This window comes from Tripterygium wilfordii, chromosome 8 (genome assembly GCF_013401445.1).
Source record: "Tripterygium wilfordii isolate XIE 37 chromosome 8, ASM1340144v1, whole genome shotgun sequence".
In the NCBI taxonomy this organism is placed as follows: domain Eukaryota; kingdom Viridiplantae; phylum Streptophyta; class Magnoliopsida; order Celastrales; family Celastraceae; genus Tripterygium; species Tripterygium wilfordii.
In genome coordinates, this window is record NC_052239.1 from 12,481,656 (window position 1) to 12,600,057 (window position 118,402).

The 118,402-nt window shown below is 36.9% G+C and overlaps 14 protein-coding genes and 2 long non-coding RNA genes across 28 annotated transcripts; 8 read left to right on the plus strand and 8 right to left on the minus strand.

Moving 5' to 3' along the window:
- Positions 1-908: 908 nt before the first annotated feature.
- Positions 909-7,037, minus strand: LOC120004059 (BTB/POZ domain-containing protein POB1-like). Its single transcript, XM_038853283.1, has 6 exons — positions 6,600-7,037; positions 4,381-4,506; positions 3,181-3,302; positions 3,023-3,086; positions 2,419-2,698; positions 909-2,072 (listed from the first exon to the last, which is right to left on the minus strand). The coding sequence occupies exons 1-6, from the start codon at positions 6,838-6,840 to the stop codon at positions 1,259-1,261; spliced, it is 1,647 nt and encodes a 548-aa protein (XP_038709211.1). The 5' UTR covers positions 6,841-7,037; the 3' UTR covers positions 909-1,258.
- A 9,772-nt stretch (positions 7,038-16,809) lies between these two features.
- On the plus strand, positions 16,810-17,792 carry LOC120004530 (protein ASYMMETRIC LEAVES 2-like). Of its 3 annotated transcripts, none has more exons than XM_038853894.1 (2): positions 16,810-17,012; positions 17,185-17,792. In XM_038853894.1, exons 1-2 carry the CDS (start codon positions 16,958-16,960, stop codon positions 17,580-17,582), a joined length of 453 nt encoding a protein of 150 aa, XP_038709822.1. In that variant the 5' UTR covers positions 16,810-16,957; the 3' UTR covers positions 17,583-17,792. The 3 variants fall into 3 exon arrangements, with proteins under 3 accessions (XP_038709822.1, XP_038709824.1, XP_038709823.1); XM_038853896.1 differs by having other exon boundaries at positions 16,816-17,012; positions 17,130-17,792; XM_038853895.1 differs by having other exon boundaries at positions 16,818-17,012; positions 17,133-17,791.
- A 3,139-nt stretch (positions 17,793-20,931) lies between these two features.
- Positions 20,932-23,247, plus strand: LOC120003224 (epoxide hydrolase A-like). The gene is made up of 3 exons (XM_038852110.1): positions 20,932-21,518; positions 22,251-22,489; positions 22,793-23,247. The coding sequence occupies exons 1-3, from the start codon at positions 21,054-21,056 to the stop codon at positions 23,037-23,039; spliced, it is 951 nt and encodes a 316-aa protein (XP_038708038.1). The 5' UTR covers positions 20,932-21,053; the 3' UTR covers positions 23,040-23,247.
- Positions 23,248-30,610: 7,363 nt separating this feature from the next.
- Positions 30,611-31,384, minus strand: LOC120004617 (kiwellin-1-like). The gene has a single exon (XM_038853991.1). The coding sequence runs from the start codon at positions 31,339-31,341 to the stop codon at positions 30,781-30,783; it is 561 nt and encodes a 186-aa protein (XP_038709919.1). The 5' UTR covers positions 31,342-31,384; the 3' UTR covers positions 30,611-30,780.
- An 863-nt stretch (positions 31,385-32,247) lies between these two features.
- Positions 32,248-34,800, minus strand: LOC120003501 (anaphase-promoting complex subunit 13). 2 transcript variants are annotated; one of them, XM_038852506.1, is made up of 4 exons: positions 34,659-34,800; positions 33,087-33,174; positions 32,887-32,940; positions 32,248-32,530 (listed from the first exon to the last, which is right to left on the minus strand). In XM_038852506.1, the coding sequence occupies exons 2-4, from the start codon at positions 33,160-33,162 to the stop codon at positions 32,469-32,471; spliced, it is 192 nt and encodes a 63-aa protein (XP_038708434.1). In that variant the 5' UTR covers positions 33,163-33,174; positions 34,659-34,800; the 3' UTR covers positions 32,248-32,468. The 2 variants fall into 2 exon arrangements, with proteins under 2 accessions (XP_038708434.1, XP_038708435.1); XM_038852507.1 differs by having other exon boundaries at positions 33,087-33,169; positions 34,661-34,696.
- A 2,022-nt stretch (positions 34,801-36,822) lies between these two features.
- LOC120004430 lies at positions 36,823-37,341 on the plus strand. The gene is made up of 2 exons (XR_005469534.1): positions 36,823-37,021; positions 37,113-37,341. It is a non-coding gene; the product is annotated as an uncharacterized LOC120004430 (long non-coding RNA).
- A 1,748-nt stretch (positions 37,342-39,089) lies between these two features.
- On the minus strand, positions 39,090-48,576 carry LOC120004514 (mitochondrial adenine nucleotide transporter ADNT1). Of its 4 annotated transcripts, none has more exons than XR_005469554.1 (9): positions 48,121-48,573; positions 46,073-46,121; positions 45,837-46,000; positions 44,872-44,909; positions 44,284-44,396; positions 43,653-43,766; positions 41,976-42,314; positions 40,483-40,633; positions 39,090-39,111 (listed from the first exon to the last, which is right to left on the minus strand). XR_005469554.1 is itself a non-coding variant. In XM_038853875.1 (8 exons), exons 1-8 carry the CDS (start codon positions 48,276-48,278, stop codon positions 40,550-40,552), a joined length of 1,008 nt encoding a protein of 335 aa, XP_038709803.1. In that variant the 5' UTR covers positions 48,279-48,576; the 3' UTR covers positions 40,282-40,549. The 4 variants fall into 4 exon arrangements, 2 of the variants coding, with proteins under 2 accessions (XP_038709803.1, XP_038709802.1); XR_005469555.1 differs by lacking the exon at positions 39,090-39,111 and adding an exon at positions 39,465-39,608; XM_038853875.1 differs by lacking the exon at positions 39,090-39,111 and having other exon boundaries at positions 40,282-40,633; positions 44,284-44,345; positions 48,121-48,576.
- A 4,378-nt stretch (positions 48,577-52,954) lies between these two features.
- LOC120003938 lies at positions 52,955-58,524 on the plus strand. Of its 2 annotated transcripts, XM_038853097.1 has the most exons (6): positions 52,962-53,285; positions 53,464-53,587; positions 53,839-56,116; positions 56,484-56,544; positions 56,643-56,866; positions 58,074-58,524. In XM_038853097.1, the coding sequence occupies exons 2-6, from the start codon at positions 53,473-53,475 to the stop codon at positions 58,126-58,128; spliced, it is 2,733 nt and encodes a 910-aa protein (XP_038709025.1). In that variant the 5' UTR covers positions 52,962-53,285; positions 53,464-53,472; the 3' UTR covers positions 58,129-58,524. The 2 variants fall into 2 exon arrangements, with proteins under 2 accessions (XP_038709026.1, XP_038709025.1); XM_038853098.1 differs by lacking the exon at positions 58,074-58,524 and having other exon boundaries at positions 52,955-53,285; positions 56,677-56,854.
- A 2,794-nt stretch (positions 58,525-61,318) lies between these two features.
- On the plus strand, positions 61,319-64,400 carry LOC120003393 (protein trichome birefringence-like 25). Its single transcript, XM_038852366.1, has 2 exons — positions 61,319-61,989; positions 62,940-64,400. Exons 1-2 carry the CDS (start codon positions 61,417-61,419, stop codon positions 63,723-63,725), a joined length of 1,359 nt encoding a protein of 452 aa, XP_038708294.1. The 5' UTR covers positions 61,319-61,416; the 3' UTR covers positions 63,726-64,400.
- A 216-nt stretch (positions 64,401-64,616) lies between these two features.
- LOC120003394 lies at positions 64,617-65,725 on the minus strand. Its single transcript, XR_005469338.1, has 2 exons — positions 65,557-65,725; positions 64,617-64,833 (listed from the first exon to the last, which is right to left on the minus strand). It is a non-coding gene; the product is annotated as an uncharacterized LOC120003394 (long non-coding RNA).
- Positions 65,726-69,225: 3,500 nt separating this feature from the next.
- LOC120003711 (hydroquinone glucosyltransferase-like) lies at positions 69,226-70,910 on the plus strand. The gene has a single exon (XM_038852760.1). It carries the CDS (start codon positions 69,371-69,373, stop codon positions 70,775-70,777), a length of 1,407 nt encoding a protein of 468 aa, XP_038708688.1. The 5' UTR covers positions 69,226-69,370; the 3' UTR covers positions 70,778-70,910.
- Positions 70,911-78,602: 7,692 nt separating this feature from the next.
- LOC120003279 (rhodanese-like domain-containing protein 4, chloroplastic) lies at positions 78,603-82,685 on the minus strand. Of its 2 annotated transcripts, none has more exons than XM_038852191.1 (8): positions 81,886-82,685; positions 80,856-80,958; positions 80,662-80,745; positions 79,982-80,059; positions 79,809-79,883; positions 79,440-79,520; positions 79,103-79,303; positions 78,603-78,903 (listed from the first exon to the last, which is right to left on the minus strand). In XM_038852191.1, exons 1-8 carry the CDS (start codon positions 82,509-82,511, stop codon positions 78,856-78,858), a joined length of 1,296 nt encoding a protein of 431 aa, XP_038708119.1. In that variant the 5' UTR covers positions 82,512-82,685; the 3' UTR covers positions 78,603-78,855. The 2 variants fall into 2 exon arrangements, with proteins under 2 accessions (XP_038708119.1, XP_038708120.1); XM_038852192.1 differs by having other exon boundaries at positions 79,985-80,059; positions 81,886-82,683.
- A 4,166-nt stretch (positions 82,686-86,851) lies between these two features.
- On the plus strand, positions 86,852-98,392 carry LOC120003221 (dynamin-like protein ARC5). 3 transcript variants are annotated; one of them, XM_038852106.1, is made up of 18 exons: positions 86,852-87,007; positions 87,886-88,226; positions 88,312-88,479; positions 88,576-88,698; positions 89,169-89,390; positions 90,615-90,748; positions 90,861-90,953; positions 91,123-91,186; positions 91,357-91,405; positions 91,579-91,661; positions 92,165-92,322; positions 92,446-92,506; positions 94,178-94,240; positions 94,341-94,441; positions 96,242-96,320; positions 97,188-97,535; positions 97,854-98,018; positions 98,101-98,392. In XM_038852106.1, the coding sequence occupies exons 2-18, from the start codon at positions 87,906-87,908 to the stop codon at positions 98,191-98,193; spliced, it is 2,325 nt and encodes a 774-aa protein (XP_038708034.1). In that variant the 5' UTR covers positions 86,852-87,007; positions 87,886-87,905; the 3' UTR covers positions 98,194-98,392. The 3 variants fall into 3 exon arrangements, with proteins under 3 accessions (XP_038708034.1, XP_038708035.1, XP_038708033.1); XM_038852107.1 differs by lacking the exon at positions 86,852-87,007 and having other exon boundaries at positions 87,826-88,226; positions 97,188-97,281; positions 97,396-97,535; XM_038852105.1 differs by lacking the exon at positions 86,852-87,007 and having other exon boundaries at positions 87,827-88,226.
- A 3,024-nt stretch (positions 98,393-101,416) lies between these two features.
- Positions 101,417-104,540, plus strand: LOC120004554 (transmembrane protein 64-like). 2 transcript variants are annotated; one of them, XM_038853919.1, is made up of 5 exons: positions 101,417-101,697; positions 102,404-102,675; positions 103,288-103,524; positions 103,619-103,836; positions 104,054-104,540. In XM_038853919.1, the coding sequence occupies exons 2-5, from the start codon at positions 102,427-102,429 to the stop codon at positions 104,316-104,318; spliced, it is 969 nt and encodes a 322-aa protein (XP_038709847.1). In that variant the 5' UTR covers positions 101,417-101,697; positions 102,404-102,426; the 3' UTR covers positions 104,319-104,540. The 2 variants fall into 2 exon arrangements, with proteins under 2 accessions (XP_038709847.1, XP_038709846.1); XM_038853918.1 differs by having other exon boundaries at positions 101,418-101,697; positions 102,407-102,675.
- An 84-nt stretch (positions 104,541-104,624) lies between these two features.
- On the minus strand, positions 104,625-107,450 carry LOC120004553 (MLO-like protein 13). Of its 2 annotated transcripts, XM_038853916.1 has the most exons (14): positions 107,308-107,450; positions 107,109-107,166; positions 106,781-106,992; positions 106,539-106,655; positions 106,389-106,446; positions 106,210-106,304; positions 106,021-106,095; positions 105,832-105,920; positions 105,682-105,731; positions 105,555-105,595; positions 105,268-105,477; positions 105,101-105,168; positions 104,954-105,014; positions 104,625-104,851 (listed from the first exon to the last, which is right to left on the minus strand). In XM_038853916.1, exons 1-14 carry the CDS (start codon positions 107,422-107,424, stop codon positions 104,657-104,659), a joined length of 1,446 nt encoding a protein of 481 aa, XP_038709844.1. In that variant the 5' UTR covers positions 107,425-107,450; the 3' UTR covers positions 104,625-104,656. The 2 variants fall into 2 exon arrangements, with proteins under 2 accessions (XP_038709844.1, XP_038709845.1); XM_038853917.1 differs by lacking the exons at positions 104,625-104,851; positions 104,954-105,014 and having other exon boundaries at positions 105,097-105,168.
- Positions 107,451-107,888: 438 nt separating this feature from the next.
- LOC120004047 (endoglucanase 25-like) lies at positions 107,889-111,756 on the minus strand. The gene is made up of 6 exons (XM_038853267.1): positions 111,166-111,756; positions 110,447-110,757; positions 109,875-110,336; positions 109,087-109,222; positions 108,825-108,997; positions 107,889-108,748 (listed from the first exon to the last, which is right to left on the minus strand). The coding sequence occupies exons 1-6, from the start codon at positions 111,545-111,547 to the stop codon at positions 108,347-108,349; spliced, it is 1,866 nt and encodes a 621-aa protein (XP_038709195.1). The 5' UTR covers positions 111,548-111,756; the 3' UTR covers positions 107,889-108,346.
- Positions 111,757-118,402: the final 6,646 nt, after the last annotated feature.

The window sequence follows — 118,402 nt, forward strand, 5'->3', positions numbered from 1 at the left end:
TAGGTAATCAAATTAGGTCAATTATTTTATTTTAGATTAATGTACAAGGTAAACGTTAAGTGATTTTATATTAATATTATTAGTCATCTAATATAATCGTAATTTAGATACGTCAAACGCACCTCACAGCACCGCACCACAGTCTTAAAAATGATACGTCAAACAACTTTTTACGTTCCAACTTACCTCACAGCACCACAGTTTTTTACCTCACAGCACCTCACCACACCTCACAGCAGTTGACAGCACTCCCAAACAGAACCATCAACATATCCAAAAGCCTCCCAAAAAGGAGGCAGCCAAAAAGAAATATAAAACTAATACTACTAACTACTTAACCAAATGGACTCAATGCAAGAACTAATTAGCATTAGGCTTAATTAACTCCTTAAATTTAGATTTCAATTTTACTCCTTAGGTTAATTTGAGCATGTAAAAATTCAAGTGTTACATGGATTATCCACCACTTACATTAAACACGTCGCGTGTTGCATAATAAATCACGGGAATTTATTTATTTTTATTGTTGTGCAATTGATTGTTGATTTGAGAAAATACTACTTATCGTGAAGATCTTCCTTTTGATAAAGAATCGTTCATTTTCTACTTTTCTTGTTCTTATTTTTATTTTTTTATTTGTTTTTGAAATTTGCACCTCTGACCCCTCCAATGGTCGCGGTGATGCCTGATCGTGTGGATCATGGAGGTAAATGTCCTTGTCGTCCAAGGTGTGACGTAGTGACTTTAGCTGGGAGTTCCACCCCCGAGTTTTGCAGGCACAGTTCCTTTCCGACTTCTTTCGGTGCAACGTGCTTAAAATCGGTGGTCTCTGGTCCTGTCCAGGTTCCGTATGGCTCCACATTATGGAATTTAAATTCAACTCTCCACATATGCTCCAACAATCCATTAAAGACAAATATACGGAGTTTATATAAACCAAAGGTCTCTCTAAAATTCTAGATGAAACTAAAAGAGTCGTGCAATTTAAGCAGGCATATAAAAGATCAAATCAGTTACTTCTCAAGTCAATCTTAGACATCAATACTTCAGAAACTCATACCACTCTAGTATCCAATCGCATTTACATTTTTCTTCAGCCAGTTCCAAGCACAATTCAACTCGGATCAAGAGGAACATGTCTTATTGTCCCAAACAGCCTAGTGCATGGTGCATGTTTATTAGACTTGCTCCGCTAGGGTCGAGAGAAGGAAAAAAGGTTATGAGAACTAAAGGAGTAGATAGATATCAGAATCATATGTCAGCGTCTGATGATGAGCTCGGCTCTAAGATGCAGAATTCCGTTTATGAAATAAGGACTGTCCTCCGCCATAAATGAAGTCCATGGGATGGCAAATAAGTTTCGGTAGCCTACTGCCTTACCCCCAGTGAAAGTGTAGTTGCCTGTGTATTTGCTAACAAACTCCTCCCTTGGCTTTGACCTCGCTGCAAATTCATAGTCCACGGTAAAACTTACAGCTCCTTTCTCCTGCATCCCCAAAAAAAGCCCAAAACAATGGAAGGAGCTCTGCTGATCCATGTTGCAATGAGCTGATAAGAAAAAGCCTTGTCCTCCCAAGTGAAATGCCTGGGAATACACGCGCCCTGAAGGAAACAAGTTTCCACACTCTTCCCGCTTTAAGTCCAGGTAAACCACACACTGCTGCCGAGGATGTTCAAATTCCAACACCTTAAGAGGTCGATACTTGTAGGACCGCTCTACAAAACGACGGTTCAAAGTAACCGACTCCTCTGCTGTCAGTAACCGTTGTCGGTGTGGGGCCTCAGCTTTGAAAAAAAGAGCTTCAATCACAAGCTTTGTTGCAACATCATGTTCAAAGTCGCTACAGGTTAAAACCTTCTTAAGCTTTCGGCAGGTCATGAAAGGAAAGCGAATAAAGCGTGCAAGCCGTGAGCCCAGGATTTCACGCCGGTCGTCCAGACTTGGGTACTGGGTCCTGGCCCACTTCAATACAAAGTCATAGACAGCATCCTCTGAAGCAACCTGAAGATCATCACTAGCCAATATTGCCTCTATTCCAGCAAGAGGTAAGGCCATCACCTCCACTTGGAACCTGTGGACAAAGGATAATAAAACTTAGAAAAGCTTTCAAAAAAAACATGAGCATAACCTTGCATCAACCATTGCAAAAAAAATTAGCTAAGAATGATCAGCTTCTCTGTCTCTCGTCATCATCAGAGCCATTTTTGACATATGAAACAGCTTATTTAAGTTGCATTATATTCCACAACCATATCATGTCAAGACAAGACAACATCTACAATTTTATATCAAGGACAATGCCAGATAGAGGAAAAGCATCTGGACCTAAAGTCGTGATTTAGTATCCTCCTTCTCACAAGCAGTTCACCAAAGATGACAAATCTAACTTCAGTGAGCATACAAGTCCAGAAACATACTTGGTCATATCCTTGTAGCGAGCTGCAAGGAACTGCTTTGCAGCATCAGTCAATGGCTGAACAGCTTCGGCCATCAACACACTAGAGGGAAGCTCTAGATAAACCAAAGCAGATTCTGGTGTCATTTCCATACCCCGTAAGAGTCGGCTGCAATACCTCATGCACGAAGCAACCTCAAACTTGTCCGCAGCCATAAGAACATCAAGCAAAGCTGGAGCACTATTAGTAGATAAAGTATTGCTGTACATGAAATTCAGAAGCTCCATGAGGGCAGCTTCCTCTGTTCCAAGGAAAAATGTCAGTCAACTTCATTTTTCTACATTTCGGCTTTATTGTCATATACATTAACAGAGGGCTACAACAGAAACCAGGATAAGTCTTTCACTCAATAATCACGTTTGATCTTAGTCAGTTCAGCATAGTAATGTGTACAGGTTTCTACATCTAGTTATACCAGACACAGAGAACATGATGAAGTGTTTCATTATAAGCAGGATTCATGAAGCAGTTGATAATCAGAGTCAACCATCTTAACTCAGCTTAGCAATTTCCAATGACTAAAAACATCAATACACTAGGATAGAGTAAACAGGGTCATATATACCAGAAGCATTGACTCGAAGTGTTACATGCCGCTGCTCAGACTCCCTCATCCCATTTGAGAAAAGCTGCATGAATGTGAATATATAAGAGGAATGAAGCACTAACAGGTCATATCAGAAAGCAAAAAATGTGTAAACCACACAGAATTATAATCTTCACCTTATAGAAAAATGGACTCTTTGCTGCTAAAATAGGTGAACTAATGTGTAATGTTTTAACTCTCACAACTGTAGAACCCCCCATGGACCAAGTTGACTCATTGCCATCTGCAGCTTCATCACCTTAAAGAATGCCAAACAGTTTAAAATAAGTACATTGTGACAGAAAGAACAAGCAAGAGTTGAAAACTTAAATTCTTGAAGACTATAAACTTCTGTCATTAAAAATTGGACAAAAGCATCTTAGGGAAACTATTTGAATTTTGAATAACTAATAAGGGCCAACTATGCATTTACATGTTGGGGTGGGGGGGATCGAACCTTGCACCTAGTGAAAGTGAAAGGAGTTGGCTACCACTAGGCCACACACTCCTTTTTTTTTCACACATAAAAACATTAAAGAGGATTTTCAGAAATAATCATCCAAAACCAACGCAGAGTCCTTTGACCAAAAGTACTAATCCACAGCTGTCTTATATTGTGCCCCTCAAAGTAAGACTATATGACTCAAAAAATTCACCAAATAGGCAAATGCCATATATTATTTTTGGTAAGGCTTACAAGTTAATCATCTAATAACCAAGATCCCTTTCTTGCCTGCGATGCACAGTATTTTTCAAGGATACAAAACTTTAAAACGTAAAATACTTATCAACACATGCATTACTAAAAGATTTTAAATTTCAATAGATATGACATCAGATACAGCAAATAATCCTCAGAAAGCTTGGCCAAAGCCATCAGTGGCACACATCAGACATCATATCTCATCAGCATGTAATAAGAAAACTCTCATCTTGGTTCTCATGATCATATTTTATACTAGACTTAGCAAGTTTACAGAAGTATGCATGCGGAAAAGTCATCAGGAACTAATCAGAGAGATTCTTAATTTCTTATAATGATTACTAAAAAGCCGTCCAGTAAGATTTCATCCCAGTCATCAAATGAAAATGTGGTTGTCCATGAAGTTCCATGAGTTTCTCTTTGGATGACAACTTCCCAAGAATGTGCATATGCTTGGGTTTTTTTTTTTACAATAAAAAAAAAATTAGCATGTGAAACATAAGTGATATGACCTGAAACCTTCATTGACACAGGAAATTACCATCCATCCATACATATATAAATACACATTCAAGCACATATATTGAAAGGTCTAGATCTCATCTATAATTTAATTTATCAGAAGTTGTGATACCTGATCCTGCCTCTTCAATCATTGCCACTGCTTCTTCATCTTGATTTTCAGATCCCACGCCGTCATCCATATCAGGCTGGTTGCCATTAAAATCCTGTTCCTCAAAGCCTCCAGAAAGATCCACAACTGAATTCGTCATAAGTACAACCCACCATCAACAGTGATATAAGAAAAGGCATATATGTTGGAAAAAAATGCAAATAGCAAGCAAGCAACCATTTAGGACATGTTTCGAAACAGGTGATGATCCCAAGATCACTTGCAGTTGGTGGTTTTAGTAGGAGTGATATAACAACCTCGTTAGACTGCTTCCAAGTGATTTTAAATGGCACTGATCCAAATCACACATGGTGATGAGATTATCATCCAGACCAATGATCTCATCACATGATCCTGACACGGAATTTTGACAAAGAACGCCCATAATTCTATGCAAAATTCTCTTCAATCTATAAGTACCTCAAACAAACCGTGGTAGGCCGCTTTTGAGTGATTTTTCAAGGAGACCTTATATCAAGCCTAATGATTAAATGACAAGGAGAACAATCATTCAATCTGCTAATGAGGGTAATGATTGAAGATCACAACTTCCTGGGCCAGAACTTAGGCAAGGAACACCTCTAATTATTTGCACAATTCTCCCTCAATCTTTTAGCACCCAAAATAAAAGCTATTTCATAATCTACTAAACTGAGTCACAATCCCATAGAAGATATAGAAAAGTTTCTTCTTACTAATTTCTTCCATGTGCTGAATCAGATACTAACCATGAAAAAAAATAAAACAAACTCTTTCTTCTTTTTCTAAAATAAGGTGGGTGGGGTGGGAGATTTCAATCCTGCATGACAAGTTCTTAGATTCATAGCATATCGATATATTACCAATATTTGAAAATCAATAATCACTAAAACATGTCATACATCACTACACCGTACCCATGTGCTTTGATAAGATCAGATCTTATTTTTCATTCATTAAAAAACCTACGTTTCGTTCTTTCAAAAGCCCAATTATCCTACAAATTCATTTTAAACCTAAAACCTTATTAAGGAATGATGTTAACAGACCAAGAACAAACTACATCTTCCCAGCTTATTTCATCAACAATTTCTGCCAAGTCACTATCCTAGTAGAAGCCTCAAACCCCTAAGCACTGCGTGCCTTCAAAGCACCAAACGAAACCATCAAGAAGAGGAGAAACAAAGAAAAAAGTATTGCTACTATAGGGTACAGTCACAACTCACATATTATTAAAGGCAAGTGGGCAGGGGTTGAGAATCATCCCATTAAGATATAGTTTTGGTATGCAAGATAGCCGCAAAGAAACATTTCAGAAAACAACACCATGTTTTCTCAAATACCTCAAACAATACAAATGCAAATAAAGTATGGCCAAAGAAGACAGAACAGTGCCCCACTTACTTTCCAGACCGCTAACTTCCCTAAATCTATCAAAATGGAAACTCGTGTAGGAGAATTCACACAACAGTAGCAAAATTTCTCTCATGAGTACTAGCTGATGCTTCTATTGGTCACCTTCCATCATTTTACTTCTATCAGCAGCCCGCATCAATTATTGTAAAGTCCCTCAATTTTGTAAAAAGACACATCACAAATCACCTGTACTCGAATTTTCCTTGGGCATAATGATTTTAAACAACTGAAACATATCAAATAATCACAAGAAAAAATGATAACAAAAACTCGTGCACTCTATGCTTTGCGTAAAACACGGTTAAAAAAAATCAACTAGAGTCGGGCAAAAATAATATGCTAGGTTAATTTTTGCTCATATACAATACACAGAGCTACACCAACTTAATTTTATTTCCTTCTCTACTTTTTGTTTATTCCTCAAGTTTTTCAACAACCAAGCAGAACCAAGAAAGAACTTCATTTTTTTCTGCAAACTGATAGTCTGAAGTCGATATATCATCCCTGAATCAACAATCCAACAATTAATACTAATATCTCCCTTGCCAAACACTGAGGGAAATAAGGCAAATTTAAGCCTAAGCAAATTGTTTAAACTCCACTTTCGCTTCTCAATTTTTTAAGCATAACAAATGGCAACGCACAAGCACAGCTTTTTAACTTCCCAAACAAAACACCATGAAATTATGAAATTGCGCAAATTTTTTTTTTTTTTTTGGCTTAACTTACTGAAAAAGTAAAAAAAAAAAGAAGGCGAAATTAGAGAGAGAGAAACAAATTCGTACCATCTTCCTTCCTGATATCCTCCCTCCTTCTCTTGCGGTGCCTGGCCCAGTCAGCCATGCTCCTGCAGCCTTCCCCATCGGTCCGACCCTCGGGTGGGTCGCCCATGATCTCTATCCTAAGCACTCTGTCGGAGAAATTACTGTCGTTAAAAGCGAAACCGAAATCCCCATCGGAACTACGAGCGAAGTCGGAGTCCATCTCCGTTCTCGGGTCGAACAGATCCGTAGTCGAATATTTCATCTTGAGAATCGAAGAAGGAGAAAGATCATAACGAAACAGTAGAAACAAACCCTAACGAGGATTTGGGGGTGTTAATAATAACTGAGAAACTGAAAGAGCAAAACAAACAGGCAAGGCAGGCCGATTTGATATGGTATGGGTAAATTGTAAATGTGTGTGTGAATTTTCTGTCTTGTATGGTTTTTGGTTGTTTGTAGTGTTTGCTGTGTTTTGTTAATTGGTTTAATTTAGTTGGGTTCTACTAATCCGCTCTGTTTGGATGTGACAACTGAACACGTCAATCTGTGCTGGCCATGAATTTGTATTTGTTGTTGTTTTTGATATGTCAAAATTACAGGAAAAATTGAGCCGAACAATCATTTATTTTCAAAATAACCACCGATAATTGATCGATCGGTTGGTTAAATTCATATTAAAAAATAGATCGAACCAACCGTTTACACCCTTAACCATATAACTCAATTGTGAGCTTGCATTCCCTATTCTTTGTGTGCGATAAATTATCTATTCCAAATAAGAAAGCATGAATTGCACATTCACGATATTAACTCTTGCAAAAACCAAGAGATCCTAGGCTTAACTCTCACATCCATCAAATTTCTTTGGAGCTACCCCATGAGCCAAAGACTCTGTAATTGCTTGGTGCGTGTGGGATGGGGATAAGGGCCACCATTTGGCCCACGAGCCTAGGCCCGACCCGAAATTATATCGGTCCTAACCAACTGGACCAGATGCCTTAGGCGGGCATACGCTTCCTTTCTATGGCCGAGCCCAGCCCTAAGCCTGACATAATTTATATATATATAATATGTAATTATGTATATATCTTTATCATATACATATATATGTACACAAGTACACTGTCTAAACATATACGCGTGTATATAATATATATATATATATATACACACGTGCGGTGCATATAAAATATACATGATATATATATACATATCCATCTATACAAAAATTCAAAAGGGTGGACCAAGTTTGTGGACTTGTTTTTCAACCATAGATGTGGTGGGTCCCATAATAAATGTGTGGCCCCCACTTATGTTTTGGTTTATTACAACCATTGGATTTTGGTCCACAAACTTAGTCCACACTTTTTGGTCCACATAGGAGAATTTCTGTCCATATATATAATACATATATATATATATATGTGCACTCTTTGCGTGTGTATATAGCCACTCTCTATGTGTGTGTATATATATATACATAATGCATAGTTAAAAGTATAGTCAATAGTCGTGCCGGCCAGAGGCCATAGCCTTAGGGCCCGGGGCCGGGCTTGGGCCTCATTTTGAGGGCCTAACCCGGGCCTGAAAAAATTGAGCCGACCCAGCCCGGCCCGATGTCGACCCCCAGATGGGGGGATTCGTGAAGAAAAGAATAAGCTGTATGAGAGTAGCTGAGATAAACTTCAAATGAATTTTTATTAATGATCAACGTTAACTTCTAAGCTTATACCATCACTCACTATATACACAGTACTTTAACAGACTTTCATGAGATAGATCCTTTATGAGATAGCAAGTCTATCATGTTAAGAGACAACACACAAGGATAGAGTTGGTTCAATGTACTGCATAATCCCATGCGTGTAGTGAGACTTGTTGATATTGCTAGTCTTATCACTTGATTTGTTTGAGCGCTTTGAGTGTGATGATCGTGTCTCAACCGAAGATAGTATTTGATCAAGGTCTTCCTCCTTATCTGAACCGTTTTGTTGAGATGAAGCTATCACTTGACATGGGTGAGTCTTGCTTGAGCCAATCCATTTACTAAGTTTGTTTGAATTGTCCATACGTGTGACTTCCTTATCTCTCCTATCCACCTTGTAACTCCTTTTATCTTCACACGTATGTAGCATAGCATAGTTGACCATGGCTGCTTGACCTTGTTGGTTATTACCCTCCCGCAAAATATGGCGAGGCTCGAGACATAGTTTGGGTCGAAAGTAAAGAAGGGTGGCCTTGGACATCGGTTTGGTGAAGATGTCTGCTACTTGGTCAGTGGTTGGAACATACTTAGTAATGAGTTGGCCAAGCGCAACTCGCTCACGTACAAAATGATAGTCCAGCTCAATGTGCTTCGTTCGTGCATGGAAGACCGGGTTGATAGTCATATAAAGGGCACTCAAATTGTCACAGTGTAAGACTGGAGTGGAACACACAGGGACACAAAGATCTTTCATGAGGAAAGTAAGCCAGGTGAGTTCTGCAGTAGCATGAGCCATAGCTCTATACTCAGCTTCTGTACTTGATCGAGCAACAGTTTTTTGTTTTTTTGAACACCAGGAAATTAGATTGCTACCAAGATATGTGCAATACCCGGTTGTTGATCGGCGTGTGGAAGGACACCCTGCCCAATCTGCATCAGAAAAAACACAAAGATCAAGTGTAGTGTTGGAGATAAAATGTAAACCAAGATGTATGGTGCCTTTTACATAGCGAAGAATACGACGTGCCATTTTTAAATGTGTTTCCGTTGGTGCATGCATAAATTGAGAGATGTAGTTAACACTGTATGAAATGTCTGGGCGGGTAAGTGTTAAATATTGTAATGCACCTACAATGCTACGGAAGAAAGAAGGGTCATCAATGGCTACGGTTTTGACAGGATCTTTGGTTTTGGATTCAATCGGGGTATTCATTGGTTTGCACTCACTCATACTAGTTTTCTCTAAAATAGTTAGAGCATAATGAGTTTGTGAAAGGTGTAACCCGGAGCTAGTTTGAGTGACTTCAACCCCTAAAAAATGATGTAGAGGGCCAAGATCCTTCATGGCAAATTCTTTGCTGAGAATATTGATGAATCTATCAATCAACTGGACACTGGAACCTGTGAGAAGCATATCATCAACATAAAGAAGCAGGATTAGTATATCATTGCCAGAGTTAAAGATAAAAAGTGAAGGATCTGCCAAGCTGCAATGAAAACCAAAGTGACATAGAAAAGTACTGAAACGGTCAAACCAAGCCCGTGGTGCTTGTTTGAGTCCATAGAGTGCCTTGTTGAGTTTGCAAACATGATTAGGGTGTTGGGGGTCCTTCATTCCAGGAGGTTGGTCCATGTAGATGTCCTCAATGATATAGCCATGTAGGAAAGCATTTTTAACGTCTAATTGCCGAATTTGCCAATTCCGAACTAGAGCAACAGTAATTACCATTCGAATGGTTCCTGGTTTAATGACGGGTGAAAAAGTTTCTGTGAAGTCTATCCCATCAACTTGATGATATCCTTTGGCAACTAGACGAGCCTTGAGTCTGTCTAGTGTTCCATCAGCCTTTAGTTTGGCTTTGAATACCCATTTAGAGCCAATCACATGCAATTTAGGTGTGCGGGGTACTAATGTCCAGGTACCATTATCATGCAGTGCACGTAGTTCCTCGGTCATGGCTTGACGCCAACCATCATGCGTAAGTGCAGATCGAACAGAGGTTGGTTCCCTTGGTATATTTGAAGTAGTAACATTCAAAGCATACTTGGGATTTGGTTTGAAGATGCCATCTCTTGCACGAGTTATCATTGAATGACGTGGCTGAGATTCGTCTTGTAGCTGCAATGGAGAGGAGACAAAGTTAGTGTCATCAACAGAAGATGGCATATTGGAATCATAAGACACGGGTATAGAAAACTCCTGGATAGACAACGCTGATGATGATGGCAGAGTTGGACATGAATCTTCCAATGTCCGTGGCTGTGGAAACTGAACAGGTGGAGTGGCCACATGTGCAATTGCAACATCATCAGGTATATCTTCCAATGCCCGTGGAACAGCTGATATGTGTGCATCATGCTGTTCAATTGCTTCCGCTGCAGCTGGTATGGGCGCATGTTCGGGTGTATGGGCATCATACTCTTCAGGTGTTTCTGCTGCTTGTGTTGCAGCTGGTGCCTCAAGTGATGAAGTGACTAACAGGTCTGCTGCAGGCAGTGTGTGGGAGTCGGCTGGTTTGGCTGCAGTTGGCTGGTGTGAGTTAGCAGGTGTGTGAGATGCCGAGAGATGTAATGGAGAAGAATAAGGTGGTGTAGCAATTGTATGAGGATTCTCAGCATGTAAGTCATGCAACCAGTTATCAAAAATGAAGTTTATCCGAGATGGAGAGGGTGGTGGATCGGTGAGGCCTTTGTTTTTGTAAGGGAAGCAAGATTCATCAAATACAACATGACGTGAGATCAAAAATTTTTTACTTGGAGGATGGTAGCATTTGTATCCCTTGTGTTGTAAGCTGTACCCTACAAAAACACAAAGAATACTCTTAGGATCAAACTTGTTCATTTTTCTATCCCAAGTGTATGGAAAACACTTGGAGCCAAATACACGAAGAGATGAGTAATCCGGATGAGTACCAAGCAATTTAAAATATGGAGTTTGGAAATTTATACCAGATGAGGGCAATCTATTGATCAAAAATGTAGCTGTGCTGAAAGCCTCAACCCAAAGATTTAAAGGAAGACCACTATGAAAGAGCATTGTCATGCCAAGCTCCCTTATGATGCGGTGTCGTCGTTCAACCATTCTGGATTGCTCAGGGGTATATGGGCATGATAGATGATGGATAATTCCCTGTGATCTAAAATGAGATCCTAATTTATTGTTAACAAATTCACCACCACCATCCGAGTGAAAAATCCGGATTTTTTTGTTAAATTGACGCTCAATATATTTTTCAAAGGCAAAGTAAGCATCAACAAAATCATTTTTTGTCTTGAGAGGAATTATCCATGTATATCGAGAAAAATCATCTACTAAGCATGCATAATATCGAAAATTGCCCAAAGATGTTACAGGTGCGGGACCCCACAAATCACAAAAAATTTTCTCAAATATATCAGTGCTTGAGTGTTTAGAACAACTAAAAGGTAGCTTACTAAGCTTCCCTAGCTGACAGCTATCACAAAACAAATGTGATTTATTGGAACCTAGAACATTAATGAACCCTTTATTTTTAAGCAAAAGCAAAGTACCCACTTGGGGGTGACCCAATCTTTGATGCCATAAATCTGGTGTCCCAGACTTAAACCGATTCGAAAAATGAGCCTCCGGCGGGTTGTGCAAAACATACAAGTCACCCTTGCGTGCTCCTGTAATCACCTGTTGTCCTGTTTCTCGTTCCTTAACACAAAACCCATCATTAGAGAACTCAAGATTTAGTGGAAATTGAGAAGTTAATTGACTCACAGAAAGTAAATTTTTCTTTAGAGCTGGGACATGTAGAACATCCGTTAATGTTAAGTCAAAATTTTTTTCTTTTATTTGTGCTTCACCTATTCCTTTAATTGGCAGAGGGGCTCCATCTCCTACAAACACGTTATCAAAACCATGATATTGATGGCAATTTTTCAACAAATTTTTATTACCTGTCATGTGGTTTGATGCACCTGTGTCAGCTGTCCATTCTGTTTCTGAAATGGTGTTGTCAAGCGTGAGTGCAGCAAGTGCATGCGGAATTTCCTCTGGCTGTTGTTGTTTTGCGCGTTGGAGCCACCAGCAGATTTTGGCAATGTGACCCACTCCTTTGCAGTGAGTACATACCTCATTCAGGTACATTTCTCTTTCATTGGGCGTCATACGTCGACATCCTGGAGGAGCTGGTCTACGGGATCCATTGTTGATATGTGAAGTATGATTTCCATGTTGTCCTCCTTGGGCTTGGAAGCCACGGCCATTGCTTGTGAATGGTGAGGACAAATTTTTTTCTCCACGTGTTTGTCCTCCAAAATGTTTGCCTTGTTGTTTCTGTCCAATAAAAGCATAAGATGCATTTGAGCCATTTAATGGATCTAGAGTACTTACATTGTTTTCAGGTACCAGCGTATTCCACTGATCGTGGCATTGTAATTGTGAGACGAGTTCTGCATAAGTCGGGCGTGGTGGCCTCATCATAGACGTGACAAATTGTCTATAGTTTGGTCCCAAACTTGTAAGTAAGTAAAAGACCTTGTCAGAGTCAGGAACCGGCTTGCCAATTGCTGTGAGACTGTCACATATTGACTTAAAGGATTGAATGTGTTCTGAGGTTGGTGTGGACTCACTCTTACGAAGAAATGACAACTGATGACGTAATGAGAACTCACGTTCCTGAGAATCTTGTGCATACGCATTTTTTAAGGATGTCCATACAGAGCGACTGGTTTCCTGTCCTATAACCAGTCCAAGGGCTTCCTTGGTGAGAGTTGCAATGAGCCAACCTCGTAGAGTACGGTCAGCTCTTTTCCATGTGGCGAATTCTGGATTGGATTCTTGTGTGGTGATTGATTCTTCAGTGTTACCATCCTCTTTGACTGAAGTTTTTTTGACTGTGATTGTTTGTGGTGGTCCATCGCTTGTAAGATGATCAACAAGCTCTTGGCTCTCTGCTAAGGCCAAAGCTTGTTCTCTCCATGCTGGATAGTTGGAGGAATCTAAGTGTTGAGTAATGAAATTGTTGATATTGAGATTGTGGGTTGCCATGTCTGATATGTTTGTTTGGCTGTGTGAATTGGTGTTTGGTATGAGAAAAAAAATAATAATAATTGAAGATCGTGTGAGGAAGAAGATCACTCCTCTGATACCATGAAGAAAAGAATAAGCTGTATGAGAGTAGCTGAGATAAACTTCAAATGAATTTTTATTAATGATCAACGTTAACTTCTATGAGATAGATCCTTTATGAGATAGCAAGTCTATCATGTTAAGAGACAACACACAAGGATAGAGTTGGTTCAATGTACTGCATAATCCCATGCGTGTAGTGAGACTTGTTGATATTGCTAGTCTTATCACTTGATTTGTTTGAGCGCTTTGAGTGTGATGATCGTGTCTCAACCGAAGATAGTATTTGATCAAGGTCTTCCTCCTTATCTGAACCGTTTTGTTGAGATGAAGCTATCACTTGACATGGGTGAGTCTTGCTTGAGCCAATCCATTTACTAAGTTTGTTTGAATTGTCCATACGTGTGACTTCCTTATCTCTCCTATCCACCTTGTAACTCCTTTTATCTTCACACGTATGTAGCATAGCATAGTTGACCATGGCTGCTTGACCTTGTTGGTTATTAATTCGTGTCCAAAGTTTCTCATGTAGGACGAGGTCTAATATAATCATGTCTTAAATGAGTTTCTCGCAATGTTATTAAAACCGACTCGGACATCGATCCGGGAAAGGGATTGGTTCACTGGTTCAATCAGTGGATCAACGGTTTAACCGCATGTTCAATTAATAAATAAAAAATATATTATAATTAAATATAATGCTAAAAAGTAAAAATAAAAACCAAAATAATGAAATATGATCATCCAAAAAAATATGTATGTAATATTGACATTTAACAATGTAATAATAATATATTATATTGACATATTGATTATATTGATACATTTTGATAAGTGATAAGTGATAATTAATATACATATATTAATATTATCATATATATATATATATATGTAAAAAAATGAAATACATATAATGAAATTACAAAAGAATTCAATGTTTTGTACTCTTTTAACTCTAAAAAATACCTTTCCGATTCATGTAAAATCGATTGGGTCACTGGGTTTCTGGTCCCACCGTCCGGTTTTATCGTTTTTCATCAAACGGTAATATTGACAGAACCGTGTTGATTTGGTGATCGATCACCGGTTTTCAGGTGTGACCGGTCCGGTTCTCACAACACTGGTTTCTCATTACAATATGAGTTTTTTTATGAGGTCACATAAGCATGAACACTCTCAACATATTTGACAAGTGTCATTTGTTGTTTTAAAAAATAAATATTTGATTCTTTTTTAAGACAGAATAAATATTTGATTCTTATATATTCATGTATCATAAAAGGCAAAAGTCATGGATACCCATGTGGTTGAGGCCATTTTGATATGCACCCCTCCTATTCAAATTGAAAGAATTATACTTTGTTTTCATCTCCTAGTTGGTCTTTCCATCCATTGACCGTCATTTGACTAACGGGAGGGAGTACGGTGTCATTTTGATCTTTAAGTAAAATAAGATAAACGCTAAAATCATGCCATTTTGGGCTTAAATGAAGACACAAGCCAAAGGCTAAACAATGCCATTTTGGCAAGTATTTAAATCTTTTCCCTCCTCAAATTCGCAATAGTAACCTAAAACCTAATTCTCTCTCAAATTCTTTATTGAGTTGTATCAATTTCTCTAACATTGCCAATATATCTTTATTTGCCACTAAAATACAAGGTATGTTTCTATTCGTGAACTAATTATTTTGACCATGCTTCGGTTTATGTTCTCAAGTTAGGGTTGTACTTTGGATGTCTAGTGAAATCTTTGATTTTTGTATAAAAATATAGATGGTGAATGTATACTATGCTTGTATATATATAATATAAATAATATATCTTTAACCCATGTAGTCGGGCTCCGGGCCTGACCCAAAAACTAAGGCCCAAGCCCGCCCATTAATCTTTTCGGACTGCCTAGGCCCTACGCCTTTTTGGGTTTGAATTGGGTTTTGGCCCATGGGCACGGGTCGGGCCAGCTCTAGACTCGTAGGCCGTTTGGTGATGCCTATATATGCTTGTCTAAATTTCAATTTTCCTTCTTCCTCCTCTCTCTTTCTCGCGCTCTTCCTATGATCCTATCTAGACGAGATCTCTTCACTTGAGAACATGGCGGGTTTCTTATTTCTGGGCGATTATAAGGTAACCCCAATTTTTAAAACCCTATAAAAGATTACATTTATACCAAAAATATGAATCTTGCAACCGATCTCTAACTTTTGTTGTCCAACAAGAACCTTTGGTTCTTAGTAGAGTGTTTATTTATGATAATATTCTTCACAGTATTGTTATCGATTGATGCAGGGCGGCGTGGTGGAAAGAACGCATATTTGGACATGTTGATTTGATAGACGAATACCAGGAATAAATCTACTTAAATCCGTTGATTCGACACACAAATAGCTGACTTAAGGTTTCAATACTTTGTTGATTCTGACGAATACCAAAGAATTGGAAATAAAAAGCGGCTCGCCTATATAATTTTTATTCAATTCAAAACTGAAATTTCTCAATGAGGGTTACGACCTTAAATAGTAAACTAAACTAAACCCAACCCTAGTCAAACCCTAAACACTTCTAACGGAAAACAAATACCTAAAAATATAATAAACTCCTAAAAAAATAATACTAATTAATTTCCATACAATTGATTTCCTAAAATAATGAAATAAAATATTTAAGAGAAATATATCAATATCAATCTCAATCTGCATCACTAATGGAGTTGTACATTAAAAATTGCTCCCTCAGACTATATATGGTTCGAGTATTACAGAACCAAAGCAGATTTGCTTGCTGTTATTTGTTCTTTAAAACTTTTAATCTTCGTTGGCATAACTTTCATATTTCATTTTAGGAATATGTACCATTAAACACGGTTTGTTGTAAAATTGAATTTGGTTTGATGAATCAAGGGAATGAGCAAATATAATTTAATGGTGAAGAACAACTTACTGAGGTGGAAGGGGGTTCGATGTTTTTGTGGTGTATTAGTCAGGCATGGGTCATTATTCCTATTGACTTACCCAGATTGGAGAATGCCTCCCAAATGGCGAAGGATATTCGCACTCATTGAAAAACATGCATTTCTTTTCTCCATTTCCATATAAATCCTCTCACCATTTAAATCACGAACAACTATTTTGACTTTTCCACCAACTTTTGAAATACGTGCAACTTTGTTTTTGTAACAAATTCCCAAAAAAAAACTTTTTATCATTTTATCAATCAATTCAAAATTGATCTCATTATTACTTGAACCGGAGTTGATCGAAATTGAACTGGAGTGACCCAATTATTAAAATTCTAAACATTCAATGAAACTTTTTTTTCTCTTGCAACCCAATTGCAAATGCCTCTATTTATATTTCAGTGTCGACATACATTTGAATAGCAATATAAAAATCAGTATTTGTAATTAAAATTTAATTGTGTTTCTAAAATTCAAATCAATTAATCAATCAAGAAGAATACATCAATAAGGAATCTCAATATCTCAGAGAGAATCAGCCTTTCCAATCTATTTCTCTTAATTGTAAATTCACCATTTATATGCCATGAATCAATGATACGTCCTCAAAACCCTAGCTAACTATGAGCTTCTCCGTCCCATCCGCACCACCATTTCTGCCGCCCATCCACACTAATTGTAAGTTTTCCGACTTCATTTTCTCTTCCAGTACTATATATGTATCCTCAAAATTCCCAAACTGTCAATTAATTTTATTTTATTTTTTGAAAATAACAATATTAATTGTCATGGAAGAAGAACAAGAGCATGAGCATGAATGCATCTTGGTCGTCCAACTCGCCTTGCGCAGGTTGCAGGTTACTCCGACGGAAGTGCAAACGACTGGAGTGCGTGTTTGCGCCTTTCTTCCCTCCAGATGAGCCCCAGAAGTTCGCCAAAGTGCACAAAGTATTCGGGGCGGGCAACGTGGCGAAGCTGCTAAAGAGGTTGCACCATTCCAAGCGAGAGGACGCTGTCAAGTCTTTAGCTTATGAGGCTGAGATGCGCCTCCGTGACCCTGTCTACGGCTGCGTAGGTGTCATATGTCTACTCCAGCACCAGCTCCGCCAGCTCCAGACAGATCTTAGCTCCGCCATGTCCCATCTCTCCATGTATCAGAGTTTAGGCTTCCAAGGCCATGACATGATCAATAACCAGATGATGATGGGCAGCAATGGCTATGATGCCGCAGCACCATCAGTTAATTGATCCCTCCTAGATTTTTTCCATCTTAGTAATTTTTCTTTTCCTTCTCTTTGTTTATGTCTTGGTTTTGTAACTTTTGTTTAATTAGCATGCATTGCAACCAAATTATGGAACAAATGAACAAAGAGAAAACAATTTTCTCTTAAAGAGTATTGCTGTCTTGGATTAACCACAGAGCAATAGCTCAGTTGGGTTATATCTCTGTGGATGATGCTAAACCAGATGCATTTCCTTGAGATTTTCCTGATTTCATGGGCCTGTCCACTTAATAGTATCTTCCACCTAATAGTAGCCAACTCTTTATATTTGCATAAGGTGATTGAAACTCATTATGTCGACGTAAGTTGCAAGATTTCGATATTGATGATCGTCAATAGAATGAAGCGCTATTGATAGAAGATTGAGAATATTTGGATAGTTAAAGGGGGCATTCTAGCTTTGAAATCGCAATTCAAGTAATCTTGTAATGGCTATAAAAGAGTCGAAAGATATTCAAAGATTAGGGGAATATTTTAATTAGCATGCATTGCAACCAAATTATGGAACAAATGAACAAAGAGAAAACAATTTTCTCTTAAAGAGTATAGCTGTCTTGGATTAACCACGGAGCAATAGCTCAGTTGGGTTATATCTCTGTGGATGATGCTAAACCAGATGCATTTCCTTGAGATTTTCTTGATTTCATGGGCCTGTCCACTAATAGTATCTTCCACCTAATAGTAGCCAACTCTTTATATTTGCATAAGGTGATTGAAACTCATTATGTCGACGTAAGTTGCAAGATTTCGATATTGATGATCGTCAATAGAATGAAGCGCTATTGATAGAAGATTGAGAATATTTGGATAGTTAAAGGGGGCATTCTAGCTTTGAAATCGCAATTCAAGTAATCTTGTAATGGCTATAAAAGAGTCGAAAGATATTCAAAGATTAGGGGAATATTTTAATTGACAAATTCTTAGGGTTCATTTGGTACAGAGTATTACTGATATACGTAGTAACTTATGTTGTTTAAGTGTTTGGTAAAACTAAATCTAGACGCATAGTTGAAACTGTCAATTTACTAATAACGACATTAAACTATTAAAGTATTATTTATACCGAAAAGGGCCTCCAATCGTTTGTGGACACGTACACAATTTGTCATGATCAATCAATCTCCAATTGACACGTCATGAAGGTAGGGGAATTTTGGATTAATGTTTGTTCATTTTACAGGTGATCCGGCGCTAATTGTCCTGAAATCCAGGATGCAGTTATTGGAAATCAGACCTTTCCAAAACTTGACGTCAAGAGGCTATAAACAATGGATATTTTTTTTAATTTCGATTTAAAACAATTTGCTTTTTTAGATGGATAAGTGCAAACAAGTGCAGAAGAAGTCAGAGTTTGTTAGATGTTTGTTCCTAAATTCTCTCAAACGCATTTCCAATATCTGCACGACAGGCAAAGACCTGAAACATGATCGTCCTGCACTTTGAAGAAGACAAAGTCCTTCCACGTTTAGCTATACAAGAGCACTACTCAAATGGCAGTTGTTAGCCATTTCCATTCAATTGCAAGAATGAGGCCTACAAACCAAGGATATGGAGAGAGGCACAAGTTCCCAGTATTCGCACATCCACCAAGAAGAAGGAGCATGACCCAGGATATTCACCATGATGTCCACTACCAGGAGTTTGTTGTGGTTATGAAGCACGTTGGCTTAACAACTTTAACAACAAGCAAGATCATAGTTCCTTAATGTGAAGTTTTGATAAAAAAAACTTGTAGCTAGGTAGGGTGCATCCGTCCAAATGGGCACGAAGCCATCCGGACGATAGGCGCAAACAACAACTACAGGAAGTTTTGAAGGACAAGGTGTCCGGGCGGATGGGAGGGGTGTCCGAACGGCTATGGTGGAAATCAAGTCAGACGCGGCAGAATAGACTAGATGTCTGGACAACTCGGGGAGCCGTTCAGACGGGGTGTTAGGGCTGCACTATTGGAGAGTTGTTTCTAGATTTTCAACCCTAATTCTAATTGAAGTTTCTCTAGGTTTTAAAATGCGGCTAAGAGTGAGAAAGTGAGAGAGAGAGGGGTTGGAGAAAACTTTGTGGTTTATCTCTTGGTTTATATCTTAGGTTTAATTGGGTTTATATCTTAGGTTTAAGTGTGTGGTTGTAACAATTTTCTACATAGTGAATTTTCTTTTGGTTGTCTTTTGATAACACCGCGGTTTTTTTTTCCTACGGTCTTAGAGGTTTTCTATGTATATTCTTGTGTTGATTTTTGATTTTCTCAATTTCAATTTCTTTATTCTTGTTTTGATTAATTTTAAGTTATTTGCAAATACCTCTTAAATATTGACATCAAAATATTAAAAAGGCAATAAGTTATAGAGACGTTTCCTAACACCACCCAAACTGTGGATATCTGATGTTGTTTCTAGAGATCTTGTCCAGACAGGGAGTCTTGACGGTCTTATAGGGGTGTCTGGGCAAGGGTGTTTCGACAACTTTCTAGGAGTGTCCAGACAGTAGGCCCAATCATACTTTTAAGTTGTTATTGGGACAAATTTTTCATTCACAAATGTTTTTGAGGGTTTCTTTTTAGGTTTAGAGAGGGACGAAAAACTGAGTGGGGAGAGCGTTGTAAGTTCTATTCTTGAGTGAATAAGAGTGTGATTTCTATATCGTTATCAATCGATCAGTATACCGACCATCGGTAGATTGACTCTTCCAGTAACGATAACAGTATCATTTTTTGAGTTACCCAAGTGATCGGTATGATAATGGTTTTCCTGTTCAATAACAATAACCATTACCATAACAACCCTAATTTTAAATGATTGATTCTAAGACACCGTTTGGTCTATGATATTAATTTTGCCTAGTTTGACTTGGCAATGATAGGGTATATTGTTAAGATGGTTGTAAATTGTATTTATTGGTGTAACATTATTTGCTTTGGGCCTAAGGCCAACACGATCTTATTCTTAAAAGGGCCCTCTCGATATTGAGAGACTGAATATTTACTTGTAAACCAGATCGATGACCTATTTTTAGCCAATGTGAATGTGATGTATAAGTCTAAACAAAATTTGTGAGGTGTCAAAACTCAAAATGCCGTTACCAAATGGAGCACGGGCCACGATCACCAAAAGTCATTGTTTTGATCTACAGTCTTGTCGTGTAGTGGCCCGGTCTTTGGCTTAGAAGAAATAAATCTTCTATTTGGAGTTTTGGACATTATTGTCAGGGCAAACACGAATGATAGGATTGTTGAATGTGACATTTTTGTTTCATGTGTAATCGTTGTTGTCCTTTTCTTTCACCTAGTCGCATTAGCCGGCGATTTTCACTTTCAATTATGTCTGCTTCCCGTCACTTTCTTCGGATTTCCACGGGCTTTTTATAGGATATGCTCTAACGCCGAATCCCTCACACTCTTAAATCAATCTGTTGTGGCCAAGAAAACTTCAGCCAAGCAGAGATGGAGAAGATAGAGCACACAACAGTGTCCACAAATGGCATCAAAATGCATGTAGCTTCAGTCGGCACGGGCCCAGTGATTCTCTTCCTCCACGGCTTCCCTGAGCTCTGGTACTCGTGGCGCCACCAGCTCCTCTATCTTTCCTCCCGCGGTTACCGCTGCATCGCCCCCGACCTCCGCGGCCATGGCGATTCAGATGCTCCTCCATCACTGAGCTCTTACTCTATCCACCATATAGTGGGCGACCTCGTAGGGCTCCTCGACTCTCTGGGGATTGAGCAGGTTTTCCTGGTCGGCCACGATTGGGGGGCGTATGTGGCGTGGTTGTTTTGTCTTTTTAGGCCTGATCGGGTTAAGGCTTTGGTCAATTTGAGCGTGCCGTTCATGCCACGGAATCCGCAATTTAAGCCTATCGATGGTTTGAGGGCCGTGTTTGGGGATGATTTCTATATGTGCAGGTTTCAGGTTAGCGATTTTGAATTCTTCTTGGGCTTCCTGAGCAACATTAGTCCCATTTTCAGTAATTCTGTTTTCCAGTTAATAGTTTATTGGCTGTTGTGAGATTATTCATTTTTGATTGATTTATTGTTCGCCCTTGTTTATGCAAATAGAATTATATATGCAGAACTTTTCTTCTACTGTCTATGGAATGGTCAATGATTGGTTGTTTGACCTGAGCAGTGTAATTAAAATGAGTAAAAAATGGTTGTTGTGGTTATCTGGTTTGAAGCTCTGATGCCAAGCTCAAAATAGTAAGATTAATGAGTCTAATGTTGATCTGCACTAAGTATTGAGTCTAGAACATCAATTTAATTTTAATCCCTTTGCTGCCGAACTTTAACCCGAACCATTTTAGATCAACCAACTACAGCCACCATGAAGCCAGATTAGGCACACAGCCAATTAGTTTAATACTTATTTCTTCTTATCAATATTGCTTATGACTTATGATGAAGATGAATAATCTTCCGCTGGATTCCATATGTGTCTCACAAGGTATGGTTCATAATTATGGAGAGTCTCAATAAGAATCATGGAGGAAATACTGGAAAATTCAAGATTTCATTATATGTATCTTCCTTAAAACATCAGAAGTGAAACAATTTGATTGGTTCGGATGAATTTGCTCCTTTTCAAGTCATTTTGTTCTCACCTCTTCTAATTGATATTGTTGTGTTGTGTTCAATTGTGCCATAGGAACCTGGAGAGATTGAGGAAGAGTTTGCTCAATTTGACACTGCAACAGTGTTGAGGAAGTTTTACGCATTGCGGGAGCCACAGCCGCTTTTTTTACCTAAACAAGTAGGATTAAAAGGTTTGCCTTACGATTCAAGCTTGACGCCTTGGCTCTCCAAGGAAGATATCGATTACTTTGCCAGCAAATATAGCCAGAAAGGGTTCACTGGAGCACTGAACTATTACCGAGCATTCAACTTGTATGCTCTCTGAGTCTCTGCTTAACATATTGAACTTGAGCCAACTAAGTATTACTTGAATTCAAACACACATAGCTGCTGCACAAATTCTTTTTTATCTTGTCATAAGTCCTTCGATGATGGTCTCATCTTCAATATCAAAGTTTGACGCATACTACCCCACATGCCTCTTATTTTACATTCCTTGATTTCATCATCTTATGATGACGGCCTTACACTAACTGTTTCATATGGTACTGTTATATATAGTGAAAGAGTTGGGTTCATAGTCCATGTAAATTGTTCTCTTTATTTTTTTTGCAGAACCTGGGAGCTCACTGGACCTTGGTCTGGGGTACAAGTCAAAGTACCGACAAAGTTTGTTATGGGTGATCTGGACCTTGTCTATTATATGCCAGGCATAAAGGATTACATTCACAATGGAGACTTCAAAAAGGATGTGCCGTATTTGCAAGATGTGGTAATTATGGAAGGAGTAGCCCACTTCATCCAGCAAGAAAAGCCGGAGGAAATCAACGACCACATTTACAACTTTATCAAAACATTTTGATGACACTGTCATGTCTTTTTATGGCTCGCCGGTAAGAAATCTGTTTGGCTAAATCCAGTTTCAGTTCCTTTGTATTCTATTTCGTATCATGTATTTTCCTGAGACATTAGACGTCACTCGAAAAATAAATTCAAAGACTGCTGGTGGATGCATTGTGTGGTATGAAATTAATAACATTTCAGGGAACTTATATTTCATTGCTTATTGTGTGGATTGGTTAAGCTATAACTGTTTTCATATCACACGTCCAAGGTCATGGATAGTTATTTTCCCACGTCCAGGAGGTCGTGGATTCAAGTGGAGCTAGCGGGATCATTTCCTAAGATAAAACACACAATACTTTATATTGGGCACATAAGTCGATTATCATCCGTATTTCTTTTCACGCAAAGTGCGTTGATTATGTATAAATTTGGGCTATATTGTTTATGTCCAAAAAACTTTGCATCTTTTGTCGTTTATGTCCTTTAATTTTCAGCTCTCTTGTTTATGTCATTAAGCTTACAAAATTTATGTCGTTTATGTTCTAAACCTCAACTTTGTTAGTGAACTTAACATCAAATTATACTTAACATGGCTAGCTTGGTGCTATTTTTGTTGGTAGGTGTTTGGTGCTACTTTTACTGATAGCATATATGGTGTTAAAGTTTGTGTGTAAATTACATGTAGGGTAATGCGTATTTTAATAATAAAACATGATAATTAAATATTTTTTATTTAAAGAATAATTAAATAATAAACATAATAAAAAGCCAAAAATTACTTTTTCCCATGTATCCTTATTTTTCTTCTTTTTTTTTGATACACACATGGCGTTATGTTTATTTGATTATTATTTCATTTATTTTCAATTCCTTTTTTCCTAATATTTTGTTCTATTTGTCTCCTAAGAAAATGAATTGAAATTCCTTTTTCCCATATACCCTATCACCGCCACTTCTTCTTCGGATGAGTCGATGATTGTTCTTATGTCCTTCTCCTTCTTCGGGTGAGTCGATGGTTGTTCTTGTTGTCCTCTCTGTACTCAAAACTTGTCACGTGCCCCTCAAGTGATCTACTTTTGTCTTATTTTGTTATGCAAGCAGGACCGTTGGATGGCTCAAGAGACCTGATGGCTGTGATGAGGCCTCTTAGTACTTTATATGTTGTATTTTGTTCTTAGGGTTGTTGTTGAATGTTCAGACTTGTTTGATGAACTTGGAGAGCCGCCTCTCTCGAATAGGCGTTCGTTATTGTGTATTTAACCATTGTTGTGTAGTGGATTTATATAAGTAGTTGCAGTTCTGTATCAGTGATCTTGATTTGTTAATGGTAATCAGTTCTTGCTGGTGTTAGTAGTTACTCTTTCTCAGCTAGTTACGTGGAACGTAACAATTGGTATCAGAGGCGGTCCGATCCCATGGTGAAAACCAGAACGATGGCTACAGATGATACTCAAGCTTCTCTCTTGGATGCAATCGCTGCCCTCACGGCTCGCTTTGACACCCAGTTCCAGAACCTCACTGACCTACTTGACCGCATGGACCGTGTTCCGGCTCCCCCACCAAATCCTCCAGATCCTCCTCCTGTTGTTGACGCTCCTTTGGCTCAGACTCTTGCACGGGGACGGGATGCCAACGTGGGTAAAGCAGCATGGCAGCATCGAAATCCCAGGCTAGATTTCTCCAAATTTGATGGGGTGGATCCAACGACGTGGCTTCATCGAGCCAACCAATATTTCACCTATTATCAAACTCCGATAGAGCAGCGGGTGTTGATCGCGTCGTATCACATGGAAGGATGCGCTGTTGTGTGGTCTCGTGGTCTCCAGACCTCTGGAAATACTCCACCCTGGACTGATTTTATTGATGCAATTCAGAAACGGTTTGGCCCCAGCCTATTTGAAGATCCATTAGAAGAATTGATGCGGCTCCGACAAATCGGCACCGTCGAGGAATATAAAACTCAGTTTGAAGAGATTGTTGCCCGGATTCCAGAACTAACAGAGGCCCATAAACTCAGCTGCTTCCTAGGGGGTTTGAAGGAAGAGATCCGCCTTACAGTCAAGATGCTTATGCCGCAATCGGTGACAGCTGCTCATGCGATAGCTAAAATGCAGGAAGCCACCTTATTAGTGAACCGAAGGCAGTTTCGGGGACCTTATTTGGGTACGACTCCTCACCACTTCGAGGCCAGTACCAACCAGGCCCTTGCGTATACTCCTGTTTCGCCTCTACCTGCCCCACCATCGGTCCTTTCCTTGCCGTATCCTGGTTATGGAATGACTTCGATGTCCACTCCGAGTGCGCCGCGGCCAACAGGAACTCAGTTCAGCTCTCCTCAAAAAAGGGCTACAGTCCAGCGGATGTTGGACCAGCAAATGCGGGACAAGCCGCAAAAAGGTTTGTGCTACAGTTGTGATGCGTAATGGACGCCCACACATAAGTGTCCAAATCCAAGGCTCTTTCTCATTGAAGCCCCGGAGGACACTACTCTCTCTGAAAGCTTGGGCCCTAGTACGGGTACTTCTTCTGTAGAGGAACAAATGGGGAATGTTAGTGACTTGACGACATTGGACAGCACACTGACCACGAACCCCGATCCTGAAATCTCCTTACATGCCCTGTCTGGATCCAGAGGTCCTCGCACGATGAGGGTCATTGGCAAAACTGGAAACCACCAGTTTGTGGCATTGATTGACACTGGTTCGACCCACAACTTCATCGACCCAACAGTTTCCCAAAGAACCTAGCTGGTCCGTCACCCACATACTCCGGTGCCTATCAAAATAGCTAATGGAGATGAGCTAGAGAGCCAAGGCCGCCACTATGGCGTGTTGTTCAGTTTACAGAAAGCTGTTTTTTCGCATTGATTTTTGGGTGTTACCATTAGGAGGCTGTGATATGGTTCTTGGGATATAATGGCTGCGAGAATTCGAGGTTGTGCAGTGGAATTTTAGGACTCTTACCATGGAGTTTGTGCATCAGGGTATTACATGTAAGCTGGTAGGGCTACAATCCCAGTCTGAGTCACTGGTTTCCTCTACTGGGTCTGGCCGATTCAATGATTTAGAGAGGCATGGTGTTTTGCTTCAATTAATAGAGGTTGATGCAGAATTTAAGGGGCCTGATGGTGATGAGGAGTTGCAGCAACTATTACAGTGTTACAAGGAAGTTTTCGCGAAACCTAGTGGTTTACCACCAGCACGCACACATGACCATCAGATTGTTTTGAAGGAAGGCACCTCACCTATCAATGTCCGCCCGTATAGATATCCCCATTATCAGAAGGCTGAGATTGAGAAGATTGTTCAGGAGTTGCTCAAGACTGGGGTCATTCGAGACAATGTTAGCCCTTTTTCGTCTCCAGTGCTTTTGGTGCGCAAAACCGATGGAACGTGGCGGATGTGTGCGGATTACCGGGCGTTGAATAAGGAGACCGTGAAAGACAGATTTCCAATGCCTTTAATTGATGAGTTATTAGATGAACTACATGGGGCACGTATTTTCTCAAAGTTGGACTTGCGTTCGGGGTACCATCAAATTAGAGTGGTGGAAGGGGACATACCAAAGACGGCTTTCCGGACCCACGAAGGCCACTATGAATTCCTAGTCATGCCATTTGGTCTCACTAACGCTCCGTCTACGTTTCAAAGTCTAATGAATGTTGTGTTTAAGCCATATCTTCGGAGGTTTGTGCTAGTTTTTTTTGATGATATTCTGGTGTATAGTCAATCCAGGGACGACCACTTGAGGCATTTGGAGTTAGTTCTGGAGCTTTTACATAAACACCAGCTGTATGCCAAGGCATCCAAGTGCAATTTCGGGGTTTCAGCAGTAGGGTATCTCGGGCATATCATTGATAGCCGAGGAGTACGCACCGACCCAGCGAAAATTGCAACAATGAAGGAGTGGCCAATTCCCAGAACAGTTAAATCCCTTCACGGATTTCTTGGTCTAACAGGTTATTATCATAAATTTATTAAGAATTATGGCTCCATTGCTGCTCCCTTGTATGGATTGCTGGCTAAGGACTCTTTCAACTGGGACGATACTGCTACGAGGGCCTTTGAATTCCTTCGGACGGCGGTCACTAGTCCACCTGTTCTAGCTCTGCCCGATTTCAATCAACCATTTGTCATTGAATGTGATGCGTCCGGTAACGGGATTGGTGCGGTATTGATGCAACAAAATCGTCCCATTGCTTTCTATTCCCAGATCCTCAAAGGAAGAGCCTTGAATCTTTCCACCTATGAAAAAGAGTTGCTAGCTCTTGTTTCGGCAGTGAAGAAGTGGCGGGCGTACCTTTTGGGTCACACTTTTCGAGTGAAGACAGACCACTACAGCTTGAAGTTTTTACTTGAACAGCCAGTGGGCACTCCGGCACAGCAGAAATGGGTTAGTAAATTGTTGGGGTATGATTTTACAGTGGAGTTTAAACAAGGGAAGGATAATTTGGTGGCTGACGCGCTGTCCCGGAAACAAGAAGAAGGGGATCCCTCTCAACCTGTCATTTTTGCCATCACCTTGCCCACCTTAGATCTTCTCACAGAGATTAAATTGTCGTATGACGAAGATGCTTGGATCCAAGATATTATCACGCAATTGGCGGCGGATTCAGCTTCTTGTCCCCAATTTAGCTTACGCAATGATGTTGTTTTTTATAAGAACCGCCTAGTAGTGGGAGCTCAAGCTGATGTCCGGAGCAAGGTGCTGCATCAGGTGCACAGTTCCTCTCTTGCGGGTCACCCTGGATACATTAAAACCCTCAAGAAAACCCAAGACGACTTCTATTGGCCCGGTATGAAAACAGCGATTCGGGACTTTGTTAAAAAATGTGAACGCTGCCAGACTACCAAGTATCTCAATGCCCAACCTTATGGTCTCTTGCAACCACTCCCTATCCCTTCCAAGGTTTGGGCTGACATCAGTTTAGATTTTGTGGAAGGTCTCCCCAATTCTTTGGGCAAGTCTGTCATTTTAGTGGTGGTTGATCGACTCTCTAAATATGCTCACCTTCTGGCATTGTCCCACCCTTACACAGCGGCATCGGTGGCTCAAACCTTCTTAGACAACATTTTTCGTTTACACGGAATTCCTGAATCGATGGTGACGGATCGAGACACTGTTTTCACTAGTTCTTTTTAGAAGAAGTTTTTTGAGTTGCAGGGGACTAATCTGAATTTTACTACTAGCTACCATCCGCAAAGTGATGGTCAAACGGAGGCTGTTAATAAGGCTATCGAGCAATATTTAAGGTGTTTCGCGGGGAGTCAATCGAAAATGTGGCTTAAGTGGCTGCCGCTTGCAGAGTATTGTTATTATACCACCCCTCATTCCAGTACGAAATTGACTCCTTTCGAGGCAGTTTATGGAAGGAGACCACCTCGCTTGTGTGATTACATCCCTGGCACCACTTCCTTGGCATCAGTCGATTCTTACCTTCGGTCAAGAGAGGAGATCATGCTGATACTGCGACATAACCTTAACAAAAGTCAGAACACCATGAAGAAATTTGCAGATAAAAAGAGGACTCCTATCTCTTTTGAAGTCGGCGACTTAGTTTATTTGAAACTCCAGCCCTACAGGCAGATTTCGGTGACCCAGCGACAGAATTTAAAATTAGCTCCTCGATATTATGGCCCCTTTGTGGTCAATCAGAAGGTGGGCTCAGTGGCCTACAGATTGGACCTCCCGCCTACCTCTCTTATCCATCCAGTGTTCCATGTTTCCCAATTGAAGCGCCACATTGGTGATACTCCAGTGTTATCTACATCTCTTCCTCCCGTGAACAGTGACGGCCAACCTTTACCTGTGCCAGAACTTGTGTTGGACAGACGTTTGGTCAAGAAGGGCAATGTACCAGCAGCTGAGTTGTTAGTGAAATGGCAAGGGCAAGATGCATCCGAGGCCACTTGGATTTCTTATAGTAACTTGGTGCAACAATTTCCTGACCTTGTGGGCAAGGTCTTCTGATGGGGAGGGCATTGTCACGTGCCCCTCAAGTGATCTACTTTTGTCTTATTTTGTTATGCAAGCAGGACCGTTGGATGGCTCAAGAGACCTGATGGCTGTGATGAGGCCTCTTAGTACTTTATATGTTGTATTTTGTTCTTAGGGTTGTTGTTGAATGTTCAGACTTGTTTGATGAACTTGGAGAGCCGCCTCTCTCGAATAGGCGTTCGTTATTGTGTGTTTAACCATTGTTGTGTAGTGGATTTATCTAAGTAGTTGCAGTTCTGTATCAGTGATCTTGATTTGTTAATGGTAATCAGTTCTTGCTAGTGTTAGTAGTTACTCTTTCTCAGCTAGTTACGTGGAACGTAACAAAACTCTCTCTAGAACAACCCAACCAGTATGACCGCAGCCGCACCTTCAACATCGACTGGAGTTCCGAAATGGGAGCTGACTCTGGGAGATCTGTTCCGATCGATGGGTAATTGGGAGCTGACTCTGATATCAAAGACTTGTTGGAGTGTGAGATCGGAGACCATTAGCAAGAATTCAACTAGAGCTGGAGAGGATATTTTTGAGAAATAAAAGAAGATTGAGGACAATTTTGTACAAAAAATCAATATTGTCTCAAAATGGTTCAAAAGGAGACAATTTCAAAAATGACAATATATGGTCAAGAAATTGTCTTGGTTTTTGGGACAAAAAATTGTTGTTTGGTGGTTATGAACAATTTATGGTTAATTGACAATAAATTGTTGAGAGAAATTGTGCACCAAACGGTGCCTATAAATATATAGATTGTGTATTTACATATGTGGGATTCATTGAAGTTTATATAGCTTCTTTTATGAATGATAATATTTTTGCATAAATGATTATATTAAAGATATTATTCGCATAGGATTTAGGAAGATGACTGGAAATGTATTGATCTTTCGATTCTAAGACCCCTCGTGAATTTATTAATTAATATAATTAGTTATTAGTAAAATAAAAACATGTGAGTGATTAATTTTTCGTGCATGTCTATGTAGAACTTTATGTTCAACGAAAATGACATCGGCTTTGAAGAACATAGTCGATGAATTGAACAAGGGAGAAAAATTTAATGGAGAGAATCATAAAACTTGGAGCATGAAGATCTAATATGTGCTAGAGGAGTAAGAGGCTCCTAAAATCTTAAACAACATAATGGTCAAATCCGCAATCCTTTTAATTCCCAATTTGCATTCTTAAGTAATTTCTTCATAAAAACTTTACACTTATCTCCTTTTAGATTCCACCACCTAATTTTATACTCACATGTTACCCTATTTCTTGTATGTCATTCCTTAAAGCATATGTATTCTTTGTTGTGTGGTTACACTCTCCTCCGAAATCACTTTACAATCCTTATAAAGTTTTCTATCTTTTGCTTAAGAATGAAATCTATCTTACTAGAGTTATGCTCACTCCTGTAGATAATTCATGTCTTCTTAAACTAGATATTTACTGGACACAAGTCATACCACATGCACAAGAATCAAAAATGAAAAATAAAAATTATTTAGGCTTAGTTTGCACAATGTAAAAAAAGTGAAGTTCAATTATGTAGCAATTCCCAAACTGTTTGGCGCAAAAGACTTATGATGTTGAACTGGTACAATAATTTTAAATTGAACGCGAAAAGATACAACAAATATACATGTATACATACATACACACACATATGTATATTCAAATGTACATAAAGAAGTTCACAATCATAACATCACAAGTACATAACATTTAAAAGCAAAGCAAATACTGGTATATGTGGTGTTCAAGACTCAAGCATCTGTCCAGTATATATCCAATTCACCCCAGTCACTTTCAGGCACTCCCAAAGCCTTCCAAACCGCCTTGGAAGCATCAACATCATTGTTACGGCATGGAGGTTGATAATCATGATCAGAATCACACCCCATCGTCGAGTCACACTCGTCGACTACCATGGCCTTAACACTCCTTCCATTACCATAGATTGTAATATATTTCAAGCACCTGCTCTCATTGTTAAACCATCCGGTCGATAGAGCAACCACCGGAGTATCATCTGAGTGGTACTGATTGTCACATTCCGAAGGTCCACCACCGTCGCCGCCCTTCTCGAAGCTATTGATTGTCAAGGTTGCTTTTGTATGGCCTGTCACTGGTGGTGAGCATTTGTAGGTGGTGTAGATTTTTCCTTGTTTGCAGCAATCGGAATTGTTCTCTTGGTTACATTGATTTGGTGGAGGCTTCTTCCCGATTATCTTCCCGCTCGGGCTACAACTTAGAGCTTCCGCACTGACACAACTAATGCCAATTAGAAGAAAGCAAGAGAAAACAAGTATACTTTGCTGCTTCATCTTCTGATATATATTCTTGTATTTGATATTGCTGCTATATAAGTGATGGTTATGTTTGCAGGATATTCAATTGTGGTAAGGCTTTTATATAGGAAACATTCTCAAAGCAGCAAACTTTCAAATGTGAGAATTAAGATAACTTTGTAGTCTTGGTTTTTAAAATAATTGTTGCAAGAGGGATGATTTTATGGTCATATAACAGTCTTTATTTTGTTTTTTCTCCATGACTTGAATTTTCACATCTACCAGGAAAATTAGAAATAGCCACACAAACTCACCTTCTACGCCATCAAATTCAAGATGAATCTGCATGGTAAAAACTCGAGTTTACTTCAAATCTTGGCAGTCATAATTTTAAATTTACATCATCAAAAATATTAAAGGAAAATTACTTAATTTTTTAATTAAAGCGGACAAAATATGGACTGGTTTAGTTTAGCGCGCGGGCATAAAATTTATGAATTAATTAAGTTCAAAGAATGAATTGGACAATTGACTTCTATTTTAAATGGGTTTGGCCCAATAAAACTTTTAGCAGCTTCCATTAGAATAAATAAATTTTAGCGCTCCCCTATTACACCATTTGAGGTGTTAAAATTAAAATGGTGTAGTGGCGAATGGATCTCGACTCTTGAGAGCTTCCATAACGTGGTCTGGTTTTGGTAGATTGAGCAGATCATCCACAATGGATACTAGTTAGTTAGCATAGACGCGTGCACTTTTAAACCCAGAAAGCTTAGACGCATGCACATTGTATGTGCGTAATACATTCATCCATGTAAAGTCCTATTGAGACAACCGACTTTCGGGTAAGTTCATCGGGCTTGGTTATGACTACTAGTGGTGTCAAGTTCATGCTTGGTGCATTTTTTAACTGCTCTCTCATCAATCACTGGCTGCATATATAAGGCATGTGCAGACTAGAAATTTTCATTAAGTAATTTTAGGTCAACAAACCATCCGTTGGCTTGCCTGTGGACCTGTGGTAAGAAATTTGATAGACTTGCAAGAAATTTGGAACCACGAATTTTATAGACTTACAAGGTCAAACATATCCCATATAAAGGATCCATACAAAACCAAGACTCAGCACCAATGCCATGACAAAGATCTTCATGCCCGGAATTCTACTCGGTCCCAATTGCAAGTTCATGCCAAGTATCTTCATTTACTTGTTGAGACTCCTCATCTGAAAAATCAAGCATATCCACAGAGTGCATAAACATAACTTCATAGAATCAGCTGGATACTATGTCAAAATAAGAAGACGATACAGGAAAACATGATTCGTCCATTCTATGACGCATAAAATAAGTATCGACGATGGACCATATGTTAGAATCCTAAGCCATTAAATAGAGGATGACTTTTCTCACAACTGGAAACAAATCTCGAGACTTGGACCTCATGAAGAATAGGAGAAATGCGCTTATCGACTCAAGCACTGAGTTCCATTAAGATAAGCATTTTTTAAAAACAATTCATACTTCCATTTTCATATCATGACGTGCAAAAGTAAAATTTGTAATTTAATAGCGGACATACTTAAATCCTCAGCATCATCAGTACGACTAGCCATCAGTGGGGGCAATGGAAGATCTGCATAAGCAAAACAAAAATTGAAACAAATGACAAAATGGAGAACATTAGATGGATGTTACGAGAAATAGAGAAGACAAACTTGCAGAAAGTGATTTTATGTATTTGTGTATGCACATATTGATAGGAGGAAGCACTAATGATACCATCGTCAGGCAAAGTGTCTCTCATCCATTCCTCGTCCACAATATCAATAAGGACACCAAGGTTTAATTCTGCCATACTAGCTCTGTTCTTCATATTATAGAACATATAACAGAAAAGAAAACAATTCAGTCATGATGAAGACATTGCTCTACCAAATCAAATAACACCAACACACATTCAAACCCAAGGAAAGAATAAGACAAAATGCGGACAGAGACTGGTGTATATGCTACTCCTATCTTGCAGTGGGAAAGGTTTGCAATGTCATTCAAGTTATCGACCACGAAGCATCCTACTCTTTACAAAGTTGATCAGAATAAGGTACGAATCACTTATTGTTGCTTGGTGTTGAAGAAGAGGCATGCTATAATGATGTGCTTATGGATGATGCCATTCTATTGCACAGCACTAGGTTGCATAATAAATACTCAGTTCATATCGCAAATGGAAACATTTACTCAGCTTTTTGACTGGCCAAGCTGATCCGTCAAAATATGATCAGTTTCGAGCATCTATTATGACTAGAATATTTATCAATTAACTGCTTGCCAACTATAAAGCCATTTTCATAATTCATGTTACAAATCCACCAGTAGAATAAAAGTAGAGAATAAACAACTAAATTAAGAAACTCAAAGTAGCGTATACACAAGGACTAACAGGGCATTTGGTTGGTGTTTTTAGGGGAATGAGTGTGAGATGAGGGTATGATTAGATATTCCCTTGTTTACTTGAGTTTTGGAGGTGGAATCCAAAACTCATCCCTCTATTCACCCTTTGTGGAGAATAAGCCAACAAGGGATAATGAGTTTTGCTATGTAAAATATTGTTTTTTTTTTTTAAAAAAAAAAAAGGATAACATGGAAATTATACTACTAATATTCTCATCCCATACTCATCTCACACTCACCTCGTATTCATCTCTTCATCATCTCATGCTCACCTCACACAATTATGAACCAAATACCCCGTAAAGGTGTCAAAACACAAAATCTTTTCAATTACTCCACTTGGCTTACTCACAGGATTCTTCGAGTCTCGCGTATTATCCATCTGAGCTTAGCAAACATACTTTTTGCTTAAAAGATGGAGTAGATCAACAGGAAACAGCCATAAGAAATGAGAAACAGTACCAGTAATTAGACAGGAAATTTGCTTGTTACAAGAACTACTGCCAACACTAGTAAAACCAAAGCTAAGCTCAAGATCCATGGTCACAAAATTCATCTAAAACTGGTTCAGCAGCTAGCACAGACTCAAAAAGAAATGCAGACACACGTACACACATAATGCCGGAATCATATAAGACTCGTCACAATCCGACCCGGAAGCCTTAGTCGGTTTAAGACCACCGTACAAAATCAGATCGATCAACGACAAAAAAAGCAGATTCAACTTTGAACGCAATATTGGATATTTTCTTTCTCTCCTCAGAAAATTGAATCCCAAACGAAAATAAAATAGCCAGAACTCATAATCCCGGAAACCTAAATTTGCAAAAAGGAAACCTCCAGTAAATCGAACCTTAAACGCAGAAGGAATTGAAGAACCAAGAAAAACAAGATACATACACCCTTTCAAGACGATGACGAGGATCCTCCGGAAGCACGTATTATTGCGAGAGCTCACCTGTAGGCAGAGTGGCAGGCCACTAAGATTTATATAGACGAGAGACAGAGACAGACTGAGCAATACGACGAAAAAGAGTAAGTGAACCGTTCTCTTGGGCCCAATAATAGATTGCAGTTGTAGGCTTGTAGCTACCCTTTGGCCTAACTTTCGAATGGGCTAGGGTCAAAAGCATAGATCCATGGGCCGAAAGTGGGCTAAATTCCTGACCGCCAAATTAGTTATTTTTTTCTGCATGGTTACGTTAATTACAAATTTAGCCGTGAAACAAATACAATGATGGGGAACACTAGTCTAGTTAATTGAAGATGATGGGGACCATGAGAATCACTAACCACCACTTTACATTTGAATACAATCATACATCATTAGCTGTCAAATGAAAAACACTTCAGTTGCCCCTTCCTTATTCGGAAATTTTGGTGTAAAAGTGTGCCAGAACAACAATGCATGGTGACTATATGGGTCCGTTTGGTAGAGCGGTTAGGTTGATTTTCAATGATAGTGGAAAAGCAAGCTATAAAAAAAACTGAGTTTAAAACTGTGTAATATGCTATGAGGTGTTTGATGAATTAAAAGCTGACGCTAATAAAAAAACTGTTTTATAAAAAAATTTGTTATTATAATATGATTTTTAATCTTAAATTTAATTAAACAAATATAATTTATATTTAAATTAATTTGAAGTATAAATTATAAATTTGTTAGAAATATTTTATATTTATATATTATTACTGTATTTTTTTAATTTATCATTATGTATTAAAAGTAAACACGTATAAAACTAAAAGTATAAAAGTAGAAATATTTTACTTATATAAATGTTAAATTAAAAGTAATAAAAGATAGGAGACAACAGTGGGGCCACACTGTAATACTCTAATCATCACGTGGGCCTCACGTTTAAAAATAATAATAATAATATTACAGCATTTCCGTTGCAAAAGCTCCTCACGAGAGCTGTTTATTTAAAGCGGATTCGTTGCCTAACGGTGCAACGAAAACACACAGAGATCCGCTGCACCAAACAGGTGGTATATATGCATCGTCACTGCTTACATTATATTTTATATATATACACAAAGGAATTCTTCCTCATTAGCATGATTCAACTTTAAAAATTATATTTTTAAAATTAAAATTAATTTTTTAATTTATAAAATAATAACAAAAAATTTAACTAATACCCGAAGTCTTCAAAAAGAGTTCTCTAAGTTGATTTTTTAATAATGATTTTTACGAAATCCTAATACTAAGAGTCATGACTATATGTTAAAAACACTATTAATGAGAATTGAACTTAGGCACTCAAATAAGAAATAATAATCCTTAACCAATAAAAAAAACATAATTTTTGTTACCTCTATCCTCTATAATATATTTATCTATATATTATGTTCGTGTCGCTCGATCGGTTGAACCAGTTATATGCATACCAATCGCTTGATCAATATAATTTTGATACTAATATTTAAAACATTGATAAAAATACTATTTACATTTTTCATTTTCGATAATGTCACATTTCCCCTGTCAATTCAATTTTCTTGATTTTAATTCCAAAAGAATTGTATTAGAAATTCAAAATCCAAAGTAGAAAAATTAGAGATGTGAGTGAAACCCACAACTTGAATTTGAAATTTGGGATAGCTAAAGGCTTTTGCTTTTCAAAGTAGGAAATATAGCCGTTAAATCCGTTACATGATTGTGGGGTTAGGTAGTAACAAAGAGAAAAGACATCTTGGACATGACAGACTGTCGCCGTGCATGCCACCAAAAAAGAACAACCGTAACGCACATGGCCAGACCTCCGATGGCCTTGCATCCTAATCAAATCAATTTCAAATATCTTCATGGACCCCACCTACACCACTAAATTGTGGATTCCCGGTATCTTTTATTAGAATTTTCAACTCAATATACATCAACAATATTATTCGCTTTGAATTATTCGATTCTTATAGATACATCAGACCTTTATGATTTTGTCTCAAGAGATCAAAACATGTTTAACTACAGAGTTATTACAGGTTGTTTTCCTCCAAGAAAATGCGTTTTTAATGGTTAGGGAGTGGAAGTATATATATATATATTAATATCATCTTCTGTCTTCCGTGTGTATATAATCATCTTCCTTCCTCCCAGGGGCTCTTCACAATCTCTCTGACTCTGTCTGTCTGCAGATAAAGAAGAAAAAGAATGGCAAGAGCTCTTGTTTTGGCAATCCTAGCTCTTGTTCTGGTCTTTGTCACGCCTTATGTTGAGGCCCAAGCTCCGGCTCCGGCTCCGGCTCCGGCTAGCGATGGTAACCCCGTTGCTCTTTGTTCCCTTTGTCTTCATGGATGGTTTCTGAGGATCTGAAATGTCTAATGTGTTTTTTTTTTTTTTTTGTGCAGGAACTTCGATTGACCAGGGAATTGCATATTTGCTGATGATTGTGGCTTTGGTGCTTACATATCTCATCCACCCACTCGATGCATCTTCCTCCCATTTCTTTTAGGATAGATATTGATTGATTTTCTCATGTGATTTTGGTTCTATATGGTCTGTACTTGTCCAAGAATTGATTGATTAAGTTGTTTTGATTTTCCTTTATTCAAATTTCAGATCCCTTTTATCTTGTAACTTTCAAGACTCCTTACCATTGTTGACTCCCTCAGGACATGCAGAAACAATGTCTATCCTAAATAAGAAATTCGACATAAAACTAAAAGAAAGAGAATTTATGTTCCAGATATCTATTATGCTGTTGCTCAAGCATCCATGGGTGAGTGAAAGCCTAGAGCGGATTGGCATAACCCACTGAGTGATATATGAGTAAAGTCATTGCACCTCTCACACTAGTAACGTGTTTTCAGAACATAAGAACTATTGGGACGGTCAAAAAAAGAATAAATCTATGTCGAGTCGGTAATCTAGAGCGGACAATATCTTTAATGTGTTTCCGCTTGGGTTTTCAATGGATGAGAATCATATGTGATGCAATGTATACTTGAGAACTTGGCAAAAAGAACCAACTATTCCAACAGATGATCCAGCGCGACTAAGATTGGGACGGATTCCTGTCAATAGACCCTGAACCATACAAGTCCATTACAATGACATGTCAGTTGAAATAAATAATTACAAAGACCTTTCATGAAACTGGCTCAAAATCGTAAGCTATTATTTTGTAGCCAGCAAGCATGCGTGATCATTGCTGGCACTTGGTCATGTAGCACATACAGGGTAAAATAAACAAATAATACTTTAATTAATGACATCCACCTACGAAAGAAAGGTAGGCAGAAAGAAAAGCGTAATGTAAAATTGCAGCATTTTGCCACATAAATGATAAACCAGTGGTTGGTCTCATTAATACTTCATGGCTATGAGTCTTTACTAACAAACCAATCTCAGAGTCTTCCTAACTTTTGTAGCTAACACAGAGTGATCATCCACTCTTACCAATGACACAAAAAGAGACAAACTTGAAGCCTCCATCTAAGAGATTTGGGGGCTCCGTAATTCCTCAGAGATAATAATTCGAATCTAATGTTGAAGAAACAACCAGACAAGTTTTAAAAATGAGAAAACAAAAATGTGGTATGATGTGACACACCTTCCAAATCATTATATTCAAATTATAAACTCTACAATTTTAAACGAATGGTGGAGCCCCTCAGATCCCCACCTAGGTGCTCGGCCAAAGGCATTATTAACCTGATCAAACTGCAGTGGGGGCTCCCTATGATGAAGGCATAAAAGCAGACTCTTGAAAAGCTAGAGGAGCTAAATCATACTAGGCATCAAGAATTACAGCAACTGCAACGAAAACCGAGGTTCCAGACAATTATAAAGAATGTAAAGGGCAAGTCATACACTACCTTTGAAAAACGACATCACAAAGGGAATACATAATGGCTAGTAGAGCAGAGTATTTGCTTTTTCTTTTTCATATCCTTTTGTTTGGCAAGTTGAGATAGGTATATTCGAACCCCAACTTAGGATAGGGTGATCCCCCTTCTTTTTTGTTTCCTTATACTAATCAAATCATTTTCTTCACATTAAATTTGAGTCCCAAAATCTTTCTTCACGATAGAAGAGGAAGGAATTCTCACTATAAAATGAAAGATTAATATTTTCTATGCTTATGAAAGACAAATATAACCAAGAAAGTTGCCAAACTCCACATTAAGCGTCAAGGTATAAAATAAAAATGGTTTAAACTCATTACAAGGGTGCTTTTGACACCCTAAATTATATATCTTAAACCCTAAACGTAAAAAAAAAATAAAAAAATGCAATCGATCATTTATAATATGTTTGGAGAAACATTAATAGCATAAGTCGCACCTACATATCCCGGCTGCAGATAAAATTGCATTCCTCGCATGCGGACCATTGTTCCTTGGACTGCATACAATATCTATATGTTGAATTTGCAACTATATATAAAGTACAAACACAAACTGAGGATGATATTTAGATAAAGACAATGCTAAAGACCCCCAAAATTTGACCCCTAAAAGTCCCCAAAATATATGTGGCATTAAAATAGTCGTTGATTAAAAACACACATGTAAGACCTATTTCACATACAACACTCCACATTAAATGAGGGTCTTTTGGGGGTCTCAGGCATTATCCTTTAGATAAGGACGCATGGATATATACACATTGATAGCTAACATAAGTATAGCTTGCTTTGCTGTATATCCATGTCCGAGTATAGATATATCAAACTGAAAAATAGACGATTGATGCACATGTATATATGTACAAAAGTCACAAAAGAGATGCATATTGCAGGCAAGTAAAAAGGAAAACCACTCTCGCACACACGGCTCCCGTAGTGGGCAGGGTCAGAAATAGACGGATGTATGCAGCACCGCACCACTGCAACTCTATGTCTGTTTGTTTATATGTACATTGGAGGCAGACGAAAAAAAAATGCATATTGGGTTATTAACATACAGGTAAACGTTTACAATTAATTTTAGACTGTAAAAACATATGTAGATGCACAAAATATACGCAGAAGCGTACAAATACATAGAAGTGTATGCCTTGCATAGGATGGACCTAATGTGAAGTTGCCAAAGCATCCAATAGTACTTCCAAAATTACAATTAAGTTGTTCCAACCGAATTTTCCATCTCCAAGGAAAACCACTCTGGTCTCCTATCAGAAAAATTCCCAATTCTCCCTTTGGTGCTTCGACTCTCACATAAAGTTCTTGTTTCGGCAATGACTGGATTGCACAAAGCCTATGACATCATACTTTGTGTCTATCAATTATCATGCACCAAATGATGAGTAGCATACACATATCCCTATCCATAGCTTATGGAGTCAGTGTCCATATCCATGGTTAATATAATCCTTAGCAAAACAGGACCTATGTTACAGTCAACATTGTTTAAATTCACGACTTGGGTACAGGAGAAACAAAGTGGGGATGAGAATAATATAATCCAGAATGCATTTTGTATGTGCTTTAAAAGGTTCATGCAGCATTAATCTTCTAACAAACGCAACAGAGACACACACAAACAATGAGAGAGAGAGAGAGAGAGAGAGACAGAGAGTAATAATACTTAGAAGATGGTCGCATGTAATTGCTTTTCTTGCATTGTTCCATCGACATACTTATTAAAACAGATTATGAATGACAAGCTGAAATCAGGGGAAACATGCTTATGAAATCAGGAAAAGCAACATATTGAACACAGGCTTAAACACGCCCATAGATTCAGGTAAAAAATGATAACAGTACCCAATTACCTTATCTCTAGATGCTTGCCTACAAAATTAGCACACTCGTTCAATAAAGATGATAGAATACCCATCTTCAGTCTGAGATTCTGATTTCAACTCCTAAAATGTCTTTTACCATCTCATAGGTCACAAATGCAATTGCTATGGATGGGACAACCTGCAAAAGTAGCAGAAGAATCACAGTGTGTCCTCTGTATAAGGAAATAAAACAGTATGTATTTCTATTTGACACGATACCGACCCAACCACAATGTCTTATGCACCAAGATTCCATGTAGACAGGAAAACAAATGTCTATTTTATTGCTTAGACGAAAAGAATGTTCATAATTAGATTGATATCTTCGTTCTTTTTCCTTTTTCCTTTGAGGGGGGAGATGACGTAAAGTAATTTGTTCATTAAAACAGCACCAAGTGTCCATCCCAAGTAGTCAGAATGTGTACAAGATAGGTCCTTCAGAAAAACTAAAGAAAACACGTAAAAAAGTAAACTAGAACATAGTTCAATAACAAACAAGTTTTAGAAGAGAAGAAAAAGGTAAGTGTTGATCAGAAAAGCAAAACCTCATTCCCAAATCATCTCTCCAATCCTCCAAATTATGCTTTTTCATACCATGTAGCATGGATAAAATACAAAGAATTCTAAGCAAACAATCCATTCAATATGATTTCCAAGCAACCATTCCAGCAAGCAAACGATTCTAGTATTTATTAATATTATCATACTCATCAAGAAGCAAGAGAAACAAGGGACCATAAATCCCAAGGAACAAAGGAGAAGCTGAAAATTGCACCATTTTTTGGGGGCACACAAAACCAATCAACAGTGGCCTTATTCAGTTCAATTAAATTTAAGTTCCTCCTAAAGCTACTATTAATCGCAAAAACTGGCTTTAGGAGGCAGTCCAACCCACCAACCATTGAACAGATGAACCCTGAAATGTAAACAAAAACTTTTAAAAAGACCTTCCCCTCTAAACAAGTTTGTATTGCAAGACATCCATACCAATGGACCAATGATCACTGGCCCATCAACTTAGTTGGATAAACTAAGACCAAAAATTACAAATTGTGGGTTAACAGTACCAATCGTCATATACAAAATATAGCAACGTCGAATGTACAAACATAGTAGTTCAGGGGTTAACTGGGGCCAAAGTCTGCAACTTATGAGCCAAATTCTTTAGGGCAGCCAGAACCGTGATTCGACGTTCCATGAATGAACTACAAAGTAATTTAGGCTAAGGTTTATCAGGAATATTATAAGAGGATCAAGTAAAGCAATCCATCCAACCAGCTCCATCCCTAAGATAGAAAATTAATGAACCTTTCGCTTCCCAGCCACACAAAGATACATCACAATTCATAAAACAAGCTTTTGAAGGTCTCAACTAAACATTTTCCACTGCCTATGGAGTCAAAAACTTGCATAAAGTAGTAGTCAAGTAAGCTTAATGATTATCCTATACTTAGTTTGGGTGGACAAAGGACACTACGCACCTTCACAGAATTGGGTACCAAACCCTTGTACAATGCCCCAAAGCCCTCATGCCGAACAGTTTTCCTGAATGCATCAATCATGCCATTATATTCAAGTCGAGTTTTACTGCTTCCTTCACCCGTGACAATGGATGCAGCATCTTTCCATCCCACCATCTGCATTCTTCGGCGAATCACATCAAGAGGGTAGGCAACAGTTTGGCCAACAGTTCCAGCAGCAGCTCCACATGCAAGCCTTGTTACCACACTTAATTCTGAATCTTCAGCGAGTCCATTAGCCTTTACTAACCAATCTTTTAGAGATTCATATACAGCAAAGTTGAGACCCACATAAGGAATCTGCAAATAAATAAATTAAAAAAATAAAGTGCAAGTAATTATATAACATCATTGAAAGAAGATTCACAATGAAACAAAATCCAAGATTTCATCCCCCAAAAGCTTAATAAGTTTCATTACATGATGCAACAAATTTTAGAGAGAGAGTAGCTAGAAACTAAAGTTAACTCCACCGTTGATTTCCATCCAGCTCTCTCTCTCACTCACACTCTCTCACACAAACACTCCTTCTCACTCTCTCACTCTTCCCCCACAGCCCATAAGAAGCCATTTTTAAAAAATTCTCTCATTTATCCATTTTACCTCGCTGTCTTATATGTTTCCTGTTAAGCACAAAGGAAGAACATCTATACTTCATAGTTCATACAACTGGACTCAATTTGTTTCTCTTTTCTGAGAAAAGTACGACATATCCCAGCATAATTATATGCAATAAAGTAGAAAGGGAGTACCCTCAACCCTTGGATCCTGATGAAGAGAAAAACTCACACCTTCAACTTCCCAGCTTTACAAAAATAGCAGATTGTAACTATCAAGATATATATAAATGTTGAGAAATTGGATTGGGGGGTGAGCCCACATTACATGGACTAAAATTGGGCTTTCTGGACACATGTGGATGGTGGCCCATCTTAACTCAAAAGCTATAGCTCATGAGTTTGGGTTTACCCACATGTATATAAAGCCACACACATACCCTTCTTTATCCAATGTGGGACTTGTGGCTTAGGTGTGTTGCAACAATAAACCAATAAATTACATTTCAATGTTAAATGAAACCTCAGACAGTCTAGTACTACTGAACAAAAACAAGTCAACAGTTAACCAAACATTTATACACAAAAAGGCCTGATGGCCATTTGATAATAGATCAAGTAACAAAAGAAATCTTAGGTAAAGTGCCCAAAAAGATGAAAAGAGAAGTTATTATTCCAATATATTAGAGGTTCAGTTGAATGGATGCAAAACCACACATGTAACTGAACGAGAGGCTAGAATTGGGTATCATATGCTGGGTCTTTATTAATCCGTTCTATTATCCTTTTAACCAAGAGTTTGTTACTGTTAGAACTAACCATTCACCTAATTAAGACTGGCACAAACTTTTGGTTTTCCATAAATTTTCCTCATTGGTCAAAGTAACTAGGAATGGATAGAATCCAATCGTACAAGGTAACATACACGCTAAGCTTAGGGTTTATATTTTTGTACTTGTCAATACAATCAAACCATGACCATATCGCTTCTTCTTTCGTTTTTTAAAGACTGAGTGCATAGATGCAACATTGGTCATAATCAGGATATCCAAATTTAGTGAATTTGTAAATTTTGACTTACTACTCCAATGACAGAAGGAAGCCAGCCCTTGTACAAAGCCCGCGGGCCTTCCTCCCGGAGAACAGTCGATAGAGCATGAAACATTCCTCTGTACTGGAAGGGAGATTTCTCTGTCTGCAAATGAAATAACAAAAATAAATAGGTTTACGGTGCAAGGTGTCACACTTAAAGAAAACCAGGGAGCCCAAACGAAATACATTTAAGCTAAAACAATCAAAGAGAGGAATTCTAGGTCAATCTAATAGCAAGTTTCAGAAATTCAAGAAGATACATTTTTCCCCAAGTCTGTGGCAACATAATCTTCAGCTTAAATAATATGTTACGAAGCAAGATATGAGTCTAGTTCCCAGAACAGGGCACAGTCACCACATTAAATAAAATAAATTCTTCTGAATTGTTGAATCGTACAATTCATACTGATTCCAGGGATTCACAAACTGAATCGCACGATTCCCTCTGCAATACGATTCAAATGATGATTCGTATAGTTTTCGTTCAAAGTCGAATTGAATCACAAATCGTATGATTCTAACAACCATGACTACATATACTTTAGACCAAATGATGCAATACTATGGAAGCTCCCCTAAATCAATTTTCAATCAAATCAATTGAGTACACAAGATAATACCTGCACCGTTAGCCTGCCTCGTACCATGTCCATGGGATAAGTTGCAGACATGGCAATTATTCCTGCACATGCTCCCGCTCCAAGGCGTAAAACAGGAGTAAGCTGAGCATCCTCTGCAAGTATCAACAAGAAAAAAAAGACTCAAAACAGCCTATATTTCCAATGAAGTTCCATCTATTTCTGAGTTCTCATCCAGTCATGTCACAGTCGGAGTTTCAATTAAGATTAATTTAGAAATATTAATAAGAATCATTTCTTTTAATCAAATCAAAGCCCAAGCTACGTGTTAGTCATCAACTCAAATTTCCACCAAGTTATGTGTCGCATATGGTGCAACAAAAGGATATCCAAAGGAGCTGATTCATTTTTGAACAAATGTAACATGTGTGACACCATTCTGAATAGGTTATCAGCTAACCTAGAAGAGAAATTTATTAAGTACATGGAATCTACTAAACAGTCTCCATAAGGCTCTTCATTCTTTTTATTTATTTATTTTTTCTTTTTCCCCAATAGGCTTCACATGTCAAGGTAATCCACAAAAAAAATAGACTAACAATCCGACATTGACGATGATATTGAACCTACCATTGCCAGTTTGTTGTTGATACAGCAACAATATCGCCCTGTTAAGAAAAATATCAAATAAAATCAATCAGAAAGAAGGAAACAACAAATCTGTAGATTCTACAGCACCTTTGCTAAGAATGGATAAACGTTTCAATACTCGGGCCAAATGTACATAAGAACCCAGCCGTAGAACAATATGGTATAAGACATGTGGATGCAGCCATCAGCTGGGTAAAGGGAACAGCTTTACTTACCTAGACCAGCAAAGATGAGAAAGGAAGGCTTTACGACGTTTATATTTTGACTGCAATTGAGTATTCTATTTCAAATGACCGACTTTAATCCAATGTAGTCATTAGTTTATAATAATTTCCAGAAGTGTACATTAGATGAGAGAGAGAGGTTTTATGATGCTCACAAATATTTGACTGCAATTCAGCACTCTATTTCAAATGACATTCTTAAACCAATATAATCATTCGTTTAATAATTTCCAGACATGTACATCAGCTAGGCATATGAAACCATTTCACTTCCCCTTCCACCATCCTCCCACCAAAAAAGAAACAGCTAACACTATGAAGTCAATTGCACTCTGCTTTTAGTGATTCAAGTGAATTTAATGTCATAAAAACTAAAAGCAAATTGGCCACAAAAGTACACACACAAACACAAACACAAACACACACACAAAATAATATATTGTATTATGTATAAAAACAATTGGAACCTAGAACCCAAACTACTCACACCCACTACATTAGCACCTGAGATTTACAGAGAGAGAATTTAGAATGACAAGTAACATAAAGTATGTTCAACATAAAATCAAAGCAAACATATATTTTACTCGATAGTCGCTTCAAGTAATAGGACGTTGCAGATCATCTAACTGACTAACTGTGTTGAGAAAGCCTGAAAGCCATCATTTGCATACTAAAAACAATTAAATAGATGCGACATATTCTATATAGAAGTCATACTTAGATGCCTGCTCATAGCTGAAAAATTTCACCGCTGAGTTTGGGACAATTCGAGCACAATTGGCACCATTTCCTTTGAACAGCCCACGAAAACCCTCAGTTTTCCATATGTATTTCAATCCTTGAACTGTTCCATTATATTTTATGGTGTGCGGATTTTGAACCTGCACTATTTAAGAGCTTATTAATGCAATAACCATACAGTGAAACTGAAAATTCAAACAAAAGTAACCAACCTGTAGCAGTATTTTCAACCGTTCCAATGGAGCAACGGCTGTGCGTGACCTGCACTTATATGCAACCACTTAAGCCATTGTAATTCAAATTGCAATCACATGAAAGTGAAAAGAAGTTTCACACAAACATATAAGATGAAGCCTACATACAACTATCAGCAAATTCAACAAGAATGAAGAAGTTACAAATACTGAAGTAATTTCAAACTAGAGACAACTTTTTCTAATATGTAAGATATGAACTTAAGACCCATCGAAGCTATGCTTTCTGTCAAATCTGACGTGGTATAAGAATTCAACTCATTATTTGATTTTGAGTTAACTGTTTCTGTCAAATCTGATGTGGTATAAGAATTCAACTCATTATTTGATTTTGAGTTAACTGCTTCTATCTAGTGAAGACCTTCCAGATAGAACAACCTAGAGATACACTTTACACTTTGTTGTTCGTGGTGAACCAAGGTGTGATTGGTTTTTTTTCCCAGTAATCTCCCATTTGGAGCCTGTTAGAAGCTTCAGTTTATCCTGCAGAAGTATATTTCTCCAACAGGCTGCAAGTGTTCAGATTGTGATAACCGTATCTGGTCATGCATAAGGTTGCATGCAGTATCAAAACTGGATGTTGTTTCAAAGAGAAGTTGAATATAATTTCAGTTAAGGGAATCCATCAGAAAATTGTCTTCTATAAGAGACTCAATGACTTTACTCACATTCCAAATTATCTTATCTCTTCTTTCTCTTTTTATTGATTTCAATAGAAGTGGAATCACAAAATTAGCTCAGATCCCAACCTCCATTTAATCCTAAGATGTTCAAAATTCCAAACCAAAATTAACTCATTCATCCCCTAGATAACAAAACACCCAATAACATTGCTACTGTCCAAGTATCCCATTCATATAGACCAGATCAATCACTACTTTATTCATGAGCTGCATTATTTTCACTCAAAATCATGCATTATGTTAAGTGCCAAACAACTCTGATCCTGGCAACCCTAAAATCCTTTTTCCTAGCCATTTTAGTTAATTGACTAGCTACTCTAATACCCACTGCAGCAGCATCCTACATTAAAGTCCCATGACATTTCACAACCAAGACCAAAGAGTGTCATCAAAGCCATGACCTATAATACATAGCTCATAGACTATGACCAATAGTTAAAAAAATCATGGACATTTAACAAGAAAACCCAAGTAGTTTCGCTTCTTCTAAGAGAAGTGAAAGATGATAAAACACAAATCCTGACTTAGCATATGCCAATTAGGAGAAAAAATGTCACAAACAATATAGATTTCCGGAGAACAAAGTGACACAATGATTTGGTCAATTCTTTTCCAGCTCCTTCAGCAAGCTAAACTTGCACATGGTAGTTTTCGTAATCAATTTATGAAATTAAGAGCAGACCAGCTAAATCCTAAGCCAAGAGATATATAAGGCCTTTAAAGTTTTACAATTTTGGAGGAATTCAAATGCAAAATTAGCATCATCCCTATCAAAATATTTAATCGACACAACGATGATGGGATCAGTTAAATTAATCCATATAAGAAACTAGTGAGAATCCACATGAATTATACTTCCCCTTCATTCATGTAAAAAGCCACTCAGAATTACACTTTCGTATAAAAAAAAATACCACTATACCAGAGACTATATTGACTTGCTTGCTGATATTTGAGGGATTCATTTCCTTTGTTTCTTTCTCATTTGTAAAAATAATGGCTCCATAGTCCTATTCAGCTCTAAAAAAATATCATGAAAAATAATGACTCCTACTAGATAAACTATTCACATTCAATATTCGATTTTATATTATCTCCTAGAATCCTACCTTTCTTCAACAATAGGTCGAATAACTAATATATAGCTTTTGAAAATAGTTTCTCAAAGAATAATTTCATGGAAACAAAGAATCGATCATGATTGCTTGCTCTAGTGATGAAGATTTCAATTTCCAGTCCCACATTTTCCTCGCAGAGACACAAATGCAAATCCAATTTTATCCGCATGCTTGCAGGAAAGAGATAAAAGCGCCGAAAACTCACACTCCTCCGGCGACTCCTCCAGCGACAAGAGACTTGCAGATACTAAGAAAGGCGTGACTGGGGGCCTTGACTCCCTCCCTCGCGAGCTTCGCCTCCTCCGCAAGATTCACGATCGTTGAGACCGCCGATTCGCTTGCTTTCACATCCTCCGAAGCCATAAATTAATAGGAACAAAAAAGTCTCTAGCAGGTAAATAAGTAGCCGCCGTCGGAACAGTGGCGTAATTCGGAATCCGGATTGTTTCGGCGATCTATCACAGTAGAGAGCGTGTCTCTGATTCCTGGGTCTGCTCTCTACGTCGACTGTAGTTTGCGCAAGCGTCCTAGTGTGTGACGGCTTGTTCGACTTGGTGCTCCACCCGTTAGGTTCCCACGTGGACCAGGACGAGGGTTTTAGCCTTTTAGGTTGGGGGTTTTGAAGCAGCAGTTGTAGGGTCCCTATGTGATGTTTCCGCATTTTGATGATTGTCTATATGGACGGGTGGTAGAGATGAATCATTTTATCACTAGCGGGGATTATAAGAGCATTCGCATTAATATGTAACAGATTTTCTATTTTATCTATGAAATATCATTTTTTAACGGTTTATAGATTTTTTATTCAACAAACACTGCATCAGAATCTCTAATCCAAATCTCTACAACATTAAAATGTTAGTTTCTTCTTACAATTAAAATATGAGAAAATTAGTAATAAGTCATTCCATTAAAAGTTTTGTTCTAATAAGCACACTCTAATAAGTTTTATAAAAATATTCCACAAATGATAAAAAGTTATAAATATTTATTTTATTAATAGAAATACCCTCATCTTCCCTATTTGACACCCAAAGTGAATATTCCTTTTCCGACGACTATTTCGACCAACAAATGGGCAGGGATGGTGCTCTAGATATGGGTTACACTCTCGTGGTGGTTGCTTGTGGCGGCAAAGTCTCCGATGGCCGGATCGAGCACTTTTCTTCATGGTTGGCCGCGACTTCAAGGTCAAAATCCAATGGAATCAGTAATTGATGGTTGGGGATTGGTCGTGGTGCTCCGGCGCTTCGTTTTGGTGGGTCGGCGACCTTGATCGGTGGTCGGACGATGGTGGTCCACCATTCCCACAAATCTGGTAATTTGTTATATGTTTCGACCTGCACTTGTTGATATGTTATCTGTTTCTAATATATAATATATGTTTCTAGTAGATATCTTATTTTTATAGTGGATACGTAAAATTATGTGTATTAAATGTGAGAAGTTAGGAAACCACGATAGAAATACATGTAATACTTGTAATCTTATTTTTTGTGATTTTTTTTGGATTTTATGATTGTATACATGAACATATTATGATAGATAATGAAATTCTGGATTGTTGAATATATATGTTATCTGTAAATTTTAGGCAGGTGAAACTGATTTGGTTTAATTTTGTTATGTTTTTTAGACAGATTTCATTTGAAAATTTATGACAAATGAAACAGATAATATTTTGGAGAAACAGATAATATTTTGGAAAAACAGATAAAATTTCAACAAATCCAAAATTGACACACAGATCCATCACAACCAAAATCAGAAGAAAAAAATACAAAATATGAAGAAAGATGATGCGTCTTATCATATGTAATTGTAGCATATGCAAAACAGATACAATATTAGCAGCTCCAAAATAGATAAAATATCAGACCTGGTGATGACAATCGAATGACGACTTTTTCATTTTCATTCTCTATTTCTCTCTCTAGATCAAGGGCTCTACTTTGCAGATTTGTCTTTGTCCCAAGCGAAGGAAGAAGAAGAAACCTCAATTTTAGTCACAAGAAAGAAGAAGAATAAACGCCGATCTATGTCGCAAGGAAAGGAAAAAAGAGAGAAGAAGCAATGAATGAAGATGAGAAGAGGCGTCGATCAAGGAAGAAGAAAGTGGAAGAAAGAAGAAGAGTATTTGTTGCAAAAAAGAAAAAAGCGGAAGGAAGAAGAAGAATAAGAAAGGAGAATGTATGTATATGTAGGGACATTTAAGTCACTTAATATCATTTGTCATCTTCTCTAAACTATTTTCCCATTTGTCCTTCTATCCAATTTCCCCTTAAAATATTAACACAATATATTATTGTTTTTTAAAATTTTAGACAAAATAATTAATATTAATAAAAATAAAAATATAATAGTAAAAGATAATTCATAATAAATTAAAATATTTATTAATTCATAATAAATTAAAAATAAATATTCCCAATGGCTATAATTTAAAAACAGAGATTCTTAACAATTATATTTGAAAAACAAATATTCTCAACGGTTATATTTGAAAAGCAAATATTCCTAACGGCTATATTTCTAAATTTATAAATAGAGGAAACCTTATTTTGTTTCTTACAACAGTTGTTTCCTTCATTTTTGCTCTCAAATTTCAACTCTGTTGCATTTGCTATCATCTTTCCCACAATCAAATGAGTTCATTTTTTAAAAAATGGTTTCAAGGATTTGTTTTCGACTCTTCCTCTAATGAAGAGTTAGAGGAGATGCTCAAATTCGAAGTAGAGCAGTAGAGGTTGGAGAGGATGAGGGCCTCAACATTACGTACTCCACAATTGTACATCGATCGTGGCTTTATTGAGGGTCAAGACCGACTTTTCAATGATTATTTTGCTGAGAATCCAGTTTATCCTCATGACCGATTCAGAAGAAGATTTCGAATGGGACGTGATCTATTTCTTCGCATCCAGTCTGCAGTAGAGGCTCGTGAACCTTATTTTCAATAAAAAAATGGATGCGGTTGGAAATTGGGACTATCTTCACTTCAGAAGATTACAGCTACGTTACGAATGCTTGTATATGGTGTCTTTGCCAACCTTTTGGATGAGTATGTGTGAATTGAAGAGAGCACTACGGTGTTGTCTATGAAGAAATTTGTGAAAACAATGATAACTATTTTTGGAAACGAATACTTGCGATCCCCAAACAACGATGATGTTGCGAGATTGTTGGTTATCGGTGAAAGTCGAGACTTCCCCGAAATGTTAGGAAGTATTGATTGGATGCACTGGAAGTGAAAGAATTGTTCAACCGCTTGGAAGGGGTAGTTCACTGGCCATATTCATGAACCAACACTTATATTAGAAGCTGTCGCATCGTATGACCTATGGATTTGGCATGCATTCTTCGGATTGTCGGGTTCTCATAATGACATCAATGTGTTGGATCGTTCGTTTGTGTTTTTATATCTAACTCAAGGATGTTTCTCACCAGTGCACTATTATATCAATGGTCACCATTACTCAATGGGTTACTATCTCGTTGACGATATCTACCCATCGTGAACGACTTTTGTCAAAACAATTCGTATGCCACAAACCAATAAGGCTAGACATTTCAAAATGATGCAAGAATCTTGCCGAAAGGATGTTGACCGTGCTTTCGATGTTATTCATTTGTAAATATTAATATACATTAACAATTCTACTTGGTTATGTTTTTATTTTTACCTTAAAATTTTCTATTAGACGTTCAAGAAAATTATATATCCATAACCCTATCCGTATTCTGCATACACTTTTGTGAAACCTAATTTGTGGTTATGTTTTTATTTTTACCTTAAAATTTTCTATTAGACGTTCAAGAAAATTATATATCCATAACCCTATCCGTATTCTGCATACACTTTTGTGAAACCTAATTTGTGTTGGTTCTTTTATGATCAATCCTTTAATAAAATTTTAAATTCTTTTTTATTATTCATACATCGTACATGTCCAAACACTAATTATAATAAAAAATTGAAACCACAAACACTCAAAACATGAGAGAGGTGGAAATTAGCACAAAATTTTAGTCCATTTTAGAAACCTCAAATACTCAAATTCACAACGTCGATATTGTTAGCATGGACTTGAAGTCTTCAAACATTTTTTTATCTTGAATGAAATGGGGATTCTCCATTGAAGATCATGGATTTCAAAATTGAGTTATGTTGAGAAGTTCACTTAGTTTTTAGATTGTTTGGTTCCAAAAGCTTTCTCTCGGGGTAGGATAACTTTCAAAGAGTAACATGTGGTCCTTAAATGGGTATGTTTTTGTTTCATTTTCTTTGAATTTTATGTTAGGTGTTCAAGAAAACTATACCTCTAACCCAATTTTTATTTAGTAATATCTTTCTACATTAATATTTTATAGAAAACTTAATTATACATACACATTTCTGAAATCAACTCTATGTATTGGTTCTTCTATAATCAAACATTTTGGTGAAATTATAAAATAATAATTTATTATCCGTGGATCGTACGGTCTAGACACTACATGCACTACAAAAACTATACTAACCGACCTCTTTTTCTCCCCTTAAACAATGAATCTTTGGCGAAGCAAATGATAGTTTATCCATCATAATCAAATCCAACAGCAAGAAGGGGGGGTTAACGTAGGGACCACAGAAGGAATTGTTTCTATGGGGCCAGTCTGTATTTGTATGGTGGGGAGCAGAACCTAACTCCAAGACTATGTCAGACCCAAACGCGGCTTTAACTATTCTCTTCTCTTCACAGTGGCCAAGACCATGCTTTCCTCTCTTTCGTTTCTTTTCTTTTCTTTTCTTTTCTTTTTCCATCACACTATTCACTGCTCAAACACTAACAACAAATAATCAAAAAAGCAGATAAAATTACAGAGACCCAACAGAATAAAGGGTAAAGTTTAAATAAAAAAGAAAAAAGAAAAAACTTGTCATTGATTGCACACTGACTACCTACTCTTTGGCTTCTTCCACTCGATCTTTTTTGACCTTTATTTGTGAATTATATAATTCTGGGCATCCATTGGCAATTTCCTTGAAAAGATTGAAGTGGTAAACGACACCGTTTTTTTGGTGTTTCCTTCTAACTTTTTCTGTGTGCCGGCAATGTCTGTCAATAAAACAAACTCATCCTTCGAAATCCAACAGAGCAGAGCAGAACAGAGGGTTGTGTTGTGTAAACTCAGATGTCTCCGAAAACATCATTTCAGAGAAGAATTTTCCACCCAATCAATGCTTCTCCGTAGCTTCCGTAGATGATTCTCCTCTCCGTTTTCTTTTCTCTGTTTGATTCCTGAGAAAAAGAAAACAACTTGTTCAAATTTGCTCCCATTTTTACTCTGCAACTCACAAAGAACAGTTGTTTAGCTGCTCTTTAAGTTGATGTAATTACTTTCCTTTGTCTTGTTTTGCCCTAGTTTCTTTCTCAGCTTCTCTTTTCTTTTGTTTTTTATGGGTTTAATTTAATTTAACGTAAGTGTGAAAGTGATGCTTTCTCTGTAATTTATTTGGGGTTTTTCCTTAAAGTATTATTGAAGGGTCTTTGCTGTCGTCCTTTTGAAGGTTTGTGGAATGACGGAGTCAACGAGCGTAAGGTTGGTGAGGTGTCCAAAGTGTGAAAACCTTCTGCCGGAGCTCGCCGACTACTCTGTCTATCAGTGCGGTGGATGCGGTGCTGTTCTTCGAGGTACACCATATATAATTCTCTTCCATTTTCAATTGATTTCTTATTGTTCATGCTGAACTTGTTGCCTTGATTAAAAACCTAAAAAATGCAAATTGGATCCAGAATTGACTTTATAAGAAACCTCAAATACTGGAAAATGGTTCTTGACAATGAAACATTTGGCATCTAATATATATATATATATGTATATGTTTTTCTCCTCAAAGTATGAATTTGGAACTTTATTTAAGTTTCTTAATTTGAATATGCAGCAAACAATCTGACTGTGGATGCTTCCCCTGATAAGTTAAATGAAGGAGTTGCAGAAGCATCCACCAAATCACTGAATTCCTCAGATAAGGGAGTTGTGGACTGGAGTGATGCTTCTGATTCGGATCCAAAGTCCAGTGGTAGCTCTTTGAGGTACAATGAAAATTTTCCTGATAAAAAAAATGCTGGGTATACGGAGAGATGTGGAAATCAGTCTAAGGTTTCGGGGAACACGTTAGGTGTTGACAGTGTTCTTGATATGGAGCTGAGGGGTGATGAGCCAGAGAGGGAACGTGGAAATTTGAATACCACGATGGAATATGGTGGTGATTCCTGGAGATTGGGTCGGATGCCTACTTGGCATCCTGGGGAGAAAAGTGAGAAGGAAGGGTTTCAGAGATCCATGAAACGTGATGTTGAAGGTATGAGATTTTCTGCTTCAAACAATCCAGATGAGGGTCCCTCAAATTCTCGTTTTGACTCCTTAGGTAATTATGAGGAACCAATGAGGACTCATAGTCATCTTGATGAGGCTAGTAGAGTTCAATACCTGGAACAAGATCGAGCTGAACTACTAAAGAAGCTCGATGAGCTAAAGGATCAACTTATTAGGACATGTGATGTTGCCGATAAACCAAAGGAGCAGTTTCCTGGTGATGGCAGGGCCATTCCTCCACATTCATATAGTGATTATAATTCCTGGTTTCCAGGTGTTTCCTCTGGTTCGGATAGGGCTTCAATGCAGTACTTTCGGCCAGATAGACATGCTTCTGGGCCTCCTTATTTTAGTCATTGTCCTGATCCATTCCCGTATGCCAGTGGGCATGAAATGCCCATTGATAGCATCTATCCTCCAAAGCTTAACTCGAATAATATTCCTGGACGTGATTATCCTTTTGGATCCCAAATGTTCAGAAGAGCTCCACAACAATTATATAGTCACTACCAGCAACAACAACCTCATCCTCATTTTTCTGGACAGTATGTTGATCCTAATCCCGATCTTTTTGAGCCACCGCATAATGCACCATTTCACCAACCTTCTTGCCCATGTTTACTTTGCTACAACAAGAATCAAAGAGTTTCAGCACCAGTACCACCCACTGCTTTTGGCAATAAAAGATTTCCTAACATTCCCTACGATCCCATTCCATACCATCGTGACACTTCTATGACATTGGGTCCACCATTTCAAAATTCTAGGACTGACAATCCTCCAATAAATTTCCGTGCTCTTCGAACCCACTCTAGATGGCCAAGTGAACTAAACTCTGAGATGGATGGCATTGTTCGACATCGTCCTCAGAAGGTTTTTGCTAGCAGTAGTCACCGTTGCTATCCTGTAGCCGGTGCTGCCCCATTTATAACATGTTATAATTGCTTTGAACTGCTGCAACTGCCCAAGACAGCGCAACTTCCAACGAAAAATCAACAAAAGTTGCGGTGTGGTGCGTGTTCCACAGTACTCAATTTTACTATCGTCAATAAGAAGGTTGTTCTATCTGTCGATTCATACACAATGCAGAATCCTTCTGAGGTTGATGATGATACCTGTAATGGGGTGGTGAAAGATCATGTGAATTCTCTTGGCCATGCCAACCAGTTTATTGCTAATTTCTCTTCAGATGATTATGATAATTCTGGGTATGATTTTCAAATGATGGATAGAGAACCCCTTCTGATGTCAAAAGTACAGGATCCAGACTCGAGCAAGCCTCAAGAGGTGCAAACCTTTCATTCTTCATCTCTGACCACCTCTGACGATGAAAATAGTCCGGAAGTCTTAACCTCTCCAAGAGAGGTGATCAACTATGTTCAACAGCCAATCAAAACCTCTCTGTCCTCATCAGCTCCTGATACACCTCTTCATGAACCTGCCATTTACTCTGCTGATAATCAGTCAGTGAACCGATTTGGGAAGGGGAACCGAAGTAGTCGCTCAGATCAAGATAAGGGCGTAATTAACAAGGCTACAGTGCGACAAAATTCTATGAAGGAGACATCCTCTGCAACTGAGATGGATGTTTCATATAATGAGCTCTCTAATACGGGGGTGTCGCAGGATTCAGGAGATGCCGAGAGAGAAAATGAGAAACCTAGAATCAACAAAAGTGGTGAATCATTTTTCGTGAACCTTATCAAGAAGAACTTTCGAGATCTTTCCAAGTCTAATCATACTGATGAACGTGCAAATGTGTCTGTCAATGGGCATCTCATCCCAGAACGTTTGGTTAAGAAGGCTGAGAAGCGGGCTGGACCTATCCAGCCTGGACAATATTGGTACATACTTATTCTCTGCATTTATGGCATTAATTTTCCTTCAATCATGTTGTACAATCCGTAGAAAATGTGGCTTTGTAGAGGTGTTATTGTTTGCGACGATCTATATATGTTAGCTCAAACTATCCAATTCCTGTTTGGTTATCATTCAGATGTGAGGAATCTTGGTGTACATTTCTCTCGTATCTGTTTGCTCCGATGACAAAAAAATTGACGAGTGGAAACTTCAATCTTCTTTTTAGTTCTGTTCTAGCATATGTTTTCTTTGTTCCATATTCATTCAGTATGACCTAGTCTCTATTTCTCATTAGTTGAAGTGGTTATTCCTTTTTCTTATCAAATTGATCCTCTCTGTTTCTTAAATCAGGTATGATTTCAGAGCTGGATTCTGGGGTGTCATCGGTGGGCCTTGTCGTGGAATAATTCCTGTAAGATCTTCTAATTCTGAAATGAGTACCAATGGATCAGTATTTGTTTTAGTTTTTGCTTCCTATATTTATCGTGGTTATGTTATTATTCCTGGCAGCCACATATTGAAGTATTCAATTACCCCATGCCAGAAAATTGTGCCACTGGAAATACTGGTGTTTTTGTAAATGGAAGAGAGCTTCATCAGAAAGATTTGGATTTGCTTTCTACCAGAGGACTTCCAGCTGATAGAGATAGGTCCTACATTGTTGAAATTTCTGGTAGGGTACTGGATGAAGACACGGGTGAAGAGCTCGACAATCTCGGCAAACTTGCCCCGACGTAAGTGCCAATAGCCTAATGATGTTTTCATCAATTTTTAAATTTTAATATTTGGAACTTGTACAATTCAACTCAATAGTTTCAGTTATGTCTCTTATCCACCCACCAATTACATTATTTTGCATAAGTTGAGATTTAATGCAGCAAAAAGGATATATGATTTTTCTTTCAAATTTTGGCGATCACATTTGTGGTATTCTGGGATGGTGAGGAAGATTGTAGAATGACTCTGGTATATGCTAGAATGATTTTGGAATAATGCCTTGCGGAAATGTAAAAACTTTGGTCATTTTTTGCTTTTGAACTTCCCCTACTTTTTGAAATTCAACTCTAGAGTCTTACTTAGCAGAAGAAAGCAATCTAATAAACAATCGATTCAGTTTTATGGGTAGACACATATGATCAGTGTCACCTAGTGCATGTGTTGCATTGGTGATTTTGGTGTGCATATACGTCGGTCTAAGAGCTAATATATTGTCATACTAATAAAGAATTTTCAGTAATAATGGTTGTGCTAATGCAGAATTGTTGAACAAGAACACAAATAACTGACAAAATATTTGGACTCAAACATCTGATGTGTCAACAACTGCTATTTGTTTACATCTTTTCATTACAAACTTTATAATATTATTGACTACATGCTTTTCTACCACTCCAAAAGTTCGTTGGTTCATTGAAGTGTTTAGAAATTGCAACCTCCACGCTTTGTAGAAAGATAGTATCCTGAAAAAAATGTTGCTAATGTTCTCTGTTGGGCCAACAATTCTTTGAGAGCTATGTTTACAACCTTACATTTACCTTGCTGTCTTTAAAGATATGGGATCACTATTCACTAACACAATTCAGTCTTTATTTTAGCATGTTCTGACTCAAAGGATGGCACATTATGCCTTTTCATACTATTGCTATCAATACGTTTTTGTCATTGTTTACTTCCAGATCTTGGCCTATGAACTCTTAACTACAAACATTGCAAAGTATCTTCAATCGTCATTTCTCTACTTGAGATGAGTCTGTGATCCCTGTATAAACCCAAAAAAAAAAATGCTGGCACTGATTTCGTCGCTTTTTTTTGATGGTCTGTCAATAATGAACTCATGCATCCTATTGTTTTGAAATTCTCCATTTTTGCATTTATCATTTGAAAACTGTACTAGTTGGGAGGAATATTATCTTGAACCATTATAACTTTGCATTTTGACAGGGTTGAGAAGGTAAAGCATGGATTTGGAATGAAAGCTCCAAAAGCAGCTACGTAACGAGCTTCTAGGAAAAACTGTCTTTCTACTGTGGATGATTGGCATACTGGATATATTACTTGGTGCATGATAGGCCTATTGGTAAATTATACAAGATGAGAGGTCCTGCTGCTCAAGGAGGGATTGTTCCAGAATAGACACGCGGTTGATTTATAGTGGAGTATTTTGATATTCTAGTATTTGCTCTTTTTGCTGTCATTGCTGTTAAAAGGTAAGCAGTAGGCATGAATACAACAGTCTTTTGGGTGGATGGTCTTGGGAGGTCCTATGCTTCTCTAAAACTAGGGTTTGTTGAGATGTTTTTCTGCTTGTCAAGGTCCTTATATGTAAATCGCAGATTGATACTCTATACTCAATAGAGATATATAAATAGATCTGGTTGTGTTAATGTGTTCATCTTGTTGTGTGAGTTCATTGTTTATTTGTGAGTTAATTGATTGTTGTTACCTATCAATTGGTATTAGAGTAGTACCGATTTTGGTATGGTCTGCCCCAAAATGGAAGTAAGAACAAAGGTTTTGGAGAGACGTGAATGGCTTGAAGAACAGTGTTGCAATCTTGAAGGAGGACATGGATGAGGTGAAAGCATGTATGTTCCAGATGTGAGATCTGTTGCACGACAACCGATCTCCTCCAACAAAGGTAAGAAAAAACTGATGGAGAACCCTAACATGCTCCAGACATTAGTATGGAGAGGCGCTTATCAATGGAGTTGGATTCTGGCTGGAATACCCATTGGGTTGGTTATTTAGAGTGGAATGCTACTTTTTGATTAATCAGATCATAAAGTTGGTGAGGTAGCTTACAGCTTGGAGTTACCTCCTGAAGTTGCTATTCATCCAATGTTTCATCTTTGACAGATGAGTTAGAATTGCTTCCTTTCACCAGAACGTATTAAACAGGTTTGCAAGCTTGTCAATGGTCAAATATGAAGTCTTGGTGAAGTGGAGAGGGTTGCCTGATTGTGACAATTCTTGGGAACTGACTTATGATATTTAATCTTTTAACGTTGAGGACAAGGTTCATAATTTAGGTAAGGGTATTGATAGGCCTATTGCTAAATTATTACAAGAGGAGAGAGGTCCTGCTGCTCAAGGCCGGATTGTTCTAGAAGATACATTTGTATTCAACGTTTCTGATTCTGTTAGTATTCAACGTTTCGCATTGACGCATTATAACTTAGCAAAGTACCTTGAGTGAATATAACATTTCAAGTATCTACATTTAAAACCCAAAAATATTTCTATTTAGGTTGCTTAATACTAACAACTTTTGTTAGAAAATTCAACCCTAACATTACAAATTAATATTGTTCGTTTTGGACCAAAAGCCTGCATGCCTTTGTTTTTCTTAAGCCGTTCTTATACCCAGCAGAAAACTCGTTATGTGAGAGAGATTGTACCTTTATTTATATGCAATTCAATTGAGTTATGTCAATACGATGTGTGATAAAAATCTTAACAACCTTGAAATTTAGAACTAAGAAAAGATCAAAATCAAAGGTCCATTTTGATACTTGATGGGTAAGAGTAAGGGGCATGAGTATTATTATCTTTTGGGAAGGGCAAAGGATAAAGAAGTTATACATGAATAAAAATAAAGGTCAATAGGTATCCTATCCATTGCCATCTCTATTTTAAAATTTCTCTCAAAAAATATCATTCCTCGTGAGTATGAGAGTTCAACAATTTCTTAATTTTCTCTAGTGGCATTTTATTGCTAATCACATGTCATTAAAATAAACTTTTATGTAGTTTGGTACGACCCACAAATTCACAATCAAACATAAATTAGTTGGACATTTATTTGCTTAAACATCTTATAAAAACTAGCCTTCCATGCTTGGATGTAATGATTTTGACTTGAGGCCAAGAAAAATAGACCAACCAAAATTTATACTTTTTATAATCTGTAAGGTGGTCCACAGTTATGTTATATGTATCGTGTAATCAAATATTTAAATCAAAGACAGCTGTTTTGAGGTCTAAATGTTGTCCCAAGCACTAAATTCCATAAATAATTTATTGAAAAAAATATGATCCATAAAAAATTTATTGAAAAAAATATGGTCCGTAATATTGTTTAGATCTAAACTATGTAAGATGTGGATGAATAAAAATTGACATGCCTAATCAGCATGATAGGTGAGATACAAAAGGGAATGACCTCCTCATAAAGGAGTCGAATTAAGCACTCAACTTAAAGAAAGAACAGGAGAAACCCAATAATCATATAATCTCAACAATCATGCATGAGCTGAGAAAGCATATACCTAAATTCAATCTAAGAAGAGAAGACTTTCATTGAGAAACTTCGAAGACTTCATTGAGAAACTTCCCAAAATCAATTCAAGGAAGATTCAAATTCAAATTCAAACTAGGCTTTAGATGAGGACAAATCCTCATAGCTTAACAATCTCAACGTCAAGATCAAATCACATACCCTTTCAACATACCTAACTAAGAGGGATATGAAAATTTCAGATAACTCAAAGCGCCTATAAAAGAAAAGATGAAACTCAGATTGAGATACGCACAAAGATTCACTACTTTGATTCTCTCTCTAAAGAATACCGACTTGAGTGTTGAAATGTCCCCGTGTCATAAAGGCTATCCATTTCATTGTTCTTGCAGCATCCAAGAGGTTCACTTTCGACATCATAGTCTCATTACTACTGATGTATAGTCGTGTAGATTTTTGCATCGACATAAGATATAAAGTGCGACATATTTTTTTATACAATTTAGCTAACAATTTACTAAATACCATAAAAAATACTATTATTTGCATAAAGAAATGCAATAAATTCTTATCCTATCCATAACCACCATTGTCGATCCTATACAATTTTTGGGTGATTACCATATCTCTCCCACAAGCAAATAACAATTATTAATTTTTTTTATATTCAACCATTCTTTTGAAGTCATGGTCAAACTTCAAAACTTTAAATCCATTTTTAAAAAAAAAAAAAAAACTTCAATCTTCAAATATATGGTTCTCTTTTATTTAATTAAAAGTAATTTGTTTTTGATTTAATATAACAATTCCTAGATCTGTGCAGTGCAAATAAACAGCCACCACAGGATTCTCTGCCATAAATTACACCACTTCACCACTTCACCACTTGCTTGCTAGAGAAGAGAAGCATAGAGAAGAGACAAGACGTATACACCTAATAATAAATAAATAAATTCAATCATTAAAGGTTTTTCTCTCTGCTGTTCAGCTTTAATTTCTCTCTCACAACTCACAAACACACACAAGAAAGAAAATCAAGAAAGAAAAATGGTGAAGGTTACAAGCTTGTTGGATTTGAGCCAAAAAAGGCACAATCATGTCTTTGTAAAGCTGGCAGTTTCATTTCTCTTGACGGGTCTTGTATTTCGCTTGTTAGTTTCCGATTCCCTTGGATTTGCTTCTCTTCTACAAACTCAGACCAAAACAGACTCTTCTTCTTCTTCTTCTTTGGCTTCTCCTACCCAACAACAGCAACAGCAGCAGGTCCTCCTCTCTCATGATTTTCCTGCTAATCAATCCCAATCACCTTCCCAGAATGGTAAGCAAAATGCAGGTGGAGGAGGTAAATGTGATATTTTTACTGGAGATTGGATAGTGGACCCATCTGGTCCATTTTACAATAATGAAAGCTGCCGTTTGATTGAAGATCATCAGAATTGTAAGAGCAATGGACGGCCTGATTCTGGCTATCTTTACCGGAGATGGAGCCCTCGGGATTGTGATCTGCCCAGATTTGACCCTCAAAGATTTCTTAATCTAATGAGGAACAAATCATGGGCGTTCATTGGTGATTCCATATCGCGTAATCATGTTCAATCACTACTATGCATTCTCTCTCAGGTAGAATCTTAAAACTAGAACCGATTTTACCAGTTTTGCAATCAATCTCTATATTCGTTGCATGATTTCTTATTGATTCTAAAGACTAGATTAGGTGGGAAAACCAAGTTTCATCTGATTAAAATTAGCTACTTTGAGCCTTGGGTGTCCCTGTCAATGGAACTGGATTGAAGTGTGGGTATCATCTCTTGATTAAGACCTGCCACTCAATCTGTTATAAAGATATATATATTTATGCTAGTTAGTTTATATGGAGACTGTTGATCCACACATCAAATTTGATTTCAATGTGGAGGACAGCTGCTAGTTTTATTGCCGTATGAAGGGAGGGTTGGTGTTTTTGTCCAATTCTTGGCTTTTCAAGTTTCAACCTCTCATGGCTCTTTCAATCTTTTATGTATCTCTCAGGCTTCAATGATTATGGTTGTTTGCTTGTTTATGACATCATTTCTTGTATAAAAGTATTGGCTTGAGTGAACCATTTGGGTGATAACCTAATTGGTGAATCTCTTTGGAGTCACACCGTAAGGACTCGAGAGATCCAATAAGCAATACCTTTGTGATCATGCACCAAGCTTTAGCCCAACTTACCCTGTCCTCAGGTGAAAAAATTTTATGCGCGCAGGCCAAATGATATGAGTTTAGACCCATATCAAATGTTCGAAAGACAAACTTGTATGGTATGGCCTAGTATTAGTGGTTACCAATGAAAGAGTTAGAGAAAATAAAAGAGTACACAGCAGGACATACCATGTTCTGACATTATAAATAGTCTTTTTGGCGGATTATGTTCTGTTTTGAATATGGATACTGCAGGACCTACCATGTTCAGAAAACATAATATTCCTGTTGCACCCAGTTGTTTATAGTTATATGTTGTCTGTTTTTTGAGTTTTCAAACATGTCGGACCCTCTCTGGGAATTTCTTTGATCTAATCTGTAAACCGCAGGTAGAGCAACCTGTTGAGGTCTACCATGACGAGGAATACAGATCGAAAAGATGGCACTTCTCGTCTCACAACTTCACACTCTCAGTAATTTGGACACCATTCCTCCTGAAAGCAGGAATTTCTGAAGATAATAACGGAGTTTCAACATCGGAAATCCAGCTTTATCTGGATGAACTTGATGAGATATGGACGGATCAGTACAACGGCTTTGATTATGTTGTGATTGCTGGAGGCAAATGGTTTCTCAAGACGGCGATATACATTGAGAACAATACAGTTGCAGGTTGCCATTACTGCCCAGGGAAGAACTTGACTGAGCTCGGATTTGAGTATGCTTATCGAAAAGCACTTAAGTTGGTTCTCAACTTCTTCACAGATAATGATCACAGAGCGTCGATCTTCTTTAGAACAATCACACCAGATCATTTTGAGAATGGGGAGTGGTTCAGTGGAGGTACTTGCAATAGAACAGTACCCTTCAAAGAAGGCCAGATTGACATAAGAGACGTTGATGCAACGATGCTGAATATTGAACTGGAAGAATTTGCGAAGGCTGCAGAGGCAGGAACACGAAATGGGGTGGTTTTGAGACTACTTGACACGACTCGCCTTTCGTTGTTGAGACCTGACGGGCACCCTGGACCGTACAGGAATTTTATGCCATTTGCAGAGGATGAGAATGCCAAAGTTCAGAACGATTGCCTACATTGGTGCTTGCCGGGCCCAATAGATTCTTGGAATGACCTGCTAATGGAGACAATGGTGAATGAGGAAACAAATAGGTAGTTTTTCTTTCTTTGCCTTTGCCGGTATGGGATTTTGTTGTTGCTGCTGCTGAATGCACTATTTCCATTGAGAACGAACAATCAATAGTTCGTCGCACAATGTGTTTTCAGTGGTTGTCATCAGGAGCATGGAAAACCATGCTACCCTCAAAGGATTGTAATTTGCTGATACATACATGCAAACTACAGAATTCAATTACAGAAAAAGAAATACTCGAGTCATTTTATATCACAGGGTTCAGATTCTCCATTCTTAGAATCATAGTTGTATACTATTCAAGATGTAGCCTCTGAAATGTTCAAAATCAAGGAACAACTAGTGATAAGAATCTACAATCAACAAAATCATGGAATTTACTGAACAATCTGCTCAATATTAGACAGTCGACAAAAGCATAAAAGAGAAAAGAGCGACAAATATCCATTTAAGATAGCTATTAGACATAGAAAAGTCACGATTGGAACATCTTTAACTTCATTTTCTGTAACCAGTTGTACAGATTACGAATAACTTTTACATAAGGTATACACAATTCAGAACGAGCGAGTGTTCTCAAATCTCTACTTCAGAATTTGAATTGAATCTATTATGTATATGTCAATTTCAAACCAGTAACGGATGTGCATTCAAAACTCATTTGACGCCCTCTACAGGCAACAAAAGTTACAAAACTAAAAACTAGAAAACAAAGACACACAAAAAGTACAAATAGTCAGAACTCAGAATTGAGACCTTCGATACGTCTGCCATTGCTCATTGGCAAGTGAAAATCGCATGAATGGAAACATGAAAACAATTACCCAATGGTTATAGACATGTAAAAACGCAAAGTTTAAGTTATCTACCAAAGTGCCTCTAGTTCAAAAATTCAATGTAAACAGGAACTTGCAATTATATAAAACATAAGATCTCATCCAAATTTTATTTAATCTCAATGTTAACCAACAAAATACTCATTGTCCCAGATTGGGACTTAAAAACACACCTTTCAAAATGGCATACTTCAGCGAAACCCTCTACAAACTGCAACCTTCAAAAGAAATTGTTCATCTTCACATTTCTACTTGGCTGAAGCTTGCGGTTGTGCATCTTGCTTCCTTTGTTCGGACTGAGGAAATAGATCATGAAAATTTAAAAATGTGAACATGTCAGACTGGATAAATGAAACGAAAAAGCATTAGTCTACATGTATGATCCAAATATAACATGGTTGAAAAACTCTGAAGAGCAGGATTGGCATATCTTATTCTTATAATCACCAATTCCATTGAAGAACCCATGGAAATAACACAGTAATGAAGAATGGAGATTGCCCCAACTTTAACCAGTGAACACACCCTTAAGCTACAAGGTTAGTAAAACTACAATAAATGGAATTAACCCAATTTAATTCCCATCACTCAACTTCTTTCATTCTTTTTCTCTTCCACCAATCAACTGATTATGAATGGATTCCTCTCACTCGTGGGATCCGGGCGGTCCGGAGGGACCACCATAGCTTTTCTCTTCTCGAGAATCCATACATCCCTTATTATTACTGACGAGCCGCAGCAATTGCGCCTATTAACGCAACTAAAAGATTTAAAGCTTTGATTACTTCAGTGACTCCATTCAATTAGAACCAAGCAAAGATAATATCAATCATCGATTTATACCAATCAGATCTAAGCTCCATAAAAGACTTCGCATGAAAGTTCAATAAAAAGTATCACCACAAAGACGAACTCAAACAATAGAAACCCATCTTCTTCTAATGTCCATATAAACTCATATTCTAATGAAATAAAAGACCAGTGGATTTCAAAATTGAAGTAAGAGGGGAAGAAATTACGTTCTTCAGATAGAGATGGTTGGCCAAGGTAACGACAACAGTTATCCCAGCAAATATTGCAACCGGTCCCGTCAACAGACTCCACTTACGGTGTATCATCTTCTCGGCACTTCCTCTCCTGCGATTCCCCGGTCAATAATGTGTTTTCTGTTCTCTTCTCTAAACCATGATCAGACCAGGACAATGACGAGTAAAATATATTTGATGGGCTGGGCCTTTGATATACCATATTTAATTTGGGCTTGGCCTGGGATTTGTGTGCGAACTGGCTTTTACATCAAGTTGGGCTCTGGCCTGATTGATTAGTTTGACTACTTGCAGGGGCTTACAAGTTTATTGACTACATAAGATATAATTGATATCTACTAGTAGTGATTTTTTTTTAATATGGCTCAGAAATATGTTTTTCATTATTAAAATTTTTTGTAGAAGTTCATATTTTTATGTGATAAGTATGGAATTGACCCATGTAATTTGTTTTTTAAGTTCAAAAAAGCCTTTGAACTTTGTTTTGGATAAAAAAACCCTTGTATTTACAAAAATGATACACGTTAATCCTTCTCTCAAATATCCGTTAAAAAAATGTTGATTTGGCAGTTAAGTTTAATTTTTTTTTTAATTTCTGACGTGGCATACAAATTTAACCTGCCATACAAATTTAACCCTTCAAACACTTTATTTTGCGATGCTATTGAAATAATTCTTTAATTGAGTGAATAAACATGGGAACCCAAGATGGAGTTATATGGTAGTTGGGGTTGGTATGATGACGAGATTTGGGTTACTTTTAAGAAGAAACCAAGATCGAATGGTGAGAGCATCAGGGGATCAGCCCGTTGATCTGATGACGAGATTTCTCTAGCAACACAGATGATGGAGGGAGGATGGTGAAGAAGAGAGGGGGAGAAAATATTTTTAGGGTTTTGATTTTTAATTTAGGGTCTTTTAATTTAATAAGTATTTTGATTTAAATGACATGTCATTTACACATAATTTTCTTTTTGTTCAAATAAAAGCCACTTAAGATATTAGAGTCCATATCAACATTTTTTAACGGGTGTTTGACAGAAGGGCTAACGTGTACCACTCTTATAAGTACAAGGGCTTTTTTGATACAAAACAAAGTTCAGGAGCTTTTTTGAACCAAAAGGCAAAGTACAAAGGCCAATTCCATACTTATCCCTATTTTTATCCTAAATTTGAGAAGTGATGTGATTATCCATGATATTACAAAAATGTAGAAGGCGAATTTTATTATATTATACACTCCCACAAAAGATATAAAAGTGATTATAAGAGCAACATATTTTTTTTATTAGTTATGGAATTTAATCATAAATTTTTTGAAAGGAGAGGAATCAACCTTTGCACCTCACACACGTAACAAAGAGTTTCTCACTTAGTAATAGCTAATGGTCGGGTACCCTTTCAATTGTGATGATAGTGTCATGAATGTGAGGTTTGATGATAGTGAGGATGATGATATGTTTGTGAGATACACAGATGTTGGAGTTGAGGGTGATGAGGTTGTTGTGGAGATGAATGAAGATGTGTATTTGGGGCCTGATAATGAAGATGTGTTCATCGATACTTTTGTGGATTTTTGTAATGGTATTTGTATTTTAGAACCATGATATTCTGATGATTTTGTAATGGTATTGTGTTTTATAATGGATATGTTATGTAAGGTTGGATATTCATGTTATGAGATTTTAATGATTTTGGATATTCATGTATGTTAATGGACATGTTTGTTTAGAGATTCTGATGATTTTGTTTATTTATGTGTTGTAAGTTAAATGATTGATCTGTAGTATATAGCAAGACAAATAGAATACTTTACATAAAATCTAATCAGTAGCGCATATACAAGAATGTGTAATCAATATGTATCACAAATGAACAAATATATTCACTACTTGTAAATATTATATAAGACAAACTTTACCTATGAAAAACGTGTTTTGACAGAGTGTAGTGTTAACAATTTTGATCATAGAAATTGACTAAATATTACACATATAAGAACACGTATCAAATGTATACATGATATATGAATCAGTATGCTTTAATGAAATCTATACACCAATCACAAATGATATTCGAACATATATATATGGATATATATCAAGATGCAAGTACAGATACAATGCCAAACTAGAGTATTGGATTTCTCACACTACCTTTTATTTGGTTTTTTCTTCATGTTAGCAAACATACAAGCTGCCGGAACTGTTGTCATCTCTTTTATTTCTTCGCATAGCATGTGTAAATTCAACTGCCCATGGAACTGTTGTATCTATACCTAGTTTATTGAAACCAGACCGATCATATTTCATGGCTTTAAACAAGATTGATTTATAGTAGCCTAAACTATTATGTACAACCTACCTTGCTGAATTTTCTGCTACAGTGAAGCTCGAATATTTGTATGTTCTTTTACATTTGATTGTGATTGAGTTTAACTTGTTTTACAGGGATGAATTCAAATGGCAGTGATAATTTATATATATATATTATTCTTGATGAGATGTCATTGGGAGATTCACAACTTGGGCGCACCACTGAAGCCAAAAAAAATCCATGCCTTGGGAACTTCTCTACACAAGAAGATCTTGAATGTATATCCCTTGATGGATTATTTTGAGCTATTTAAAAATTGTATTTTGAGACCAGGAGGGTCATGAGTTCCAATCTCCCATTGTTCATTGCCATGTGAATTTTGTAGGGAGTGATAGGTGAAGATTGTAGCTGTGTGAATTATTTGGGGAGAAATTTTTTATTTTTTAGTAAATTAATTCATATTAATTTTCTTATCATCGGGTCGTAGTATGTACTTAATTGTTGATTAAAACAAGGACCATGCTACATCCTCCATTTTGTGACCCCCAAAAATCTCTAAATATATTTGACATTAAAATAATCATTGATTAAAAGTACACATATAGGACTCACTTAACATACAATGCTCCGCATTAATTGAGAGTCTTTTGGGGTCTCAGGCATTATCCTACTCCAACCTTATAACTTTATACTAAAATTTTGAGCTATTGGAAAATGAGAAATTTTATTTGTTCACCATCTAATTACTAAGTTTACATCACATACTTCAACCTTATAAGTTTAAGTTACACTCAAAATTTAATGAATATACCAAAATGTCATTTACTTGTAAAATATTAAATAGTAAGTTGTTAAGTTTACACCACTAATAAACAAAATCCACAACCCTCCATCGAATTCAAGAAGATTCAATCAACACATCCATTCGTTTCAACACACCGTCCTTGACCTAGCATTCCGGCCACGAAGCACTGGAGTCTCAGCTTCCACTTCATACCATTGGACATAGATATAACTTATAAGATAATCAAAGATATCAAATAAATAACCTATAAGATAATCATCAAAAATCGATTTTGCAGGTTGGGGGAGGAGGGAATTTCCTCTTTGAAGTCCCATTCACATTCCTAGCTTGACAATCACAATGAAGCTATCATAACAATAAGTCGTAGAATTACTTACATATCTTTCGCCGATATCTTAAAAAAAATTGCCGGTAATAGAATATGGATTTATATAAATTAAAAAAGTTTAACACAATATTGTAAAAATATTAATATGATTAATTATTATTTAATAAAATGGTGGCTCCCCCGCACAGAAATTTGAAATACTGACGAGCGCACGTCCATCACACAATAATAGAACATTAGAACCCAAAAAACATCTATATATAATATCCCCTTCATTATTCTTCATCAACAACAAACCATTCATACCCAAACACTAACACACATTAATCAGTTTGACCATGGAACACCACATAGCCATTCTTCCTGCTCCAGGAATTGGTCACCTAATCCCTCTCGTGGAGCTAGCCAAACGACTCCTAATGCACCAACTCTCAATCACCTTCTTCGTCCCCACAGATGCTCCTCCCTCCAAAGCCCAAAAGTTGGTCTTCGAGTCCATCCATAGCAACAAAATTAACCACATCTTCCTCCCTCCGCCCTCTCTCGATGACCTCCCTCAAGACACCAAAATCGAAACCAGGATCGCGTTGATCGTTGCGCGCTCTCTCCCTTCTCTGCGCGAGGCCTTGAAGCCGATTGCGGCAACTAAAAGGCTTGTGGCGTTGGTTGTGGATCTTTTCGGTACCGACGCATTCGATGTTGCTACAGAATTTAATGTCTCTCCGTATATTTTCTTTCCATCGACGGCTATGGCTCTGTCTTTGTTTCTTCTTTTGCCGAAATTGGATGAAACGGTGTCGTGCGAGTATAGAGATCTGCCCGAACCGGTTGAAATACCCGGGTGTGTCCCGGTTCACGGTAGGGACTTTTTTGATCCAGTTCAGGATCGGAGAAACGATGTGTACAAATGGATTCTCCACCATGCAAAGAGGTATAGATTGGCAGAGGGTATTATGGTAAATAGCTTTAACGAATTGGAAGGTGGAGCTTTAAATGCTTTAAAGAAGTTTGAACTGGGTAAGCCGCCGGTTTACCCTGTTGGACCGCTTGTGAATATGGGTGGGTCGAGTATTGGGTCGGAAAGGAATGAGTGTTTAAAGTGGCTTGATAGTCAGCCACTTGGGTCTGTCTTATACGTGTCTTTCGGTAGCGGTGGGACCCTCTCATTTGAACAGATAACAGAATTGGCTCTAGGATTGGAAGCCAACGAGCAAAGATTTTTGTGGGTGGTGAGGAGTCCAGATGTGGTTTCTAATGCCTCATTTTTCACCATCCAAAGTCAGACAGACCCTTTTGATTTTTTACCCAAAGGGTTTTTGGACAGAACAAGAGGTCGAGGTGTAGTGGTCTCGTCCTGGGCCCCGCAGGCCGAGGTGTTGAGCCACGATTCAACCGGAGGGTTTTTGACTCATTGTGGGTGGAATTCGATACTTGAGAGTGTTGTCAATGGTGTGCCATTAATAACTTGGCCACTCTACGCGGAGCAGAAAATGAACGCTGTGATGTTATCGGAGGACATAAAAGTGGCTTTGAGACCCAAAACGAGGTCTGAAGATGGAATCATTGGAAGAGATGAGATTGCGAAAGTTGTTAAAGATTTAATGGAAGGTGAAGAAGGTAAAAAGATTAGGAATCGAATGAAGGAGCTGAAGGAGGCTGCTGCTAAGGTTGTGAGTGAAGATGGATCTTCCACTATGGCACTTTCTGAAGTGACTAACAAGTGGAAGAACAAAGAGAAAATATGAAGTTTAATCAGTGTTAAATTATTAGTGTTAGTTATCATGTTCTACTTTTTCTTCATTCTGTCTTTTTATTTTGTCTACTTTTTCTCCTTTGTAAAATAATGAGATCATGAAAACAATCATCCTTTGCCACTAACTATCCCCCTTTAAATGAAGAAACTTTTGGGATTAAAGTAAATTTTTGGTTACTCGAAGATAGTCAAGATTTTATTTTGATCACCAAAGATCAAACGTTTCAAGTTGAATGAGAGGAGCTTGATGGAGTTGGCCGAAGCAGAGAGACGATATGAGTATGCAATTGGACGAGACGGTAAAAGCCAAAAGTCTCTGTGGCTAGTATGAAATTTAGAAATCAACTCATATGGTGGTTTGTGGATTCTATATGATATCTCGAAAACAAATAAACTCATATGCTATTGTTCTTCATCGTCGTTAGCCATGGTGAACTCTTCCAACTATCGCTTAAATTCCTTTGACTGTGGCTCATCCGTAGCGGAGTGAGTGGATGATGGAGGATATGACGATGTCAACAAATTATTCTCTAGCCTATAAAACAATGTATTTTTTGAGTATACTCTCTAATCCATTTGTTTTTCTACTGCCCTGTCGTCATCGTTAGTCATGTCAACAACTCTGTCGTGCCATGTCATCAAACTTTGACGACTCCTTAACGATCAACCAACCACATAAACATGTTGACTGCGCTAAAAAAAGAATTAATGTTTGAGTGACCAAAGGGTAACAAAAAAATATTTAGATGACCAATTTGAAAGTTTGATCTTTGGATGATTAAAATGAAATTTTAAACATCTTGCAATCACGAAAAATTTACTTAAACCGAAACTTTTGCATGGGTTAAATTATTAAATTAGAATCTACGTACAGCATCCAATAAATTATTAACAGCTAAGTTGATGGCGACTTGATCAATATCTCCAGTTCTGACCTGACGGCCATGGCCCAGTGCCAATGGCCTACTACGTCCGCCGCTGGACGTGACATGGGTTCACTCACTGTCCACAAGTTGTGGACCACAAACTTTATTTCTTTCTTAAATGAAACGAAAAAAACAAAAAAAACTTGCTTTCCTGAAATCACGATGACGAAGAAAGAAGGAAAGAAGACAGGATTTTTTGCAAGGTTACAAACAAGACCTTCAAAAGAGTAGGTAAAAAGTTGACACGTTTTTTCTGCTTGTGCCCTTTTTGAGTTTTTGTGCATTTCTACGACATGCTTGGGTAAGCCTAACGTCATATATGAGTCGTCACCATATTTTTATTTTATTATTATCTCAAACAGGTGAATTCTCCATCCCACATACATTAAAAAATTATAAAAGTATTTACTTTTGTGTGACAAAAATGACTCATGCCAAATCAATAGTATGACAACTGACAAGAAAATTACGTGTTGCAGCATCTTCCTAATAATCGTGCTAATAATAAAAACTCTCTAACTCCCAGGAATATCCTAACCACTCAAGCTAATTTCCAAATGCGTGAGGGGGTCACGATTAAGATGTTTGATCCTATCATGACACTCTAAGGACGATAATATCAACAATCAAGGAAATACTTTTTATCTTCTCACCCTGACAACCCCTATATAAAGGAGGATGAGGTTGTGCCAAAGTACACTATACACATTCTCTATTTCACGCTTAACAATTTGGAATCACTAAGATTTTGGTTAATCCCGTCTTTCTTTGATAAGAGTCAATACGATCTTTATAAGGTTCCTCCTCTGAATGAAATTCAATGGGATATGCAGAGACCATGTCTTCATCCATAGGATTCCAAGTGCCTGGATCAATCGAAAGTTCAATTCTATCTGAACTACTCATTTTCAAATGAGATCCACATTGTCACAAATATTCATTTTTGACTTAAAAAATTTCTTATAATTTAATCCATAACATTTTGCAGTCAATAAGATTATTAGAACTTCTTGAATTTGACACAGACTTGAGCATTGAAGTGTCTCCAGATCACGAAGGGCCACCCTCTCCCCTTGTTCTTGTAGGATTCATGAAAGCCAGTTAACGTGTGAAAGTCAGTGGAGGACCTACTGTGAAAACCCAATTAAAAGGAAAAAAAAATATGGTGAAGTGTCCGGACACCCAAACAAAGTGTCTAGACACCTCGAGCAAATTTTGAGCAGTTTTACACTTTGTCTCGATTTGTTCATAAAGTGTCCGGACACTTTATGAGCCGTCCGGACACTCGACGATAAATTTTATTTTAAAACACATTGGGACAGTTCTGGGTTCATTATTTTCACTGGTTTTACAGAAATAGCTGAGAGAGAGAGTGTGTGTGTGGAAAGAGGGTGATTTTGAAGGGAAACAAAGAAAAGGGAAGATTGATGCAAAGATTTGGGCTTACACAACTTGGATTTCAAGATCTTCACAAGATTAAGGTAAGTTTTACAAAGATTGAAGTTAGGGTTTTGTGGATTTGGATTGATTTCATGAATTTGGAGGTTTTGGGTGTAAAAGCTTGATGATTAACCAAAGTTTATACATATTGTTGTTAGATTTGAGCTTGGTTTGAGAATTGGTGTTGGATAAGAAGGGATTAAGCAAGGGTTTGGCGAATTGGCTAAGGTAAGTGCATTATTGTGAATTTGTGTATTGACATTGATATTGTTGGAAGGGAAATGAGATGTAAATGTTATAAATTAGGTTATTTGAACTTGGAAGGTTGGTGGCTAGAGTTGTGGTGAAGTTTTGCTCGAACGAGGTAGGGATTTTCTTAACCCTTAATCTCAAACCACTATTGGCTACCCGAATTGTGTTAAATTCATTAGTTTCTGCCTTTTTGTTCAAGGGGAAACAAATCCTGGTTTGTATGTTATTGTGAACTCAAATTGCTATGTTGTGTGTTTAATGTTGAATGCATTACCCGTGGACACTCGATCATCTATCGAGTAGTCAATACTCTTGATCACATGTTTTAATGAATTTGCGAGCAAATAAATTTTAGTTGCATAACATTCATGTATGATGTTGCATTTGTTGCATGGTGGAAGTGGGGAATTGGATTTTGGTACGTACGTCAACGTGTACTAGAGGTTCCGGTATTTGACTTTAGTGACATGGTTGATGGTACTTGTGAACATGAACTAGTGGTTCCGATGAATTGGCTCTAGTGGCATGGTATGGAATAATTGTGAGAGCATGTGCTAGCGGTTCCGGTTAATTGTCTCTAACGACATGGCTCGGTTGGATGTGCCGATTGCATTTGTGTGATGACATGACATATTGTTGCATTGCTTTATTTCTTATGACATTCCGGGCTTATTCATTGTTTTAGACTTCTGTTCGATATCCCTACTGAGCCTCCTGCTCACCGTTTTATTTTTCCCCTCCTCAGGTGATATAGGTACTAGCGCTAGTGCTCCGACTACGGATCAGCAGGGAGGCGGGTGACGTGGATGGCCTGGACTAGTGTTGGTGTGGTGGTTTGCTTTTATTATGTTTATGTAGTGTTTATGTTATGGATGAATGATGATTTTGGTTGGTTAGGCCTGAGGCCTTGGTATGTACATGCGTATGAGGATTTATGATTTGGGATGATATGGCCTGAGGCCCGGGATGATTATTTTGGTGGTATGGGAATTGTGTGGTTTAAATTGCTATATTTTGTACAGGGGGCATTCTCCGAAATACGGGGAGGTGCTGCCGAATTTTTATTTAAAATTGTGTTGGTATAATTGTGAGTAATGGTATTTGAGTCTTGATTTTTAGGTGGCGGCACGTGGGTGCACACACGTGTTGCCAATAAGTCACTTTCCTGGGACGGGGCGTGACACCTACGCTTGCGAATCGGGGGCACAGGCCCACAGTAACTTCCAAAAATTTCCATTAAGTATACATGTGTTCTTGACAATTTAATATGTAGGCCCCCAGTAAAAAAAAAAGGTCACCAATCCATTAAAGCCTACTAAATAATTTTGACCCAATCCTCCTAAGTCACAGCCCGTAACCCCATTCTATTGTGTTTCATTTACCTTGTCAAGCCCAATTGTCAAAGCCCCTCAATTGCTAACCTAACTCTATCGTGTGCCATTTACATTGTCAAGTCCAACTGCCCTTTACCTAGTAACCAAATGAATGATCAATTTTTGAGTGATTATCATGTATCTTATATAGAAAAAGAGTTGTTTGGAACTATTATTGATGTTATAATATCATGTTTTCAATATATGAAAACTCGTGGAGAACAATTGTAATAAATTACAATGTATTTTTATTGCTTTGAATCATTAAATGTGTTTTTTCTTTCTGTTTTCGATATATATTCGTAAATTCATTACATAAAGAACCCAAAAAAAAATTTCGAGGGACCCCCTAGGACCCCTCCACCACTTTTATGCCACCAGTGATCACAATTCATGGATCCACCGTTTGTGGAAGTGGACATAGGAGTTGTCCCCGGACCCTTGCACCACTTTTGGCTGTATTAATTGCTGAGTCAATTTGTGAAAGAGGTTAGTTGTGCATGGCCATTCCTACAGGAGAAAAACTTCAAAGGATTAATACAGCCAAATCACGAGAAACGACAATAAAGATGGAGGGCCTGGGAGTACATGAGAGTTGGATGACCATAATAAGTTCTCGCATTCATTGTGTATTCAAATTGACAGGCATGATCATTTTGATGAATTTCTATTATACTAATTGAATTTCCTTAATTCGTGATTATTTCCTGGATAAAAAAGATGCCAGCCAAATTCAAATTGATGTTAAGTTTTTTTTTTTAAAGAAAATAAATAGAAAGAGTGGAATGGTTGTTGGTTACTGGGATATGGAAGAGATCGAGAGAGAGCAGGCATCTTGAGGTAGAAATTGAGGGCATCAAGGAAGGCGTGATGGTGTAGATATGGTGAAGTCAATCTACTCTTGGATAAGGCAGTTTAGCTAGGCCGAGGGGGCGACGATCATGAAGATTTGGTAGGACAGACGGTAAGGCCGGTCCTAACCATTTTGGTGCCCAAAACAACATGGTATAATGGTGTCTTGAAAATATGTGAAATCAAGTTATACAAAATTATATCAAAAGTGATCCCAAAAATTATACGAAATCAAGTTATATCAAAAGTGATCCCAAAAATCACATCAAGTTATATGAAATTGATACCAAAAGTGATCACATGAAGAGGGATCAATATTTGTGCAAAAATATAATTTCACATTGGAAGTTTATAAGTCATGATATGAACTTAGGCCCAATGACACCTAATTTTGTGGTAGAAGCTTAGGTTTTGATTGGGGCAAAACACAAGCGTGCATGCACACCTCCATGCGGGTCGGACCAGGGCGGGGCGTGAGCCGTGGGCTGTGGATTTCAGTGTGCTTTTATAAAGTATTAATTGCGTTATATTTTTTTTATCTTTACATTAATAATCATTTATTATTTGTTAACAAGTTAATAATATTTTAAAGTGACATTTTACTGTTGTTATTGTCACATATTTATTAATTGTGATTTAGATCAATATTATGTAAATTTAATTGAGTTGATTATGTTATTTATATAACAGATGACCAGTGTTGATAACAATGATGTTCTTGTTGCTCCTGTTATCCTGATTGCACCTGCTGCTGCACTGATTGTCCTGTTGTCACACCGATTCCTTCTCATATATGTACTGCATGGGAAGAAACCAGAGAAATCCCGTGGTTTGGACTTTAAAAGGTGGCAACAAAGATGTTGTTTTCCCTAACCAATTTGTATATTGCACGTTTCTTACGAAACTACCATTGTTGCAGTTGAAGCGTGGCCCAGTGACATGTTGTATAATGTGTATAGTCCTCTAAAGACTAATTAGAGAGCTTTGTGAGAACCCCTAGATAAAGAAGTAAAAAATCGAAGTTGTAGAAGGTCGATACGTTCTTGCACTTTAAGATCTGTGATTAGTCGATCAGGTCCATGATCTTAATTTGAACCTACATGAAATTCCTGCAAAAGGGATGGTACTCAGCGAGTCCTTCTAGGTTGCAGCAGTAATTGAGAAGTTATCCCCTATGTGTAAAGACTTCAAGAATTACTTGAAGCACAAGTGAAAGGAGATGGGTCTGGAAGACTTGATCATCCAGCTAAGGATTGAGGAGGAGAACAACCGTGATTCTGAGAATTAAGAGGACAAATGTCCATTCTATGGAGGCCAATGCAAATGTGATTGAACACATGCATCAACAAATTCAACAAGAGGAAAACATGTACACCAGAACTTTTCGAACGTGCTAAAGATAGGAATGCTGCTGTTGCAAACAAGAAGTTCATTAGAACTTGTTTCATATGCAACAAGTCAGGGCACAGAGATAAGAATTGCCTCATTCGCAAGAAGCAAGCCAACATGGTAGAGAACATTGATGAAGAGATAGAGCTTGTACGTTGATATGGTGTCAGAGATGAAGATGATGGAGAATCCTACGCAATAGTGGGTTTGATACTGGAGCTACATGTCATGTATGTTTTGACAGGAAGAGTTTCACCGAGTATATGGAAGCTGAGGAAGGAGACTTCAAGAATTACTTGAATATAACTGTCCAACACCTCAGACACATGTAATATTAATGATATAACTACTGTCCAAGTCTAAATATATCTTGGGAGGTAGTTGAATAAATAAAGAGTTTTAAGAGAGAGATTTTTTTAGCATATGTATACTAGAATGGACACACATATAAACACGTTTAATTGTGACCCAAAAATCTAGCATGCGCCGTGCACATAAAGGAAGTATTTGTAGTTAGAATCGGGACTAGCAAAAATTAGTGAAAGCACTTGCACCGGTTATAATAGGAAAATATATATATATGTTGGCCTAAGGTGACATGACACACACACATTTATATAGTGGTGGTGATAAAAAAAAAAGAAAAAGTATGCATGGATTAGACATAATATATGACAAGGCTAACTAAGTGACAAATCAAGATTTTTGAGATGAGATGTAAAATGAAGGACAAGTGAGTAAGGAAAAATGTTATGCAATGATATGAGAAAATAGACCAATCGAGTGAGAACTAAACAAATATTACCTACATGGAGTAAATCAAATGTTAGTTTAGGTAACCTGGCGCAAGAGGTACACAGGCAAGCTAAGGATAAGAGAACGGTTTAATAGTGGGGAAGACTATGACATATAAATATTTGAACAATTTTACAAGTTTTATATTAATTTTCATTCTTTTCAATATTATTATTTTATGGGGCATATATATGTTCTAATATATATATATATATAGAGACAATGAAATTTCACCATTGATTGACACAAATTTTATTGTCAATATCTCTAATCCATTATTTTCAAAAACAATGGTATTTCATTATTAATACAGAGAACAATGAATTTCAGAGTACATTTGATCAATTCCATTATTTTTATCAGTATGTTCTAATATATATTGACAATGATAAATTGACCATTTCCATTGTCAATATCTCTAATCCATTGTTTTTTATTTCAGTATAAATACATAAAATTAAACAATGAATTTCATACATTTGATCAATTTCATTATTTTAATCGGAGATATATGTGTTTTAATATACATTGACAATGAAAACAATGAATTTCAGAGAGTACATTTGATCAATTTCATTATTTTAAAGGGTAATTACCAATATGTCGACAATTAAGAAGACTCATTCCAATAAGGACGGTTCAAAAACAAATTTAATTATAAGGACACAACTTATTAAATGACAAATATGTCCCTTTTCAAAAACAAATTTAATTATGAGAACACATCTTATGGATTCCCATAGAGTTTACTGGTCAAAACGAATGAAAGGATTATTTGCTTTCAGAGATGGGCATGAAAAATTGGTGAAGCACATTATTCAAACTACAGCAGTTACCAAATGTTAAACTTTCTCAAGTTACAACAAGACATTATTATTATGCAGACTAGAAGCAATCCATTTCATGAAATCAAGCAAGCTCGAGCAATGTACATTAACAGGAGCAAAGACTACGCGCAACTGATATAGTAGCAGCTTGAAATTCCGGCAAACAGCTATCTATAGAAAAAAAAAAAACCTTGATCTCAATGCAGCTAACGACTCTTAAGGTTGTGACGGGGTAGGAGATGTCGGGGGCTTGAGATCTGGATACTGCAACAAATGAGGATGCAGGAAGGATGATCAGTTATCTTCGGTGCACAAACACAAACACAAATGAACGAAAAACAATAAGAAGGTGAAAGGAGGCCATTCATAGATAGCTCATGAGCTTCAATATTAAGGTGAGTCAGGCAGTCAGCACACAAAAATAAGAGAGAATGAAAGAAACTATGGAGTAATGAAATATTACTGCTGGATATGGTGAAAGTGGTCTTGGTAATCCGGGAAGAGATCCTTCTTCCATTTCTGTTTTGGCTACTGAATTAATTTGCGGTGTAGGGTCTGCAGCTGTTTTGACTTTTGCCTCTGCGGTTGATTCTTGAGTCACCTCTGCGGGTGCTGGAAGAGACCTGCTAATAACCGGTGTTGGTAGTAGAGCCTTCCCGATTTGCTGAATGACCAATGAAAACATGAACAAATAGTTCACAATATTCTTATTAGATAATTTGGCTCCTAGGGAGCGACATTGTTAGAAGATGATTAGTGACTTCGCGGAGTGAATAGATGCAAACAAAGACTGACACTACCTTTATGTCATCTACAAGCTCCTTGGGGGCAACATTGTTGTTCACATACTCATCAAGTTGTTGCAAAGTTGCCTTTCGATCCTGCCACAAAGTAGTAGAGTTCAACTTACCAACGACACGAGTATAACAAATGTATACTCTCTTTTCTTATTGTATATAAAGTAATGAAGTAATGTATAGCTGACTTCTATCTGACTTCACAGAAACTGAACACAAACACAATAAAAAAAATGATAACTGATAGAAAATATACAATTACTTGTAGACAATGTATGGTGGTTGTCCTTTATAGGAAAGAAAAAGAACCACAGGTAGAAATTTATTATTGAAGTTAAATTTGGTTCATAAATTTGATGGAGACTTAATTACCTCTGCAAATAGAAGTTTTGAGCTCACGAACTGAACAAGAGCTGCCGTGCCTAATACTTGGAGAAGTGTTTCTATCTAGAAGTAAAAGCGAGCATCAATTTTAATTGTCATGGACATTGTCATCTTTATAAATAAGAAGAAAGAAAGTCAATTGACAAAGCACTCAAGAACACCACCTCCGTGAAGGTCAATAAACCTAACCCAGCTGCTGCAGCAACCCCCAGAGCGACAGGCAAACCATCAGAGCCCTCCTGCAAAGTAAGTCAAGTCACTAACATATAAAAGCCTTCTCAAGGAAAGAGCATTATTGTACTCGTGCACCACCAAAAATGCACCATTAGAGGTCATTCGAGTCTGCAAGAGTTTCATTTGGTGAAAGAGCAAGTACACGAAAGAAGAGAGATATATATATTTTCAAGGAGGAAAGTAATACGAGTTGAGCATTTGTATGCATATATTCCATATCATTTTCAAATTTCTTTAGTAAATCCAGTCTTCATGAGGTGCTAGCAATTACACAAGCCATCAAGAACTTTTTGAGCACCTTAAGTACATCCCTTTCGGTCTCTCTTGTGCAGCTCCTACCGCCTGAAGTGTCTCTCACTTCTAATTCATGTGGTTGTGATCATTGCAACATCAAATGTTCGACAAATCGATCTTAAGCCCAATTACATTTATTCTTACCAGATCTTTCAATCCCTATTTCAGAAACATGGGTATCATGGTGCATTGAGTATATTGAATCTCGCACAGCATAAACAATATATTCCTCTTTATATCTGAGGAGCTGGGAATATATATGACCTTTCAGCATTTTTTTTTTGAGAGCTGAAGATGTAAGAAAGATACTTACAAGAGTACCGCCAATAGCATCTGCTAAATTGCTAAGATCAAGACTCAATCCCTTTCTTGGCAGTATCCAAGGAAGACCGCTGCTCTGCAAAGTCACAACCCGTCTCAAAGATTGTACTTTCTAATGTATCATAGGATGAGTTGGATGCCAAAAAAGATAGTAAACAAAATACTTGTTCAAAAGAAAAATGATACCATCCACCCTCGAGGTCCTTCAGCACCATCTTTTATTGCATAAGCAGCTTTAAATCCATTTAGAGTAACTAACTCAGCAACCAGTTCAGAGTTCCCATCAAATCTGGCGTTCATGATAAATCAGCATCATTAACATTTGTTTGCTGCTTTTAAAAAAATGAAATTTGTATGCTAGACTCTAAAATGACAAAACTTAATAAGGAAAAGTTTTTTTGTTGCCTTGGTACGAAATGTCAGAGTACCTGTGGCCATGGGTGGCATACGGAGATGTATAAGATCCTAGTTCCTTTCATGTTATAATATTCTCAAATTCAGCGAAACAGAAGAAAGTAAGCTACACCACCACATCAGTGATAGATAACACCCTTTGGTATGGTTTTATTTTTACTATAATTTAAGCAAAAAAAAAAAAACAAAGAGGCCTTGGATTTATTGACTAGCCTCAGTTTCAACCTTATGGAAATCACCTTTTCATAACAATTATATCACCCATGATATGAAAACCCAGTAATTGTATCTGAGAATACTGGTAACTGATAGACAGATCCAAGCCTGAAACAACTTGTGGCTAGCACGGGTCCAAGACCATCAAGTTTAGTTTGAAGTACAAGTAAAAAAAGCTTTAGAAGAAAGCAAAAACATTTCAGAAAGCTCTTGAGCCTAGCCTTGCAAAGTAATGATTGGAAACAATGTACCCCATACACTACGGATTCGAAGCTGCAGTTTGCATTCCCTTATTATTACAGCTTCATTCACTGTCTGCTTACAATTAATGCAAACATGCTTTGCACTTCAGTTTTAGGCATCTATGTGTTTATATTATTTGTTTCTGGCTCTTCCATCAATCATTAGCTTATCCTATAAAGTATAAAGCCAAACATGAATTTTCTCTCTTCATCCAATCTTTTACTCAACTCTGAATCAGAACAATCACGTTGCCCAGCAATAAATTAAACTATGTTTCCAATGACCACATTAATTAAATAAGTAATTCCAAGGAAAGGAGCAAAAAGGGTACGGAAAATCTTACTTGTCTAGAATGAACAATGTGGTATTCTCTGGTTCCTTGAACTTCAAAGACAGCTTCTTCAGGAAACCTGGCTTGTCTTCACCTTTGTAAGCAATAGACACCGGCTTCTTGCCCAAACCTCGGATATCAGGACTCCCCACTTGCCTAAACTCCGCAGGAGCTCTTATATCAAGCAATTGAGCAGAGCCTTCATCACTCAATTTGGCATAAGAATTTTTTGCAGACTCAACCCCCCATGGCTTGGGCTTCTTTAAAATCTGAGACAAAAATAATGGAACAGCCAAAACAACAATACCTCCACCTGTAATTACAGGATTATCGGTTCCAAAATTGATCAGACTTTCAAGAACCCCACTTGGATCAAAATCTGAAGTAGGGTTGCTCGCAGACTGCTGTATCGCTTCCTCATAAGTCAAAGCTTTAGCTAGCCCAGAAGCAAGAACTGATGACATAAACACAAGACCCCCATGAAGAGTCCTTGAGAAATGGTCTTGTATTGTGGGTGCTGTGATGGTGATAGAAGGAGACTTCGAAAGATTGAGTGATTGCAGTGATTTGGTGGGTTCTGTTCTCCTCTCAGAAAATACAGATAAAGGTCTCAACCCTGCAGCATTGAGGGCCTCCATAGCATAATTTTTCCTCTCCTAAACTCTCAAACCAGAACCAGAACAACCATGAAGATTTGGATGACTCCTTAGCTTCAGCCGGTGCAAAAGTGGCTGGTAATGGTAATGGTATGCTTTCCAGTGGGAGAAGTTGCAGACGTGGATTCAGATATGGGCTTCTACCCACTAGCAGTGTGACAAGTGGCAATGAGATGATACTTTTGTGATCATATAGACTGTTATTAATGTGTAGATTGTGCGGCTGAGATTGTAGCTTTGCAATGCAGTACAAGTGTACAACAGTCATCCTATCAGTGGCGAACCAGTATGGTACAGGCCACCACAAAAGGCCAAGTGTTTTTACTTTTGATTCACAAATCTTTTTAGTTGATTAATGCTATTTTTTTTAATGTGAATTCAGCTAAGTTGAATCTTCCAGACTCGTTCAAATTTTGAGGTGTCGTCTTTAAATCATCAAATAAGTTCGGTTCTGGATGATTGGTAATTGGGATATTGCCAAGGTTTCATAAGTCCTCTGCGGATTACCAGTCATATTCCAAGAGTTTACTATGTGGTGGACATGATCCTCTAGATCATTGTTTTGGTCTCGTTGGGGTATTCTTTTAGGTGTCGTTTAGTTTGTAAATTTGGAGATAGAAAATGAAAAAAGATGTTAGGAAAGCTATTTAACATCCTCAATCCTTACCAATGTTTGGATCATATTTTCATATTGCTTTCCTAACATCATTAGTTTCATTGGTTATGTTTGATTAGAGTAAAAATTACAATGAAATAATACTTAGATTATTGAAATACCTCATTATCATTTATAGATTAAATAATTATTTTAATGATATATTTAAATTAAAAAATAACCCTTTAATAGCCAAATTTAAAAAGTGTACTAAAAAAAAAACCGATTGAAACCCATCTTCATACTAGAATAAAATAAAAAAATAATATTGTCAGAATTACGTGTAAAGGTATTATGTATTTTAGTTGTAACATATGCAAATGAATGAAAAAAAAATCACTTAATTTCTAAAATAAATATAATTAATTCAAATATTTATAAATAGTAGAAAAAAATTTCACATGGTTAGATAATCTACAGTCTAATTGAACCATTCTTTCATGATTTTCTCAAATCTGGTTGAGATCATAAGCCCAAATCAAATATAAAAACCCAATAGATATTGTTGAAGTAGATCTACAAAACCCATAAATATTGCCACATCAACATCTTCGTCTCCTCCCCCGACAATCATCTCCACTATCTAATGCGACTTTTTCTATGCTTTGCCATTTGATGCAAATTCGCTGGGTAAAAGGTGCATATTGAGGAAAGAGAGAGGTATAGAGAGAGAAGAAGAGGAATAAGAAGGAGAAGATGTTGAGGAAGAAGAGGAAAGAGAGAGGTGAAGAGAGAGGAGGAAAAAGGAGGAGAATGTTTTTAAGGGCATTATGGTGATAACATTAATAGTATGAGGACAATATGGGAATGATATCAAAAATGCTGGTAAAATTGTCCCCTTTGGTAGCATTCCAAAAAGGCAATTTTATGCCTGCAAAAATGTCTTGGAGCACGTGCAATGAAATTGTCGTTTGTTTACACTCAAGCTTATATGCTCAAAACTAATATAAATGCTAATAAAAATGTCTTATCAAACGGGGTCTTAAACACTTGAATGGGCCTTTCCGATCACACCCTTGTCTAGTTAAAATTGTGAGTATCAACATCACCACAATCTTATTTTCCACCATCCTTTTACTGTTTACACAATTGCATTGAACTATTATACCCCAAGTTCACTTGGCTTGCCACTCAAAATATTTTACTGTAAACTTTTGCTTCTAGAAAATATTGTATGCTCCACTGGAAAAAAAATATTTATTCGACAATTGGATGAGAGATCATCTCCTCCACACCCTCTACTCCCTCCAGGGACTGCTCTCTATGCATTAGATAAAGTCCCTCCCGTAGTATTAAAGGCATTCCTCAATTGTCCACACCCACTGAAAACTCTGAGCAATCCAATAGCTTATGGTTCAGAAGGTACAATTCTTAGAGACCATGACTCAAGTAATTATCTGAAGGTAGTGAATGGAGTTCTAAGGCAAAACACAAAGCATGTAGAATCAAGGGAAAGAAAACAGTGCAAGTAGGATATTATTAAACCAATCAGGATTGAACCTTTGTTTATCCTTCTCAAATAAGGTATGTAGAAAACTATAGTTGCGAGGCTTAGCATGACCCTTTTGTAAGTATGATGTTTGACATTTTTTCCTATAATTAACATTGTAACTCCAAATTGAAGATCTAAGTATGGGATTTGCAGTATCAATATGAACACGTCTTTTTCAAGTTGGAGCCTATTTAAGCCATATAAAGACTTATTAAGTTTGCAAATATAATATGGTCCGTGTGTCTCATATTCAATGGAAATTTTCATATATACGTCTTCATGTAAATCCCTATTCAAAAAAGCATTGTGAACATCTAAGTGATGAAGTATCCATTTGTTTGCAGTTGTCAAGGTCAAAAAGACCCTAACTGTGACATTTTAACCACATGGGCACAGATCTCCTTATAAACAAATCCTAAGTTTTGACTATAGCCTTGAGCAACAAGCATTGCCTTGTACCTTTCAACTGTACCATCTGAATTATACATTATTTTTTACATCCATTTTAGACAAACTACTCTTCTTTCCTTTGGAAGAGGAACTACACATCACGTATTGTCTTCATTAAGAGCGGCAATTTCTTTATCCATGGTTTCACAAGTTTCCTTGAAACTCATCGTAATATCAGAGATACTGCAACTCATTCTCAGTGACAAGATGGCCTTGTTGAGCACTTATAGGCTCGAGATGGATCCTCTAGCTAGGATTTTTTTCACAATTTGTGGATATAGTCTATAAAAACTCTCACAAGACTACAACTCTTCCACTAAGTGTAACTTAGAGGTTTAAAGGCTTATTGCATGTGCTAAATGCAATCGTGATTCCTACGTTAGTGAGTTAGTTGTATACATTATGTCTTTTTTTAAAATAAAACTTTATTCAATGCTTAAATTTAATGATTACATAAATATAAATTGCATTAACATAAAAGAATGACAATACAATAGATATAACACTAAAAATTGTAGTCCTTCTTGGACATTATTTCCCTTTGTGCATTCCTTTAGAACTTGGCGACAATTGGCTCCATGCCTTACAAGTATTTACTCTTTACTTCGACCTCCCAATTCCTCTTCATCACTTTTTCTTTCAGCTTTCTCTCTCTTTGCTGCTCCATTTTTGCTCGTTCAATTGCAATCATCTCTTGCATTATTTCATTTGACATTGAACTCTTTGATATACTTGCAACAACTTTCTTAGCCACCTTGGTACCTATTGGTCTATTTTGTTTGATGGATGCTTCATCATTATCTTCTAAATTTACATAATCATGAGATTCATGCAATGAAGCACTCTTTTGCCTCTTATTAGAGTGAGTTTTTTGCCATTTAACTTTCTCCCTCAATAAAATCCAACAAAGGTTCAACAAAAATGATTTATTTTCTAAATCAGCATACATGGCTTTGGCATCATCAATCTGCATAACGAAACATCATGTTCTTAAAATCATAATTATTATAGATTATTGATAAATTATAAGTAGTGATCATTACCCTCCCATGTTCAATCTGCCCGCTTTGGTTTCTTCCTTTAATATGACTCAAATATTTAAAAAAAAATTGACATTTTTTGTTAATGTCGTTTCATCGTTGTTTAAGAGATGTTTGGTACGAGAACCACCATTGGTGTTGAAAAAAAATCATAATTCGTTGTCAATATTTATTAGAATTTTGAGCATTCCCTTGACATGAATATTTGTTAGTATTGAGCCAAGCAGACATGAGGAGTTCATCTTCGTCAATAGAGAAATTCTCATCCCTTCGATTATTTCTTGTTGAAGGAGCAATTTCATTTGGAATTTGAGAGTCGAATTTGATGTTAATATTTTGATCGCATCCTAATTCCTCGCTTAATAGTAAAGAAGGGTAAGAATTATACATGGGATCTATATCTATAAATAAATAATAAACATTAATACAAAATCAAATAACTCATAAATTGTGGTCCATTCCATTTAATCAATAATTCAACTTAATATAAAATAATATCACGTTTTAATATAAAGAAGCCCAACTTCATAAAACAATTTGAGTTTTAAGATTGTGGCCCATGATGCCCATTTAATCAATAACCCAACCCACAAAACTTAATGAAACCCTAACATATTAAACTGACAAGATAGAGCAGCTGTATGGGTAGAGAAATGAAATCAATTTCAAAATTGAGAGAGAGATAACTGATAAGTGGGATTGAAAGTCTCTGCCGTTGATAATGGTCATAGCGGGGTTGATGATGAAGATGCGTATAGCCAGAGATGGAGATGTGGTGAATTCGCGATCAAGGTCTCTGTGATGTATTTTTCTGAAAGTGGGTGTCGTTTTTTGATTTGAGGTGGGTGTAAATATACACAGAAAACTCAATGGTCAAGAGCAGGGACAGGTGATGTTCATACTCATGGGCAATGGCTATGAACACCAACTACCAATTCCCTCTATTTTTTACATACTTCTTCTATTTCCTTTGGTGATTCGTAAATATGGGAACCCATTTTGGATTCATATATTTATGTCCTCTGTTATGAACTCTGTTGGAGTGATTTTTTGTACTTTTGGATTGTAAATTCAATGGTTGGTCTTTTACATCCTCTGTTACGAAAGCTGTTGTAGATGCTCTTATAAAACCAAATGTCTTACCAACTAAGCCATGAGACATTTCATGTCTAAGACAGGATGTTAATTTAATATATTATATTATTTCAAAAGTTTCCATACACATTATGATAAGATATAATTTTTTTTTTACATATTTATTTATTATATACATTATAATAAATATACATTTAATTATTTTTACATATATGCATTGTATTTTTACACCATATGCTTTTTTTTATTTGTTAATAACTATTTGTTTATTTATTTTATCATTTTATATATTATATTTTTTGTTATGTGAAGATTTAAACAACCTATGAATGATTGTGAATTTTTGAATAGAGACATTTCAATATAATAGTGAGTATAATATATACAATATTTTTAATTATTATTTATATATTAAATAAATATTTATAATAATGTATTATGTTGAACTATGAACCAAAGAATTTCTGATTGAGCGGTTCGGTTTTGAAAACTTTGATAATTACTTCATTAAATAAATTTTCTAAATTGTTTTTAATAATAAATTTTCTAAATGCGTTTTAAAAAATCCCTCCACCATCCAAAAACTGGATAAGCGGTGAACGGTTACTCTACCTGCACTTGTAGCTTCGAATTCTAAACAGTAAATGGAGACGGAGGGAGGGGCTTTGCGGGAGCAGTGGAGGCTGTATGAGGCGTACAACGATCTTCACGGGCTGGCGCAGGAGCTGGAGACCCCATTCGATGCCCCCGCAGTGCTGGTTGTCGGCCACCAGACCGACGGCAAGAGCGCCCTCGTTGAGGCCCTAATGGGTTTCCAATTCAACCACGTCGGCGGCGGCACCAAGACACGCCGTCCCATCACTCTCCACATGAAATACGACCCCTTATGCGACCTCCCTGTCTGCCACCTAGTCTCCGAAGATGATCCCACAGTCTCCCACGAGAAATCCCTCCCTCAAATTCAGGTCTAGAAACTTTTTTTCCGCATTCCTTCAGAATTTCAGTCACTCCTCATTTTCTAGGTTTTATCTGCAATTTATATTTTTGAAGGCGTACATTGAGGCTGAAAACATGAGATTGGAGCGCGAATCATCGTGTCAGTTCTCTGCTAAGGAGATAATCATCCGGGTTGAGTACAAGTACTGCCCCAACCTCACTATTATTGACACGCCTGGGCTTGTTGCTCCTCCCCCAGGTCAAAAAAATAGAGAGTTACAGGTCCTGTTTGCATGGCAATTTTAAGTTCATTCTCGTTTTGAACCCCCATTCATTAGTTGTGGTTGCTTGACAATTTTTTGATCTTATTATTTGCAGAGTCGAGGTCGTGCGGTGGAGTCCTTGGTGCGAGCGAAAATGCAGCATAAAGAGTTTATAATATTATGTCTTGAGGACTGCAGTGATTGGAGCAATGCAACTACTAGAAGGGTCGTCATGCAAGTATGGTTCCATTGATGGGTCTATGGGAACATACATATTGACTATCATAACAAGGAAAAGAAAAATACCTTTATGCATTGTGCTGGCTTGTATCTGCAAACGTTAGTTGCTTCATTGTACAACTGCACCACCTTTCCAAGCCCAACAACCATTGCAAGAGCCTTGTATAATTTTTCATACTTATTCATATGGATTAATATACGACATGAATTTTTGACTGATTATATGGAGCTCCCTTCTCATCTGTTACTCTCCAATATTAAAAAATCATCAAGTTCTATGCTGATATGGATACAGTTGATACTTATGATAATTCTTTTGTTGTCTTCATAATTGTTATCATTGTCACACTGGTGACCTTTTTCTAGGATTGGATGCTTTTGGTTCTTAGTACGAGCAGCATAAGTTGAAATTTTCGTTGATTCTTAGAATGAGCAACATAAGCTGAAATTTTCATTGATTTCATTCAGATTGATCCGGAGCTTTCAAGGACTGTTATAGTGTCAACCAAGCTCGATACAAAAATACTCCAGTTTGCAGGCGCCTCAGATGTGGAAGTCTTCCTTTCACCACCTGCAGGCACTCTTGATGGACTTATATTGGGCGATTCTCCCTTTTTTACGTCTGTGCCTTCTGGAAGAGTTGGTTCTGGACATGATTCAGTATATGGATCAAATGAAGAGTTTAAACAGGTTTTGTAATATGAGGCTCCATCTATGGCTCTGATCTTGTGTTTCTTATTTTTTTCTCTTTGGATTAAATATTGATATGTGTTTTTCCTTGACAAATTAGCATGAATAAGATAGTAGTTATGACATTTCTCATTATTACTGCAGTGTGCTTTACTGTTTCTGATGAATGACATTGTAATCTTGAAAGTGGGTAGCTAAATTTTTTCATTAAGTATGAGGTATTATCTTTCTGAAATTATTTTCTGTACATCAGCTGGTAATCATTAGACCGTATAACCTTTAGCTCTTGCCTTCTTAAGTGAGAATTAATTGATCATATACTTCCATCCGTTGTTTTTTGCATCAGCAGCCAGCAGGTAATTGTAAGATGACAGCACCCTTTTATCTTTAACATTTTTGAAGTTAGAATTTGTGTTTCTAATTGTTCCCATGATTTCATCCGCTGTAATGTTATATTTTTTCAGAAAAATATTGAAGGGATCATGGTAAACCTGGCAGCTGGGGATGTAATGTTCATTTTAGTCTGTGTGTTTAGCTTATTTCTGCAAATTTCAATATGAGCTTTAACATTGCCCCAAAATTTGTTTTCCTGCCTGGCCAGATTAAGAGCTAAAATTATGGTAAAAGTTCAACAGTTTCTAAGAAGGTTATTTGCTTATCTTGGTGTTTTTTGACATCTTCACTAGAGTTGATACTGCAAACACCAACTCAATAATCCTATAGTGGATGAAAAAAAGGCTTGCTGCCACCTGTTTAATGAGAAAATTATAAATTATTTTACAACCTTCATAATAACTTCTCTTTGTTTCATTAACATGTAGTAGTACTGTTACAAATGTTACTTCCAACAGTAATTTACTGATTGGCTCTAATCTAGGAGTGGAACGTCTGTTGGTTTGTACTTTGTATGTACCTGTGAACTGTGCATTATTGTAGTGCTAGATTACTGCAAATAACTTCTACAACATCCTTTGCATTGATGAATTGGAGATAATAGGTGTTCTTGCTCTTCATTAAAATCAAATTAGGATAACTTAAATTTATTGGACTGATCCATGAAGATAAATAGTCAAATATTGTGGCAGTTGTAAGATTGCATACCTGCTTTTGTCAATCACTTTTGGGAGAGAACTTCATCTCGATTTGCTTAAGGTTGTTTTTCCCTGCTTTATACTGTATTTCCTTCCCAAATCACCTTTTGTTTTTCGTTAATTATTTCTGTAGGCTGTCTATCTAAGAGAAGTGGAAGATGTTGCATCCTTGGAGACGAAGCTAGGTAGGTCACTGACAATGCAAGAAAGAAGTAGAATAGGTGTAAGCAAACTACGGTTCTTCTTGGAGAAATTGCTGCAGAAAAGGTTTAAACTCTTCTTTCTTTTTTTCTTTCATCTCTCTGTAGAGCAGTTTACACTTAGTTCCCTTTGACCTGCTATATTTTTTACTATGAATTTTTGAGGAAATTCTTGCAAGGTATATGGAAAGTGTTCCTTTGATCATTCCACTTCTTGAAAAGGAGTTCCGCAGTACAACTAAAAAGCTGGCTGAAATAAATAGGGAACTCAGGTCTGTCTTTCGGACTAAAATATCAGTTACTCTTAAGGAAACATATAAAATTTAAGTGAAGGCCCACTAGGTTCTCAACCTGTAATTTCAGTCAGTTTTAGTGTTAATGTTTTATCATGATTGTTATTTAATCAGGAATATGGTCTTCTCTTCTTTTGTTCATATGCAGTACTTTGGATGAAGTAAAGTTGAAGGAGAAAGTACTGTCTTTTCACGATATGTTCTTAACGAAGGTATTTATAAATGAGTAAACTTATATTAGTGTTGTTTTCGTGCAAGCCTTTCTTCTGTTCTGTTTGTTACGCACATGTAAATGAGTAAACTTATTGCAGACATGAATTTTAGTCCAAACTTATTTTATTATTGCCTATATGAACTTACTAAAATGTACTTTATTATTCAGTTGTCGTCACTGTTGAGAGGGACGGTCATTGCTCCTCCAGATAAATTTGGTAAATCATCTTAATTTTTTTTATCCATGGACATTTTTACCATATTTAGGTAGCATTAAACCCGTCATCATTATACAAAGAAGTCACTTTATATTCAATGCTTTCATTTTTTCTCTCACTCATTTGGCTTTTCAGATTTTCATCATCAATATAGGTGGTACATTCTAATGCAGGTGAAGCATTGCAAGATGAGAGAATCAGTGGAGGGGCCTTTGTTAGTATTGATGGGCTTCAATTCCCTCACAAGCTCATACCTGTAAGCAATATTGATGTGTTTCATAATCTTTTTAAAAACAAATTTCCTCTGTGTTTTGGATAGTAACTGCTTTGGTTCTTTCTCGACATCATCATGAAAGTCTTTATCCCAAATGATGTTGGGTTTGGCTGCATGTATTTATATGAGAAGTTAGTTAGAACCCATTGGATGAATTCTGCTTTGCCTCTATTCCTATCTGAAGCCACAGTTATGACATCTTATCTCTTCCATCCGTGTCTCTTTGGTCTCCTTATTCTCTTCTTAGTATCTTCTAGTAACTTTCGACTTTGTGTGCCGTTGCACCCGTCACTTCATTGAGAACGCCGGAACCATTTTAATTGATTTTATTGCATCTTATCTTTGATTGGTGACAAGTTCATCTGCTTATTTTATACTTCTTCTTCCTTGTCATTTCTATGTTGCATTATTTCTACATATATATAACGATTAATGATATCGTTCTTGTGCTCACATGCAAAACTGTGTTTTTTATTTGTGTATAGAACGCAGGGATGCACCTATATGGAGGTGCACAGTATCATCGTGCTATGGCTGAATTCCGCTTTGTGGTTGGAGGAATTAAGTGTCCTCCAATCACACGAGAAGAAATTGTAAATGCGTGTGGAGTTGAAGATATTCATGACGGAACAAATTACTCCAGGTGTCTACACATAGTAACTTGGTGGCTATGGTTGTGGTTTCTTTAAATTTTATTTTGAATTATTGCCTCAGTTCTTCTGATTTTCCATTCCCCTGCCTCCCAAATTTTATTTCTGCAAATCAGGACGGCTTGCGTAATAGCTGTTGCAAAGGCTCGTGACACATTTGAACCTTTCCTTCACCAGGTGATAATTAAGTACCTCTTAATTTTTTTTCCTGCCTTTTGACCTTATCTTTGTACTACCTTTTGGGATTTTGACTCACGGAACATGTGCTATTAAGTATTGTGTGCCATTATTATTCAGAAGTTATGTTATTTTTGTTGAACATAGTTCAAATGCATTTAGCTATCTTTCCATTATCACTCCATTATTGTACTACTGATAGGTAGCCAGGTAGGACTTTAATTTTCACGACGATATTGCACTTAATGGTTTCTCCTCTTTTTTGAGAGAGCACATGTATATAGATGGACTTGTATCCTAACCCTAACACATTGGGCCTCCTTGTTCTAGTATTAAGTGTTTCCTATCAGAACCATACTCACCAAAGACTTGTTGACACTTTAAATAAACATACATACCAAAAATAAAGAGTTAGTAATTAAAACTCAAACTAGCACCTAATAAATCTGGATCATTCCAATACAAAAATACAAAACAGATTTGTAATTTGAAAATACAAGAACTTTTGGATTTCCTATTGCGCATCATTCCCCCTCGAGTTTGAAATTCATCCTCATGTTCTGAAATGTCACATTATATAGACTTATCTTCTTTATAGAAAAACAGTCCAAGCGTTTTAGTTCAGAGTTTATCATCTCTTTTTCACCTTCAAAGTTATGAGGACGTAAAAATAAATTTTTGGAAGTAAATCCTCGTTTTTGTTGCCATGAATGACAATATCGTCTTGCTTCTTTGCAGACTCTAATGTCTTTATAAGCAATTCTTTTTTTTTGAGAAGGACCTTTTTACCAAGTGGTAGACACATTCCTTGAGATTTCGAATAGGTTGAAGGTTTGAATCCTCCCACATGCTAAAACAACTAAAAATAAAATCAATATTATTCATAAAAAAAAGAAGCAATTCCTTTTGCTTTGGAGTTTGGACCTTCTTCCTCCACGGTTTCTGGAGTGAATTCAATTATGCTGTTCTCAGGATTTGATGTAGAATCTCATTATTTTGTGCTTCTGGTGGAACATAGGGCACTAAGATTGATTCCAGATTTAGTTTGAAGTCCTTATCTTTTCATTAGCTACAGTTTCACTTGTATTTTTGCAACAAAAAGCATCCATCATTTCCTGCAAAAGAATCTCATCATCCCCAGGTTAGCACTTAGCCATTATAGTAGTCTTAAGCTCGGAGTTTGACTTGTGGTTAAGAACTGTGATACAAGATTGAAAGCTTTAGTGGGCAAGTGGAAGGAGGAATTTTTTAAAGGATTCGATACCAAACTTGATGAACCAAAAGAAAAATTAAACCTCGAATTGAATAACATTAAGAGAAAGAGAAGAATTGTATAGGGTCTCAAAGTCAATCTTGGCATTGGCAAATCATGAGCTTAAGAGGTATCATTCCTGGCTTAAAGGCGACATAGGGTCTCATAGTCAATCTTGGCAAGGGCAACTTAATTCCTGTTGGCTCTACAGTGATGGGGAGCACTTAATGGAAGCTTTAGGCTGGAAATTTCTATGTTTCCAATTCAATAACTAGTTCTCATGATAGGGACAAAGCATAAGGACACTATTTGGGCATGATCGTCAGTTTAATATTTGCATTTGTTCTGAAAATCACATGTTCAGTTTGGATTAAATTAAATTGTGACAAAAAATAACAAGATGTCTTTTTCTTGTACAGTTGGGTTGTAGACTCTTGCACATTCTGAAGAGATTGCTTCCTATCGCTGTCTATCTTCTTCAGGTATAGGTTTGGTTTTTTGATGAATCAATAGTGTTTTCCTCTTGGTCTTGTGTGTCTTTCTGTCATAATTTATTTATTCTACCTTAGCTGGTGCTAACAGAAAGATGGTGAATATCTAAGTAGCCATGAGGTGTTTCTCAGACGTGTTGCTTCTGCCTTCAACAACTTTGCAGAATCTACTGAAAGAGCATGCCGTGAAAAGTAAGCACTTTACTGCAATTTAATCCTATTCACTGCAAAACAAACTAATTTTTTTGCTTGTTATTTGGGGTCTGTTATGTATTGTCTGATCTTCTATTTGCGTCATGCTCAGTAAACTAATCCCTTACTAAGTACCCGTGTGCATTAAAAGCATTCTTAGCCGATTTGTGTTCTTTTGCAGTAAACTCAAAAAATCTTCATTATGCAAAATGTAATGCTAGTATCAGGTGGATGTGAGTCAATTTTAAAGCTTGCGGAAACTCATATCACAATCACCTAATCACCTATCCGTCAAAATATACTTCCCCGGCTTAGCTTCATAAGCGGTTTAAGAATACAAGAGAATTCTTCCATAAATTGGTAATAATAACTACATAATACTAGAAAACTACTCATAAAAAAGCTAGAAAATTACAAATTACTGTAGTTAGTCTTTGTTTAGGACAAGTTTTAACTGTCATATTATTCTGATTAGCACTAATGCTTTAAACCACGTGCCTTAACCTCCATTATCAATAAATAAAATCTAGCATTTATTAATTTCTTGTTAATATTATGTAGGTGACAATGCGATTAAATCATGGTCAACCCAAATGACATCACAATGAACTTATAATAGCCATATCGCGTTCATAATTCTGTTTTAGGCACGTCATTGTTCTTGATTCTCAATTGATGATACACAAACGTGAAGTCAATGCTGTAAACCCAATTTGACTAAATAAACATTAAAAGGATAAGGGAGAGACCAGAACACATGGATGAAAGTGAAAGAAGAGACGTGAAGTCTATAGGATTAGTTGAGTGCGTTGCCTTTGAACAGAATCAATGGTGAGGGAGAATAGATGGATGGATTCTAACTAATTTCTAGTATGGATTCAATTCATATAGCTGACCCAACATTGTTTGGGATCAAGGCTTTGACCATGACAATGATTGGTGATGAAATAAATCATCTACTGGGAAAGCGCACTTTTATTTTTTCATCTCCATTCATTGCCTTACTCATTTTTGACAACTGCAAAAGATTTCATACTGCCATCCTTTTTCACAATTAGCATTGGAGTGCCTTGCAGAGACACACCATGTTGAATCCAACCCTTGTCCAGTAGCTCTTTGTTATTTAACTTTCAACTTCTTCAACTCAGTGTCATGCAATGTGATAAACTGAGCTAAGTGCTATTCTAGGATCTAGGTCAATTGAGAATATGATCTCCCAACATGAGGTAAGCCAGGAAGATCCCCAATGAATATATTTGAAAAGTTCTTGGACCATTGGGACTTCTTATAACTTTGGTTACTTCTATTATGAATTCATGTCATGAGCTTAAGAACTTGTAGTCTTTCAAAGTGTCTGGTTGGATTCTATGACATTATCTGTAGGAATTTATTTTCTAGTACATGGAAAACGAAACTTTTTTTTTGAATGGAAAAATTTATTATACATCAGATTGCCAGCCCATTTTCAGTTGCTGAATATAAAAATTCATCTAGCGCGCACATAATATCTTCGCTAAATGGATTTGATAGGTCGAAAAGAATATCCCCTCAAAATGCCAAGAAATGATGTAGAACTTAGAAGGGAAAGTCTTTGGTGGTGTTAGGGTTTATTCCTTTTGACAAGTTAGTGTTTTAGATTTTGAAATTTCAGATCTCATTTATACCAGACTAATGGAGATTGAAGCAATTACTAGCATCAAATAGTTAATTATTATAAGTTTTTCATTGTGTGTATTAGTACTATTCTCAAATATCTATAACTTCGTGCTGATATTGAATCTCGTTCAAAATTTACTACAGATGCATGGAGGATTTAGTAAGCTGTGTGGTGCTTACAGTAAGCACCACCCGCTATGTCTCATGGTCCCTCCACAATAAGGTTTAACTTGACTTAAACATGACTTTTTTCCAATACACAGAGCTCTATGTCTAATTTCACTCTTTTTTTTATGAGATGTTATTTCACAAACAAACATGTGGCCTAGTAGTAGAGCTGCAGGGATGCAACCTATAGGTCACAAGTTCAATTCCTAGGCATCTTTATAGTATGTGGGGGTATGGTTTGCGTACATACTTTATGTCCCCGACCCCACCCATTGCGGGAGCCTTGTGCATGTGAGTTGTTTTTTTACAGGGGAACATTTGACCCAATGGTACAGTTGCAGGGATACAACCTAAAGGTCACAGGTTTAATTCCTGAAAACAATTTCTCCACATATTATGTGGGGGTAAGTTCTGCGTACATTCTGATTGTTCCCGATTCCGCCCATTGCAGGAGTCTTGTGCACGGGATGCTTTTTTGTGAGATGTTATTTGCATCATTTATGTTTTTTGCTTTGCCTTATCTGTTACTGTTCTGTATTATGTTAACTTCTACTTCCATGATACAGGTTTGCTTGTACTTTTATTTTAAATGCTAATAGTAGTTCTCGAGCTTATGGATTTTCGTACAATCATGTCTTCATCATTTACAAAAGGAAAAAAGGAAAATGGGCACTTAAATCTTTCTCATCATCTGTATATTGCAACATTGAATGGGATTTTTTGTCCAAAAATAAAGGAATACTAGTGCCTTGAAGGCTTGAATGGCTGACAAAGAGTAACATTGTAACTGATGTTCCATGATATAGGACTGCTCAGATTTTCGTAGAAACCACAAACTTGTACAGTTGATTTCACAAACTTTTTCTTATACAGTTGATTTCACAATCTTTACTGATCTTCTCTTCTTACATACACTTCATAGAATCGAGCTGGACTGCGTCAATTTTTAGACTCATTTGGTGGCACAGAGCAGTCCACATTGGGTGAAAATTCAACACCCGCTCATCTTTCTCAAGGTATGACCCTTGCATCAGTTGCCAAGGAGAAGAATGAAACTAAGTTAAGGTCAGAGGTGAAGCTTAGTCATTTAGCCTTGGGTGTTGAATCAAGTGCTTATATACAATCTACAGAAACGAGGCTGACTGACCTCTTAGACAGCACGCTCTGGAATCGGAGACTTGTTCCTTCATCTGAAAGGATTGTTTATGCTTTGGTACAACATATATTTCATGGCATAAGAGAATATTTTTTGGCTTCTACAGAATTAAAGGTATGCAATTTTTTCTGTTTTTCAATTTGCTTTTACTTTTTTTTTATTTTTTATGTTCCACCATATATCTTGCTATTGATACCAAATGCTTATCACACTACATCTTTTGGTAGTTTGATAATCTAACGACACATCATAAATTCATAATATTTCTGTTCTGTTATATGCAAACAAAATAATGTAGTTCATATGTTGACAAATCGTCATCCATGGCAACACTGACATCCATATCCTTTCGGTTCTTTTCTTACCCCCCGGTTTGGCTGATCTTCAAGTCTTGCAGTCTTTCTTAACTATATATTTCCTTGTCTTTTGCAGTTTAACTGCTTTCTGCTAATGCCAATTGTAGAAAAGTTACCTGCCCTCCTCCGGGAGGACATTGAATCTTCATTTCAAGATGATTTGGATACCGTATTTGACATTAGCAATCTGAGTTCCTCATTGGGCCAACGGCAACGAGATACAGAGATTGAGCTTAGAAGGGTATTCTATTTATTTTGTATGTAGAAATGCCAATCTTGGTTTTTATCTGTCTTGGTTTTCCAACGCGTTAATGGTTTTGCAGGTTAAGAGGCTCAAAGAGAAATTCAAACTGATACATGAGCAGATGAATACGCATCAAATTGTTCCAAACCCGATTCCGAAATCCACCAAGTGATTGCCAAAGGGACTTGGATGCACCAGTCGAACAAGTGAGCAAGTACTTTCTTTTATTCATCTCCTTTTTTAAAATCTTCCTCGATAGATGTTCAGTGTTCTCTTGGAAAATCACTTAACCCAGCTATTGAATGTTTTTGCATCTCATTAGACAATATTATATCTTTTTCCTTTATCATAAACAAGTAGTATTACACCTTGTTGATTTTCTTCTGGCTATATCAAAATCCTTAGAAATTATTACAACCCAAGCTTGTACAAAAGTTGTGCTAGCTGTTGAGTTATGATGACCATAAGCTTTAATATTTCTTCAAAGTTAACCTTCTTTAAGCTCCCATGCTAAATATAAATGAGAGAGGGTATAAACAGAGAAGTTATTAGCAAGGGAAGTAGTGTGTGTATACATATTGAATATGGTGAAAGTTCAAACTTGAGTCCTCTATGAAATATTACACACATGATGAGTGTAGTGTCATCTGAACTATTCATGATTGTTGAAGAAGTATATTTTTCATTTCTCTAGGCAAGAGTAAGTATATACCACAAAATATATAAGTTTATGATTACAACGTCAAGTAATAAAAAAACGTTATGCCAGTAGCAACCTCTAGTATTCGAAAGTTTTGAGTTAGATTCTTATTAAAGGCAATATTCTAGTGGTCATACGTTGGGCTTTCGTTCAACTTACCTTATTGTCAATTGAGAAACTTTTATATGTGCGGGTCTCATGGTCAGAGTTTGGGTTCATATCAGATGTCCAAAATGCAAGTTTGTACAGTGTCGTTCACCATTATCAAAATGAAATTTCTTTTTTTTCTTTTCAAAATCTATTATATTATAATATTATGAGCACCAAAAATACTCAATAACACATTTTTAATTTATGATTTAACAAGATTTTAGAAGAAATTATAGTGAATTCTAACTAAAAGATTTGTAGCCCCCATCCTGGATTATTTAACCTCATTTTAACAAGAAATCAAACTCAAACTTGCGTAAACCTACCCCACAAATCACAGACTCGCCTTACCTGAGGCAATCCGGTGAGGTCAGGGCCACATAAAATTCATGATTTTTTTTTAAAACATTATAGCAATTAATTAGTATTTTTTTTTTCTTTTTTATGGAGATACAATGATGATTTTGATTGAGAATCACGAATAGTTCAAATAATACTCATTTATATGATATCTCATAGACATCTCGAATTTGAATTTTTCATTACGATAAACAAAAAAAAGAAAACAACCATGATTGTGAATGGTGATGTGGTGTTAAAAAGACATTTTGTGATTGCGGACGTGAAATTAATAATTAACATTTAACAAAGTTGTGTTATATCAAACGTCACGTAACTTGAATTCAAAGGATGCTTATTTTGACCTGTGTTGGAAGTCAAAATAATGAGCCGTGTGTAAAGGACTAAAGATAAGGAAATCCTTTTCAAATGGAACTTTCTATCGGATATGTTTGTTATTTTTATGGGTATTTTGGTTATCTTAATACACAAAAATATAACAGAAAATATAATAGACTTGAATGCTTCAATACATCTATTACATTTATAAATAATAATAGGAATATATGGATAAATAAGATGAGTCATGTCAACTCAACATGACAGGTGGGGTAAAGAAAGTTATGTAACTCTCAACTCACAGAGTATATCCCAACCACGCTCAAGTTAACCTTCACGGACACCAAGAGATTAAGATCAAGACATTTGATATTATCACAACACCTCAGGAACGATAATAATCTAATATCAACAATCAAGGGGAGACTTTATCTCATCACTTGTCGACCCTTATATAAAAACTGGGATCGACCCAAGGTAGGCAATCCTTGAGTTTGATACTGACTTGAGCGTCGGAGTGTTTCTGGACCACGAAGGAACGCATTCTCCCTTTGTTATCGCAGGATTCATGAAGGCTTGTCACTGTATTAGCCGTCTCAGCAACTGACATATGATCATCGGATTGTATGTCTTCAAAGTTAACTCTTTAGGACTTGAACCAAAGTTCTTGTAACAATGATAATAATTAAGAAAATATATATATATATAAAGCACCATTTAATTGATGTCAAATTTTTGAGATAAATATTGGATGATGATAATGTGGATAGGGTAGGGCCTTAAACTCTAGCCCTTTTTAGCCACCACCAAAAAAGGTAGCCAGCTGAGTAGGGGATAAAATTATTTCCCCTTTGCTGTGGTCACGGTTCAAATATCCTAAAAGTTAGCTTTCATGTGACCCAAAAAAGAATAAGAAACCTTTTTGAATGGGATCATTTAATCTCTTATCACATAAAAAGTACTAAATAATTTGATTTTATCGACAAGAGAGAGCTGGGGTATTTTTTTTTAATTTTATATATAAATAATACACCTTCAAAACTTTTTATTAAAAAAAAACTAAAAGAAAATGTACCCACAACAACCCTAAAAACATTTAAATGTCTGATAATGAGCACTATTAATTTATTCCAATTCATTTTTGTGCGTATATTGGGCTGACAAGAACAAAAAAGAAAAATTAGAAACCTTTCTTATTACACATTGTAAAATTAAGATACTTAGATATTTGATATGTAAAGGATCTAGCTAAAGCATACTTGATTTAGCCCATTAACAAACAAGAAAAATTAGATTGAATGATTTATCAAAGAACTACAACGTTCGCTCCTGACAAGAGGAACAACTTCAGACATACACTCATTTGACCAAATAGACCGCCCATTAACATGCTTAGCCATTTTTGCAAGAGAATGAGCCACAACATTATCAATTCGGGGGATATGCAAACAATGAATAACCCTTAAATTTTTCACAAGAATTTTGGATTCCTTAACAAAAATGATCCATTCTAGAATCTAAAGATATCATCTTCCAAGACATAAACCACATTAGTACAATTAATCTCAAGAATAAACTCCCGCTCCCCTATCTAGAAGAGTGCGTAATGAACATGATACTGTTAAATTATAATTAAAGTGAATCCACCTTATAATTAACATTATTCCAACATACCAAACATAAAACTAATTTTCCCAAATTTTAAAAAGAAAATGAGAACATTAAATTTTTTTTAAAAAATTTACTGTTTACTTTAATTTGAAATGAGAAGGAAGTCAAAGTCAAAATGTTGAAGATGGGATGGAGGACGTATTCTTGTTCTATTTTATTTTATTTTACTTGAAATTTCCACGCGCACATTCCCTTCCTTTTCTTTTGCCTTCGAGTTCAAGAAAAAAATATATTATTAACTAAACAAAAAAAACATTTTGAAAGAAATGAAGGGGCTGCCTGTAATCTGTTGCAGTTGTTGCTGATACAGTTATTGTTTGTTGTATTGTTGCGTGAAAAAAATCTCTCTGCTCTGTTTATCTATATTGCAAGCAAAGCAAGAAAGCAAAATCAACTTCAATTTCCTAGTTTTCAACTTTACGCCAACCTCAACGGACATCTTTCTCCGACTCCTCCTGAAATCTCGATTATTACGAGGTAAAGTTTTCATTTTGTCTGCTGTTTGAACCCTAATCTTTAATTAGTTGTCAGTGTTTGATGTTTGATCTACTTCTATGTGTGTTCCATGTATGACCATTTGGGAAAATTTTTATGGAGTTTCCATCATCTTTTTCAGTATCGGATTTAATTGAATTTGATTGAGTTGCTACTACCCACTTGCAGAAACCAGATTTATGACCATGATTTGCAGATATCGAACTACCCCTTGTCGTGTAATTTGTTTATTTTGTTGTTGGCCTTTCATTTCCTTGTGAGACAGCTTTCATTGAAAATTCCAGTAATCCTGTTTATATTTCTCTACCTTTTATGTACTTATGCCTTCCACATGTGTCCCTCTTTGATTCATAATTGTGGTTATCAGTGGTTGCATGCGACTGTAGCGTTTAGGGAATATGTGGAACCTAACCGTTTGGCTTGTTAAAATGATGTTGGGCTTCTAATGGTTTTGGTGGCATGTCAAGTCTATGATTTTTATGAAATCAAGGGTGGACCTTGATGTCAAATGGGCAAGAGTTGTAACTTGTAACTATTTGTTCAAGATGTTTATGTGATGGGTTTTGTTTCGGAATTTGGATAGATGTCGTTGTGAAGGCGACTTGTTCCTCTGTGTATACTTCGGTTACCAACTTTTTGTAGCTTCCGAACTTGGTTCTTATAATACACTTGTGTCCATATTAAACAGCAGCCTTCAGTAGCTCTTTACAGATGCTCCCTTCTGAGGAGTTGGGGAAAGAAGATGCAAATTCTCGGCATTACTCAAGGGAAGACAATGAGTATGTTAGACTGGTTATATCCAATGAACCAGGTGCGACTGAAGCTGATACACTACCATCTCAGGCAAACACCAGGATTGACGCTTTCATTTGGTGTATCAGAGCGTTATTACTTTCCATTCTTTTTATCATCTGCCTTCTCATACTCTTGAAATGGGGAGTGCCATTTGTTTTTGAGAAGGTACATTCTGCCTCTAGCTCTTCTTCTCCCTCAAAATCTGCAGCCCTTAAACTGCTTTAATTTACAAAAAAATTTAAATGAAGGTCGTTGTTTTACTAGTCATCAGCTTTTCCAAAATACAAATCTCTAACTTGTTCAGTTGTAGGGCGGATTTCTGGTGGATGGCTTTTGACTGAAAATAGCAACCACTATTCTTACGGGGTTTCTACCTCAAGCAATTTTGGTTTAAGAAAGATTTCATTGGAAAAATATGTTAGATTTTACGTGATTCGGGCATCAATATAGGGGCTCTGGTTACAGCACCTTAGTCAGACAAGATCACATCTGTCTCTCAATTTATATGATGAAGACAATGGATCCACAAAATGTTTTTATGATGAAGTTTCAATGTTCAATGTTCAATGTTCAAATTGAATAAGTTGTGATTCCATACATCTTAACTTGATGATTTTATATGCACTATAGACTGTTTTAACCTTCTATACACAAATGTCTATAGAAGGAACATTTTTGCTGTCTAACAAATTTAATCCCCAAGTCTTTTGAATTCATTTTAGGTTAGTCTGCTCTATATCTTGACTTACTTCTCGATCTTTGTGAACCTCGCTGTAGGTTCTCATCCCTATGATGCAATGGGAGGCTACTGCCTTTGGTCGTCCAGTTCTTGCCCTTGTGCTTGTTGCTTCTCTTGCATTATTCCCCGTGTTCTTAATTCCTTCAGGGCCTTCCATGTGGTTGGCTGGAATGATCTTTGGATACGGTCTTGGGTTTGTCATAATTATGGTTGGAACGACTATCGGGATGGTCCTACCTTATTGGATTGGACTACTATTCCGTGATCGCATTCATGTAAGATTTTAACTTGTGGACAATTAGTGAATTGACAATTGCTTACTCTTCTCTTTAACTTGCTCCTGATATTTTGCTCCTACTTGATGTAAAGCAATGGTTACAAAGATGGCCGAAGAAAGCTGCTGTACTTAGACTTGCTGCTGAGGGGAGCTGGTTCCATCAATTTCGAGTAGTTGCTATCTTTAGGGTTTCACCATTTCCTTACACGATTTTCAATTATGCGATAGTGGTAACGAGCATGAGATTTTGGCCCTACCTATGCGGTTCATTTGCTGGCATGGTACCAGAAGCTTTCATCTACATCTACAGGTCCGTTCACCATTTTTTCCCCCTGTGAATATTTTGCTGCTACTCAAGTTTTAAGGGTTTTCGGAATTTAGGAGAAAAGATAGATGCCTCTTATATGTTCATTTCGTCCACGTGGAAAGTTTTAATCATGTAGAAGTTTCCCTTTCTCCCTGTGCTACTTGAGTGTTTAAAAACAAAGATTGTGTTCTCTTTCCTGATGCATTTTTTTTTCCTGCAGTGGTCGGTTGATAAGGACGTTAGCAGATGTGCAATATGGAAACTATCACATGACTACGGTGGAAATTGTATACAACGTTATCTCCCTCATCGTTGCAATCATCACCACAATTGCCTTCACAGTTTATGCTAAAAGAGCTTTAAAAGAGCTTGAAAGGTCTGAGACCAAGAAAGAAGCCCGTCCCGCTAATCATGGCAGTCTTGAGATGGAAAAGCTTCCATTTGAACGACCAAAGCTTTCAGAATCCCCATCCTTTTCACTATAACCGGTAGCATATTGGAGAATATATTAGCTGTAAAAATTTGGACATATTGTAGTGGTTTAGATTCCTGAATCATTACTCTCTTTTTTTTAGGTTCTTCCTCTCTTCTTTTCCATTTCCATTGTTTGTTTTCCCACTTTTCTGTTTGGTACCTTCTGATGATTGTAACCATGGAAATAGAATACTGAGAAAAAGATTTGGCATATATGATGTGATTATACGAGAGAGAGACCAGCTTCTTGTGTATATTTCGTATTATTGTTTTATGGATACAAACAACATTGTGGCTTTTCTGAATCTGGTTGGGAAATCAATGAAAGCAAGTGAAATTGAGAAGAAAATTAAGATGTTGAAGTATGATTTTCTATGACAGGGAGCTCAACTATTGCTGCTGCACTTTCTTCAGTTACATGATCTGAGTTTTCTGTGTTTTTCTCATATCTATTCAATGTATCGCCTCTGCTTTTACCAATCCAGTCGTCCAACGCAGAATGAACTTGTTCATTGAACATGCCTCTTTTGAACTTGCTACCCATCTGTACTCAGAATCAAGACCAGAAAACGAAGAGCAGATCAGACATCTGGAAAATGAAAGAGAAGTTTATGCAATGTAGGTGTGATTGAGTGAGCTTGTCTACCTGGGAAACCAGAGCATACAAAGGCAAGGTGCTGTAACTGCAGAGCACTTGAACAATCACTCTGCAAGTGAAGGCAAATGTACTGAGAACTAGCAGATTATACTAAAAGCAATGAATGAATTACTGAGAATATGGATTCAGAATTACCCCATAAAAAGTCTCGGCACGATATATCCCAGTTTTTCCATGATACAGGAATTGAATCCGTACGTACTCTATAGATCAATGACCAGGCATAAACAATGTTAAAATTGTTTTGTCTTCGAATTATTACGACTTTATGTGGAAGACATTTGCAAATGTTTTTCACATACCCAAATCCAGAAGAAGAAGGCAATTTCAAATGAATTCTGAAACAGAATGAAGTGAATCAAGTAAAGAACAATGTCAGGGCTATGAAACCAGAAGTGTTTGTCTGAAGGCTCTACTACTGCATTTTCCTCGTCATGGCTCATCTTATCGACAACCTCCTGAGCCATACGCATGATTATGTGCTCTAGCTTTGCTCCCACAAGAAGTAGAAGCTGCAGTTTCCTCCCAAACTCAAGGCATTAGGCTTAGATGTCTGTATTTACACTTGAAATATAGTGAATCTACTTACAATCAATGGTAGAAAAGATAACCAGAAATACGAGTGCCATCCTGCAACGTACGAAGATACTACTAGTATTAATCGCAGTATCAAAATGAAGACTACTAGAGCCATTTTAGATCACCAGTGAGATTACCTTCCACATTCAGCAGCAAAAACAGCACAACAAAGAGCCACAAGTACCAGCTATCATTGAATATTTGTTTCTCATCAAAATCATTTGAATCCAAAAGAAGGGAAAGAGATTTAGTTTAGACTGAAAATGAACAATGTATTTGACACTTACCTTATGCTAACAACCCTTTTGAAATCAATTTCGAGTGTCCGCGTCATGTACTTGTGGAAATCAAAATTAGGTCTTCTGGGGCAGTGAGTCTAAATAAGAGAAAAGGTGTAAACATAATTTAACTTAGATCTCCTCAAAATATAGGTGGAAATAAATTAGTCGAAAAGTAGTTGATGATAGCAACTTAACCATGATAAATCCATATCGAAGTTCTATATAGTCTGACTTGGTAATCGAGCCATAAAACTGTTTGAAGAACGATATCTGAAAGTCGGGATGGATACAGAAGCATCATCACAACATTTCCAAAAATAATCTTTTGATTAACTGGATTGGATGATATAAGCTTTGAGTCTTTAAATGTGAAATGAAACTCACCATCCAACTAATAACGGCCGCTTTTCTCCAATCTCCTTCAGCATGTTTTTTGAGGAATGACCTTCTATGTTTGGCATGACTTGCCTTTGTTGGAACTGCATAAACCATACAATAATCTACACTGAAAGTACTTACCTCTGGACAAACCATTATGCCCCAGAAAATTTAGAAAATGTTACCTGCATCCGCAAGTGATTTTCCCTTGATCGAATCCTCCCAATGCTTCCACTGGCCTATCTGCATGAGTAAAATATTTTCAGTGAATATTTTTTATTATGTCAATGTTCAGTAGATGCAACAGCAAGGCTGTTTGAGCTTTGACGGATTACCCTTGCCCCTCCAAGAATCATTGTAGTGACACAGAAGATAACATGGACAACTGCTAATACGAAGATGAAAATATGCAGCTGATGTAACGCTTCCAATGATAACAACGGAACCTTTCCCTGTACGAATAAGAATTGATGAACAAAGCGAACTTGCTTACAAAACCAATTCTAACCTAACTATAAGAGTTTAATGGGAAGTCATTGCTTATAAGGCTTTTTAGAATTAAAGAAAAGTGGAATACCTTGTGTGTGCAATATTCTGAGCCAACTCCGACAGACAATAGCCGTCTTCCATTGTTCAAAGTTTGAAGAGAATACTTTTCATGATTGTGACCCTCAGCATGCTTCTTGCATGGCAGCATGTGAGATGCAAGACCAGGGGGCATGCATATGCGTTGTATCACACCTTGGCCGACAGTTAACAGAAGAGAAATGAACCCTAAAAGCATCAATTCTGAAAACAAACATAAATAGATTAGGCTTGATTTAAAAAAGGGATTGTAGAAATTATACCAAGTACAACATCAGAAGCTGACCAAGTATGGAAAAACAAGAAAGAAACGGCAAAACCTTCTTTCAACTTCTGCAAGGCTTCGAATAATGCATCTTGTTTCTTATGCATCAACAACTGAATTGCCAAACCAACACAAGAAACAGCAATTCAGTTAACACATGTTCCATCTTTTGGCAATGACTGTAATCAAATAACACAATTACAAAACAATCAGAGCAGCAGCCAAAGGTGGAGATAAAGAGTGTTGAAGAATACCTTTCCCAGTTTATGCAGTCCACGCTCAGCGAAAAGTGATAAGAGAATAATGATCAAAGAGACCATGGCAACTATCCATGTTGGTGTATACTCCAAGGAGTTACTGTCTTCCTCCATTTCTTAACGTGGTTGAGGAAAGCAGGTTCAATAAATCTTAGCATTTAGAAAACCAAATCTGTAAAAAGAATGATTGTTTTATTGGCAAAGAATAAGCATATACAAATACAAAAGCATAAGGAAAAGAATGTAGTTCCAAGGAAGTAAAAGACAAAATAAAGCTAACCACTTTGTATCAAAATGAGGAATGACTTGAACTGGAAGTCTCCCATTCATGTGTCTGCACTCCAAAAATTCAGAACAAAAGGAGGCCATAGGATCAATGATACATTTAGCTTGCTGATTATAAAATGCCATATTACTTAGATTCACATATATTGAGCTTTCCAAGACTAGCTAACCCATGTAAAGAGCATGAAATACATAATCTCATTAGCCAAGTTTTCCACCCTTGGTAGATTTTCAACAAGGGAAACTTCATGTTAAATGTCCATAAACACAATTGTTTCAACATAAGCAGAGGCTACTCGGATCACAGTGTATATTTCCTACGAATTAAACACACAAATATACATACTAGGGAGGATTATCCCCCATCATCATCAAAGCCTTAATGGGCTTGGCATCATTTACATGAATCTTCAAAAAAACCAGTTACAATAAACTACATTGAAGAAGGATTGCCCAAATGGAAATCAATCTGTTTGAAACTGCTCCAGTCAAGAAGTTCAAAGAATACATGATTGGTACCATACACACACGTACTATGTATATTACAAAATGGGAAGAAAAAGACATTTCCAGATATGAACCATCAACCCTGGCTACTTCTTTACAAATTTCGTCAAATGCAGCTTTCCTTGGCCTCTTGCCACATGTCTGAATTACTTAACCTTTGACACGATTCCAGTTCCAAATTCTATTAGTGCAGAAAAATCATCTCACAGCAGGTTACACTGACATAATGTTAAACGAGGGCATCTCAAGGTTTCCAGGGAGCAGGAGGTGGCGGTGGAGTTGGAAACATGGGAGGAACAGCAGAGAAAATGGTGTTCTTGTCAATCCTGGTATTCTTTTCACCAGACAGCGCGACGAGAGCAGCTACCAACCCAGCATTACCTGCCAGAGTTGGCTCCGTATAATTGTAGTTAGTACGTACATCGTGGAAACCATCATGTTTGTCGGGGCCAGCAACCATAGCTCCCACAATTGTATTTGGGTTTGGTTTTTTAGAGTCTCTGTATTTCCATCCTCCTTTGCAGTTATATTTGATCTTATTCTTAGGGATAGATGCACCTCTATGGTGGACATGTTTCGGGTAATGATCACCGAAGCCCACAACATAGCTCATTTTGCGAGGATTTTTGCCAAGTATATAATCAATCTGCCAAAAATGAGAGAAAGTTAGTCACCAGCCATCACATCTCAACATAAATAAAAATAAATGCTGCATATCGTACCTGAGTCTTGGCAAATTCTCGCAACACATCAGTTGAATAGAAATTGGGTCCGCAGTACCACCCAGGAGTATCAGCCGCTTCAAGATAGTCACTGTATAAAGTGGCTAAGAAGGCTGCATTGACAACATATTGAAGAGGCTGCGGCCTTCCATGATTTAACTGTATCAAACCACCTGAGAGAGTTCCCCAATAAAGTTAACAATGAAACCCTGAAAGTTGATTGATCTATATTGTAGGACAAAGATACAGTCATAAACTCTACCCTTGGTTCTATTAAAGCTGGTGAAAATTGGTAGGTACGAGCACATGACTATGCTGGTCTGGTTGTGAAATGTCCTCAACATTTCTTCATACGGATACCCAGGGCTCAAGAACAATCTCAAACGACTCAAAAGCACCTGATGTCAAAATAAAAATCTGTATCAGACATGATCCGAGATAGTATCTTCAGAAAGATTTTGAATTCACATCATGAGATAATTCGTAGGTGTATATAATAAACGGAAAAAATCTATGTAACAGTTTGATTACTAGTACATACGATGAAACATTATCTATCAATTAAAAAATGAATATAGTTCAACAATATGTAGAACAGATTTCATACATGAATAACTAGATGCTTCAAGATGCGAACAAAAAATCCCGTCAAAAGACAAGCTTAAAATTAAGAACGCCAAAAGGATAGACCATGTTTTGAATAAAAGTAACATGAGCTTAAATTTAAGAAAGATGAACCTTGTGCATACATTAAAACACAAATAAAGAATTAGATGACAAACATGGACCGTGATTTGAAGAAATCATTAAAACACCAAACAGAATTTGAACTGCTAAAGTCCAAGTAGAGCACACTGCTCCCACCCCCAACCGTGTCCAAATAATAAGTAGAAGATAATTTAACAAATTCATAAAAATCCATGCACCAAAACATGCCATTCAGATTCAAACTTTCATCAAACTCAACATAGCTATAGAACCAAAAATCGAATTGCACAGTTGAAAAACAAAAGTATTAACAAGGAAAACTTCAGAAAGACAGAAACTAACCTGAGCACCAACAAGCTTATTGTCCCAGCTAAGTATACCATAGTCAGGACCTCCCCAGAAAGCACCAGCATGCTTAGCAATACCAGGAGTAGTAGCAAGCGTAAGGTAACTATTGTTTCCAGTTGCATAATAAAGCCAAGCTCCACCCCATATAAACTCATCCCAATACATAGAGGAATTATAAAAGATTGCAGCATCTGAACCACCTGCACTATATCTGCCCCGCTGATCCCTCGAGAACTTAAACAGTGTTTTGGCACCATGAACAAGTTTTTGGGAGTAGACTTTGTTGTCTTTGAAAACAATGGACGCAGAAGCTAAAGCAGCTGCCATTTCTGCAGCAAGATCCGAGCAACTGTGACATTCAGTCACAGTTCGTGGGTAATCAATGTCCTCCGGACGCATCCAGCAGTAATGATCATTAGGAGCTGTGCTTCCACCAGAAGTATCCCCTGCACCAACCTGTGGATTCAAATTATAATAGGTGGATGAGATCATATCAGATTACATATGGAGGGAATAATTAGTATCAGATTACATACGGAGGGAACAATTAGCAACAGATCAAATACCTGAGCAGCTATCCTGTCAATGGAATCAGCTGAGCTATTGAAGGACCTGAGAAAGTAATCGGTGCCCCACTTAATGATTTCCTTAACATGGTTGAGCTCACCAGCAGCTTCATATTTGGCGCTGTACTCAATAACACTCCAGCTCAACATGGTCATTGCAAATGATCCAGGGAAATTGAACTTGATAGCATCCCCAGCATCAAAGTATCCCCCAGACAGGTCCTTAAACATGGTCGATGGATCCGACTTGCCATCTCTAAGGCAAGAATTACCCCTCCATGACACATTGTTATGCTTCGGCAGTTTACCCGCTGCCGCACCACAAAAAAAGCCCACAAATCAACACTTAAAAAAAAATATTGTTAAAGGAAAATGGGTATCTTACATTTGAGCTTTAATTCCTAAAATTACACATAAGTCCACCCACCAATTTAAAGCCACTGTCTTTGTTAACAATTCCTAAATCATTTTCCTTGATCCAAAATATTGTACCGATAAACAAAGAATCAATTGGGTTAGTGCCTATTGATCTAAAGATCTATGGATATCAAAGCTAAGAAACAAGCAGCAGGAAAACGTAGCACCACTGCAAATCACAGATCAACACTCAAACTAGGTCTGCTGATGAATAGATCTTAAGATCAGTTTACTTGTGTTTGTGTACATTGATGTAATGATCCTTCTGAGATCAAAGAAGTAATAGAAGAAGAAGTACGTACAGCGTTGGGCGTTGAAGAACATAAGTGCCTTGTTGAGTGCAAGAGTGTAGTTGTCCGGAGCAGCCTTAGAGTGGTGGTGGCGAGGAACAGTCTTGACAATAAGAGTAACAAATCCAGCAATGAAGGCAGAGAAGAGGAGAGTCCCAACAGTCCAGACAAAGATCTTGCGACTAACAATGATACAACCCAGATCCACATACTTCTTCTTCTTCTGCTCTCCAGGACCCAAAAGCCAACTCTGTTGTGTCTCATCCAGAGGCCTTGAAGAAAGAGCAGCCCTGTCAAGATCCTGAAGATTCCTGCTCCGGTCATCATCTGTGGCTGAATCCGCCGCGTGTATTTCCAACGGACCCCCCCAAGGGTCTCTCCCGTACATACTCATTTTCACTCCTCTTCACCCACCACAAAAACAGACACAACCCACTGCTCAAGATTGAGACTTTCTCCGTTATCAGCTTCTGCTTTGGGGGGTTTTGTCGGTGGAGGCGCTGAAAAGATAGTATGCTGAAGTGATGGTGTTGATGGGTTGTGATTATTTTATTAACCGGATCAATGGAGACGTTTAGTTGACGGTGGTAGTCAATAATTCTTCTTCGTAGGGGTTGGTTTTGAGTATAGAAATGGATTCTTTTTGTTTCTTTATTTTTATTTTTTTTGTTTTGTGAGAATTGTAGGTTGATGACACTGACAAGTACAGACAGACGCAGTCTGTCCACTTAATCATCTTCGACTGTTACAAAACGATTTCTTTATCTTGTTCTTACTGGAACTTTCCACTCTCATGGTCTTCCAACCAACGGTTGGTGGTAATCTTTGCCTTTCAACCCGGGCAACCCAACCAACTACAAACCTTGAATATTATCATAGAAACAATTTTGGTGTTCTGTTTCAAGATTTTTGTTAATATTTTACTGCTTATAGACTATAATGCTGTTAGTTGAAGACATAGATGCAATTTTTAATTACATCCGAGTCACTAATTGAAGTTATAAAGAAGCTTTCTAGTGAGATTAAGAATAGACGAAGAGTTGTGCGCTCACATAAGATTTATTAGATATTGCTCTTTCTTAGTAATCCTCTTTCATTTTCATAGTCATTCCCCCAGAAGATTGGGGGTTTCTATAAGGGCATGGTACTAGATAGAAGCAAGTAGGGATCGTAGCATAGTCCAATGTGGATACCAGACCAATAGTGATAATGATGATGTGTATCACATTGGTGATCAGAGTTTGAATCCCTCTTGTTTAAAAAAAATGCAATTTTTCAATACAAAAAATTAGTTGAAAGTAATGATAAGAGTGTAATAATAACACCCATTTGAGCCTTTTGTATTGCAAGAGTAAAATATGAAGTTCCTATTTATGCAAAAGTAGTTGTATTGTTTTGTTTGGAAGTATCGTTCACTTGCACAAACTACAATAAATGCCTCGTGGTGGGGATGTATTTTTTCGGATTCTTCCAGGTAACAAGAAATATATTAAATGGACTTTAACAACAAGAGTCGCTCCTACAGTCCGTAAGAAATGCCTAGATTGCCCTTCAACCAATGCTTTGCCGACACTTTAAGGGAGGTCTCACCTTCCAGTATTCTTTTTTTTTTCTTGCTTTATCTTTTCATTTCTTTTAATATATATTCATTTTTAAAGATGATAATAATTATTCTATTTATTTTTTCATTCTATTTTTGAAGTTGGTTTAGGTATGTTTATCGGAAAATCTCATTTTAATACCCACTTGACAAATGTTGGATATGTAAGTCAAACAAAAGTACCTCTTTTCCATATAAATACATTTTTTACACATAAGTACCTCTTTTAAAAATTAATAATTACATAATCCCACATTTATTCTTCTTCTTCAATGGACATGAATTTAAAAAAAAAAATCATATATCTAAGACACTTACTCTCCATCTCCACCACCGCCACCATCACCACCATCGTCGCTCCTCCACCACAATCGCACCTCTACAATCATCTTCTTCATTTTTTTATTATCCTTTTTTCTTATTTTTATTAGTTTTCGTCTCTATCTTGTTAGATCTAAGATGTAGTATGAGATATAAGATCGTAATCTGAGTTCAGATATGAGATCTTATGTTACTGTTTCAATATTATTACAGATCTGAGATTGTATGTTACTGTTTGAAACAGTACCATTACGCGAGCAAAACGTACCAGCTTCGGATCTCCCTTTTTAATGGCCATTTTGAACAAAATCTAGCTGGGCATCGTGTATCTCAGTGAGGGGAGTATAACGGCGGTGGTGATGTAGCGAATCGTCGCCAAAATCGTCTAGATTTGAGACTTTTTCTTTCATGTTACTGTTTCTGTGTTACTGTTTCAAACAATAACATCATGTTGCTATTGTAAAAATTAATATTAGACTAATTTTGACCTACATTATCATGTTAATGTATTAGCGTTGTAATGCAGAATCATATACTATAGATTGAGTATTTTTTTAAGGTTATTTGCTCCAGTAAGAAATATGACAAGGGTTTTGTTTATTATGAAACAGAAAAATGAACATGTCTGAATGATTTTGCAGAACTTGGTAGATTAATTATTTCAGATCTAGCACTCATAAATTCAAGGAAATCTTGAATGAAAATCATGTGCCCAACATCTACACCTAAATAAAAAGTAATGAAGAATATAACAAAATAGATCTAGAGAGAGAGATAGGGGAGAAGAAGAAGAAGGAGAAAGAGACAAAGAAGAATAATAAAGAGCGGCGGAGAAGAAATAAATAAAATAAAGAGAAGAAAGAGGTTGGGGAATAAAGGTAAATAATCATCTCATGGGTACTTTTATGTCCATGTGTATTTTTGTTGGACCTAAATGTCTAAAAATACACTAATGGGTATCGGTTTGGCATTGTCCCCATATTTATTGTGGGAGAATAATTTGTAAAGGACACGTGGCAAGATTCAATAGCGCGTATCAACTCGTTGACTAAGCCACAATTAAGGCCCTCAAGATTTCCGAGCATGATTGGCCAAAAAATCAGGTAATTGATTTGGAGATCTCAACTAATCAGCCATACTAGGCGGACGGGTATTAAATTCATTCACTATAAAAGGATGAAAGACATTAAGGTAAAGGTAAAGGTTAAGCTCTGTGTTATGATTATTGTGACTGGCAATGATCTTGAGGACTTACTTAATTGTCAGAGTGCCTGCGATCGATCAATGGTCATCAGGCTCATTGAGTGTCTTTGTTTTCAAGGTTAGAACAGTCGGATCAAGAGCTATTAAGTGAACGCCCTAAGTTTTATTAGGGAGTGTTTGGCCAGGTGGTGTGCAGATTTTGTTCACTACATTTTGGTAACCATAGTGGGCGACAATCTATTTCCACAAAGAATCAAGTCGAAATTTTGTCATGGCAACAATTCGATATGAAGTTTGATTTGAAGTAGGGGGAGGCAACCCCCAACAGAAGAACAACCACCAAGAGGATATAGAGAGAGAGAGAGGCAACCCTCATATTGTTGGCGTAGATGTCGATCCGCCCACAATGCATGTGGCCGCAAGAGGGGCTCTCCCAACTAGAAGTGAGGTGAAAGTAGAGATTCGATGGACGACGAAGTATCTAGAATCCTTACGACAAGGGTTCGTCGAAATCAGGCAAAAGGGAAAGCCCCTTCCACAACTAAGAAAATGAGGAATGGGGATAGACCTAAAGCCTTTGCTTTTACGGAATACGAGATAGTATGGTAGTAATGGGTGAAAGAAGTAAGCTGGCTGACGGGATAGAGAGGAAGTAAGGTTAAGCGCCCCCTTGAAAGCCCTCCTCGAAGAGCGAACGACCAGGCATCCGACATAAGAGGTGAATCTCACTCTGAGTTCGGCAGTTTCTAACAATATTTAGGTTTTTTCTTCTTAGGTTTCAGTTCTTTCGTGTGTAAGATGGTGGGGAAGACTGAATGATTTATTTGAATAGGGGTATTATCGCTTTTACGGAATACGGGATGGTACGGTAGTAATAGCCAAAAGAAGTAAGCTGGTTGGCAGGATAAAGGGGAAGCAAGGTTAAGCGCCCCCCTCGAAGAGCGAACGACCAGGCTTCCAACATAAGAGGTTGATCTCACTCTGAGTTTGGCGGTTTCTAACAATATTTAGGTTTCTTCTTCATAGGGTTTGAGTTCTTTCATGTGTGAGACAGTGGGGAAGACTAAAGGATTTATTTGAATAAGGGTATTATCATCCAAATTAGTTTGATTGTGTTATTAGAATACTAATAGCGTGTCTTTATTGGAATAAAAAGTTTCACTAAGAGTGCTTTTCGATTGAGGGATTTGTAGGAATGGAAGAGAAGGAGAAATAAGGGAAGAGAATGGAATGAATAATATTTTCCCCTCTTCCATGTTTGGATAAATTAAAAAAATGAAAGAAAATAATTAATTTACTAATCCTTATTTTTATGTTAACAGTAGTGCTACGTAGCCCATATAGTGGTAGCCCAATCCCATGTGACATATTGACTCATCAGTGACATGACAATCTCGTAATATGATTTTTTTTTCTCTTTCTTAAACGAAATTTTAAAACATTTTAACTCTCAAAATACATGTTAGATTTAGAAAAAAAAAAAATTATATATTCTGAATCAACGCATAAAACTCTTTCTAACAAAATCTATTGTCAATGGGTTTTATCGGACATATCTTAATTATATTGTTTTTGAAAACAATGGAATTTCGAAAAGTAAATTCTGGACTAAAAATAGTTTATTCTAATTTAAAAAATATTTGATTCTGGACTCAAAACAATGGATTCTGAACATGTATTTCAAAAAAACAATGAATTCTAAACCATGCTTTCAAAAAAAACAATTGATTTTGAACTGTGTTTTCAAAAAACAATGGATTATGTACTATTCTTTTTAAAAAACAATGAATTCTGGATTGTGCTATAAAAAAACAATGAATTTCGACTCATACTTATGTTTATTCCATGAATTAAAACGGTGGAATAACTTATTCCTTTCAATTTTGTCTCAGACCAATGGTTATTTCACTGCATTAAAACAATGGAATAACTGATTCCACTCAATTTCAACCCAGAGCAATGCTTATTTCATTGACTTGAAATAGTGAAATAAATAAATCATTATTTTTTACTTGAAATCCATTGAGATTGATTTGAATTACATTGTTTATTCGTTTAATCACTTCAATGTTGTTGTTATTTAACCTATCAACGACCTCATTCATCCACTAACATAATATCTTCATTATTAACCACCATATTATAACTGAAATCCATAAAAAAATCATTTATCAACACTCAAAAATCAATGAAATGAAATTAAAAACAAAAAATAACTAAATTATTGTTTTAAATCATTGAAAAAAAATAGTGGAATGACATCGAATTAATGGAATGACTATATGTCTAATATTAAAAACAATGGAATAATTAGCTGTCTGATATTAAAAATAATAGAATAACAATTTGTCTAAGATTAAAAACCAGTGGAATAACCATAAAAAACAATGGAATACCATCCGTCTCAGATTAAAACTAGTAGAATGATACCAAAATTAATAGATTCTGAAATAAAATCATCTATACATTCAGAACATGAAGGCAAAATAAAAAAAATATACTTAGTTAATGGTCCAAAACTGGGTTACAATCAAGTCACAAATGGGTTCACTTTCCAGTGACTATTTCAATCGTCTAAGGGCTGAAACATTTAGAACTCGTCAAGACAAGTTCAACGGTGGTGGTGATTAACGGAGGGGTGACCTATGGTGGTTGGATAGGGTTCTAAAAGTTTTGTAGGCCGTAACTTCAAGGCGAGATTTCAACGAAATAGGAGGCTGTTAACAACAAATGAAGGTTGAGGATGAGTCATGAAGATCCAGGGCTTTAGATCTGTAGGTCCGTTGCCTAGATAGGTGGCCGAATGGTCGCCAAAAAGAGGAGAGAAGGAGGAGAGAGAGAAGAGAAAGAGAAACATAAGGATGAAAGAGAGGAGAGAGAATATTTGTGTTTAATTTTCAAAATTTAAAATTTATCCACATAAGATTGCTGACTGGACATGCCACCTAGACTTGAGTTGCAATGGGCTACATGTCATTTTTGTTATGTACAAGGGTAAAATAGATTTTTTAGGGAAGGAATGAGTAATTAATCAAAAATGACTCAATTTTGGAGAGGAAGAATTTTGACAAAAATTTAATGAAATCTTTCTCCTAAATCTCCTCAAATCCTCCCTTAATTTTTTTTATAAACTATTCAAATAAGAAAATTGAAAATAAACTTCATTTCATTTCTCTACCCTTCCCCTCCCCCAAAGCCCTCAATCCAAAGTGACAAACCAACGAGACTTAACTTTATTGGCAATTGATTGGATTAGACATATGTATGCTCAATGTTCGATTTCAACCTATAAAATGACTCAAGATGAAAGTGACAAATCAAAGAGAGTTGGCTTAATTGACAATCGACTGAGTTAGATATATCTGTATCCAAGGTTCAATTCTAACCACAAACCTTATTCTCTATGGTATTTAAAAACAAAAGTTGAAAGTGACAACAGTCTCAAAAAATAATCTCACATTTAATTACAAGCACATAAATGTCCACTGGCCACCTCTATCCACTATTCCCCCCTCCACTGGTAACTTGCAGGAAATCTTGGATCTGGTGTTGCAAGTTGCAACATCAGCCTATACTTTCTCTTCCATCACTCATTCAAATGTTCCTTTCATATGCAGGCCACAAGAACTATCTACATATGCTTAATACTAGTTCCCGACTTCTCAGTCTCTGAGTCATCGAAACAATAATGGAAAACCAGAACAAACGAGGAGAGGTAAGGGTAATGATCAGTTTGAGGATTTGTTACCCGGAATGGTGGAGAAGCTTGATGTGGAGGCTTTTGTGTGTAGTAAATTATGCGGGGGATTTCAACTTCTGGCGGATCCTGAGAAGGGTTTGATCCCGCCGGAAAGTCTGAGGAGGAATTCACCGCTCCTGCTACTGATGTTTTAGAGTACATAGCAAGTAGAAAAAAAAAAAAAAAAAAAAAAAAAACTTCGTGCCTGCAGATTCTAAATATATCACCTCTTGAATGCTCACTTAAAAAACACAATTCCAAGAGTGATGCAATTTGAGAACCTTTTTTTTCACACTAGTTGATTGAAGGTATGCAACTGTGTTGAGGAGAGGAGACTGTCTATCAGTCTAGGCATGCAAATCACAATCTCAGAAACTCAAATTTAC

Excerpts from the sequence above, each read along its gene's own strand:
- LOC120004617 (XM_038853991.1), bottom strand. The coding sequence starts at position 31,341 with ATGAAGCAGCAAAGTATACTTGTTTTCTCTTGCTTTCTTCTAATTGGC.
- LOC120004047 (XM_038853267.1), bottom strand. The coding sequence starts at position 111,547 with ATGAGTATGTACGGGAGAGACCCTTGGGGGGGTCCGTTGGAAATACAC. Across the intron at positions 110,337-110,446 it reads TTGACAGGATAGCTGCTCAG|GTTGGTGCAGGGGATACTTC; the intron begins GTATTTGATCTG and ends TTGAATCCACAG. Across the intron at positions 108,998-109,086 it reads CAGCTTTAATAGAACCAAGG|GTGGTTTGATACAGTTAAAT; the intron begins GTAGAGTTTATG and ends GAACTCTCTCAG.
- LOC120004553 (XM_038853916.1), bottom strand. The coding sequence starts at position 107,424 with ATGGAGGAAGACAGTAACTCCTTGGAGTATACACCAACATGGATAGTT. Across the intron at positions 107,167-107,307 it reads GACTGCATAAACTGGGAAAG|TTGTTGATGCATAAGAAACA; the intron begins GTATTCTTCAAC and ends TTGGCAATTCAG. Across the intron at positions 106,447-106,538 it reads TGATTCTTGGAGGGGCAAGG|ATAGGCCAGTGGAAGCATTG; the intron begins GTAATCCGTCAA and ends TTACTCATGCAG.
- LOC120004530 (XM_038853894.1), top strand. The coding sequence starts at position 16,958 with ATGAGCTTCTCCGTCCCATCCGCACCACCATTTCTGCCGCCCATCCAC. Across the intron at positions 17,013-17,184 it reads GCCGCCCATCCACACTAATT|GTTGCAGGTTACTCCGACGG; the intron begins GTAAGTTTTCCG and ends CGCCTTGCGCAG.
- LOC120003224 (XM_038852110.1), top strand. The coding sequence starts at position 21,054 with ATGGAGAAGATAGAGCACACAACAGTGTCCACAAATGGCATCAAAATG. Across the intron at positions 21,519-22,250 it reads TCTATATGTGCAGGTTTCAG|GAACCTGGAGAGATTGAGGA; the intron begins GTTAGCGATTTT and ends ATTGTGCCATAG. Across the intron at positions 22,490-22,792 it reads TATTACCGAGCATTCAACTT|AACCTGGGAGCTCACTGGAC; the intron begins GTATGCTCTCTG and ends TTTTTTTTGCAG.
- LOC120003501 (XM_038852506.1), bottom strand. The coding sequence starts at position 33,162 with ATGGCAGAATTAAACCTTGGTGTCCTTATTGATATTGTGGACGAGGAA. Across the intron at positions 32,941-33,086 it reads AGACACTTTGCCTGACGATG|ATCTTCCATTGCCCCCACTG; the intron begins GTATCATTAGTG and ends TTGCTTATGCAG. Across the intron at positions 32,531-32,886 it reads TGATGATGCTGAGGATTTAA|ATGAGGAGTCTCAACAAGTA; the intron begins GTATGTCCGCTA and ends TTGATTTTTCAG.
- LOC120003279 (XM_038852191.1), bottom strand. The coding sequence starts at position 82,511 with ATGGAGGCCCTCAATGCTGCAGGGTTGAGACCTTTATCTGTATTTTCT. Across the intron at positions 80,060-80,661 it reads ATGCTATTGGCGGTACTCTT|GAGGGCTCTGATGGTTTGCC; the intron begins GTAAGTATCTTT and ends CTTACTTTGCAG. Across the intron at positions 79,521-79,808 it reads CAAAACTTCTATTTGCAGAG|GATCGAAAGGCAACTTTGCA; the intron begins GTAATTAAGTCT and ends ACTTTGTGGCAG.
- LOC120004514 (XM_038853874.1), bottom strand. The coding sequence starts at position 48,278 with ATGGCTTCGGAGGATGTGAAAGCAAGCGAATCGGCGGTCTCAACGATC. Across the intron at positions 46,122-48,120 it reads GGAGGAGTCGCCGGAGGAGT|GTCACGCACAGCCGTTGCTC; the intron begins GTGAGTTTTCGG and ends ATATAAGTGCAG. Across the intron at positions 42,315-43,652 it reads TTCCTTCTGTCATTGGAGTA|ATTCCTTATGTGGGTCTCAA; the intron begins GTAAGTCAAAAT and ends ATTTATTTGCAG.
- LOC120003938 (XM_038853097.1), top strand. The coding sequence starts at position 53,473 with ATGACGGAGTCAACGAGCGTAAGGTTGGTGAGGTGTCCAAAGTGTGAA. Across the intron at positions 53,588-53,838 it reads ATGCGGTGCTGTTCTTCGAG|CAAACAATCTGACTGTGGAT; the intron begins GTACACCATATA and ends TTGAATATGCAG. Across the intron at positions 56,117-56,483 it reads ATCCAGCCTGGACAATATTG|GTATGATTTCAGAGCTGGAT; the intron begins GTACATACTTAT and ends TTCTTAAATCAG.
- LOC120004059 (XM_038853283.1), bottom strand. The coding sequence starts at position 6,840 with ATGAAATATTCGACTACGGATCTGTTCGACCCGAGAACGGAGATGGAC. Across the intron at positions 3,303-4,380 it reads GATTGAAGAGGCAGGATCAG|GTGATGAAGCTGCAGATGGC; the intron begins GTATCACAACTT and ends GCATTCTTTAAG. Across the intron at positions 2,699-3,022 it reads ACTTCGAGTCAATGCTTCTG|AGGAAGCTGCCCTCATGGAG; the intron begins GTATATATGACC and ends TCCTTGGAACAG.
- LOC120003393 (XM_038852366.1), top strand. The coding sequence starts at position 61,417 with ATGGTGAAGGTTACAAGCTTGTTGGATTTGAGCCAAAAAAGGCACAAT. Across the intron at positions 61,990-62,939 it reads TACTATGCATTCTCTCTCAG|GTAGAGCAACCTGTTGAGGT; the intron begins GTAGAATCTTAA and ends TGTAAACCGCAG.
- LOC120003711 (XM_038852760.1), top strand. The coding sequence starts at position 69,371 with ATGGAACACCACATAGCCATTCTTCCTGCTCCAGGAATTGGTCACCTA.
- LOC120004554 (XM_038853919.1), top strand. The coding sequence starts at position 102,427 with ATGCTCCCTTCTGAGGAGTTGGGGAAAGAAGATGCAAATTCTCGGCAT. Across the intron at positions 103,525-103,618 it reads TATTCCGTGATCGCATTCAT|CAATGGTTACAAAGATGGCC; the intron begins GTAAGATTTTAA and ends CTTGATGTAAAG. Across the intron at positions 103,837-104,053 it reads GCTTTCATCTACATCTACAG|TGGTCGGTTGATAAGGACGT; the intron begins GTCCGTTCACCA and ends TTTTTCCTGCAG.
- LOC120003221 (XM_038852106.1), top strand. The coding sequence starts at position 87,906 with ATGGAGACGGAGGGAGGGGCTTTGCGGGAGCAGTGGAGGCTGTATGAG. Across the intron at positions 90,749-90,860 it reads GAGAAATTGCTGCAGAAAAG|GTATATGGAAAGTGTTCCTT; the intron begins GTTTAAACTCTT and ends AATTCTTGCAAG. Across the intron at positions 92,507-94,177 it reads TTGAACCTTTCCTTCACCAG|TTGGGTTGTAGACTCTTGCA; the intron begins GTGATAATTAAG and ends TTTCTTGTACAG.